This window comes from Pristis pectinata, chromosome 2, assembly GCF_009764475.1.
Source record: "Pristis pectinata isolate sPriPec2 chromosome 2, sPriPec2.1.pri, whole genome shotgun sequence".
Classification (NCBI taxonomy): Eukaryota; Metazoa; Chordata; class Chondrichthyes; order Rhinopristiformes; family Pristidae; genus Pristis; species Pristis pectinata.
The window spans coordinates 142571180-142693075 of NC_067406.1; the positions used below are offsets into that span (position 1 = coordinate 142571180).

Here is a 121896-nt window from a genome sequence, read left to right on the forward strand (position 1 = left end):
GTATCCTGACTGGGTGCATCATGGTCTGGTGCGGCAATTCAAAAGCGCAGGGATGTAAGAAGCTGCAGAGAGTAGTGGACTCAGCCCAATACATTGCGGGCACATCCCTCCCACCATCAGGAGTATCTACAGGAGGTGCTGCCCGAAGAAGGCAAAATCCATCATCAAAGATCCCCACCATCCGGGCCATGCCATCTTCTCGCAGCTACCATCAGGCAGGAGGTACAGAAGCTTGAAGTTCCACACCACCAGGTTCAGGAACAACTACTTATCTTCAACCATTCAGTTCTTGAAGCAACTGGCAAAACCCTAATCACTACCTCAGTATAGCCACACTATGACCACTTTGCACTTCAATAGATTTTGGGTTTTTTTGTTCTAATTGTGTTCTTTCTTGTAAAAATTGTGTACAATTTATTGTTTTTTTGTGAATGTTGTCCCTCTAATGCTGGGATTGTGCCAGTGATGCTGCTGCAAGTAAGTTTTTCATTGCGCCTGTGCATACATGGACTTGTGCAGATGACAATAAATTCGACTTTGACAGGTGAAATGGCTTCCCCTTGCCTTGAATTCAAAGACAGTTTTGCTGGGCCCCAGTTCTGTCTGCTCAGTACCCCAAGTTACCCACTGTAAACCACGTCAAACCCCCAAACCATTCTCAGCCCGACACCCTAGATAGACCAGTCAGTCATGACCCAGCGCTGAGCACACTCTGAGTCAGAGCATCCCACTCCAGGATGCCAACACAGAACTCTAACCTCTGGTTCTGGAGCCTTACTGAGGCAGTGCCACACTGCTGGAGGAACTGTTTCCCGGATGAGCGACTAAAGCGAGATCCTCACTGCCCTCTCACAAAGATGTTAAAAAAGAGCACACACACGTGGCAGGTTGTCAACACAGGCTGATTACAGAGAGTTCAGAGGGGAAGTAAGAAAGGAAGTGGGAGAGCATGAGACGGGAAGGAAATATAAAAGGACATTATCTGGCCTGTGACCAGGGAAAAGAGGAGAAGTGGTGCAGATCAGGGACGGAAAAGGAAATCTAGTGGAGGCAGAGAGCACGGTGAGGTCTGGCTGAGCACTCTACACCCGTCTTCTCCACAGACAAAGATGTTTCTGGGGTCTCAGCATCAAATTGGTAAATTGGTTTATTATTGTCACATAGAACAGCAACATACAGGACAGGCCTTCAGCCCACGATGTTGTACCAAACTAATTAAACCAATGACATAAGTTAAGATATTTATTTATTAGTCACATGTACATAGAAACACACAGTGAAATGTGTCTTTTTGCATAATTAATCTAATCCCTCTCCTCCGCACATTAGCCATATCCCTCCTTCCTCTACATATTCATGTTCCTATCTAAAAGCCTCTTAAACACTCCTACACCGACCTCCTCCACCCCCACCCCTGGCAGCACATTCCAGGCACCCACAACTCTCTGTGTAAAAAACATCCCTCACACCTCCTTTGTACTTCTCCCCCCCCATCACCTTAAATACATGCCCTCTGGTATTAGACATTTCAGTCCTGGGAGAAAGATATTGGCCGTCTATTCTATCTATGCCTCGCATAATTTTATAAACTTCTATCAAATCTTCTCTCAACCTCCACCACTACAGAAAACAGCCCCAGCTTGTCCAACCTCTCCTCATTGGACATGTCCTCCAAAACAGGCAACATCCTGGTAAACCTCCTCTGCACTCTCTCCAAAGCCTCCACATCTTTCCTATAATGAGGCGACCAGAATTGAACACAATACTTTAAATGTACCAGGGTACAGTGAAAAGCTTTGTTTTGCATGCCACCCGTATAGATCATGTCATCACATCAGTATATTGAGGTAGTACAAGGGAAAACAATAACAGAATGCAGAATAAAGTGTTACAGTTACAGAGAAAGTGCAGTGCAGGCAGACAATAAGGTGCAAAACAAGATGGACTCTTGACCTCACAATGTACCTAATCATGGCCTTGAACCTTTTTATCTGCCTGCACTGCACTTTCTCTGTAACACCAGAAGGTGTTGGTGGCAATCTGGGTGGGCTAAAGATGGATAGACTGCCTGTACAAAGTGGATGAATCACCAGGGCCAAGGGGATTCTGAGCGATGGGAGCTGGTAAATCACAGAGACCCTGCCCAAACATCTACAGATCCAGGCGAGGTGTAGGACAATGGGAGGATTGCAAATGTTGTACATTCTTTCAAAAAAGGGTTCAGGGATGAACCCAGTAACCTCAGATCTGGGGACAGTTCTAGAGACTGTAACCAGGGGCAGAAATAGCAGTCACTTGATGCATTAGAGCATTATGAAAGACAACTTGTGTCTAACTAACTTCACAGAGTCTTTAGTGAAGTAACAGAGAGAGTAAATGATGGAAATGCAATTGATGCACAGGAAACAATAGCAGTGAAAGACTGTTTTCAGATAAAAAGGAAGTGCACACTGCAAACTCCCTGTTAGTACAGGATCTATTGCATTTCTTAATAGAGTCATAGAGTCATACAGCACGGAAACAGGCCCTTTTCAGCCCAACTCGTCCATGCCGACTGTTGCCCAGTGAGCTTGTCCCATCTGCCTGTGTTTGGCCCACAGCCCTCTAAACCCCTCTTATCCATGTACTTATCTAGATGGCTTTTAAACATTGCTAATGTGCCCGCCTCAACCAGTATTTCTGGCAGCTCGTTCCAAATACGAATCACCCTTTGTGTAAAGAAGCTGCCCTTTTAAATCTCTCGCTTCTGATCTTAAACCTACGCCCTCTTATTTTTAGCACCCCCTCCCTCAGAAAAAGCTTTCACCCTGTCTATGCCCCTCATGATCTTATATATCTCTTATCAGGTCACCCCTCAATCTCCTATGTTCCAGGGAATAAAGTCCTAGTCTACACAACCTCTCCTTGTAACTCAGGCCCCCAAATCCAGGCAACATCCTGGTAAATCTCTTCTGCGCTCTTTCTAGTTTAATAACATCTTTCCTGTAACAGGGTGTCCAAAACTCTACTCAATACTCCAAGTGTGGCTTCACCAACATCTTATATAATTAAGTCTTATATACATCTTGTATAATTAACATTAAGTATTAATTGCTTAGACCAGTGTATAAGGCACAATTTCCAAATCTGCAGATGTCACAAAACTTGACATCCATTACTATCCTCCTGGCAGTTCAATACGGCCCCGGTGAGACAGAGACAGGCTGGTTGAGAGGGCTGAGAGGCGGCAGGTAAAAGTTAATGTTGAGCAATGTGAAGTGTAACACTTTGGTAAGAAGAATGCAAGGAGGCAATACAGACTAGAGGGCACAGTTCGAACAATACACAGAGAGGGAGGCTGTGTTTCAGTGTTGATGAGGGTAATTCTGGATCCTATAATGGTCTCCTTATTTAAGGATATTAGGGCATGGGAAGCAGTTGGGACATATACTAAGCTGGTGCCTCAAACAGGCAGGTAGTCCTGTAAGGAAAGGTTGGACAGGTTGGGCTTGTATACACAGGAGTGGGAGGGGATGAGGAAACATAAAAGATCCAGAAGGATATTTACAGGGGGGATATGGAGAGGGCATGGAATGCGATTGGGTGGATTGCTCTTACACAGAGCCTGTGTGGACTTGAAGAGCCAAATGGCCATCCTCAGTGCTGTAGTCATTCAGTGGTCCTGTATATAGAGTAAATGGCAGGGACCTCAGGAGTGTTGAGGTACAGAGAGACCTTGGGGTGCAAGAAGTGAAGGTCCTTAACAGTGGCAACACAGGTGGATAGGGTAGTGAAGAAGGCAATAGTCTGAAGCACTGAGGACAAGAGTTGAGGCATCATATTGCAGCTGTACAAAGCACTGGTTAGACTGCACTTGGAGTATTGTGGTCACCACACTACAGGAAGGATGTGGTAGCAATAGAGAGAGGGCAGAAGAGATTCACCCGGATGTGGACGGAGGCTGTGGTTAGAAGGGGAGATTGGACAGGCTGGGTTTGTTCTCACTGGAACAGAGGAGGCTAAGGGGTGACAGACAGAGGTTTATAAAATGATGAGGGGCATAGGTAGGATAGATAGTCTTTGTCCTGGGGCAGGGGAGTCTAGAACTAGAGGCACGGGTTTGAGGTGAGAGGAGAGAGATTCAAAGGAGACCTGAGGGGTACGTTTTCCACACAGAGGGTGGTGGGTGTATGGAACAAGCTGCCAGAGGAGGTGAGGGAGGCAGATACAATTACAACATTTAAGAGGCATTTGGACAGGTACTTGGATAGGAAAGGTGCAGAGGGATATGGGACCAGTGCAGATGGGTATCATGGTCAGCATGGATGAGATGGGCTGAAGGGCCCATTCTGTGCTGTACGTTTCTATGACTCTATGAACATCCCAGCGCGAGTTAGTCTCCCAGCCAATATTTATCTTTAAATCAACATCATTAAAAATTAGATGATCTGCTCTTTGTCACCTTTGCTGTTTGTGGGAGCTTGCTGTGCATTTCCTGTTTTACTACAGGCTCCAAGACTGAATGGTTGAACTCCTGTCCTCCTAGGAAAACTGCAGAGGTTTGAAAAAATTACTATGCACACATTTATTACTTGCAACAATATATTTGAGATAAGGAATCAGGACAGGGGTTGTGGGTGAGGAGGCAGTTTGACTATATCACATTTCTTGAGGCAATGGGTCATTACAAAGCCTCCAGAGAGTACTCCCACTAAGCAAGCAGTCCCATTCAATGCTGAGTTTGTCACAGGGACACTGGCCCCAATTTTCGGGAATCCTCCCTTCCCTTCGCTCTCCCAGTGTCCGCACAAGAAACCGTTTGTGAGTCTGGCCTCCTTTGTTCCCAATCACAGTCACCACATTAAAAACCTTCATCTAGTCACAGCCTTGCCCTTCCCTCCACCACTCCCACTGACTTCTGGGGTTAACTGATGCAAACAAGGACACACATGTCACTACCCGGATACATCACGGCTTGGTATGGCAACTGCTCTGCCCGGAACTGCAAGAAACTGCAGAGAGTTGTGGACACAGCCCAGCACATCACAGAAACCAGCCTCCCCTCCATGGACTCTGTCTACACTTCCCCGCTGCCTTGCCAATGCAGCCAACTTAATCAAAGACCCCACCCCCCGGACATTCTCTCTTCTCCCCCTTCCCATCGGGCAAAAGATACAAAAACCTGAAAGCACGTACCACCAGGCTCAAGGACAGCTTCTATCCCACTGTTATAAGACTACTAAATGGTCCCCTTGTACGATAAAATGGACTCTTGACCTCACAATCTATCTCGTTATGCCCTTGCATCTTATTGTCTACCTGCACTGCACTTTCTCTATAACTGTAACACTTTATTCTGCATTCTGTTATTGTTTTCCCTTGTACTACCTCAATGTACTGTTGTGGTGAAATGATCTGTATGGATGGCATGCAAAACAAAGCTTTTCACTGTACCTCGGTACATGTGACAATAAAAAAACAATTTGCCAATTTAAATTTAATTGCTATGCACAGACAATGTTTCGGGTTGAGATCCTTCATCTAGACTGAGTCCAGAGTCCAGACAAAGGGCCTCGATACAAAACGTCGACTGCCCATTTCCCTCCACAGATGACAGGTGTTACAATATGATGAATGGCCACACCCTGATCTCCCCTGCATCTGTACCCTCCCATGAGATCATGGGAGCTTGCTGCGCTGAAATTGACTGCCACATTCAGGAAAATTGTGAGTGAGCCCCTCTGTCGGGAACCTGCGGGGACCACAGACATACAGCAGAAGGACTGTGCAATAATCCAGTCAACCCACCCACCCACCTCATCAAACTCCACCCCACCTTTCCAAAGGCTTTTGTCCCTGTGCAACCACAGAACCTGCAGCAGAAGTGAGTTATCCCTGCCCCAAGGGACTGCCTCTGAAGGTTACAACAGTGTAGGAGACACTTCAAGTGTGTCCATTGGCTGCAGAATGTTTTGGCAAGTCCCAAACTTGTGAAAGGCCTTGCAGAAATGTAAATCAGTCTTTCGTTAAATAACACAGCAATAGAATTGAAAAGCAAAGGTGACAAATTGGTGAGAACCTTTGTTATATTAGACCTGGAGCTCAATGACCATGTTACAAAAAGAATACAAAAGAAGTACACAAAAAAATCAACAAAAACTGATGGTGAACTGGAGGCAACAACCTCCAGGAGAGGCAGAACGTGCTGGAGCAGTTTCCTCGAGAAAAGGGAAGGTAGCCTGAGAGAGAACGCTAACCCTACGGAGGGGTCTGATTGGGTGGATGCAGAGAAGTTGTTGCCACTTTTGAGAAACAGTCGGAACTAGCAGTCATGAATAGAAGATGATGTCGGGAATTAGGAGAAACTGGATTAGTCTGAGAGAGGTGGGAATGTGCGAAGGGGGTGCTTGGGTGAACAGCAGTTTCAGAAGGTAGGTGATCACACATGGGAGGGAGGAATGGAAAGATGTGGGGGCGGAGGTTGGGGGTGTTGGGAGAGAGATGCAGAGGGGTAAGGTGTGGGAGCTGGGTGGAACTGTAATTAACAATAAGTACTACCTAGGACACTTCAGAATCAGATTTATTATCACTGACTTAAATGATGTGAAATGTGCTGCTTTGTGGCAGCAGTACACTTTGACTGAGTCCCACTGCTCACCACAGACAGGTGCCCAGGACATGTACAATTACCTTACCGACACTAGTGCTTACACAGTGACGCACAGGGGTTAACGCATTGACCACAATCCCAGAACTTTGAAAACACTTTTCCAAAGGCCAAGCAGATAGTAATTCCCCAAGGAAAGGGAAGCCAGGGACAGATAATGTCAGAGCTGGGAAGTGAGTGGGGGCTTCAATTAGTTAATGAAAACACAGAAAACTGCTCATCACCCAGAGCTCATGACTCATCAGCTCGCAGGCTCACAACATCTCACACTCAAATTCTCATCTTGTTCTGAAAATCCTCATGGAACTCGTGGTCCCTATCTCTATGACAACCTCCGGCCCCAACATCCCTCCCTATAAATGTCACCCTCCACCCCTCCCTGCCTCTGTAAACCCCTCCAGCACCTACACCCCTCCCTATCTCTGTAACCCGCTCCAGCCCCTACACCCCTCCCTATCTCCGTAACCCCCTCCAACCCCTACACCCCTCCCTATCTCCGTAACCCCCTCCAGCCCCTACACCCCTCCCTATCTCCATAACCCCCTCCAGCCCCTACACCCCTCCCTATCTCCGTAACCCCCTCCAGCCCCTACACCCCTCCCTATCTCCGTAACCCCCTCCAGCACCTACACCCCTCCCTATCTCCGTAACCCCCTCCAGCCCCTACACCCCTCCCTATCTCCGTAACCCCCTCCAGCCCCTACACCCCTCCCTATCTCCGTAACCCCCTCCAGCCCCTACACCCCTCCCTATCTCCGTAACCCCCTCCAGCCCCTACACCCCTCCCTATCTCCGTAACCCCCTCCAGCCCCTACACCCCTCCCTATCTCCGTAACCCCCTCCAGCCCCTACACCCCTCCCTATCTCCGTAACCCCCTCCAGCCCCTACACCCCTCCCTATCTCTGTAATCCCCTCCAGTGGCTACACTCTTCCCCTTCCAGCCCCAGTATCCGAGTTCCTCCAGCTGCAACTTTTTCACATCTCCCACATATCACAACCGCTCCAGCTCTGGCAACCGTTCCTGCCACTGTCACGACCCCAGCTTCTGGAATTCCCACTCATCGCTCTCCTCCTTCAAGACACACCTTAAAGTCTGCTTCTGGCTAAGCCTCTGACACCTGTCCCCAGTACCTGTGTAGCTCAACATGAAAGCTGCACCGATATTGGAACAGATGTCAAAAGCTTAGCCGTGTGTGATTATCAGCCCTGTGAAGCACCCTCAGACAAGCTGTGTTGTGTTTCCAGTGGTTGCTCTTCAACGGGAGACGTGGACAACTTGTTCATTGCCTGAAAACAAGAGCCAACTGCTTTCTCAGCCCTCCCATCAGTGAAACCCTGTACCTCAGCACAGAGAAAGTAATTGATGTTTCTCTAGCAACCTTCACCTCCTTCAAACCTTCCAAAACTTTACACGGCCAATTAAGTGTCTTTGAAGTGTTGTAATCTGGCCAATTACAGTGCAATAATATCCCAAAATCAGCGGTGGGAACAAAGAGCAGATCATTTCTATGTGGTGGCAGTGTTCAGGTATCAGGGCTTTGAAGAAGGCTCCTCTCCCTTGCTTCACAACCATGCCCTGGGATCTCTTCCATCCCCCCGAGACAGCAGACGGAGCCTTGGCTTAACAAGTCCCCCACAATGGTGACGCACCCACACAGGAAGCCAACCTTCTGAACCTAGCTCCCAGAACCCAAAACCTTCAATATCAAAGGCACACCACTGCCCACCCCTCCGAGACACAGCCAATACCAGAAAGGAAATTTGCTTCACATACCCTCTACTTCCTCTGCATCACAGACGTGTTTGATGAAGGAAGCTCCTCTATCCAACACTGCCTCATCTTCCATCCTGTAGTAATAGAAGAGAAAGAAGGATTGGTCGCATTTTTCCTGAGGCGAGCTGTTTGCACTAACACTAGCTTTAGGAGCAGGCAGCATGAGAACCCTCGTTCATTATTCCCCGTCAACTGTAATTCACAACATCGAAGATCCTGCCCTTCAAAGGACCGCTGCCTTGCAAGGTATAAGCAAGTTAATCCCAGCCAGACTGGCCCACTTAAGGCAGATTGAGTTTGACGTACTGTGATGTGACGGGGTTGGGCAGCCAACACAGCTGTAGTTCAGGGAGGGACCCAATAGGCTGGGAGAGACCAGAAAGGGGCCTCATGTGGGAATTAGTGACCAGAGAACAAGGCCACTCCCTCTCCTGAAGCAACCTTTAGCCGTGCCTTCGGATACAAAGTACATCAACTCAACATTATCTGTGACAATTTCTGCAGTACAAAGGCCGTTTGGAAGGGGTCGGCCCAAGCAAGTAATGAAACCCTCCCAGGTAAAGTTTGGAGGACAGAACTAGAATGAAATGTTCGGACTCCCCTGTTCTTGAATCGCAGGGAGACACACATCATCGTAGGAGGGGGTGAAATGACACGTGAGGCGTGACAGAGAACCAGACCAAGCTATGGGTGTGAAGAATGAAGATTTGTAGGTGGGGATGGAGACGTGATTGTACTGAGAGTTTGATCAGATCAAACTGTTCCATAGTTACTGTTGCATCATCCTTACACACAAGTCTTTGGTTCAATGCCCAATGAAAGCCATCTCCTGCACACCACATGGACATCCTGAGCTTGCCAGGTACTTCCAGGGGGTGGAAGTTCTGGATCTCACAAGCAATTGGTTTATCATTATCACAAGTACCGAGATACAGTGAAAACATTTGTTTTCGTTTGGGTGTATAGAACATTGAACAGTACAGCACAATACAGGCCCTTCGGCCCACAATGTTGTGCCAACCTTGCCTAAGACTATCTAACCCCTTCCTCCCACATATCCCCCTATTTTAAATTCCTCCATATGCTTATCTAGCAATATCTTGAATTTGACCAATGTACCTGCCTCCACCACCACCCCAGGCAGCGCATTCCACGCCCCAACCACTCTCTGGGCAAAAAATCTTCCTCTGATATCTCCCTTGAACTTCCCACCCATTACTTTAAAGCCATGCCTTCTTGTATTGAGCATCGGTGCCCTGGGAAAGAGGCGCTGGCTGTCCACTCTATCTATTCCTCTTAATATTTTGTACACCTCTATCATGTCTCTTCTCATCCTCCTTCTCTCCAAAGAGTAAAGCCCTAGCTCCCTTAGTCTCTCCTCATAATGCATACTCTCTAAACCAGGCAGCATCCTGGTAAATCTCCTCTGCACCCTTTCCAACGTTTCCACATCCTTCCTATAATGAGGCGACCAGTACTCTGTGGTCTAACCAGAGTTTTATAGAGCTGCATCATTACCTTGCAGCTCTTAAACTTGATCCCTCAACTTATGAAAAGTAACACCCAACAAGCTTTCTTAACTACCCTATCCACCTGTGAGGCAACTTTCAGGGATCTGTGGATATGGACCCCAGATCCCTCTGCTCCTCTACACTGCCCAGCATCCTGCCATTAACTTTGTATTCTGTCCTTCCAAAATGTACCCCCTCACACTTCTCTGGATTGAACTCCATCTGCCACTTCTCAGCCCAGCTCTGCATCCTATCAATGTCCCTCTGCAATCTTCGACCATCCTCTACACTATCCACAACACCACCAACCTTTGTTTCGTCTGCAAACTTGCCAACCCACCCTTCTACCCCCTCATCCACTTTGCATGCCACCCAGACATATCATTCCATGCATAAGTACATCTAGGTAGTACAAAAGGAAGGCAATAACAGAATGCAGAATATAACATCACAGTTACAGAGAAAGTGCAGTGCAGGCAGACAATAAGGTGCAAGGGCCATGACGAGGTAAACTGGAGGATCAAAAGTTCATCTTTATCGTATAAGAGGTCTGATAACAGTGGGATAGAAGCTGTCCTTGAGCCTGACGGTATGTGCTTTCAGGCTTTTGTATCTTCTGCCCGATGGGAGAAGACAGAACATCCGGGGTGGGTGGGGTCCTTGATTATGTGGGCTGCTTTACCGAGGCAGCGAGAAGAGTAGACAGAGGCAGCTAGAAGTGTAGATAGAGGCAGCGGGAAGAGTAGACATCCTGCCTGAGGGGATGTTGGAGGCAGAAATCCTTGCCACATTTAAACACCAGCTGAATGAGTACCTGAAGGGTTGTGACCTGTGGGATCACGGAACAGGAGCTGTGTAGTCCATTCCTGGCTGGCACAGGCAGGATGTGAATGGCCTTGTCCTGTCCCGTAAATGTCTGACTTGCCTTCACTGGCAGTGGAGCGCCATTTAACATCGGAAACAAGATAATCAGAGCTAATGTTCCAGGTCAGTGGTGTTTCATTAACAAAGAAATGCAGATGAAAGGTCATCAGCTGAAAACATTAACTCCGGTTCTCTCTCCACAGATGCCGCCCAACCCACTGAGTATTTCCAGCACTCTCCGTCCTTCAAATCTTTTGTATCTCACTTTTCTATAACACTTTAATCCAAACCAGTCAGCTCAGCTGCATCTACTGAAGAAGTGACAGGTTGTGGCATTCTGATTTCGGATTTATCAGCCAATCAGGCAGAAAGAACCTTTTCCAAGCAACACACAAAACGCTGGAGGAACTCAGCGGGTCAGGCAGCATCTGGGGGGGAGAAAGGGACAGTCGATGTTTCGAGTTGATACCCTTCATATGGCCCAGATGAAGGATCTCAACCTGAAACGTCGACTGCCCACAGATGCTACCTGACCCGCTGAGTTCCTCCAGCGTTTTGTGTGTTGCTCCAGATTCCAGAACCTGCAGTCTCTCGTGTCGACCTTCTCCAAACCTGCATGCCCCCGAGATGTAAATCATGCAGACAAAACCGGCAGGGAATGTACATTCACATCAACCTGTTCAGCCCTGGGTCTGAAAGTAAAGACCTTGCACCCAACAGAAGCTTTGTAATGAGGTGCAGTTCCCATCAAACCATGAGGGAACACAAAAGCCAAAACATGTACAGGAAGAGCCCACAATGAGCAATCAGATTACACTGTAAATAATATTACTTAACATTGATGTGCTAAGTGGGGCTGGGTGGTGGGAAGGGACGGGAGTGGGACCGTGGTGATCTTCAGACTCCTAGAGATTAACTCTTAATCTCTCAATCTACCTCGTCGTGGCCCTTGCACCTTATTGTCTGCCTGCACTGCACTTTCTCTACAACTATAACACTTTATTCTGCAGTCTGTTATTGTTTTACCCTGTACTACCCTGGTGTAATGTTTGGAATTATCTTCTGGATGGCATGCAAAACAAAGTTTTTCACTGTATCTCAGTACATGTGACAATAATAAACCAATTTACCAATTTCTTTGAGTTAGAGGGTGGTAAATCTCCAGAACTCGATATCCCAGAGGGTTGTAGATATGGGGGTATTTAAAGAGGAGGTGGAGAAATTTTTTAAAGAGCTACAGGGAACTGGCACGGAAGTGGAGATGAGGCCTGGGGCAGCACAGTCAAGATCATACTGAATGATATGGCAGGCTATCATTAATATCAGACTATCATAAGTAGTGTCTACAGGATGCGCGGCCTCAAGAAGGAAACAACCATCATCGAAGATCCCCACCATCCGGGCCATGCAATCTTCTCACAGCTGCCATCGGCCAGGAGGTACAGAAGCCTGAAGTCCCACACCACCAGGTTCAGGAACAGCTACTTCCCTTCAACCATTTGGTTCTTGAACCAACTAGCACAACCCTAATCACTGCCTCAGTACAGCAACACTATGACCACTTCGATCATTTTGCACTAAAATGGACTTTTTTTTGTTCTAGTTGTGTTCTTCCTTGTAAAAATTGTGTATAGTTTACGTTTAATTTATATTTTCTTGTGAATGCTGCTTATCTGATGCTCTGTGCCCGTGATGCTGCTGCAAGTAAGTTTTGCATTGCACCTGTGCACACATGGACGTGCATGTGACAATAAACTCGACTTTGGCTTGAGGGAATGAATGCTTTACTCTTGCTCCTACTGTCTTGTGTTGTCCAAAGTGGGCAGAGCAAGGCAAGGTTAGCACAGCACATCCGCATCAACTTACATATAAAATCACATGGCACAAATGAGACCATTCAGCCCATCGCACCTGCGCTGGTGCTTTGAATGAACTCTCCAGCTAGTCCCATCCCCTTGCTCTTTCCCCATGCCACTCTGTGTGGTCTTAAGCAAACTCTTTATCAAATGCTAACTGATCCAAAGATTAAAATAAAGTATGAATCAATCACATAGTAAATCCACAGCCCTTCCAGATGTTTAAATATAAAACAATAGGAGCTCAAGGTGAGAACCCAAATGTACAAACGATTGGACACCAGCCTCCCCTCCTTTACCTCTCGTTGTCTTGGCAAAGTAGCCAGCATAATCAAAGACCCCACCCACCTGGGACATTCTCTCTTCTCTCTCCTTCCATCGGGTGGAAGATACAGGAGCCTGAGGGCACGTACCACCAGGCTTAAGGACATCTTCTACCCCACTGTGATAAGACTATTGAACGGTTCCCTTATACAATGAGATGGACTCTGACCTCACGATCTACCTTGTTGTGACCTTGCACCTTATTGCACTGCACTTTCTCTGCAGCTGTGACACTTTACTCTGTACTGTTATTGTTTTTACCTGTACTACATCAATGCACTCTGTACGAACTCAATGTAACTGCACTGTGTAATGAATTGACCTGTACGATCGGTTTGCAAGACAAGTTTTTCACTGGACCTCGGTACAAATGACAATAATAAACCAACACCAATCTTAAGGACAACCTCCAACAATTTAAAGCTCAGATCATGCACATACCTCATAATCCCTCCGGACTCTCTCCATCCCATTTTGGTTGTTCATGGTAACACCATGATGTTTGGGCTCCCATTTATCACACTTATTTTTTTTATAAACCTAATAGACTCTGTAGACCTGCTGAGTTCCTCCAGCAGGTTATTTGTTGCTCCAGCTTCCAGCATCTGCAGTCCCTCGTGTCTCCAGACTCTGTAGACTGATCTCTAAAGAGACAAATTTGCTACAAGTTCTGCTGTAACATCTACCCTTCTCAAGATTAACACCAATGGTTACTTGCAGTTTCTGGAGAGTTATGAGGCATGTTGTATTGAGAGCTGCAATCAGCACAGGAACCCAAAAAACAGCAGATTTCCTGTGCCGAGGTTTGCTAGTTCTGGTTGTTCATAGTCTTGTAATGTTTGGCACACAGCGTTGCATATGATGCAGTGATGATAATAGAAACTTGGCTATAAAAGTGGCACGACAGGGCATTAAGTACTCCTGGATGCAAAGTGCTCAGGAAGAAGAGGAAAGGGAATAAAGGAGGAGCAGGAGGTAGTGTTGACTGGAGAGAATATTACGGTGCTGGGGAGAGGATGGCACAGAGAGGCCAAAAGACTGAATCTGATTGGTTAGACCTAAGGAATAGTGGAGAGAACATTACACTGCTGGGTGTTTTCTACAGCTCATAGAGTGAGAGAGAGAGTTAGGACAAAATATGCAGAGGTATTACAGAGATGTGCAAAAATCTATCGGGCAGTTATAAAGGAGGATGGAATTCAGGGCAGGGCGGGTGAAGAGTTTCAAAGTTGTGTCCGGGATAATTTCCAAGAGCAGTATGCTTCCGGTATGAGGAGGGAGGCATTGCTGGACCTGGTTCTGGGGAATGAAGAGGATCGTGTGCATCAAGTTCCGGTAGGGGAGCCTTTGGGTAATAGTGATCATAACATTGTAAGACCCAGGTTGGCAATAGAAAAGGAGAAGGAGCAATCTAAAATAAAAATAATTCATTGGAGGATGGACGATTTCAATGGAATGAAAGTGGATCTGGCCCAGTTAAATTGGAAACAAAAGTTGACAGACAAATCTGCAGCAGAACACTGGGCTGTCTTAGGGAAATTAGTGGTTCAAGTACAGTTGAGGCGCAGTCCCATGAGGGGAAAACAGATACAGAGGAAGAAAAGGTTGTGTGAGACAAGTGTGAGACAAGAATACCAGCAAGAACCAGACTTAAAGAATCAGAGGGAAATTAAAAGTAAAACCAGGGAGGCCAAGAGAGGGTATCAGAAAAGATTAAATAAATGGAAACCCATAAGTGTTCTATGGGCATATAAATAGTGTTGGGGTAGTACATGGTGAAGTGGGACCTATTAAGGATTAAACTGGGAACTTGCCTGTGGATGCTGAGAGCAGTGTTGAGGTACTGATTATTTGCACCTGTTTTCAGCAGGGAAGAGGGTGCGTCCAAACTACTGGTGATATCACAGATGGAGACTCTTCTCATTACTACCATCGGGGAGGAGGTACAGGAGCCTGAAGACCCGCACTCAATGATTCAGGAACAGCTTCTTCCCCTCCACCATCAGATTTCTGAACGGTCCATGAACCCATGAACACTACCTCGTTATTCCTTCTTTTTTGCACTATTTATTTATTTTGTAATTTATAGTAACTTCATGTCTTTGCATTGTACTGCTGCCGCAAAACAACACATTTCACATCATACAAGTCAGTGATAATAAATCTGATTCTGATACAGACAGAAGTCAGGTTACCTAAGGTTGTAGAATTCAGTGTTGAACCCAGAAGGCTGCAATGTGCCCAGACAGAAGGTGAGGTGCTGTTCCTCAAGCCTGCGTGAGGCCTCATTGTAACAGTGCAGGAGGCCATGGACCGATAGGTCAGAGAGAGAGTGGTATGGATAATTGAAGTGGCAGGCAGTGGGAAGTGGACTGAACGTAGCTATTCTACAAAGCGATCACCCAGTCTGCGTTTGGTTTCTCCAGTGTAGAGGAGACCACAGTGTGATCACTGAATGCAGAACACTAGATTGGAAGAAGGGCAAGTAAATCACTGCTGATTGGGTACAGATACAGGTGTGGCCCGACCTGCTAAGCATTTCTGGCATTTTCTATTTATTTTTGTGTTTATCCGATTTTGATGAGATGCTGGATAAAATCGATGAGAGTAATGCAATCGATGTGGTTTACTTGGATTCTGACAGGGAGCCACGTGACAGGGTTATCAGCAAAGTTGAAGCACGTGGCAGAAACAGGGCGGTAGGTGGAGGCAGGTTCCATTGTGGGAATTAGAGGCCCATCTCAGAGAAGGGCCTGGCTAGGGTAGGACTAGTGGAGAGCTGGTGTGTACCCTGAGGGCATGGGTACAGAGTTAATGAAGGAGAGAGGGTTGATGTCAATGGTTGTGTTTCAGACTGGAGGAAGGTGAATAGTGTGATCTGTGTTGGGCCCACTGCTTGTATTGATCAATGTGAACAACCTAGGCTTGGAGATGATGTCCAAATGCCCAAGTGACTTGCTGTCATGACAACAATCTTTCCCTCAATGTCAGCAAAACAAAAGAGCTGGTCATTGACTTCAGGAAGGGGGGCAGTGCACATGCACCTGTCTACATCAATGATGCTGAGGTCAAGAGGGTTGAGAGCTTCAAGTTCCTAGGAGTGAACATCACCAACAGCCTGTCCTGGTCAAATCATGTAAGTGCCACGGCCAAGACAGCTCACCAGCACCTCTGCTTCTTCAGGGTAAAGAAACTTGGCATGACCCCTTTGACCCTCACAAATTTTTATCAACGTACCACAGAAAGCATCCTATCTGGATGCATCACGGCTTGGGATGGTAACTGCTCTGCCCGGGACCACAAGAAACTGCAGAGAGTTGTGGACACAGCCCAGCACATCACGGACACCAGCCTCCCCTCCATGGACTCTTGTCTATACTTCTCACTACGTCGGTAAAGCAGCCAGCATAATCAAAGACCCCACCCACCCCGGATATTCTCTCTTCTCCCATCGGGTAGAAGATACAAAAGCCTGAAAGCACATACCACCAGGCTCAAGAACAGCTTCTATCCCGCTGTTATAAGACTATTCCCTGGTACGATAAGAATGACTCTTGACCTCACAATCTACCTCGTCATGACCTTGCACCTTATTGTCTGCCTGCACTGCACTTTCTCTGTAGCTGTAACACTTTATTCTGCATTCTGTTATTGTTTTACCTTGTACTACCTCAATGCACCGTTGTAATGAATTGATCTGTATGAACGGTATGCAAGACAAAGTTCTTCACTGTACCTCGGTACGTGTGACAATAATAAACCAGTTTACCAAAATGTCTAAATTTGCCAATGGAATAAAACTTTACAGTGCTGTGAACTGCAAAGAAGATAGTGCTAAACTGCAGGAGGATACAAACAGGCTGATGGAGTGGGCAGACTGTGGAAAAACATCAGGTAACGGATTCCGGTCGGAAGAACAAGGAGAGGCAAAATGCAATAACGAAGAGCATAAATAATCTGGATGAGTATGTTGATGGGTGGGTTGGTAAGTTTGCAGACGATACCAAGAATGGCGGAGCTGTGAACAGTGTAGAAGACTGGCGATGGATACAGCTTGATGTGGGCAGAGAAATGGCAGATGGAGTTTAACCCGGATAAATGTGAGGTGTTGCACCTTGGTGGGACTAATGTCAAGATGCAGTACACTCTTAAGGGCAAGACCCTTAACAGTGTTGAAGAGCAGAGAGACCTTGGGGTGCAAGTCCATGACTCATTGAAAGTGGCTACACAGGTAGACAGGGTGGTTAAGAAGGCTGATGGAATGTTTGCTTTCATTAATCAGGGTACTGAGTACAGGAGTCAAGAAGTTATGATGCATCTCTATAGAACTCTGGCTAGGCTGCATTTATAGAGTATTCTGTGCATTTCTGGTCACCTCACTATTGGAAGGATGTCAGGGCTTTAGAGAGGGTGCAGAGGAGGTTTACTAGGATGCTGCCTGGATTAGAGGGCATGTGCTATCAGGAGAGGCTGGACAAACTTGGGCTCTTTTCTCTGGAGCGGGGGAGGCTGAGGGGTGATCTGTTGGAGGTGTATAAAATTATGAGGGGCATAGATAGGGTGGACAAGCAATATCTTTTTCCCATTATTGAGCGATCCAATACCAGAGGGCATCCATTTAAGGTGAGATGGGATAGTTTCAGAACAGACGTGAGGGGTACTGAGAGAGTGGTGGATGTCTGGAATGCATTGCCTGATAGGGTGGTGGAGGCAAATTCATTGGGGGCTTTTAAGAGGGGCTTGGATGGGCACATGAATGAGAGGAAAATAGAGGGACATGGGCATTCTGTAGGTCGGAGGGATTAGCTATGTCGGCACAACATTGTGGGCCGAAGGGTCTGTTCTGGTTGTAATATAGTGTGGGAAATGGGATGCAGGGGAAAAGGGCGAATGGGGTGCACGGATCATTGAAAGTGGCAGGGCAGGAGGAAAAAGCAGTTAAAAGGAATACACACACTTCTGGGCTTTATCAACAGAGGCAAAGAGAATAAAAGCAGATAATGTCAGGCTAGACTTTCACAAAGTACTGCTCCTTCCTCACCTGGAGTACTGTTCAGTTCTGGTCGCCTTGTTATGGGAAGGAAGATGTTAGAGAGGGTCCAGAAAAGGTTTATGAGAACGGTTCCTGAAATGAGGGACTGCAGTTCCAGGGATAGATTAGAGAGGCTGGGACTGCTTATTGTGGAGAAGGTTGAGGACGATTTGATGCATTAAATGGGTGGTGGATGGTGGGAGCCCTGTTCCCGTTGGTGGAGGGGCTGGGAACTGGAGCAACAAACTGCTGGAGGAACTCAGCGGGTCAGGCGGCATCTGTGGAGGCAGAGGGACGGTCAATGTTTCGGGTCGAGAGCCTGCATCAGGACTGAGAGTGTAGAGGGGAGATGGCCGGTATAAAGAGGTGAGAGGGAGGGGTGAGGCAGGGGCTGGAAGGTGAGAGGTGAAAGCAGGTGAGGGGGAGTTGATGAGCAGGGAGCCAGGTGTGGGAGGGGGGAGGGTGTAGTTGGAGGAGAGCGGCTGGCAGGTGAAAGGTAGAGACAGATAAATAGAGAGAGTAAAAAGGGGGCAGATGGGGAAAAAGAAAAAGGAGTCAAGGACTGGAGATCACAGGTTTAAGATAAAGAGGAAGAGAATTAATAGTTCCATCATGGGCACAACCCTCCCCACCATCAAGGGCATCTTCAAGAGGCGGTGCCTCAAGAAGGCGGCATCCATCATTAAGGACCCTCACCATCCGGGACACACCGTCTTCTCATTCAGGAACCTGAAGACCTACACTGAATGTTTCAGGAACAGCTTCTTCCCCTCCGCCATCAGACTTCTGAACAGTCCATGAACCCAGCCTTCTTATTCCTTTTTTGCAGTATTTATTTATTTTTGTAATTTATAGTAATTTTATGTCTTTGCACTGTACTGCTGCCACAAAACAACACATTTCACGTCATCTGTCAGTGATAATAAACCTGATTTTGATTCTGACATTAGGAGTAAAATTTTTCCGCAGAGTGTGGTCGGAATCTGGAAAGCACTGCCTGCAGATGTGGTGGAAATTCCATCGTGGTCTTCAAGAGGGAATTAGATCAATATATAGGAAGGAAAACTTTGCAATGCCTCAGAGGAGGGCCAGGGTAAGGTGGAACTAGCAGACAGATGGTGTGTTGTAACCTTTCAGTGATACCCAATTTGGAACTCTTCCTCCCTTTCGCATCTCGGGCCACCTGATACACAGTACCCAGGATCCACTGCAGCTAAAACCTCCCGTTGGATTATTTTCAGCCTATCAAAGAGCCATTTTTCCATTGGCAATATGTCCCTGGCCAATAAGGTGTCCCAAGACATTGAAGGGAAACACTTTGAAGGGAATAACTAAAAAAAGACTATCATAAATCAAAGGTTGCTTTGTTTTAAATAAACTATAAACATCCAATGTTTATCTTCATACATCCTTTAAAACAACACACACAACTTGATTATTAGTTTCAAAATATTCTTTCATGAGTGGATGCTAACTCTGAAAATAGATCTCTGTTGTAAACTCTGGACAGGACAACAACCCACGCTATAAAATCTCGGAGACAGATCTTTGACCTCACACATTAACTTTATTTCTCCAACTACAGATACTGCCCGAACTGCTACCTCTAGCGTTTATTGATAAAGTAATGGTGTTGTAGTCGCATCAAATGCCAAAGATCACAGAACAAAATGCGATAGTTTATGCCACTTCTCTTGAACGAAAGTTGAAAAGGGGAAAGTACAAACCCCTTCGTACAGAGAAAGTCATTTTAGTGAAAAATTTTCATAAAATGATCATATGATTTTAAATCTCTCTTATTCTTCAATATTAACACATCACAAAAGACGAAAAAAGGTTATGGGGCTCATTGTCCCACAAGTTGTAAACTCTACTACCAATTTCTAATGCTTTTGTAGTCCTTGCACTTTTATGTCGGTTTTGTATTAATTGGTTTCCCAAACTGCTGCATCAGGCCATCGGCACAACTATGTGCAAATCATGATCACCACGCAGTATAAACTATAAACAGGTAATCAGTTACTAAAGTGCTAATAATGGCAAAATGGAAACAGAAAGGACCTGAATGTACACGGGGCAAAAAGAGGTCATGAGATGGATATGGCAGGCAAGGTTAAGGAAAATCCCAGGAGAGTTTACAGGTATATTAAAGAGTAAAAGTGTGGTTTGGGAGAGAATAGGTCCCCTTAAATATCAGCATGACAGTCTATGTGTGGAGATGGGTGAGATTTTTAATGAATATTTCTCATCAGTTTTTACTGTGAAGAAGATTGTGGAAGCTAAGGAATTGAGGCAAATAAGTGGTGATGTTTTGGACCATATATGAACAATCACAGAGGAGGTATTGGCAGCCTTAAAGCACATTGAGCTGGATAAATTCTCAGGGCCTGACCAAGTATATCTTTGGATCTTGTGCGGAGCTAGGGAAGAAACTGCGGAGGTCCTTGTAGAGATATTTGCATCATCTTTAACCACGGGTGAAGTTCCAGAAGACTGGAGGGTGGCTAATGTTGTACCATTATTTAAGAAGAGCAGCAAAGACAAGCCCAGGAACCACAGGCTGGTGAGCCTGACATCAGTGGTGAGTAAGTTACTGGAGGGGATTCTAGGAGACAGGTTCTATCAGCATTTGGATGGACAGGGACTGATTAGGACAGTCAGCAGGGCTTTGTGTGTAGGAAATTTTGTGAAGTCAAATCAGGGTAGGACTTTCACAGTGGATGGTAGGGCCCTGAGGAATGTTGTAGAACAGAGGGACCTAGAAGTACAAAGACATGGTTTCCTGAAAGCAGCATCACAGGTGGTGAAGGAGGCTGTTGACACGCTGGCCTTCATCAGTCAGGGCATTGAGTACAGGAGTTGTGAAGTTATATTGCAGTTGTACAAGACATTGGTGAGACCGCACTAGGAGTATTGTGTACAGTTTTGGTCACCCTGTTAAAGGAAAGACGTCATTAAGTTGGAAAGAGTACGAAGAAGATTTACAAGAATGTTGCCAGGACTCGAGGGCCTGAGATAAAGGGAGAGGTTGGGCAGGCTGGGGCTTTATTCATTGGAGCGTAGGAGACTGAGGGATGACCTTACAGAAGTGTATAAAATTAAGAAAGGCATAGATAGGGTGAATGCACATGGTCTTTTTCCCAAGGAAAGGGAATCAAAAACTACATGGCATAGGTTTCAGGTGAGAGAGGAAAGATTTAAAAGGGGCCTGAGGAGCAACTTCTTCACGCAGAGGGTGGTGAGTATATGAAACGAGCTGCCAGAGGAAGTGGGTGAGGCAGGTACAATAACAACATTGAAAAGACATTTGGATAAGTACATGGATAGGAGGGGTTTAGAGAGATATGGGCCAAATGCAGGCAGATGGCACCATGGTCAGCATGGACGAGTTGGGCCGAAGGGCCTGTTTCCATGCTGTATCAATCTATGACTCTGGTAACCCCAAGGTTGTTGTTTCAGCTGCACCTGGAGGTTAACCTACTGAGGGTGGTGAGCGATGCCTTGTCACTCCCAGGTAACTGTGGGAGGTGGAAGACCATTGACCGTGATCAATGTTCGGGTGTTCGCAGGTCATTCTGTTGGCAGATATGGAATAATGACAAATGACACTCCCAGCTGGGCATCATTGTTAGATCAACAACAAAGCTATTAATAGTTATGCTAGTTACGTGAGCTTAGATTGTGTTATTGTCTCAGATGTTGCTGGCCTGAAGGCAAGAGAGAACTTCGCCCAGCATGTGGGAGGTGCACCTGGGGGTCAATCCCATCCTCACACACCTGGTCCCAGTGAGAGCTGGCGTGTTTAGCCCCGGCAAACACCAGCCCCTCCCCCTTACCACCAGCACCCTGTGGTCACACATTCCTGGGGCCTGGCAGAGGAGGCCATTTGGCCCACTCTGCCAGCGCTGGATCTGAACAAGCCCTTGGATCAGTCCCACTCCATGCACATCTCTCCTGCTCCGATTGAACCCACTCCCAGCGCCCCTCCTGGGTTACAGACGCTCGCTGGGGGCAGATTACCCCCCCTCCTCCTGCAGCTCCCCTCCGTCCCTCCTCTTCCCTCTCTCCCTCTCCTCCTCTCCCCCTCCCTCACCCCCTCCTCCTCTCCCCCTCCCTCCCTCACCCCCCTCCTCCTCACTCCTTGTCCTGCAGCCTCTCCTAATTCACTCTGTCAGGACCTTTCAGCAAGGATGGGACAATGTGCCAGCACTTTAATTGCCCTGAATGTGAAACATTTTGACATCCCCCCCCCGCTCACCTAGCGGTCAGTGAGCTGCCCGAGGTCACACAGTGAGGTCAGTGCCCAGTGTAACGCCCTCCCCGGTGCACAGCACCTGACTTTCCAAAGCCGAGTAGTAGGTGGGTTCCATCCACCGGGGCTCCCGGGCAGCACAGGTGAGGCTGGAGAACACCTGGTCAACACCTGGAGAATACCTGGTGAACACCTGGGGACGGTTTGTCCATAGACGAGCCAAGACCCAGCCTGCCCTCCCCTCTATCACACTTCCCCCCCTCAATGTCCCCACCTCCTCATTACCCTCTCCCTCCCTGTTCTGTTCTCTCACTGGCCACAGGCCATTCGGCCCATCTGACCTATGCTGATGGGTCCACACAAACCCACCTCGCCTCGAGCCACTCCATTAGCAGAACTATGTCTCTCTTCCCCATTTCTTCCTTTCCCCATCTCACACTCTACCTTTCCCACATCCTGATACTGTTGTCGTCCGTCTGTCTCAGTGTGTCCCTCACACTTTTACTTTTGCTGTATCTCTCCGTACCTCTGCCTGCCTCAGTCTCTCTCCCTCCCTCTGAATCTCCCCCTCTCCCTGTCCTCCTGTTTCTCTCTCTGTCTCCCCCTCCTTCTCTCTCTCTCTCTCTCTCTCTCTCTCTCTCTCTCTCTCTCTCTCGTGCCTCCAGCATTCCCCCTCTCCCTGACTGTTGAATGGAGGGCTCAGTCTTCTTACGTAAGACATTTACATAAAGCACATTCATGAAGCCCAGTTCAACTGCTCACACCAAACGCCCTCTCCTGATGTGGCCTCTCTCAGTAATCAGTGGTTGACTCTCCATTCACAAACCAAGGTGCCCTGCATCCTCAGCCTGGGTGTGAAAGTAACTAACCAGTGTGCAAACTAACCCCAGGTTCCACACAACAGTAAACAAATCTGTATTCTGTCACTGGCCACTCACTCTTCAGCTCAATCCAAGTTACTCCAAACACCCATTACAAACAAGTTTAAAGAAATCATAAATCACAAATGACATTATTGCTAAACCAAAGGATATCCCAAGAAATTGTCAGTCATAACTGGTGCAGTGAATGATTGACTATGGGGAAGAGAGGGAGGGTGAAGGAGAGGGGGTGGAGGGAAGGGAAGGAGCCGGGGGGAAGACAGGGAGTGGGAGAGGGGGTGCATGGAGAAGGCCTCAGAGTTGGCTGTTGTCTCTCCTGTGCAACCATCCTGCCTGAGCCACGTTGCTATAGCACCCGTCGGAAGCTCGGAACAGCCCGATGTCGAAAAACAGAGTGGCTAGTTCATGCACAGCAAGATCCCACACCAGCAGCGTGACAATGTCCTGATGCTCTGCTTCACATGTCCATTGAGGGATACATATCAGCAACTCTTAGAGGACTGCAGGGGATCCCACCTTAGAGTCCAGGCCCAATATTATCCCTTGATTAATCGTTAAAATTAATGGGTCATTCCAACCTTGTGTTACAGCAGTGACCCCGTAACTGAAGCTGTGACTCAGAGGGTAGGGAGAGTGGGAGGAGGCAGTCGATGGGGTTTTTATAGTTACAGAGGCAGGCATTAGCTGCAGTAGGTGGGACCAGCGTGTTGACTGTATGAGGGGGAGTTATTGTAACAAGTGCGCAGAGCAGGGAGAGGGAGCACACAGGGTATCGGTACTCTGTAAACGGTGCTCTGCATTTCAGTAGCAGCTTTCACACCATAGGATGTCCCAACGCACTCCACAGCCAATGAAGTACTTTCCAAAGAGTGGTCGCTACGGAAATGCAGGGAACCTCACAGATGATTTTTGGACAACAAACTCCCACAAGCAGCAAAGGACCGACTTTCCAGGAATGTTGATGAGGGACGGATTTCAGCCAGGACTCCGGGGGAAACTTCCCTGCTCTTCTTATCGTCATGACCGTGGGACCTGTTGCAGTCAGCGGAGAGCCCAGGCAGAGCTTTGCTTCAACCATTGCATCCCTTTAATTAAGAAGATTCCAAGCTACTTCCCTGTGGATCCTGATTAAGATTCACTCCGTGTTCCCCAATATCCCCAGCGGATGACAGGACAGCTTTTGGTAATTTCCACAGGACAAAGCCAGCTTGCCCTTGGCAATGAGAACAAGACAATAACCTGCTGTTAATGACTTTGGCCAGGGGATAAACACTGGTGAACTGCTTTCGCGACAGTCCACCAGGTCACCAACAGCAGGCCATTCCCAGACCCCAGGCACAATTGAGGTGAGGCAGCAGCACAGAGGGAAGGAGTTACTGGGGCTTCCTCACACAGATCTGGGCAACCTGAGGGCTACACGTCACGATCCAAGCCAATCTCCCAGCGTAGGACTGAGGGAGTGCTGCAGTGTCGGAGCATCAGGCTTTACAGTGATACAATCATGAGGGGCATAGGTAAGGTGAACTAGTCTTTTTCCCAGGGTTGAGGACTCCAAAAGTAGAGGCATAGGTTTAAAGTGAGAGGGAGAAATCTAAAAGGGACTTGGGGCAATTTTTTCACGCAGAGGGTGGTGGGTATATGGAACGAGCTGCCAGAGGAAGTGGTAGAGGCAGGTACAATTACAACATTTGAAAGACATTTGGGCAGGTACGTGGATGGGAAAGGTTTAGAGGGATATGCGCAGGCACGGTAGTATAGCGGTTAGCGTAACGTTATTACAGCGCCAGCAACCTGGGTTCATATCCGGCCGCTATCTGTAAGGAGTTTGTACATTCTCTCCGTGTCTGTGTAGGTTTCCTCCAGGTGCTCCGGTTTCCTCCCACATTCCAAAGACGTATGGGTTAGGAAGTTGTGGGCATGCTATGCTGACGCCGGAAGCGTGGAGACACTTGCGGGCTGCCCCCCAGAACACTCTACTCAAAAGGACACATTTCACTGTGTGCTTCGATATACATGTGACTAATAAAGAAATCTCAATCTCAAACGCAGGCAAGTGGGACTAGCTCAGTTCGGCAACTTGGTCAGCATGGATGAATTCGGCCAAAGAGCCTGTTTCTGTGCTGTGGAGCTCTGTGACTCTATGATTCAATGGGCATTGAACAGAGGTTGTCTGCTCCTTGGAGTAGGGCAGCTCTCCCCAGTTCTGGGACCAGTACACCGGCAATGCTGAAAACCAGGCTGTAGTCACATTGCTGTTTGTGGAGGAAGCCATGCACTACAGGGCTGAATTACTTCAGCAAGGATACCATGGAAAGACACCTCCTGACTGGTGCAGGGTCCACAGATGCTGACCGACCTGCTGGCTGTTTCCTGTTTTTATTTCAGGTTTCCTGCATCTGCGGTTTGGTGACCTTCATCTCCTGACTGCCCCGGGTTAGGTAAGGGGGAAATCAGCCGCTGTCTCTGGTGAATCTCTCACCCTGTCAGGACAGAGGAGAGTGCTGGGCTGGGCTGGGCTCTGGCGAAGGGAGGGGTGTCCCAGACCGAGAGGTTACGGCTGATATACCCCCAGAAGAGGTGGGTGCGGCAGAGCTGGGAAACACAGAACACGGAACACGGAACATGGAACTATATAGGTTCTGACATGCATATAGGACCCTGACATGCAGCTATATAGGTCCCTGGTCAGACTCCACTTGGAGTATTGTGCTCAGTTCTGGTCACCTCACTACAGGAAAGATGTGGAAGCCATAGAAAAGATGCAGAGGAGATTTACAAGGATGCTGCCTGGAATGCGGAGCATGCCTTATGAAAGCAGGTTGAGGGAACTCGGCCTTTTCTCCTTGGAGAGATGGAGGATGAGGGGGGGACCTGATAGAGGTGTATAAGATGACGCGAGGCATTGATCGGGTAGATAGTCAGAGGCTTTTCCCCAGGGCTGAATTGGTGGCCACAAGAGGACATAGGTTTAAGGTGCTGGGGAGTAGATATAGAGATGTCAGGGGTAAGTTTTTTACTCAGAGAGTGGTGAGTGTGTGGAATGGGCTGCCGGAAACAGTGGTGGAGGCGGATACGATAGGTTCTTTCAAGAGACTGTTAGATAGGTACATGGAGCTGAGTGAAATAGAGGGCTATGGGTAAGCCTAGTAATTTCTAGGGTAGGGACACGTTCAGCACAGCTTTGTGGGCCGAAGGGCCTGAATTGTGCTGTAATTGTTCTATGCTCTATGGAACATAGAACAGTACAGCGTAGGGACAGGCCCTTCGGCCCACCATGTCTGTGCCCAACACGATGCCCTATTAAACTATCTCTTCCACCTGTCCATGACCCACATAGAGTCACAGAGTCATACAGCATGGAAACAGGCCCTTCGGCCCAACTCATCCGTACTGACTGTGTTGCCCAGCGAGCTAGTCCCACCTGCCCACGTTTGGGCCAGAGCCCTCTAAACCTCTCCTCTCCATGGATTTCGGTTCCTCTTATACATCCCTCCATTCCCTGCACATCCATCTAAGAGCCTTTTAAACACCCCTATGGTATCTGCCCCCACCCCCACCCCATCCCCCCGGCAGGCACCCACAGCTCTCTGTGTTAAAAAACCTGCCCCGCACATCTCCTCCGAGCTTACCCCCTCTCACCTTAAACGCATGCCCTCTGGAATTAGACATTTCGACCCTGGGAACAAGACTCTGTGGCTCTCACGTAGTTTTATAAACTTCAATCAGGTCCCTTCAGCCTCCACCGCCCCGGAGGAAACTTCTGTTCCCGGCCACACGCCAGCGCCGGCTCCTGACTCCGGCGACCGGACCCACCGGCCCAGGGAGGGGAAGGGGAACCAGGGTATTGTCCCAGTCAGGGGGCCCACGTCGGGGCGGGCAGTACCCCCGTTGCCCATCCCCTACCGGCCAGCCGAGAGGGCAGGTGATGCACGGTGCAATCCCACCTGGACAGGGCGGTGTGGCGCTCCCGCAGCCCTGCACTGTCAGCCCAGGGGATGGGCAGTGGGCAGTGGTCCGGCCCCCACCCACCCACTGACCCGGGTTAGTCCAGGGCCACAGTACACCCCGACCCACGGTACACCCGGACCCACAACACGTGGCGCCTCCGCCACTGCTTCCCCGCCGCACACACGGAGCCGGCTCCGTCCCACGTCCGAACGGGACCCATTGCCGGGCCGCGGCGGCTCCGATCCCCACACCGCGTGTGGCTGCCTCCCGGCCGGGGCCGCTCCGGAGGATCCTTTGTCCCGGCGGCAGCGGCCGCCACCGCGCCGTCTGGGTGAAACGTGTCTCAGCCCCAGACAACAGTACACCCGGACCCACAGTACCCCCCGACCCACGGTACACCCCGACCCACGGTACACCCGGACCCACGGTACCCCCCGACCCACGGTACACCCCGACCCACGGTACACCCGGACCCACGGTACACCCCGACCCACGGTACACCCGGACCCACGGTACCCCCCGACCCACGGTACACCCCGACCCACGGTACACCCGGACCCACAGTACCCCCCGACCCACGGTACACCCGGACCCACGGTACCCCCCGACCCACGGTACACCCCGACCCAGACAGCAGTGCTCACTACACCCGGCACACTGTGCCCGGCACTCGCCGTGGCACAGCGGGCACACATACTCACACACACTCACCTACAAATACCCATACACACGCACTCACACACACACACACTCTCTCAAACACAATTGCACGCACACGCACCACTCTCACACAAACGCATGCTCTCACACACACTCAGTTCGCACACTGCCTGGTTTAATTCCCCAACACAAAGGCACCAACGTTAGCCCGAGATCTCCCTACCTCGGAGCGGACTTGGCTATAGTAACCTGAGCCTCCTGGCTGTGCCTGCCTCAGAACATCAGCACCGAGCCCACGACCCGGGGATTTCCTTTCTCTCTCTCTCTCTCTCTCGCCGGGGTTCCTGACCACGCCGGAGTAAGGCAGCTCAACCTGTGAGTCAGAGACAGGCTGTGTGTACAGGAGCCTCTCTCTCTCCGAGATACTCGCCGGCCAATTTTATTTCCATATTTAAAGCGCTAACACGTCACTCAGCAAAGTAGGAGGCAAGATCTCAAAAGGGTCAAAGTGCCCACCTCCTTCCGAGGAACCTTCGCGTTGGGCGTTCCACTGTTTTGAAATCGGATCCTTGCGAACTAACTTCCCATCCCCAGCACTTGCCCTGTGCTACCGCTTTGTGTGGTGAAACCCTCACAGCAACGATCGCGACCCACCTGCTGAAGCGGCCGGACTGTGAAAACATAGGAAATCACAACTGGTAAAAGTAATGAAATACAGATCGTCAACCGCAACGTATTAAGGAGGCCAAAAAAAAGCTCTGGTTTCCAGTTCGGATATTTATTTTCCTGCCCCGAGAGTTTCTCTTCCTTTAATGTAATTTCCTTCTACGTTTCGGCTGTTTTGTTTTAATAAAAGTATTTTTAGCTAATAAACTTCACAAGTTTAAATGCAAGTACTCAATCTGACTTTTCCCAAAGTTCAAATAAATAAACTTGTTTATTGTTACTTAGTCCAGATCCAGGATTTGCTTTTGCTGTTTCTTGCGGCTGAATTGCAGTTTTTAGGGATCCGCGTATTTCATCCGGAGATGGGGAGCTCTGCAGACCGGGGAGAAGGCGCTCCCTTGTGGTTTCCAACACAAGCGCGCACACACACAGACGCACACACACGGACACACACACACACGGACACACACACACATAGCCACACATGCACACACACACATGCTCTCACACACACATAGACACACATGCACACACACACACATGCACACAGACACACACATGCACGTGTACTTAGGCAAACACACAGAGACACACTTTCACACAAAAATATGAATACACACACAGACATGCACACACACACAGACTTACAGTCATGTGCATATACATGCACACACACACAGAAATGCACATACAAACACTCACACACATGCAAACTTACTCAGACAAACACCCACACAGACACACTTTCACAGGCAAAAATATGGATACACACACAAACACATGCACAGTCACACATGCATAGTCACGCACAAGTTTCTTCCCACATCCCAAAGATATGCTGGTTGTAGGTCAATTGACAGCTATTATTGCCCCTAGTGTGTAAGTGAGGGGTAGAATCTGGGGGCGGCTGATGAGAATGTGGGGAGAATCAAAGGGGATCAGTGTAAGTGTGTTGTTGATGTCTATGTCAGTGGGTTGAAGGGCCTGTTTCCGTGCTGTATCTCTCAATGACTCCATGTGTCTGAGGCCATTGGGCCACTTTTTTAAAGCAAGTAGTTGCTGTTTTTGGGTGGGACGATTGTTTTGGAAATACAAGAGAGTAATGCTGGAAATTCTCATCAGGTCGGGCAGCAGCTGCGGGGAGAGTTAATGTTTCAGGTCAGTAATGTGGCCAGGTGCAAGTCTTAATAAATACTTGAGCGGGAACAGAAAGCCAAACAGAAATCAAAGAAAGGAGGTGAATGAAGTAAAGGAGACCATCAGAAATCCAGGTGGAGAGAGGTGTAGTTTTCTTAAAGTGAGCTTTTCTGGAAGAGAATTGACAGGGAATTCATCAGCAATTGAGATGCAAAACACCAGTTATCAAAATAATGTTGGAATACTCGTCAGGCCGGGCAGTATCTGTGGAGAAGGAAGCAAAGTTAACATTTTAGCTGCATGACCTTTGATCAGAGACACAAGAGAGGTGACAGATGCTGGAAATCTGGAGCAACACACAAAGTGCTGGGGGAACTCAGCGGGTCAGGCAGCGTCTACGGAGGGAGATGGACAGTTGACGTTTCAGGTCGAGACCCTTCATCAGGACTGGAAAGAAAGAGGGGAGACACCTGCTATAAAAAGGTGGGGGGAAGGGGTGGAGGAAGTAGGTGGATCCGGGTGGGGGGGGTTGATGGGCGGGTGAGGGAGGGGGGAGAGTGGGAGTGATGTGAGAAGCTGGGAGATGATGGGTGGAAGTCACGAAGGGCTGAAGAAGATGGAATCTGATAGGAGAGGACAGTGGACCATGGAGTAAAGGGAAGGAGATGGGGAACCAGAGGGTGAGGGTGAGGGGGGAGAGAGGGTGTTGGGGCTGGTGGGATAAGGGGAGAAAGAAAGAAGGACAGAGGGGAGTGGTTACCTTTGATCAGAATTGTATTGGACCTCTGGCCCCGAGCTTCCATTCACAATGCTCCCAGGGCAACATTCACATGTTAATCCAGTGAAGCCCAGAGCAAAGAACTCATTAACCTGCATCCTTCACCAACTACCCAGACATTTCACCCATCGGCTCCCCCTCCCCCTCCCCCATCTTGTCCTGGGGATCCAACTGCCATACGCCTCTCCCCTAACGGTTCCCATTCTCACCTTCCTTACTGGGAGCCCTCTGTGTTCCTGCTTCTCTCCCTCCAGCAGCCGTCTCCACCTTCACCCTCCCCTCCCCCCCCCCCCTTCCGGCTCCATCTTCCTTCTTTTTTTGTCTGCCTCCTGCCCACTTGTCTTCCGAGTGGTGGATGCAGGTACAATAACAACTTTTTAAAAGACAGATGGACAGGTAACAGAGACACAAGAGATTCTGCAGATGTTGGAATCTGCACACAGAGTGCTGGAGGAACTCAGCAGGTCGGGCAGCGTCCGTGGAGGGAAATAAACAGTCGACGTTTCGAGCCGAGACCCTTCATGAGGACTGGAGAGGGAGAAGCCAGAATAGGAAGGTGGGTGGGGGGAGGAGCACACGCAGGCAGGGGACAGGTGAGTCCAGGTGATGGGGGGAAGGTAGGTGGGCAGGGGAGGGGGAGAAGATGTGAGAAGCTGAGAGGTAACGGGTGGAAGAGGCAAATGGCTGAAGAAGAAGGAATCCGGTAGGAGAGGGCAGTGGACCATGGAATAAAGGATGGGGGAGGGGAGGAGAGGAGATGGGCAGGTCATCAAGGCAGGGGAAGGGAGCCGCAGGAATAAGGGAAGACAAAGGAGTTGGGGGGGGGGGGGGGAAGAAGATGGAGTGGTTACCGGAAGTTAGAGAAATCGATGTTGAGGCCGTCAGGTTGGAGACGCCCAAGGCAGAATATGAGGTGTTGCTCCTCCAACCTGTATCTGGCCTCAACGTGGCAGTAGAGGAGGCCGTGGACAGACACGTCAGTATGGGAGTGGGATGTGGAATTGAAGTGGGTGGCCACCAGGAGGTCCTGGCTGTTGCGACGGACGGAGCGAAGGTGCTCGACGAAGTGGTCACCCAATGGACAGGTACATGGATAGGAAAGCTTTAGAGGGATATGGGCCAAACACAGGCAAATGGGACTAGCTTAGATGGGCATCTTGGTCTGCAGGAACCAGTTGGGCCGAAGGGCCTGTTTCCATGCCGTGTGACTCTATGACTCTCACTCCACCCATCCTCAAATGCCTCAATCTGCCCGACATCCTTCCACACCCCCTCACCCCTTCGTCCACCAATCACCTCAGGCTCCTGTCTCACCTCTCCCCCTCTCCTCTGTATACTGGCCATCTCCCCTCTCCACTCTCAGCCCTGATGCAGGGTTTTCACCCGAAACATCGACAATTCCTCCCCCCCCCCAACAGATGCTGCTCAACCCGCTGAGTTCCTCCAGCAGATTGTGTGCTGCTCCAGATTCCAGCATCCGCAGTCTCTTGTGCCTTCACTAACAAGGAGATACAACCAATCAGAAACAGGAGTTGGGTGAATTGACCTCAGGAGAGCATTAAACAGAAGACAGATATCCAAGTTCAGGGTTCTGCACTGTGATTTTCAAGATCGCTGCAAAGGGTTCTGAAGGCAACATGAGAAATCTGCCTGCCTGGGAAATTAAATTATTGATTGTCCTGGCCTCCTTTGAGAAAGGACTGAAGGCAGACAAAGGGTCTCTGGTAAATCACTCCTGGACGTGACTCACGCTTTCAACTCTCCATGGTTTCCATTCACAATGTTTTATTTCCCAGCCAGTTAATTAACAATGTAATTGTGACAATTCATCAGCAGTCTACATTTGGACATTTTATCTACCATGTTCCCTGTGCCCTAAAATGACTATTTATTCATTCCTTAATTAATTCTGCATGAAACAAATGTTCCAGATTGTGACCATTTCACTCTTTCTTTGTAACACCAACATGTCATCCTACAGAATAAATCATTTTCTTTTCTCACTGTTTCCCAGCAGCCTTCCCCCTTGGTTTGTGCATTGGGTGTATTAAAGGCAGAGATTGATTTGTTCTTGATTGGTAAGGGAGTTTAGGGTTGCGGGGAGAAGGTGGGAAAATGGGGTTGAGAGAAAATCAGCCATGATTGAATGGCAGGGCAGACTCGATGGGCCGAATGGCCTAATTCTGCTCCTATAAATGATGGTCTTATGGTGCCATCCTTGCACCTGGTTTGTGTCTGACCATTGGTAGCATCATGGTGAAAGAGCAGACAGAGAGGGAACAATAGAGTTAGCACAGATTCGATGGGCCGAGTCACCCGTTCTGCAATAATAACAACAGTGACACCACTGTTGTTGGCAGAATCTCAGATGGAGGTGAGGAGGCCCAACAGGAGTGAGATAGATCGGCTGGTTGAGTGGTGTCGCAACAACAACCTCACACTCAACGTCAGCAAGACCAAGGAATTGATTGTGGTCTTCAGGAAGGGGAAGTCAGGAGAACACACACCAGTCCTCATTGAGGGGTCAGCAGTAGAAAGGGTGAGCAGCTTCATGTGGGCGTCAACATCTCAGAGGATCTATCCTGGGCCCAGCACATTGATGCATTCACCACACATGCCAGCAGCTCCACTTTGTTAAGAGTTTGAGGAGTCACCAAAGACTTCTGCAAATTTACGTAGATGTACGGTGGAGAGCATTCTGACTGGTTGCATCACCGCCTGGTACGGAGGCTGCAATGCACAGGATCGCAAGAGGCTGCAGAGGGTTGTCGACTCAGTCAGCTCCATCACCCTCCCTGCCATCGAGGACATCTTCAAAAGGTGGTGCCTCAAGAAGGCAGCATCCATCACTAAGGACCTTCACCACGCCGGGACATGCCCCCGTCTCGTCACTACCATCGGGGAGGAGGTACAGGAGCCTGAAGACCCACACTCAACGATTCAGGAACAGCTTCTTCCCCTCCGCCCTCAGATTTCTGAACAGTCTGTGACCCATGAACACTACCTCATTATTCCTTTTTCTGCACTATTTACTTATTTTTGTAATTTATAGTAATTTTATGCCTTTGCACTGTACTGCTGCTGCAAAACAACACATTTCATGTCAATCAGTGATAATAATTCTGATTCTGAATATTGCCTTTAGCCTTGTAAAAACTCCCCCAAGGTGCTTCTAAGCAACATCATCAAACAAATTTGGCACCGAGCCACAGAAGGAGACACAAGATATTCTAAGGAGCACTTACCAGGAGAGAGGTAGTGAGGTACAGCAGTTTAGGAAGTGACTTCTGGTGCCTAGGGTCTGGCTGCTGAAGGAGGAGACATTTAGAATCAGGGCACGGTGCATGAATGTAATGGCGCAACTAAGGACGGACAGCAAAATTGTGAATGACCTGACTTAAAATCAGGTCCATGCTGGCTTCTCAGGACAGCAATGCTGTTTGTCCCACTCACCTTTCCTTTTTGCCTATATCCCTACGACTTATTTTCTCTCACATGCCCATCAACTCTCCCTTGATTCTCTTTCCAATTGCCCATGCTAGGGGTAATTTACAGCGGCCAGTTAACCTCCAAGCATCCCTTTGGCACGTGGAAAGAAATTGGAGCTCCCAAGGTCAGGGGAAAATGTGCAAACTCCACGCAGGCAGCAGTGGTCAGGATTGAACCTGGGTCACTGGAGATGAGAGGCAGCTGTGTCACCCACAGACTACAATGGGTAGAATGGGCTGAGCCTCAGAGGGCAGTGGACTTAAGTCTAGAATCAATAGAAGATTTTTAGAGTCCAATATTACAAAGCCTGTAGGAGTTGTGCAGGGGCAATGGAGATGTAACAGAGCTGATGTACAGTCAGTACCACGTCCGGTCAAACGTGACACCAAGGTTGCTAACAGCTGGGTTTAGCTAGTGGAAAGGGTGGACTAAGTGTTGGTGAACATTGTTTGTGGTGGGGAGCAGATACAATGGGCTGGGTCTCCAACATGGCTTTGGCGGAAATTTGTGACCTTTCAGTGTTGGACGCTGGAGAATTGGTGTGATAACATCAAGATGTTGGTGGAGGAGAAAGGTGTGACAGAGTGAAATTCTGTCAGCAGTGAACACGTGAAGTCACCAGGGCAGCTTCTGGTGCGGAAGGGATTGATCCCGGAGGACACCATGGGTATCTGTGACCCAATGAAGGGCAGCCACGGCTGGTGACCCCCTGCCTATGACTGGATGGTGGGCACAGAAGGCAAAATACTGCAGATGTAGGAAATCTGAAACAATGACAGAAAACGATGGAAGTGCTCAGCAGGACAGGCAGCATCTGGAGAAAGAGAAAATTGAAGCTAACATAGAACACGGAACTGTACAGCACAGGAACAGGCCCTTCGGCCCACCATGTCTGTGCCGTCCACGATGTCAAATTAAACTAATCTCATCTGCCTGAACATGACCCATACCCCTCCATTCCCTGCCTGTTCATGTGTCTGACTAAATGCCTCTTAAATGTTGTTATTGTATCTGCATCACAACCTCTGGCAGCCTGTTCCAGGTACCTGCCACTCTCTGTGTAAAAAACTTGCCTCATAAATCTCATTTAAACTTCTCCCTCCTCCTCACCGTAAACCTATCCCCTCTAGTATTTGACATTTCTACCCTGGGAAAAATATTCTGACCATCTACCCTACCTCTGCCTCTATCAGGTCTCCCCTCAGCCTCCAATGCTCGAAAGAAATCAACCCAAGTTTGTCCAACCTCCCCTTTGGTTTATAATCTTATATTGAAAGGGAAGGCTGGTTATCTCAAAGTGTTGAATTCATTATTGAACCCCAAGGGCTGCAATGCACCCAGTCAGAGATGAGGCGCTGTTCCTCGAGATTTCACTGGAACGCAGAGAGCTCGGAGTGGGAGAGGGCTGGAAAACTAAGGTTGAAAGGAGACGAGAAACTCAGTAAATGAAAATATTTTTTAAAATGCAGATGCTGGAAATCTGAACCAGAAACAGAAAATGATGGAAATGCTCAGCAGGTCAGGCAGCATCTGTGGGAATAGAAATAAAGGTAATATTTCAGGTCAGAGACCCTTGTCAGAACTGGAAGCTCAGGGTCACCCTTATGGACAATGAAAGTATTCTGCAGTCACATGATCTACATTTGTTTTCTCAAAGTATGCAACCAGACAGGTGTAATCCCACCAGCAGAGGATGTTGGAGGGGACGTGGGGGAGGAGGGTGTGCTCAGCCCTGTCAGAGTGCGGGGGGCTGAAGACAGATAATCGTGGTAACAGTGGATGCCATTGTGAAGGATTGTGCAATAGAGTGACAGGGGCAGAGACATGATTTCAGGGATTTAAGCTCGGAATTCTGAGAAAGTTGAGGATGGATTTGGGAAATTTGGGAGAACATGTGGAACACACTTGAAGGTAAACCAGGGAATCTCAGTGGGTGAACATTTTGGTGATAGTGATCATAATTCTATCTCCTTTACATTAGCACTGGAGAGGGATAGGAGCAGACAGGCTAGAAAGGCGTTTACTTGGAGTAAAGGGAATTATGAGGCTCTTGGGCAGGAAATTGGAAGATTAACTTGGGAACAGATGTTCTCTGGGAAAAGTACGGAAGAAATGTGGCAAATATTCAGGGGGTATTTGTGTGGAGTTCTGCATAAACATGTTCCGATGAGACAGGGGAGTCACGAGAGGATACAGGAACCGTGGTGTATGAAGGCTATAATAAATCTAGTCAAAAGGAAAAGAAAAGCATACAAAAGGTACAGAGAGCTCGGTAATGTTAGAGATCTGGAGGAGTACAAGGCTAAAAGGAAGGAATTTAAGAAAGAGATTAGGAGAGCCAGAAGGGGACATGAGAAGGCCTTGGCGGGCAGGATTAAGGAAAACCCCAAGGCGTTCTACAAGTATGTGAAGAGTGAGGATGAGATGCGAAAGGATAGGGCCTATCAAGTGCAGCAGTGGGAAAGTGTGTATGGATCCGGAAGAAGTAGAGGAGGTACTTAATGAATATTTTACATCAGTATTCACTACAGAAAAAGATCTGGGGGATTGTAGTGAGGACTTGCAGTAGGCTGAAAAACTTAAGCATGTAGATATTAGGAAAGAGGAGGTGCTGAAACTTTTGGAAAGCATCAAGTTGGATAAGTCGCCAGGACCAGATGAGATGTACCCCAGGCTGCTGTGGGAGGTGAGGGAAGAGATTGCGGAGCCTCTGACGATGATCTTTACATCATTGATGGAGACGGGAGAGGTTCCAGAATATTGGAGGGTTGCGGATGTTGTTCCCTTATTTAAGGAAGGGAGTAGAGATGGCCCAAGATATTATAGACCAGTGAGTCTTACCTCAGTGGTTGGTAAGCTGATGGAGAAGTTCCTGAGAAGCAGGATTTATGAACATTTGGAGAAGCATAATCTGATTAGGAATAGTCAGCATGGCTTTGTCAAGGGCAGGTCCTGCCTTACGAGCCTGATTGAATTTTTTGAGGATGTGACTAAACACATCGATGAAGGGAGAGCAGTAGATGTATTGTATATGGATTTCAGCAAGGCACTTGATAAGGTACCCCATGCAAGTCTTATTGAGAAAGTAAGGAGGCATGGGATCCAAGGGGACATTGCGATGTGGATCCAGAACTTGCTGGCCCACAGAAGGCAAAGAGTGATTGTTGAAGGGTCGTGTTCTGAGTGGAGGTCGGTGACCAGTGATGTACCTCAGGGATCTGTACTGGGACCCTTACTCTTTGTGATTTTTATGAACGACCTGGATGAGGAAGTGAAGGGATGGGTTAGTAAGTTTGCGGATGACACAAAGGTTGGGGGTGTTGTGGATAGTTTGGAGGGCTGTCAGAGGTTACGGAGGGACATAGATAGGATGCAAAGTTGGGCTGAGAAGTGGCAGATGCAGTTCAACCCAGATAAATGTGAAGTGGTTCATTTTGGTAGGTCAAATATGATGGCAGAATATAGTATTAATGGTAGGACTCTTGGCAGTGTGGAGGATCAGAGGGATCTTGGGGTCCGAGTCCATAGGACGCTCAAAGCGTCTACACAGGTTGAGTCTGTGGTTAAGAAGGCATATGGTGTATTGTCCTTCATCAGTTGGGGAATTGAATTTAGGAGCCGAGAGGTATTGCTGCAGCTATATAGGTCCCTGGTCAGACCCCACTTGGAGTATTGTGCTCAGTTCTGGTCACCTCACTACAGGAAAGATGTGGAAGCCATAGAGAGGAAACAGAGGAGATTTACAAGGATGCTGCCTGGAATGCGGAGCATGCCTTATGAAAGCAGGCTGAGGGAACTCGGCCATTTCTCCTTGGAGAGCCGGAGGATGAGGGGGGACCTGATAGAGGTGTATAAGATGATGAGAGGTATTGATAGGGTAGATAGTCAGAGGCTTTTCCCCAGGGCTGAAATGGTGGCCACAAGAGGACATAGGTTTGTGCTGGGAAGTAGATATAGTCAGGGATAAGTTTTTTACTCAGAGAGTGGTGAGTGCATGGAATGGGCTGCCAGAAACGGTGGTGGAGGCGGATACGATAGGGTCTTTCAAGAGACTGTTAGATAGGTACATGGAGCTGAGTAAAATAGAGGGCTATGGGTAAACCTAGTAATTTCTAGGGTAGGGACATGTTCGGCACAGCTTTGTGGGCCGAAGGGCCTGAATTGTGCTGTAGTTTTTCTATGTTTCTATGTTTCTATGAAATGGAATGTTAGTTCAATAAAATTATTTGCCTCAGCCCCTCCTGCAACATCACCATATCATCTGATTCCCTTAATATTCAAAATCTATTAAACTCTGTCTTAAGTATACTCAATAATAGTGACTGAGCCTCCACAGCCCTGCTTGGCAGTGTATTCCAAAGATTCACCACTCTCCATGCAGAGCAGGTTTTCTTATCTCAGTCCTGGACACCTGACCCTTATTTTGAGACTGTGACCCCTGGTTCTGGAGGGGAAATGTCAACTCTGCATCTACCCCCTCTCCAATCCCAAAAGAGCTTTGCACATTTCCATGAGACCACTGCTTATTCTTCTGGACTCAAGAGCGGACAGACCCAGCCAGCTTAATCCCTCCCCATACGACAAATACCCCATCCCAGGGATCAAGCTGGTGAACAGGGACTGGAAGCAAGGACGGCACAGTGGTAGAGCTGCTACCTCACAGCTCCAGGGACATGGGATGAACACTGATCTCTGATACTGTCTTGTGTGGAATTTTAACACTCTCCCTGTGACCATGTGGGTTTGCCTCGGGTGCTCCGGTTTGCTCCCACATCCCAAAGACATACAGGTTGGTGGGTTAATTGGCCACTGTAAATTGCCTCTGGTGCGTAGGTGAGGGGTAGAATTGGGGGGAGGTGATGAGAATGTGGGGGAATAAAATGGGACTGGTGTAGGATGGGTGAAGGAGTGGTGTTGGATTAGTGTGAATGGATGGTTGATGGTCCGTGTAGACCAATCAGCTGAAGGACCACTTTCCATGCTGAACCTATAAGTCTCGGTCTACACTGCTCGATCTACCATACCTGCCCTTCCTCAGATAGAGAGTCCAGGCTCACACACAGTATTCCAGCTGTGGTCTCACCAGAGCCCTGTATAATTGGAGTGAAGTGTCTCTATTTATGTACACAAGCCCTCTTGCAATAAAGGCCAATTATTGTTTACCATCTTAATTACTTGCTGTTCCTACTTGTGATTTGAATGATTCATGTACTAGGACACCTGGGATCCTCCGAACACCAACAGCTTTCAACCCCTCTCCATTTAAAAAATCCTCCCTTTTCCACCAAGTAAATTATCTCGCATTTTTCCACATTTTATTCTATCTGCCATGTCCTTGCCCATCCACCATGCCCGTCTGTAGAGGGTGAATAAGAAAAGGGAACAGTTGTTTGCCAATTGAGCCTACTCTACCATTCCATATTATCCTGACTGGTTGCATCACCGCCTGGTATGGAGGCTCCAATGCACAGGATCGCAAGAGGGTGCAGAGGGTTGTAGACTCAGCCAGCTCCATCACGGGCACAATCCTCCCCACCATCGAGGATACCTTCAAGAGGCGGTGCCTCAAGAACGTGGCATCCATCACTAAGGACCCTCACCACCCGGGAACATGCCCTCTTCTCGTATTGGTATTGGTTTATTGTTGTCACTTGTACCGAGGTACAGTGAAAAACTTGTCTTGCATACCGATTATACAGATCAATTCATTACACCGTGCAGTTACATTGGGTTAGTACAGAATGCATTGAGGTAGAAAAGAATGTTATTGGTAATAGTTAGTGTCATAAAGTTTAAATTTAAAAGTGTAGAATGGTTATAGTAAGGGTAATGAGTAGATCTGTAGAGAGCAGCTTGCAACGAGTCGCCACGCTCCAGACAGGAGCCTGAAGACCCACACTCAATGATTCAGGAACAGCTTCTTCCCCTCCACCATCAGATTTCTGAACGGTCCACGAACCCATGAACACTACCTCGTTATTCCTTTTTTTTGCACTATTTATTTATTTTTGTAATTTATAGATTTTATGTCTGCACTGTACTGCAGCCGCAAAACAGCAAATTTCACGTCATATAAGTCAGTGATAATAAACCTGATTCTGATTCTGATCCAGTCTTGACTTCAATCCCACATTCCTGCACCGACCTCCTACTGACCCCCTTTAATCCCTCTGTAGTCTCTCTGCACTCTCTTTATAACCCACACTGCCACCGAGCTTAGTATCATCAATGGACTGGAATTGTGCAGACAGTTCTGTCTTCACATTTAAGGATGTTGTCCTTTCACTGGAGGCCGTGTGGAGAAGGCTCGCCAGGTGGGTGCTGGGATTGAGAAGTCGATGTATGAAGAAAGGTTGAGCAGGTTGGGCTCGTACCGCTCCCTGTATCACCACCTCCCTGTATCACCACCTTCCTCCCCCACCCAGCTCCACCCGCCCATCATCCCTCACCCATCCTTGGGTCACCAATCACCTCCTGACCCCTGCCTCACCCCTCCCCCTCACCTTTATTCTGGCTCTCTCCATCTCCACTCTCAGTCCTGATGCAGGTTTTCAACCCGAAACGTCAGCAGTTCCTTCCCCCCAACAAGATGCTGCTCAACCTGCTGAGTTCCTCCAGCAGACTTGTGTGTTGCTCCAGATTCCAGCACCTGCCGTTTCCTGTGCCTCCATACTCACTGAAGTTTGGAAGAATGAGAGGATATTGAAAGATGCCAGATTCTGAGGGGTGTTGACAGGGAAGATGCTGAGAGGATGTTTCCTTCAGTGGCAGTATCCAGGAGACACAATAAGGGGGGGTCACCCATATAAGGTGGCGATGAGGAGGAATCTGTCCTCTCAGAGTTCTGAATCTTTGGAAGTCTCTCTCCCAGAAAGTGTGGAGTGAAGTCACTGAATGTATTCATGGCTGAAAGAGACAGATTTTTGATCTGTTGGGGAGTCAAGTGGTATAGGGAACAGGCAGGAGAGTGGATCTGAGACCAAACTCGGATCAGCTATGATCTTATTGAATGGCAGAGCAAGCTCGAGGGGAGGAGCACATGACCACTCCGGCATCGACTAATTCTGCTCCATACCCATAACCGTGTCAATCAAATGGAAGCAGAGCTGCAATACAAAGCTACTTGGAGTATTGCGTGCAGTTCTGGTCGCCCCATCACAGGAAGGATGTGGAGGCTTTAGAGAGGGTGCAGAAGAAGTTCACCAGGATGCTGCCTGGATTAGAGGGCATGAGCTATAAGGGGAGGTTGGACAAACTTGGGTTGTTTTCTCTGGATCGTCCGAGGCTGAGGGGAGAGCTGGTAGAAGTTTATAAAATGGTGAGAGGCATAGATAGGGTAAATTGTCAGTGTTTTTCCCAGGGTGAAATGCCAAATACTAGAGGGCATAGACTTAAGGAGACACAGAGGAAGTTTAAAAGCAATTTATGAGGCAAGTTTTTTTACACAGAGAGTGGTGGATGCCTGGAACGGGCTGTCAGATACGATAGTGGCATTTAAGAGGCTGTTAGACAGACACATGAATGTGCAGGGAGTGGAGGGATGTGGGTCATGTGCAGGCAGAAAGGATTTAGTTTAATTCAGCATCGTGTTCAGCACAGACATGGTGGGCCGTAGGGCCTGTTCCTGTGCTGTACTGTTCTGTGATCTATGTTCCAGACTGGTCTCTGCATTCAGAAACCTTTAATGATGCAATAATGAATTTCAAATGGAAAAATATTGAAGATTTTTAAAGGGAAGATGGGTAAAAATGCTCACATAATTAAAAATATTATCCTAACCACAACTAACGAGTCAATAAGTTACTTCCCCTTTACCATCCTGCCCTACAATCCTCTTCGGAAGCAGAGACCCTGTTACTGATGATCCTGGTGCAGAGTCCAAGAGTGGATCCACAGGGAAGTACCAGGGTATCTCAGCACGTTCCGACTCTAGTACCAGACTCTGTGTAGTGTCCAGCAGCAGGAACTGGGCACTGATCCTCCCTCAATAAATCTAGAACTTCCCACAACTCACCAGATCACACCAGCATTTCACTTTGGGACTTCCAGCAAAATCCAGGCCAGTTATCAGGGAGTACAACATCCTAGAACACTGTGGCAACACGGTGGCGCAGTGAGGAGAGCTGGTTCAATCCTGGGTTCAATCCTGACCTCGGGCACTGTCTGTGTGGAGTTTGCACCTTCTCCCTATGACTGCGTGGGATTCCCCCTGATGCTCCGGTCTCCTCCCACATTGGTCAGTTAGCTAATTGGCCCCCGTAAACTACCCCAGGTGTGTGGGTGTGGGGTAGATTCTGGGGGGTAGTAGGCGGGAATGTGGTGAGAATAAAATGGGTCAGGACTGAATTGATCTAAAGGTGGTCAGCACGGGCTTGATGGGCAGAAGAGCCTGTTTGCATGCCCTTTCACTCAATAAAATTCAGTCGTTACTTTGTGTGACAGTGCTTGTGACTTTGACCACATGAGAACTGTTACTCAATCAAGAGTTAGTGCAAACATACCCCACTACTCTGTGCTAGAACACACTTCCGCCATTTTGCTGAACCATGTTTAACAACAGATTTGTGAGTGTGATTACAGCATTGTAACTCACTGAGGATCGTAAACCACAGAGTGACAATGACATTGTGGTCTTTGCAGCTCGACAGAAGATAAACAGCTGCGAACATACCTCTGTGTCGATTCAGGTCCAATAATAATTGGTTATGCTGAATCCATAGATCTCTGGTTCTGGCCGGCTAGAACATGAGATCTAATTCTGGGCCTTGCCGCCAGAAAGGGCGTCTAACTCTTGTGGAGGATAGGGAGGAGATTGGCTGCATGGATCTGAGGAGGGACTGGAGAAACTGGCGTTGTTCTCCTGAGGTTGGATGGAGGTGTTTAAAATGATGAATTTTACTGAAATGAGCAGCAAATATTTCTGGTGGCAGGAGGGTGAGTGACCAGAGGGATGTGCAGTGAAGGGACCAGCAGGGAGGGGAAGGGAAGAGAGTCATAGTGTCAGAAACAGGCCTTTTGGCCCGTCATGTTAATACTGACCATCAAGAATCCAACTATACTAAACTTGGTAAAGTGCCTTTGGTACATTCTAAAAGAGATGTGAATGAAAACACAGATCTTTTTTATTCCTGTTCTGCGTACACAGTTCAAGTATGCTCATTAAGTATAGCTATACGTACACAGTCTCTGTACATGCATGGTTGGAAGGGGTTTTATGGCAGATTTGCCAAGAATTCTTAAGGGGAGGTTAAGTAAAGTTGGGGAAAGGTGAGGTCGGCTGTCCTTGGGATTAGCTCACTCCCTCTATCCAGCAGCCAGTCACAATGCCCCTATCTGTCCATCTGTGGTGGGATGTCAAATCAGGAACAGGCAGATTGGCGAGAGTGGCTCCGCTGCACTGTACAATGTTGGGTTAAAGTCTTGCATTGCTTTCTTGATGGAGGTGGTAACATGTTGTAATCTGCTGTTCTCAGCAGTTTCCACTTCCTCTACTGCAAAGTGTGGCAGGAAGGGGTTGCAGCTGTGGTGCTGTACCCGGGGTTGCCGTTAGAGAGGAGAGTGGTACCCGCAGGTTCTGAGCCGCCCAGTGGATGGTGTGCGGAGGGAAGGGGTGGGGTATTGCTAACAGGCCCCACCCCTGGCCCCGAGCCCCATGTACCGGCAGTAGGCAGTAGGAAGATAAAATGGAGAAGATAATTGGTAACTGGTTGATAATTGTCACATGTACTGAGATACATGTTTGCATATCATCCAGACAGATCATTCCATACAGAAGTACACTGAGATAGCACAAAAGTGAACAGAAAACAGAACGGAGAATATAGCGTTACATTTACAGAGAAATAAAGACAAATAAAGTGCAAGGACCATGATGAGGTAGAACGGGAGATCAAGAGTTCATCTTTAGCGTGTAAGAGGTCAGTTCAAGAGTCGAAGTCAAAGTCGAGTTTATTGTCATCTGCACAAGTCCATGTGTGCACAGGTGCAATGAAAAACTTACTTGCAGCAGCATCACAGGCACAGAGCATCAGATAAGCAGCATTCACAAGAAAACCACAAATTAAACATACATTAAACAGTTTTTACAAGAACGAACACAATTAGAACAAAAAAAAACAATCTGCTGGAGGAACTCAGCGGGTTGAGTGCCATCTGTGGGAGGAAAGGAATTGTTGATCTTTCAGGTCGAAACCCTGCATCAGGATTGTGTCCTGATGCAAGGTTTCAACTGAAACATCAACAATTCCTTTCCTCCCACAGATGCCACTCAACTCGCTGAGTTCCACCAGCAGATCGTATGTTGCTCCAGATTCCGGCACCTGCAGTCTCTGGTGTCTCCAAAAAAAATGGTCCATTTCAGTGCAAAGTGATCAATGTGATCCCAGTGTTGCTGTACTGAGGCAGTGATTAGGGTTGTGCCGGTTGGTTCAAGGACCGAATGGTTGAAGGGAAGTAGCTGTTCCTGAACTTGGTGTGGGACTTCAGGCTTCTGTACCTCCTGCCCAATGGGAGCTGCGAGAAGATGGGATGACCTGGGTGATGGAGGTCATTGATGATGGATGTGGTCTTCTTGAAGCAGCGCCTCCTGAGTCTGATAACAACGGGATAGAAGCTGCTCTTGGAGTCTGATGGTATGCATTTTTAAGTTTTTGTATCCAGTTTTGTATCTGGATCCAGGTCTAGAGCAGGGGCTTCACAGTTAAGAGTTTAAGAGCCGCGAGGTAATGATGCAGCTCCACAAAACTCTGGTTACACCACACTTGGAGCACTGTGTCCAGTTCTGGTCACCTCATTATAGGAAGGATGTGGAGGCGTTGGAAAGGGTGCAGAGGAGATTTACCAGGATGCTGCCTGGTTTAGAGAGTATGCATTATGAGGAGAGACTAAGGGAGCTGGGGCTTTACTCTTTGGAGAGAAGGAGGATGAGGGGAGACATGATAGAGGTGCACAAAATATTAAGAGGAATAGATAGAGTGGACAGCCAGCGCCTCTTTCCCAGGGCACCAATGCTCAATACAAGAGGGCATGGCTTTAAAGTAATGGGTGGGAAGTTCAAGGGAGATATCAGAGGAAGGTTTTTTGCCCAGAGAGTGGTTGGGGCATGGAATGCACTGCCTGGGGCGGTGGTGGAGGCAGGTACATTGGTCAAATTCAAGAGACTGCTAGATAAGCATATGGAGGAATTTAAAATAGGGGGATATGTGGGAGGAAGGGGTTAGATAGTCTTAGGCAAGGTTTAAAGGTCGGCACAACGTTGTGGGCCAAAGGGTCTGTATTGTGCTGTACTGTTCTATGTTCTATGTTAAACCCACCGTCCCAGAATCTCTGGCTGTGCTTTGGGGGATGGCAGTGTGTGGTGATGTAAAATAAAAAGTAATCTCTCAATGTGGTTTATGACACAACTGAGTTTTAGGAATTGACTTGGCCGGTTGAACAATTGCCTCTTGTTACAGGGCCGTGTTGGGACAAGACACACTGGGGAAGGATAGGCAGCCCCTTCGTGTTCGATGGACCCACCTGCACCTCTGACACTGCTCAGGACTCACCCTTAGCAATGTCTTCCTCAAACACAGAAAACACAGCCACACTAAACAGGGTTCTCCCGCTCAGGACATTACACAGCATCCTGATCACATTGCAAAGCCTGTTCTCTGCAGTGGGTTACAGAGATAGGGAGGGTTGCAGGGGATGGAGAGTGTTACAGAGGGAAGGTTGTAGGGGCTGGAGGAGGCTACAGAGACAGGGAAGGGTGAAGGGGCTGGAGGGGGTTACAGGGACAGGAAGGGGTGTGGGGGCCGGAGGGATTTACAGAGAGGGGGAGGGACGTAGGGGCCGGAGGGGTTACAGGGATAGGGAGGGGTGTTGGGACCGAAGGAGTTACAGAGACAGGGAGGGGTGTAGGGGCTGGAGGGGGTTACAGGGACAGGGAGGGGAGTGGGGGCTGGAGGGGTTACAGAGATAGGGAGGGGTGTAAGGGCCAGATTGGATGAGGGAGGAGAAATCTCTTATCGGGTTTTGCACAAACCAGGGTTGCACCCTGGAATTGAGAAGCCAAACCCTAACCCTGGATGTTTTTGGATTTTACATGGCTCAATCCATTCCCACGGCTGGGTTGTCTGGGATTGGGTCATGCACATTCCGAAGTGAAGCCAGAAGACTCCCACACACAGAGGTTGGGAGAAGGTGGGAGCCATCTTCACACCAGCAATCAATGCCAGTGACTTGCTAGTTCCAGATCTGGGCCTGAGTGTTCTTTGACAGCCCATGGTATTGAAGGCCGTGTGGGCAAGGTACCACTGTGGATCTGTGACCCCACTGAATGCCAGCACAGGTTGAGAGGCTGAATGGCCTCTCCCTTGGGTTTTCGTGTGTCTTGCTGTTAAGATGGGTTCTGAGAGAGATGGAGGAAGGAGTGTTAGTTTTCTGCTGGCGAGCGCAGCACCAACAGATGGAAGACCTCACAATGAAACCAGAAGATGTCATTGACTGTAAATGTGCAGTTTCACAAGAATTCCTTTCACAACTTGGGAATACAGATCCATCATTTCTTCCAAGTGTCTTCATGGGTAGATAGGGTTGTAAAGAGAGCTTTTGGCACTGTGGCCTTCATAAATCAGGATATTGAGTACAGGAGTTGGGATATTATGTTGAAGTTGTACAAGACGTTGGTGAGGCCAAATTTAGAGTATTGTGTGCAGTTCTGGTCACCTACCTACAGGAAGGATGTCAATAAGCTTGAAAGAGTGCAGAGAAAATTTACACAGATGTTGCTGGGACTTGAGGACATAAGTTATAGGGGAAGGTTGAATGGGTTAGGACTTTATTCCCCAGAACGCAAGAGAATGAGGGGAGATCTTATAGAGGTATACAAAATGATGAAGGGTATAGATAGGTGAATGCATGCAGGCTTTTTCCCCTTAGGTTGGGTGAGACTAGAATTAGAGGGCATAGGTTTAGGATGAAAGGTGAAATATTTAAGGAGAACCTGAGGGGAAACTTCTTCACTCAGAGGGTGGTGCGAGTGTGGAACAGGTTCAATTGTAACATTTAAGAGAGGTTTGGATAGGTACATGGATGGGAGGGGTTTGGAGGGATATGGTCCGGGTGCAGGTGGATGGGACTGGGCAGAAGATCAGGTGGCATGGATTAAATGGGCCGAAGGGCCTGTCTCTGTGCTGTAGTGCTCTATGACTCTTTGAGCAGGCACAGTGGTGTAGCGGTTAGCGTAACGCTATTACAGCGCCAGCGACCCGGGTTCAATTCTGGCCACTGTCTGTAAGGAGTTTGTACGTTCTCCCCGTGACTGGGTGGGTTTCCTCCGGGTGCTCCGATTTCCTCCCACATTCCAAAGACGTACGGGTTAGGAAGTTGTGGGCATGCTATGTTGGCGCCGGAAGTGTGGTGACACTTGCGGGCTGCCCCCAGAACACTTTACGCAAAAGACGCATTTCGCTGTGTGTTCCAATGTACGTGTGACTAATAAAGATATCTTATCTTATCTTGTCTTAGCTTCTTCCGAAGATTACTGCAGAAGACCACCTACCTCCCCAACTGAATCCAGGCTGGACTCCCCCTTAGTACCAACTCACCACTTTCAAACCCCTTGGACCACCCTCTGAGAAAATATCTACCATGAAATCTCTAGTTGTCATCCCCACTCAGTGGAGGGACCTTCAGACCCTCGCTGCCCTCAGTGGGAGGAGGCCCTGAGGTAACCCTGAATGGCCAGTCTCCAAGCCTCAGCCTCTGCCCCTCTTGTCCTTGAATTCCCTCCTCCCACCAGAAGAGACCCAGTCTTTCACCTTGATCCATCAACCCAGTAACCTCCAATCCCCGAGGGGGTCCAACACAGGCCGTTCCTGTCTTTCTGAACCAATTTGTCTTGGAAATGGAGGGTGCTGAGGCCAAGGATCAGTCACAATCTGATTGAGTGGGGCTGGGGGACGTTCTGGGACCCTCTCCAGCACCCTGACCCTATCTTTATGTTCTCATACTTAGATCCTTTTTGCTCTGGTATCATCCTCCCCAGGGCATCACAACGTATTTCACAACCGCAGTCCATCTGATATGTTGGCCAGATGAAGGGAAGCAATAAATAGCAACATACAAGATGCAGGAGGAACTCAGCGGGTCAGGTAGCAGCTGTGGAGGGAACTGAACAGTCGACGTTTCGGGTTGAGACCCTTCCTCTGGACTGAAGCAATGAATAGGTTGTCTCTGTGCTCAGGTACGCCACCACCTTCACTCATCCTGGGGGTGCCCCCCCCCCCTCGCTGTACCAGGAGAAAGGGCCAGAGGGGAGATGGGGTTCTTTCCCCTGCTGTGATCTGGGACGTGCTGCCTGATAGTGCAGTGAAGCTGCTTCAATTGGAGCCTTCCACAGGGAATCGGAGAAAAAGAGGGAAATGTGCAGGACTGTAGGTTGGTGGGGAGCAGGGGAGTGGGCTTGGCTGGAGAGCTTGATCACAGAGCCAGCACTGGCCACGGTATAAGTCTCTGCACCGGAGATTGTGCTGGATTGGGAGAATAAGCAGGGGAGGCAGGAGATAACTGGGGTGGGATGTGTGGAAATGGCCATGACTCTGCAATGGCTAACAGGAGACCAGAAGGCTGGAGGTGATGAGCAGTTAGTGTGTGCTTGAATCTGAAGCAGCAGCAGAGTACAAGACCCTTGCCATTGGAACAATGTAGGGGAGGGAACTGTCTGGAGCTGTGGGAACTGTACAGCCACTGGCGAATCCCACCCGGAGCACTGGTTACATCTGGGCTCCATGCTTAAGGAAGGGAATTCTCCCATTGGAAGCAGTGCAGAGAAGGTTCACAGGGTCAATTCCTGGATGAAGGAGCAGATGTATGAAGAGGGGTTGAGATGTTGGGCCTGTACTCACTGGGGTTCAGAAGAATGAGAGGGGACCTCACTGAAGCCTGATTCTGAGGGGGATGGACAGGGTGGATGCAGGGAGAGTGATTCCTCTAGTGGGGCAACCTAGAAGTACGGGCAGAGTTTCAGAATAAGGGCTCACTGTTTAAGACGGGGATGAGAAAGAATTTCTCTCAGAGGATGGAATTCCTTGCAGTGGAGACGGAGTCACTGGATACATTCAAGGGAGAGATGCATTTCCAGGCACCAAGAGAAACAGAGGGAACAGGGTTTGGGTGGGAAATGTTGAGGATCAGTCCTGGTGTCAATGGGGCTACAAGGTGATTACAGCTCGGCATTCAACACCTTCATCCCCTCAGTACTAATCAACGAGCTTCAAAACCTGGGCCTCTGTACGTCCCTCTGCAACTGGATCCTTGACTTCCTCATCAGGAGACCACGGTCAGTGCGGATCTGTAACAACATCTTCTCCTCGCTGACAATCAACACAAGCACATCTCAAGGATGTGTGCTTAGCCAACTGCTCTACTCTCTCTACATTCATGACTGTGTGGCTAAGCACAGCTCAATGCCATCTATAAATTTGGCGATGACAGCACTGTTGTTGGTAGAATTTCAGACGGCAGCGAGGATGGGTACAGGGGTGAGATAGATCAGCTGGTTGAGTGGTGTTGCAACAACCTCGCACTCAATGTCAGCAAGATCAAGGAACTGACTGTGGATTTCAGGAAGGGGAAGTCAGCAGAACACACCCCAGTCCTCACTGAGGGGTCAGCGGTGGAAAAGGTGAGCAGCTTCAAGTTCCTGGGCATCAACATCACAGAGGATCTATCCTGGGCCCAACACATTGATGCAATCACGAAGAAGGCATGCCAGCGGCTCTACTTCGTTAGGAGTTTGAGGAGATTTGGTATGTCACCAAAGGCTCTTGCAAATTTCTACAGATGTACAGTGGAGAGCATTCTGACTGGTTGCATCACCGCCTGGTACGGAGGCTCCAATACACAGGATCACAAGAGGCTGCAGAGGGTTGTAGACTCAGCCAGATCCATCACGGGCACAATCCTCCCCACCATTGAGGACGTCTTCAAGAGGCGGTGCCTCAAGAAGGCGGCATCCATCACTGAGGACCCTCACCACCCAGGACATGCCCTCTTCTCATTACTACCATTGGGGAGGAGGTACAGGAGCCTGAAGACCCACACTCAACGATTCAGGAACAGCTTCTTCCCCTCCGCCATCAGATTTCTGAACGGTCCATGAACCCGTGAACACTACCTCGTTATTCCTCTTTTGTTGCACTATTATTTATTTTTGTAACTTATAGATTTTATGTCCTGCACTGTACTGCTGCCGCAAAACATCAAATTTCACGTTATATGTTAGTGATAATAAACCTGATTCTGATTCTGAAGATGTGTGGGCTGAATGGCCTTGTCCTGAACCTAGCTCTGCCTTCTTACCTACAGTACCAGCTGAGGATTCTGGCTGCGGTGGAGCCACCTGTCTCTTCAGGAGTTGTTTTCACGATTTCACAAGCACCCGTGAAGATAAAGTTGAAATCCAGATCTTCCAGTCAATGGGAAGGGGGCATCCTCAATCCAAACACTGGGACTGTGGTGCCCTCTGCTGGTACGGATGTTGTTCACCTCTCGGAGGGAGGAGGGAGACTGATGTATTCAGGGAATTAATTCACTTGCTTTGCATTTTAACAATGACTCGTTAATCACATTTATTGGAAAATAAAAAGATAAACTTTCACTACTGAGTTGTTTATAAAACTCTCACTGGGCTGCAACTGGAGTATTGCATCCAATTCTGGTCACCCCCATTACGGGAAGGATGTGGAGGCTTTGGAGAGGGTGCAGAAGAGGTTCACCAGGACACTGACTGGATTAGAGGGTATGAGCTATAAGGAGAGGTTGGACACACTTGGACTGTTCTCTCTGGAGCGGCAGAGGCTGAGGGGAGACCTGATAGAAGTTTATAAAGTTATGAGACCAGAGTCAAAATGTCTAATACTAGAGGGCATGCATTTAAGGTGAGAGGGGGTAAGTTCAAAAGAGATGTGCAGGTCAAATTTTTTACACAGACAGTGGTGGGTGCCTGGAATGTGCTGCCGGGGGAGGGGGTGGAGGCAGGTACAACAGACGGGTTTAAGAGGCTCTTAGGTAGGCACATGGATGTGCAGAGAATGTGCCAGGAAGGAGGAATCAGTGTAATTAGGCACCATTAGCTGAATTAGTTCCGACATTGTGGGCCAGACTATCTGTTCTTGTGCTTACCTGCTCTATGATCGATATTCTATATTCTATGTTCTATGTCAAAAAGGGTTGGGGTGGCTCGGTGGTGCAGTGGTAGTGCTGCTTCCTCACAGCTTCAGCAACCCCAGCTCAGTCCTGACCTCCGGCGCTGTCAGTGGGGAGTTTGCACCTTCTCCCTGTGACCGTGTGGTTTCCCCCAAGGGGTCCGATTTCCCCCCACATCCCAGAGACGTGCAGGTTGCTGGGTTACTGGGCTGCTGTGAATTACCCCTGGGAGAGGTAAATGGTAAAAGAACCAAGAGGGAGTTAATGGGCATGAATAAGTTGCTGGGAAGTCAGGGGAAGGGAAATGGGACTCGTGGGATATCTCTGTCAGGAGCTGGCATTTACCTGATGGGCTGAATGGCCCTCTCGTCTGTATGCAATTAAACCGCGCAACTCAATTTTATCCAAAGCATAGCTGCAGGTTTGCGGTGATATATTTGTTGATATTCTTAACCCCTTCTCCCTTAAACTGGTGACCAGCTGATCCTTGGAAAATCCTCGGAAGATATAAGCTGATCCAGCGAGCTCCCTGCACTAACTCAAGAGTGAAACATCACCAGGATTGCCCTTCCCCATTTCCTCTTCATGGTCCCAGAATCTCCCAGGAGAGGTCAGTACCTGTAAACAGCCAGAGTCAATTACTGGATTAAATGGTCCAACAAAATTTCCTCTCCAAACTCCTTTAAGAAACAAGGTCCTGTCAATGGGCTAACACAGACCCAGACTCTCTCCAAGGATCTCTGTCCGAATCAGGATCCAGTCCAGTTCCAGTTACACTAGCTGGCAACACATTCCAGAGATTCCCAACTCTCCAGGGAGAGGAGATGGATGAAATCTTGGCTGCACACTCTCTCCAAGCTCTTGAACACATAATCCCAGCCAGTACAGCATTGCTGGTCCACAGTAGGGGATATTAAGCCAGCATAACACACAATCCATCAGCAACCCTCCGATGGATTCCGAGCCGTGTATTCCTGGATCCCTGCTCCAACTGTCAGGTGCTACATAAAAGGACTTAGAGCCACAATTTGTTACTGAACAACTTCCATTTACATGATTGACAATCAAAGAAACGGCAGATGCTGGAAATCTGAAATAAACACAGATCATGTTGGAAACACTCAGCAGGTCAGGCAGCATCTGTGGAGAGAGAAACAGGTAATGATTCCAGTCTGGGGCCCTTCAGAACAGACCTGAAATGTTAACTGTTTCTCTCTCCACATTCTGGGGAGGTGATGGTGCAGTGGGATTATCACTGGATCTAATAATCTAGACACCCGGGACAAAGTCCTGGGGACCTGGGTTCGGATCCCTCCAGAAGATGATAAATTTGAATTTGAGTTCTGGAATTAAAAAGTGGGAGCTGGAAAATGGGACTAGCTTGGACAGGCATCTTGGTCAGCATGGACCAGTTGGGCAGAAGGGCCTGTTTCCGTGCTGTATGACTCTGTGACCAAGTCCAGGGCCATAGTCAATTGGTGCACTCCCTGTAGGGATGGAAATCTGCCGTCCTTCTCTGGTTTGGCTGACACATGTCTTCACTCTGCCCTCTGAAATGCACTGGCGACATTCAGTCGTAACAAAACCAGACAGATCACTCTGACTTGAACGAGGCAGAGCAAAAACTGGCCTGGCGAGCCCATAAACTAAATATATTGCCATCACCGTCACTGGGCCTGCATTCTGGAACTCCCTCCCGAACAGTATGCCCACACCTCAAGGACTCCAGAACTCCCTCCTGAACAGTACGCCCTCACCTCAAGGACTCCAGCCGTTCAAGAAGGCAGCTCACTATCACCCTCACAAGGGCAACCAGGGGTGGGCAATGAAATGCCGGCTCAGTCTGCCAAGCCCACACCCCTAAAATGAATAAGAAAACAGATGCTGCCTGACCTGCTGAATGTTTCTGGCACTTTCTGTTTTTATTCCATTTATCTGTGTGGTGCACATAAGGTAGCAGCTTCTTGAAGCAAGTCTTGCACACTTTGACCCACATGTTAGGGCTGGCGCCTGAAAACTCAGTGTCACAAACCAGCAACAAAAGAAACACACTGAGCATGATTTAGTGTTAAAAACTATTTTATTAATCACTACTTATGATAATACGTAAAATAAAAGTAAAAATGTTAGTATGTTAGAATTCAAGAATGTTAAACCTCGAACGTTAACCCCAAAACTAAACTCTTCGTGTGTGTGTGTGACAAAGTCCAAAACTCCCAGTTCCTGAATGGTTCTTAAAGTTCAGTTCCGCAAGCCATAAGGTGAAACATGAGCAAGGGCTTCTTCAACAACCACCGTTGTCTGAAGATAAGACGTAGACGTAGAGAAACATAGGGAGAGTAAATACGAAATCCAAATGTTCCACGATGGAACCCAAACGACACTTCAGTGTTTACTCGGTAGTGACTTCCTCACCCCGAAAAGCATCCGAATCGTGGTCGTCCACACACAAGTACCTGTTTCCTTCTACAGGTCAGCAACAAAGTGAACTCCACCGGATTACTTCCAACTTCCATACATGGATTTCAGTGGCAAACACAGCTATTGTTTCTCATCCATCGATAGAGAAAACAAGCAGGCTGGTGTCTCTCTCCCTTCTCTCTCTCTCTCCTTCTTCTTCTGACTTCTTCAACAACGTCATTACGTCCTTTATCTTCTATTGACGTAAGCACGCCCCACACACACATACACACACACTCTCTATCTTAAAGGGACTTTCACTGAGTCCGTAACATCAGTCCCTGAGGTGGATTTTAACATAGAAACATGGAAAGTAAGAGCAGGAGAAGGCCATTCGGTCCTTCAAACCTTTCCACCTTTCAATATGATCAGGGCTGGGTTAGTGCCCACTTCCAGCCTTCCAGCCTTCTCCACATATCCCTCGACCTCTCTGTCCCTAAGAACAATAGCCAACTCCTTCAACATCTCCAGTGATTTGACTTCATCTTAGAGTAGAGGTGGAGGGTCAGAGAGGGTTAGGGAAGGAATTCTGGAAAGCTGGAGAGCAGTGGTGAAGAGATGAGAAGAGGAATTCTCAAGAGGTCAGATCAGGGGGAGTGCAGGGGTGGATTTTCGGAGATTCAGAGGTGGTGGTGGAGTGGATGGGGGAAGGAGGGCTGCTGATTCAGGAGCTGGGTGAAGAAGATTCTGGAGGTGATTGGCCGCACCAGGCCAGATGCCTGAGAAATCAGATTTTTGATAGTTTTTTTTAACAATAAGAGAAAACCATGGAAATACTCAGCAGATCAGGCGGCATCTGTGGAGAATTACAAAGAACTGCCAAGGCTGGAAAATCATAGCGATAAGGAAAGGTTTGAAATGTCAGAAGTTGTTTTTCCTTTAAGGGATCTCCCAAGCTATGGACCCAGTGCAGAAAAATGGGATTAAGTTGGAAAATTCTCTTTTAACTTGCCCAAGCCTGTTGGAGTGGATGGCCTTCTTCTGTCTGTATGGTCTATGATTCTAAAATTAACATTTTAACATAGAACATAGAACAGTACAGCACAGCACAGGCCCTTTGTATTGGTATTGGTATTGGTTTATTATTGTCACTTGTACCGAGGTACAGTGAAAAACTTGTCTTACAAACCGATGGCACAGGTCAATTCATTACACAGTGCAGTTACATTGATGTTGTGCCGACCTATATAAACCTTATCTCCATTCAATCTATTCCCCTCTCTATTTCACCTCCCATAACCCTCCATTTTACTTTCATCCATGTGCATATCTAATGGTCTCTTAAATGACCCTGTCATATCGGCCCCTACCACCACCCCCAGCAGTGTGTGCCAGGCACCCACCACTCTCTGTCTTAGAGAGCTGGGACATTACTTCTCGGCTCTTGAGCTCTATCCCCCAGCTAATGAAGGCCAGCACACCATATGCCTTCTTAACTGCCCTATCAACTTATGCAAGAACTTTGAGGCATCTATGTACTTAGACCCCAAGGTCTCCCTGTTCCTCCACACTGCTAAGAATCCTGCCAGTAACCTTGTGCTCCGCCTTCAAGTTCGTTCTTCCAAAGTGTATCACTTCACACTTCTCCATCTGCCACTCCTCCACCCAGCTCTGCATCCTGTCTAAATCCCATTGCAACCTACGACAACAGAACAGATCCCCGCGGAACACCACTAGTCACCGACTTCCAGGTCAAATGCTCCCCTTCTACAACCACCCTCTGCCTTCTGTGGGCAAGCCAATTACGAATCCACACAGCCAATTTTCCATGGATCCTATACCTCGTGACTTTCTGAATGAGCCTCCCGTGGGGAACCTTGTCAGACGCCTTGCTGAAATCCATATACACCACATCCGCCGCACCACCTTCATCAGTTTGTCTTGTCACTTCCTCAAAAAACTCTGTTAGGCTCATGAGTCACAACCTGCCCTTCACAAAGCCATGCTGACCATTCCTAATAAGATGATGCTTCTCCAAATGCTCATAAATCTTGTCCCTAAGGATCCTCTCCAATAGTTTGCCCACCACTGACATAAGACTCACTGGTCAATAATTCCCAGGATTATCCCTTTTACCTTTCTTGAACAATGGCAGGACTCTTAACAGTGTGGAGGAACAGAGGGATTTGGGGTCCAAATCCATAGATCCCTCAAGGTTGCCATGCAGGTCGATAGGGTTGTTAAGAACGTGTATGGTATGTTAGCCTTCATTACTTGGGGGATTGAGTTCAAGAGCTGCGAGGTAATGTTGCAGCTCAAAAGAACTCTGGTTAGACCACACTTTGAGTATTGTGTTCAGTTCTGGTCATCTCATTATAGGAAGGATGTGGAAGTTTTAGGGAGGGTGTAGAGGAGATTTACCGGGATGCTGCCTGGATTGGAGAGCATGTTTTATGAAGATAGGTTGAGCAAGCTAGGGCTTTTCTCTTTGGAGTGAAGGAGAATGAGAGGTGACTTAATAGAGGTGTACAAGATGATAACAGGCATAGATCAAGTGGACAGTCAGAGACATTTTCCCAGGGCAAAAATGGCTAACTCGAGGGCGTATAATTTTAAGGTGATTGGAGGAAGGTATGGGGGGATATCAGAGGTAAGTTTTTTACACAGAGAGTGGTGGGTGTGTGGAACACACTGCCAGCAGAGGTTGTGGGGGCAGATACATTAGGGACATTTAAGAGACTCTTAGACAGACACATGAATGATAGAGAAATGGGGGGCTATGTGGGAGGGAAGGGTTAGATAGATCTCAGAGCAGGATAAAATGTCAGCACAACATTGTGGGCTGAAGGGCTTGTACTGTGCTGTAATGTTCTATGTTCTAATGAAACAATGTTTACCATCCTCCAATCCTTTGGTACCAGTCCTGTGGCCAGGGAGGACTCCAAGATCATCGTTAACACTCCAGCCATCTCCTCCCTCACTTCCCATAGTAACCTGGGGTATATCCTGTCCAACCCCGGGCAACTGATCTATCCTAAAGCTTTTTAGTAGCTCCAACGCTGCTTCTTTCTTAACCTCAACATGCTCCAACATTTGCCTGTTCTATGCTAACCTCACAGTCGTCGAAGTCCCTCTCACTGGTGAACACTGAAGCAAAATATTAATTTAGGACCTCCCCTCCCTCCTCCACCTCCAGACACATTTTAGGTTGATCACTATTCATCAGAAAAGTTTTAATATGTGGAGACACCAGAGACGGCAGACGCTCGAATCCACAGCAACAAACAATCTGCTGGAGGAAGTCAGCGGGTCGAGCAGCATCTGTGGGGTGAGAATTTTGACAATTCCTTTCACCCTACAGATGCTACTCGCTTGTTGGGCTCCTTCAGCAGTTTATCTGTTGCTTCACTTCTAATATATTCCTTCAACCAAAATGAGATCCCAAAGGTGCCTCCGAAACAGTCTTCATTTAACATTCATAAGATGAACTTTTTCAGTGTTGACTTTGTTCAGAGAGGCAGGGGGTAACTCAGCACTTTGAGCTTCTGTCAGGGTCCCTTCAGTCACCCCCACTACCCCGCCCTCTCTTCACAACCCTGTCAATTCTCCCCTGCAACTCCTTCTCCAACTCCCTCCTCAACGTTCCCGTTGAACCGACTCCCGCTGCCCTTTCAGACAGCACGTCCCAGATCAAAGCCACTCGCTGCAGGACAACATTCTCCTCCTCTCTCCTCCATTCCCTCTGCCGGTCCCCCTCACTCCTGGTCCTTGGGCCCCTCTCCCACCTCCTGATTTACTCCATTGAAATGATGAGTTTGCAACCTTTCATTAATTCCCTTAACTTTTCCTGTTGTGAGGAGCAGGCCTTCAGCCCTTCCATCCCTTACAGACCCTCCACCCCTCCACCCCTCCATCCCCTCCATCCCCTCCAGATCTGTAGGGCTCCTCTGCACCTTCTCCATGAGCCGGGATTCCGTTACACAGTGTGGGGCCCAGAATTGGATGCCCATATTGGGACCAGGAGTTTATAAAGTCTTAGCATAATGTGGCATCATAGATACATTACAGCACAAAGCAGGCTATTTGGCACATCGAGTTCATGCAAGCTCTCTCCAGACCTATCTATTTAGCCCCATCCAGGCCCCCACTCCCCATCCTTGCAAGTTTCTTTCCCTCAAGTTCTGATCTAATTTCCTTCCGACCATTGATCAGTTTACACCTCCCGCACAGGCAATGGGTTCCCAGTAAGGAGCTACCAAAAAACATTCTTCCTAACACCACCCCTTCCCCTCTATCTTCTGCCGAGAATCTTGAACCTGGGTATCCAACACCTTGGCCCATCATAGGTAATGGAATTGGCTTATTATTGTCACGTGCAAAGGGATATAGAGAAAAGCTTTTGTCTGCGTGCCATCCAGACAGATCATACCGTACATACGTACATTGAGGGAGGAAAAAGCAGTAACAGAATGCAGAATAAAGTGTTACAGTTACAGAGAAAGTGCAGTGCAGGCAGACAATAAGGTGCAAGGGCCACGATGATGTAAATTGGGGGATCAGGATTTCATCTTTATTGTACAAGAGTTCAAGAGACTTATAACAGCGGGATAGAAGCTGTCCTTGAGCCTGGTGGTACGTGCTTTCAGGCTTTTGTATCTTCTGCCTGATGGGAGGGGGGAAAAGAGAGGATGTCCGGTGTGGGTGGGGTCTTTGATTATGTTGGCTGCTTTCCCGAGGCAGCGGGAAGTGTAGACAGAGTCCATGGAGGGGAGGCTGGTTTCCATGACGTGCCGGGTTGCGTTCACAACTCTGCAGTTTCTTGCGGTCCCGGGCAGAGCAGTTGCCGTACCAAGCCGTGATACATCCAGATAGGATGCTTTCTATGGTGCATCTGTAAAAACTGGTGAGCAGCCAATGGGAAGAATTTCTCCGTGTTTACCTTACCTAAACCAGTCAAAATATCGTCCACCTCTCCCCCAAACCTCCTTTGCTCTGGGAGAACAAGCCCAACTTCTCCATCCCAACCTTGGAACCAAAGCTTCCCACCCCTGGGTCCATTCCAGCCGCTCACCCCTGCACCCTCTGCCGAACGTCCACATCCTTCGCAGCCTCCTCCTTGTTCTCACTCAGCCTCCAGTCACAACTCTCAGGACCTTCGGTGCCTTTATTTAGATAAAACAGCTTTATCAAGTTGTTCTCCCACTTTCAAGGATTAATGAATGTGAAATAGCTTTAATTTGTTATTATCATAACACATTACAGGAAGGTTGTGATAATGCGGGGGAGATATGCAAGGATGTTGCCAGATCTGAAGAATTCTAATTCTGAGGAGAGGTTAGATAAACTGGGTTGTTTGCTTAGGAGGTGTATAAAGTCATGAGGCCTTGGACAGAGTGGAATGGGAGGAGCCATTTCATGTTTGATCTCTCCGAGAGGACAATGGCCACGGTCCAGGTTCCAAGCCATGCTTGAGGAGAGACACCTCGCCTTCTAACAGCTGATGGACTGAAGGAGCAGTCCTCCCTGACCCCTCAGCCCACCTTTGTTCCACCACATGCCTCACTGCTGCCTTCTCCCACCCCACGCCAACATCCCCTCGCCATTTAATCACTCCTGCCCCCACCCCATCTCAAATCCCTCCTCGCTTCCCTCCTTCTTTGCACCTTAGAACTTCAGATGAAATGCTGACTGTTTCTCCCTCCACAGATGCTGCCTGACCTGCTGAGTGTTTCCAGCATTTTCTGTTTAATTCCAGATTTCCACCACTTTGCTTTTGAAGGTTTGGTATTATTGGTATTGGTTTATTATTGTCATGAACCGAGATACAGTGCATTTGTGTGCCATCCAGACAGACCATGCCATATATAAGTACTTCGAGGTAATAAAGATGAAAACAGAATGCAGAATGTGGTGTTACAGTTAGTGAGAAAGTGCAATACAGGCAGACAATAAAGTGCAAGGGCAACGAAGAGGTAGATTGGAAGATCAAGAGTTCATCTTCCAGCATATGAGAGATCCATTCAAGAGTCTTATAACAGTGGGATAGAAGCTGTCCTTGAGCCTGGTGGTACCTGTTCTCAGGCTCCGGACGGGAGAGGGGAGAAGAGAGAATGTCCGGGGTGGAAGGGATCCTTGGTTACATTGGCTGCTTTGGAACAAATCATGGGGAGTTGGGAAGAAGTTCTTCAACTCGGGCGGAGAGGTCTGGAACTGACTGCCTGACAGAGGCCCCCCACTCTATTTCAAAAGAACTTGGAAACCACTTGATATGCTGTAATGTAAACTCCGAGTAGGGAATGGAATTAAGCTGAGGGGTTCTTTTTTGAGTGATATGATCTGCTCTGTAAACCTCTTTGCTGGCACGGTAGCATAGTGGTTAGCGTAACACTATTACAGCACCAGCAACGTGGGTTCAGTTTTGGTCTCTGTCTGTAAGGATTTTGTACGCTTTCCCCTGTGTGCGTTTTCTCCGGGTGCTCCAGTTTCCTCCCACATTCCAAACGGGTTAGGGCTCCAAATGGGCATACAATGCTGGAAGCGTGGCGGCACTTGTGGGCTGCCCCCAGAACACTCTACGCAAAAGATGCATTTCACTGTGTGTTTTGATGTACATGTGACTAATAAAGATATCTTATCTTATCTTATGATTCTACCTTTGCCTCTCCATATCAGAGCTCTGGAACATTTCCCAGATATATCACACCATAAGTTGAGACCAAGTTCAACAAGCTCAGCTCAAAGTTTTGTGGAGTTTCAAAGTACTCTGCGATCTTTGAGGGATAGGACTAATTGGCAACCACATAAATTCACAGTCTCAATCAGCAGATGGAAACTAATGGGTTGAGTTCGGGTTGTCTCTGGAGAAAGACCGGACTCGAGTCCAGAAAGTTCATTCCAGTCTTCCCAGAACTATTGCTAATTGCAGTGGTAACTAGGTTAATAATCCAAGACAAGAAATAGTGGCTTCAGCTGAGGAACATTGAACAGCACTTATTGATACCACAGGAGAATAGGTTAAGAACTTTGACCTCAAGGCAGGAAGAAAATTAAAATGTTTGTAATCTCAAACAGATGAGTCAGAGAAGGTCAAGGGGAGATTTAATCGAGCTGTTCAGAATTAGGAAGGATTAGGGTACTGTGCCGAGCGAGAAGCTGTTTCCAGGGGCAGGAGGGTGGGTGATCAGAGAGTGGAGGGGGCAGCAAAGGACCACAAGGGAGGGGAATGTTTTCCTTTGAAGCAGCGGCCTGTTGTGATTTGGGATGTGCTGCCTGGAAGGGCGGCAGGAACAGCTTCAACGTTTTTATAAAGCAAAGGTTTGCACAGCTGGGGAAGAGGAGTGGGGAAGAGAGGATAATTCGAGACCTCTATCTCCAAGCTTGCTCGGGTATGAAGCGTAGACCTGTGTGCTGTATCACCTTGTCTATTTGTCTGAAGTTATTCATACCTCAAATACATTCACTGACACGAAAATAAACCCTATCCCTGGGTTCCTCTCATAGCAATGAATCAAATCAGTTTTTGCAGCTGATTAACATTCATTGTCGACTGGCCATTAGTCAAAACGTTAATTAACTGGTCTTAATTGGTCATGGTGGGCCGAAGGGCCTGATTTGTGCTGTATGGTTCTATGGTTCGTATCTTGAGCCTGATCAATGTGCAGAAATTTAGCCACATGGATACTGAGGGACAGGGGCAGGTCAGGCATCAAAACAGGAAATGCTGGAAAAACTCAGCAGGTCGGGCAGCGTCTGTGGAGAGAGAAATAGAATAGATGGTTTGGGTTGAACTCCCTTCATTAGGACTGGGGAAGAGAGAAAACAAATTAGTTTTAAGTTACAGAGAGGGTGGGGAGGGATGGATATGACAAAGGGGAGATCTGTGTGCAAAGGAGAGAGTCAGTGTGTGAGGGAGAGAGAGAGTGTGTGACAGAGAGAGAGAGTCAATGTGAGGGAGAGAGTGTGGCGGAGAGAGAGAGTCAGTATGTGAGAGGGAGAGTGTGACAGAGAGAGTGTGACAGAGAGTGTGTGTGACAGAGAGAGAGAGTCAGTGTGAGGGAGAGAGTGTGGCGGAGAGAGAGAGTCAGTATGTGAGAGGGAGAGTGTGACAGAGAGAGTGTGACAGAGAGTGTGTGTGACAGAGAGAGAGAGTCAGTGTGAGGGAGAGAGTGTGGCGGAGAGAGAGAGTCAGTATGTGAGAGGGAGAGTGTGACAGAGAGAGTGTGACAGAGAGTGTGTGTGACAGAGAGAGAGAGTCAGTGTGAGGGAGAGAGTGTGGTGGAGAGAGAGAGTCAGTATGTGAGAGGGAGAGTGTGACAGAGAGAGTGTGACAGAGAGTGTGTGTGACAGAGAGAGAGAGTCAGTGTGAGGGAGAGAGTGTGGCGGAGAGAGAGAGTCAGTATGTGAGAGGGAGAGTGTGACAGAGAGAGTGTGACAGAGAGTGTGTGTGACAGAGAGAGAGAGTCAGTGTGAGGGAGAGAGTGTGGCGGAGAGAGAGAGTCAGTATGTGAGAGGGAGAGTGTGACAGAGAGAGTGTGACAGAGAGTGTGTGTGACAGAGAGAGAGAGTCAGTGTAAGGGAGAGAGTGTGGCGGAGAGAGAGAGTCAGTATGTGAGAGGGAGAGTGTGACAGAGAGAGTGTGACAGAGAGTGTGTGTGACAGAGAGAGAGAGTCAATGTGAGGGAGAGAGTGTGGCGGAGAGAGAGAGTCAGTATGTGAGAGGGAGAGTGTGACAGAGAGAGTGTGACAGAGAGTGTGTGTGACAGAGAGAGAGAGTCAGTGTGTGATGGAGAGTGAGAGAGTGTATGACAGAGAGAGTCAGTCAGTGTGGGACAGATCAAAAGGGAGAGAGACAGGGAGTCGGTGTATGGAGAGAGTGCTGGTGTGTGGGAGGGGTAGAGTCAGGGTGTGAAGTGGGGAGTGCTGAAGACCAGAGCCCAGACACTTCCAGTAGAGGACAAATGTTCCTGAATCTGCAATTTGCCAAAATTTGTGATTTTACATAGTCCTTTAGTTGTAAATCATGCAAAGAATCACTTCCTCAATCCACAGTGAGACCAGACTTTGATACAAGACAATATTTATTCTTTTTTTGTTTCTCATTAAAATACTTAACAAAAAGAATTGTTATTTTACAATATCTAGATGTAGTTCAGTTGTTAACTGAAGCTTGCACGATAACAGACAGACACACGGGAATCAGAAGGACAAAATGTCAGCAGCTCCACCTCTTCCCTCTCGTTTAACTGTTGATTCCCAGTTCCTTGCTCCAGGGGATTCCGCTCCTTACAACAAGTGTAGAAAGTCCTTGATCTGAAGAAGAGAAACAGTGAAATTTTTAATGCTTACACCCAGAGGGTCGGAGAGTGATTGCGCATGGTGTTTCATTGGATCAGGTTTGCACTACTTGAAGAAATGAATTATTCCCACAAACTCCTGGGAGTTTCTGACCCACAACCACTCTGAAATAAGAATAGAAAATGCTGGAAACACTCAGCAGGTCAGGCAGCATCGGTGGAGAGAGAAGCGGGGTTAATGCTTCACCTTTTTCCCTTGGGCAGAGTGCTACGTTTAGGGAGGGTAGGTGACAGTTAACATGGGCGGTGGGAACATTGACACAGTTGGTTCGGCAGTAAGGAATGAATGGATCCAGAGGGGGTAAGAGGTTAGAGGCAGGGTGCAGCTGTTTGGGAACTCTGAAGACAGGAGGAAGGGTCTACACTCTGGGCTGATCATTCCCGGCCAAAGAAATGAGCACAGAGCTGAAGGTGGAAGACAAAACCCTCAACATTATGGAGACACGAGAGACTGCGGACGCTGGAATCTGGAGTAACACACGATCTGCTGGAGGAACTCAGCGGGTCAGGCAGCATCTGTGGAGGGGAATGGACAGTCGATGTTTCGGGCCAGGACCTGAGGGGAGATAGCCGGTATAAAGTGAGGGGCGGAGGTGGAGCAAGAGCTGGCGGGTGATGGGTGGATCCAGGTGAGGGAGGTGATGGGTGGATCCAGGTGAGGGGGGTGATGGGTGGATCCAGGTGAGGGAGGTGATGGGTGGATCCAGGTGAGGGAGGTGATGGGTGGATCCAGGTGAGGGGGGTGATGGGCAAATGAGGGAGGGGGGAAGAGCAGGAATGATGTCGGAATCTGGGAGGTGAGAGGTGGAAGTGACAAAGGGCGAAAGATGATGGAATCTGACATCATTCCCACTCTCCCCCCTCCCTCACCTCCCTATCACCCCCCCTCACCTGCATCCACCTGTCACCTGACAGCTCTTGCTCCACCCCTTCCCCCCACGCTTAATACCGGCTCTCTCCCCTCTTTCTTTCAGTCCCGATGAAGGATCGAGACCCGAAACGTCAACTGTCCATTTCCCTCTGTGGACGCTGCCCGACCCGCTGAGTTCCTCCAGCATTTTGTGCCTAGCTCAACATTATGTCACTGAATTCACTGAGATGGGGACAAGGGCAAGGGCTTCTGTTGAAAAGGACAGGTATTTGGGGATGCAGAGTATTTTGAAATAGAATTAGTTTAAGAGCTCTGTCCCTTAACTAACATGACTGAGGTGGATTGTCCGTGGGGTATATACTTTGGTGCAGCTGTAGAGGGAGCTGGTGAGACCACACTGGGAGAACTTTATACACTTTAAGGAAGATCAAAGAACTGCGGATGCTGGAAATCTGAAATAAGAAGTCAGAACTGATGAAGGGTCCTCAATCTGAAACATTAACCGTCTCTCTCTCCACAGACGCAGCCTGACCTGCTGAGTGTTCCCAGCATTTCCTGTTTTTATTTCAGCTTAGGGATGGATGTGCCTGCAGTAGAGGCTGTGTTCATTGGGTTGATTCCTGGGATGCAGAACGTAAAGTTTGAAAGTTGCCTGTACTCAACGCAATATGGAAGAATTTTAGATGACCTTATTAAAATGTACAAGAATCTGAGGGGGATTGAGAGGGTGGGTGCTGAGAGGATGTTCCTCTAGTGTGGGTAGCCGGTACTGGAGGGTATACCTTCAGAATAAGGGGCCGCCCTATTAAGATAGAGGTGAGGACCATAACTGTGGATTTCTCTGATCCAGAGAGCTGTGGTGTCTGAGTCATTGAATACCTTAAGATGGAGAATGGCATTTGAACTTGGAAAGAGTCTGAGGTATGGGGAGAGAGGGGAGAGTGGTGTTGCGGCCAATATTGGATCAGACTAGCACAGTGAAACAGGCTTGAGGGCCAAATGGTCTACTCCTACTTTTATCTTACGTTCTCTTTCTCCCTGTTGTTTGTGGGAGCTTGCTGTGCACAGATTGGCTACCACACTCCCTCTATCATATATACCACAGCTGTGGTATATGGCTGGAATGTCTGAAAGGTGCTATCAAAATGCACGTTCATTCTTTCGTGTAAACAAGAACAGAGAGAGTGCTTCACTCTGCAAAGCCATGGCCAAACTCTCACTTCTACCTCAATTCCGTCAATGATATTGCACAAAACTTACAAAACCTTTTATTTATAACAGGTTAGCTACATTAGTGAATTTTACGTTTATCAATATTCCTGTACCTTCTCAATCATCTTTTGACAGATGGCTTCATTCTGCTTGAAATCCTCATTGGCATCCAACGTCAAAACCGGAATTTCATTCAGATAATCAAAATGCAAGCTGTAATTAGAACAACCCATTAAACCAAAAGTCAAACAAACCAATAGTGTCCCTTCCTAAGTAGCTAATATCATTAAAGAAATTTACATCCGATAGGACTTTCACAAATCAGACACTTACGTGAAAGATTGCCAGCACTGACATTGAGTAAAGGCATTGTGTGGACTTACAGGTCGTCCCCATGTTCCAGCAGAGTTCTGTTCCTGTGAACTCTTTGTAACCCAGGCAGTTCATAGAACATAGAACATTACAGCACAGTACAGGCCCTTCAGCCCACAATGTTGTGCTGACATTTTATCCTGCTCTGAGATCTATATAACCTTTCCCTCCCAAATGTTAACCCTTCCTTCATATTTTTCTATCATTCATGTGTCTACCTAAGAGTCTCTTAAATGTCCCTAATGTATCTGCCCCCACAACCTCTGCCGGCAGTGCGTTCCACGCACCCACCACTCTCTGTGTAAAAAACTTACCCCTGACATCCCCCTTATACCTTCCTCCAATCACCTTAAGATTATGCCCCCTCGTGTTAGCCATTGTCGGCCTGGGAAAAAGTCACAAGTCAGAAATGCGGTCGCAGACCAAGTTCCTGCACGTAGATACCTGCAGCCCTGCAACAGCTGGCGAATCCATCCTGCCGGCCTCCCGAACGCTCGCTCAGGTGTACAGGTTGTACCTAAGTTGGGTGTTTGTAAGTTGGGGAGGACCTGCAGTGAGTACTTTCTAATTTAATCGGAAATTGCTGAGTAAAGCCTTCTGCTCCAGTCTCATACCTCTGTCCTAATTGATTCAATCCTCTCCCCAGTTTTGTGTGGGAGCAGGAGGAGGCCATTCAGCCCTTTTGTGCTTATTCTGACATTCAACTGGATCTTGGCTGCTCTGTAGCTTAATTCAGAATAATTGGTTCCCACTGTTTAAAGAGGAAACATGAGTGGTGTTGGCACGTGGTAAGAGAATGTGTTGAATTGATGCTACAATGAATGCAGAGAAAGACATGCCCCAGTTGGCTCCATTACACTTAATATCCTTCCTTAAAGCAAAATAATCAGCACAGTTTTGACATTTTAATTCTCTCCCTCTCCCTGCAGCAAGTAGTTTGGAAGGTAACCGGCACATTGTTCTTTATTGTAAGGGGGATGGGGTTTAGAAATAGGGAAGTTTTGTTACAATTGCGCTGGGTACAGGTGAGGCCACACCAGCATAGTTTTGGTCCCCATCTTTAAGAAAGGATACACCAGCACTGGAGACAGTCCTGTTGCGATTCATCAGGCTAATGTCTGGGCTGTCCAATCAGAACATGAATCTGTATTCCATGGAGATTAGAATGAGGGATGAGCTAGATGAAACACATTAGATTTTCAGGGAGCAAGACAGGGTAGATGTCGAGATGTTTCCACCAGTGGGAGAGTCTCAAATGAGGGGACACAGTTATAAGGTGAGGGGCCAGTCACTGAAAACTGAGGCATGTAGGAACTTCTCATGGAGGGTGGTTAATCTCTGCTTCTCTGCTCCAGAGGGTTATGGAGGCTGGATCAGCTGGGGTGCTTAAAGAGGAGGTAGGTACATTTTGAACGGTCAAAGGTCTTGGGGAACTGGCACAGAAGAGGAGTTGAATAAGCCACGATCATATTGAATGGTGGGCCAGGTTTGAGGGGCCGAGTGGCTGACTCTGCTCTCCTTTTCCTGTGTCCCCCCGGCCCCAGCAGGCTCTTGGTGGAGAGAGTTCCAGATTCCCACTGACCTTTGTATGGGAACAAGCTTCCTGATCTAACTCCGGAATGGCTGGCCCTGGCTTTGTGGTTCTGCCGTTCGGGACTACCGGCACCGGAGGAAATGGTTTCTCTCCCTCCAGCCTATAAAATCACCTAAAGGGCCTCCATCAGATCACCTCTTAATCCCTACTCAAGGAAACACAAGCCCATTCTGTGCTGCCTTCCCCTTTGTTCCAGCCTTTAACCCCAGTACCATTCTGGATAATCTCTGCAGCTCCCTCTTCAAGTCCAATCTATCCTTTGAGAGCTCTGATGACCAGGGCGGGATTTTGTGCCACACAGGTGATTATCCCTAAAATTCCTTTCCACCACCCTTCAAGTGTAGGAATTAATGACTGATGACTGTCTCTGAGGCCCGTGTTGTTGCTCAGCTGGTTAACGTGGGAAGGAACGATGGTTGAACCCGTTTCATTGACCTCCTTGAATTGGACAGTGCAAGATGGGAGCCATTGGGCCCATGAAGTCAAAGCAGCTCCTTCAAGGAGCTGACGAGTTGGCTCTCCCTCCTTCTCCCGATGTCCCTACATTCCCCCTCTTTCCCTGTTGAGTACTCATCCAATTCCCATTGCCAGGAAGCATTGAACCTGTATCTGCTTCATGCTCCCTAAAGATCTAAAATGCTTCAACTGGGTCATCCCTCATTCAACGAAACCCCATAGAATGCAGCTTCAATGTCTGTAGCTGGCGATGATTGGACAGCCCAGGCATTGACCTGGTGAATCTCATTCAGACTGTCTCCAGTGCTGGTATATCTGTTCTTAAACAAGGGGACCAAAACCATGCCGGTGTGGCCTCACCTGTACCCCGTGCATTTGTAACAATTTCCTCCTTCCTTGGGCTGTTGCAAAATATCCTCCGGCAAGATTCCCTCTACCCTGGGACAAGACCTATCCCTCAACTAACCTGGGCAAAACAGATTGCTGGTGGTGGGAGTCTGCAGGGCTCAGAATGGACGTTCTGCTTTCCACATGCCAACTCTTCAAAGGTGCTTCACTGCCTTGATTAGACACAATTCCAGCTGAGGCCCTTCTTCCCCTACCTGTGTCCTGGACCAACATTTATCCCTGTCCCTGAGTTCTGGGACAATACTTATCCCTCTTGCTCTTTCTGGGGCCCCTGTATCTTTGACTAGTATTTATTCAACTGATTGCAATACAGTTAGTGTGTGTTACTTCATTTAATGACAGATTCTTGCTCCATGAGGTTCAAATAGACCAAAATGTTGTGAATTTTAAAAGTATTTCCACAAGCGACGTCTTTCAACAGTTGAAGCCATTGTGCAAACAGGCTGGCTATTTGAACGACACAGAAGCAAACAGGTAAAGGTAAACTGACAAAACACGGGTTCGGCCTCATTCGATTGAGTTCAGTTCTGAGCTCCATGCTTTCATACAGAAATCAAATGCCCTGCAGACTGATTTACTGGGATGAGATATCAGACCCTGCAGAGAGACTGTAGAAGGTACGCCTGTCAAACCAGGGGAGGTTAGGGCGAGACTTTGCAGTGGGGTTCAGACTTAGAAAGGACGTCAATCACAGACGACCCCTCTCATCCCTCCCACGATCTATTTGTCCCACTGCCGTCTGACAAGCGGTACCAGAGCATCCGGGCCAGAACTACTAGACTGTACAACAGTTTCTTCACCCAGGCTGTCAGGCTCCTGAATACCCTGGGGGCAGTCTCAGACAAATGCCGCGTCAAAAGTCCTGCTTTGCACAACGGCGTATCAGAACTTTGGCCGCTGCTGAACATGTTATACACTTAGTGCAATACACTGAGTTCTGCATTTTCTTTGTCCAGTTTGGTTTTGCACTAACCCTGCACTAATTTTGTATCCTGTATATACCATTCTTTGCACTATTTGTGTTTGCACAATTTTTCGGTTTGTGTTTATTGTCTGTTCTTTGTTCTATGTATGTCCTCTGTTGTGTGAGTCTGGGGGAAATGACATTTCATTCCTCCATATGCTTTACAGCATATGGGTGAATCACAATAAAGGATAACTTGAACTTGAACTATTAATGGGGGCACTTTCTAGTGCTAAGTTGGTCAGGAGGCAATATGCAACCAATGTGAGGTCACTGACAAAATCATGAAACAAAATTCCAATGCAGTGAGTTATTAGGGTGTGCCTGAAAATATGGTGAAGCCAGATTTAACAGGAACTTTCAACAGGGGAAATAATTAGAGAAACTACTTGCCGGCCTGTGGGGAAGGGATGGAGAGTCTATGGGGAGTGGGGCTGATTGGAAAGCTCATTTAGAGATCTAGCCTAGGCACAATGGGCTGGATGGCCTCCTGTTCTGCATCATTCTGTGGTTCTGTGGTTGCAGCTAGAAAACTTAGAAGCCTTTGAACTGCAGTGAATCAAATTATTGAGTGTGGCAGAACAATCAATAATAATTTTGAAATCTTCACTCGGAACCAAAGACGCTGATAGATGACACAACACCATCAGTATCCCTAATGGTTGATTTATGGTGAAAAGTAACATTAGTTGTGTTTAAGGAAAACATCAGCAATTCTCAGGCAACGCAGAATACTTCACTACCTGCATTTCTTACAGATAGAAACGACTTCCCTCCACAGAGAGGTGAAACCATCATGCAGACAGGGAGCACCATTCAGTGGTGTAGCAGAAGAACGAGAAACAGAAGAGGTGCGAGATCGGGTTCCATAAACCACAGCGGAAGGGAAGCCACGGTCCCCAAAAAAGGAGGGCATTTCAACCCTGGAGGATTCAGGGTTTCGACCTGAAACGTCGACAGTTTCTTTCCTCCCACAGATTCTGCTCAATCCACTGAGTTCCTCCAGTACGTTATTTATTGCTCTAGGGATCACTGTACCCTTGGAGCAACTTCCCACCAGTTCCCCGAGGTGAATGTAAAGATCCCACCCCACTGTCTCATGGAAGAGCAAGGGAGTTCCCCAAGGGTCCTACCCAATGTTTAAAGCCCAACTAATATCATTAACACTCATTATCTGGTCATTTTTATATTTCAGTCCAAGAGCTTGCTGCATGTAAGTTGGGACAGAGCTCCGGCAATATGTCAGTACAAATCCTTCGATGTGTGAGGGGAATCTTGGACTGTCCCAATTGATGGCCCTGAAATGCAGTAGACTACAGCTCACTCTGAATGTGGACAATAATAACCTGCACTCAAATAGCAAAAAAAAAACTGCAGGTGCTGGAAAACTGAGATAAAAATCGAATGCTGGAAACACTCAGCAGGTCAGGCAGTGTCTGTGAAGACGAGAGCTAACGTTTCAGGTCAATGACATTTCATCAGAATAATAACTTGTATTTACTTAACACCTTTAAGTAAGGAACATATCCCAAGGAACTTTGTGAGATTGTTAAGAGTCATAGAGCAACACAGCACGGATACAGGCCCTTCAGCCCAACCAGTCCATGCCGACCACAGTGCCCATCCAGCTAGTCCCAATTTCCTGTGTTCGGCCCACATCCCTCCAAGCCCCGCCCCTCCATGTACCTATCCAAGTGCTTCTTAAATGATTCTATTGTACCTGCCTCACCCACTTCCTCTGGCAGCTCGTTCCCTACACTCACCACCCTCTGTGTGGAAACATTGCCCCTCAGGTCCCTTTTAAATCTTTCCCCTCTCACCCTAAACCTATGCCCCCTAGTTTGGGACTCCCCTACCCTGGGGGAAAGACTGTTACCGTCCACCTTATCTATGCCTCTCATAATTTAAAACACTCCTATAAGGTCACCCCCTCATTCTCCTACGTTCCAAGGAATAAAAACCCAGCCTGGCCAATCTCTCCCTATAACTCAGGCCCTCGAGTCCTGGCAACATCCTCATAAATCTTCTCTGTGCTCTTTCCAGCTTAACTACATCTTTCCTCTAACAGGGTGACCAAAACTGTGCACAGTGCTCCAAGTGCAGCCTCAACAATGACTTATACAACTGCAGCATCATGTCCCAACTCCCATACTCAGTGCCCTGACTGATGAAGGCCAGCGTGCTGAACGCCTTCTTCACCACCCTGTCTGTGACACCACTTTCAATGAACTATGCACTTGCACTCCTAGGTCAAACACAAGTGAAGCCTTACAACAAAGAGATGGTATCAGGGAGAAAGAGAGGCAGAGAGTTTGAGGGAGGAAACACAGAGTTTAGGATCAAGGCAGCTGGAGTCACAGCACAGATGTGAAGCAGATACATTTGGAAATGGTCGAGAGGCCAGAACAGGATGCGCGCAGAGAGGTCGGAGGGTTGTGAGGCTGAAAGATGTCACAGAGCAGGCGACACCATGGCAGGATCCGAAAACAAAAGACGAGAACGACAAAATCCAGAGGAGAGACTTGGACTCAGCCCGAATTGTGATGTTACACCTGACCACTCCGTGCCTGAATCACAGTAACACACTGCAGCCTGTTCCTCAAAGGTCTGTTGACCAGTACTGAATCCTGTTGGGATGCAGAATGTGTGGATTGGAGTTTAAAAAAGGTTAATTACACTAACAATAAACAAAGACTTGCATTTACATAGTGCCTTTTACAACCTCAGGGCATCAGGAAATATTACAGTAAATGATAGAGCAAGGAAAACAATCTGCTGGAGGAACTCAGGGGGTCAGGCAGCATCTGTGGAGGCAGGGAGGTGGTTAACCTTCTGTGCTGAGACCCTGCAGCAGTGATGATGTCCCTTGGAATCTGCCAGGTGTATTGGCCAATTTTCACCCCTAACCCAGAACAGGTTACCTGGTTCATCACTTGTTTGCTTGTTAGCTTTTAGAGTCATAGAGTCATACAGCACGGACACAGGCCCTTTGGCCCAACTGGTCCATGCTGACCAAGGTGCCCCATCCAAGCTAGTCCCATTTGCCAGCGTTTGGCCCATAACCTTTCGATCCATGTACCGGTCCAAATGTCTTCTAAAAGTTGTTATTGTACCTGCCTCACCCACTGGCAGCCCGTTCCACATTTTGCTGGGTACATTGACTGAACTTCAACGTTATCCATTGTGACAAAATGTTTTGGGTTGCTCTGATGATCAGCTAAGATGCTACGTCAATGCACACCCTTCACCCATAAAGATGGAGAGGGCTCCTGCACTTCTCCTTCACCACTGAGCTGTGCAGGAGGGCAGGCGATAAGAGGGCTGGCTTTGGGGGGCAATGGAAAAAAGACCAGGGGGAGCAAGAGCAGAATCTGACTTTTTGAGCGAAGCTGCAGTAGGGACGTGAGGTGGAAGGAGGTTCAACGGCAACTTCCACATTGGAGTTGGACAAAAATTGCAGAGGAAAGAATTGGGATAAGGCAGGGGAGCTGGGGCTGATTGGACTGTCTGGCCTCCCTGTCCATCAGTTGCAGCCCACCCACCTCACTCCCCAGCCAGGCAGGGTAGGTTGAGTTCACGTCATTTGCACCAACTCTATGTTCCCACGTTCTCATCAACTCTCTCCACAAATTCAGGTACTGGGAGTAAGATCTCATGTGTACTCACTGCATCGTCCGGTGCTGCAGCCAGTCCTCATGCTTGGTGTGAAGCTTCTCCAGATACTCCATGGGAATTGTCTGCTCCTCCTGCCGTCCCCTCACATTGAGCCTCTTCATGCAGACCTGGGTAGGGAGAGAGGCAGTATCCTCACTTACAGAGGCCCACCCAGCTAATGGTTTTCATCCCAAACTCTGTTCCCAGGCTCCCTGTGTTTGTAAAGGAGCAGACTGCCCAATGCTTCCCCAACTCACGTTACACTCAGTGCCCTCAGCACACTGCTACACCAGCCAGCTCAGCAGCAGTCCCTCTCTGACTCAGTACTGATGGTCAAGCATCACTTCCAACACGTTGCTGAGGCCGCATTTGGAATATTGTGTTCAGTTTTGGTCACCCTGTTATAGGAAAGATGCCATTAAGCTGGGAAGAGCACAGAGGAGATTTACGAGGATGTTGCCGGGACTCGAGGGACTGAGTAATGGAGGGAGGTTTAGCAGCTTGGCACTGTTTTCATTGGAGCGTAGGAGAATGAGGGGTGATCCTATAGAGGTGTATAAAATATGAGGGGCACAGACAGGGTGAATGCACACAGTTTTTTCCCAGAGTTGAGGAATCAAGAACTAGAGGGCATGGATTTAAGGTGAGAGGGGGAAGATTTAATAAGAACCTGAGGCACAACTTTTTCACCCGGGGATGATCAGTACGTGGAACGAGCTGCCAGAGGAAGTGGTTGAAACAGGTACAATGACAACATTTAAAAGATACTTGGACAGGTACATGGACAGGAAAGGTTTCGAGGGATATGGGCCAAACGTGGGCAAATGGGACTGGCTTGGATGGGCATCTTGGTCAGCATGGACCAGTTGGGCCGAAGGGCCTGTTTCCCTGTGGTATGACTCCATGACTGACTCTACAACCACCAAACCTGTACGTACCGAAGGAGTGCTATACTGTCAACAGCAATGCTTTTGTTAAAATTCATTTTCAGAATCTGGGTGCTGCCGGCGAGACCAGAATTTGTCATCTATCTCATTGACCTCGAGAAGGTGGTGGTGAGCCACTTTCTTGAATTGCTACAGTCCCTCTGGTGACGGTGCTCCCACAGTGCTGTTGGGGAGGGAGTTCCCACATTTAGACCCAGTGACAATATATTGCCAAACAACCTGGAGGGGAACCTGCACGTGGTGGTGTTCCCCTGCATCTGTTGCCCTTCTTTGTACTGGAGCTTGTGTGTTTCGCAAGGTGCTGCTGGAGTGTCCTGGGTGAGTAAATGTGTTTTGTAGACAGTGCACACTGCAGCCCCTGTGTACCGGTGGTGGAGGGAGGGAGGTGGTGTGTGGGGGTGGTGGATGGGGAGCTGATCGAGCAGCTGCTTTGTCCTGGATAGCTGAGCTTTTCAGGGTCGTTGGGGCTGCCCCCAGCCCGGCCAGTGGAGAGCGCTCTACCACACTCCTGACATGTGCCTCGTCGATGGTGGAAAGGCCTTGGGGTGTCGGGAGGTGAGTCACTCACCACAGGGTTAATGTCCAGCTCCAGTTGAGTTTCTGGTCAGTGGTGACCCTCCAGGATGCAGATGGAGGGGACTCAGCGGTGCTAGTGGTATTGTGTGTCTGGGTAAGCAATTTTTGTTGGAGATGGTCATTGCCTGCCACTGTTGGAAGCACAGGAACAGGCCCTTCAGCCAATCGAGCTCACACTGGGCACCAACCTCCCATTTATACTAATCCTATGTTCCCACACTCTCATCAACTCCCCCAGATTCTACCCCTCAACCACACACTGGGGGCAATTTACAGCAGCCACCGACCCACACGTTGTTGGGATGTGGGAGGAAACCGGAGCACCCAGGGGAAGCCAATGCAATCACAGGGAGAACGTGCAAACTCCACGCAGACAGCACCAGAAGTCAGGGTTGAATCAGGTAACTGGAGCTGTGAGGCTGAAGCTCTACCCTCTGGGCACAAATGTTACGTCACTTATCAGCCCGTGGATCTGTCTTTTCATTAAGACCCCAGTCCAGGTCCTTGTGTTGTGCCTCTCCCAGGAGGTGACGCTGCCGGAGGTGACATGGTGCATTTTCACATCTGAACCTACTTTGTGATTGGATGGTGGTCATGTGATATACATCCACTGTCATGGATGTGAATAGCCAGACCAGTCTTTCCCAGGAACTGGAAGATTCCACACAGTTCGAGAGCTTTCAGCCTTTGTAAATAAACCAGCACTCCTTTGATAAGATGCAGGCACGGTAGTGTAGCGGTTAGCATAGCGCTATTACAGCACCAGCGACCCGGGTTCAATTCCGGCTGCTCTTTGTTTGTACGTTCTCCCTGTGTCTGCGTGGGTTTCCTCTGGGTGCTCCGGTTTCCTCCCACATTGCAAAGACGTACGGGTTAGGAAGTTGTGGGCATGCTATGCTGGCACCAGAAGCGTGGCGACACTTGCGGGCTGCCCCCAGAACACTTTACGCAAAAGATGCATTTCACTGTGTGTTTCGATGTACATGTGACTAATAAAGAAATCTTATATATTAATCGCTGAGTCCTGATGCACATGTTAAGACACTACAGGATCATCCAACCATGACACTCCAGGGTCTGGGGGTTGGTTTGTGACAGGTGTGATAAGCCAGCTGTCTGTCAGTCCAGTAAAACTCCGATAATCTGCAGTCTGATGGTGGGAAATCTGATGGTTCATTATCTGGCTCACCGGGTGATGTTGGCCGTGGTCTCTTCCTCACCTACTGGGGCCTGTGTAACGTCTAAGAATAAAGTGTGGTGGGGTACAAGTAGAAATGACATCCAATAGTCCAGAAAATCTGCCTGCCTGACACCAGGAAAGTCTCCAGTGTACCGGAGTATTGGAGTTTTACTGCACCGAGAATCCTAACCAAGTGTGATCCCAGCCGGAGTCGGCAGGATTTCCTTCTCCTGAGGGGCGTCAGTGAACCATCTGAGGTTCGATTCAGCTGATGGTTTAGCTGATGGCTTATCTGTAGAAGGACCATGAAGGAGCAGACAACAGACTCACCTCTGGCGTCGCTCGAAGGTAGATGATGCCATCGAGTTTGATCCGGTTTCCAGACCGGTTGTGTATCCAGCCGTGCCAGTCCTGGTAAATGATCCACTCCGTCTCGTTGATGCAGTGGGATTCATACAGGTTAGTTGCAAAGACGTACCTGCCGTAAAAAAAGTAGTTACATGGGAGTTCAGCAGATCTTCAGGGAACGGTGACTCGAAGTCGCACCTCTTGTGTGAGAGAAGTCCATCTCACCGATCAGCTTCCAGGGGAGAGTTAGCTGAAGGCTCAGGAACTATATTACTAAGCAGTGGTTGAATAGCAAAAAACTGCAGATGCTGGAAATCTGAAGTAAAAACAGAAAATGCAAGAAACACTCAGCAGGTCAGGCAGCATCTGTGGAGAGAGGTCAATCACCCCCTATCAGGGCAGGTAAAAGTCAGAACTGAAGTAAGTGGAAGAGAAAAGGGAGGGGTAGAAATGACATTGACAGTGTGACCCTCCCTCAGTACTGCCCCTCCCACAGTGTGACCCTCCCTCAGTACTGCCTCTCCCACAGTGTGACCCTCCCTCAGTACTGCCCCTCCCACAGTGTGACCCTCCCTCAGTACTGCCTCTCCCACAGTGTGACCCTCCCTCAGTACTGCCCCTCCCACAGTGTGACCCTCCCTCAGTACTGCCTCTCCTACAGTGTGACCCTCCCTCAGTACTGCCTCTCCCACAGTGTGACCCTCCCTCAGTACTGCCCCTCCCACAGTATGACCCTCCCTCAGTACCTCCCATCCCACAATGTGACACTCCCTCAGTACTGCCCCTCCCACAGTGTGACCCTCCCTCAGTACTGCCCCTCCCACAGTGTGACCCTCCCTCAGTACTGCCTCTGCCACAGTGTGACCCTCCCTCAGTACTGCCCCTCCCACAGTGTGACCCTCCCTCAGTACTGCCTCTGCCACAGTGTGACCCTCCCTCAGTACTGCCCCTCCCACAGTGTGAACTTCAAAGTTCTGACTGACAGGTGAGGTACTGAGCACTGATCCACTTTGCATTAACTTCCCCAGTCTGGGGTTACAGGTGAATCCCAACAGTGTCTGCAGGCCACGTGGACAGTACCTGTCACTGTAGAGAGATCGCTCGAAGAACTGAACGGGGTGAGCCGAGTCCTGCAGCTTGTCACTGACACACCTGAGCTGGGAGCGGGCCCTGCTCAGGCAGGCATAGTTCTGGAAGGTGTAGGACCAGCGTTCTGGCTTGTCGTACATCATCTGCAGGAGGTTGCCTCCGCTCTTCTGAGACGTTGTCAGCTCCTTCAACACACCGAGGACAGTTTGAGTAAACAGCAGCAAAAAGCAAAAGATATCAAAAACTTTGTCAAGTCGAGTTTATTGTCACAGGCACAAGTACCCTGAGGTACAGGTACATTGACAAACTTGCTTGCAGCAGCATCACGGGCACGTAGGTACAGACAACATTCTTCAAAGCAGTCGAGCTCCAGAATCAGTCAGGCACCTCCTCAATCTCCACACGGGGGTGGGTGGGTGGAGGTGACTCGATCAAGAGATGGGATCCTAGGGTAACATATTCTGCCCCTCTCCGAGATGTAATGGGGACATCATGCGACAGTCCTGACCAATGTTTAACCAACATCACAACATAGACGGGATGTGCCTACACCACGCCCCCCCCCCCCCAGCCCCCTTTCACCCATCTCCGTCCCCCTCCTGGTTCCATCCACCCACTTCACACACAGGTTCCCCCCCACCCCATCCCAATCTGGTTCCATCTGCCATGCTCCCCTCCCCTGACGGATCCCACTCTCACCTCCTTTACTCACCTCTGTGTTCCTGCTTCTCTCCCTCCAGCGGCCGTCTCCAACCTTCACCCTCCCCTGCCCCACCCTGCTCTATCTGTTCTTTTTCACTTTTCTCTCTCTCTCTGTCTGTCTCCATCTATCACCACCTGCCGTTGGCTCCCAACTCCACCCCTGCTCCCCTCCCCTTTATAGCACACCCTGCCCGTCACCGTACACCTCTGGAGACACAGGAGACTGCAGACATTGGAATCTGGAGCAACAAACCATCTGCTGGAGGAACTCAGCGGATCAGGCAGCATCTGTGGGGGGGGGAAGGAACTGTCGATGTTTCGGGTCAGAGCCATCTCACACCCTTCTTCAGTCCACCAGTCGCCTCAGACTCCTTTCTCACCACCCCGGTTCTCCTCTCTATACGGGCCACCTCGCCTCTCCACTCAGTCCTGATGCAGGGCTCCGATCTGAAATGTCGACAATTCCTTTCCTCCCACAGATGCTGCTCGACCCGCTGAGTTCCTCCAGCAGATGGTTTGTTGTTCTCAACATAGATAATCTTCTCGTTGTCCACTCCTGACTGCGGGAGCTCATTCTGTAAGAGTTTTTCCATTGCCTTTCCAACAGTGCACAGTGACTGCACTTGGCAATGTAATTCATTCTCAGTAAAATGTCCAATGGTTGTGAAAGGCACTATATAAATGTAGATTCCTTTGTTCCTTCCCTAGTACGGAACGATACCAACAGAAGGAGATAGAGCTCAACTGCATCAGCTCAAATCCACAACTTTTACTGCCAGCATAAAACAAACCGCTGGAGGAACTCAGCAGGTCAGGCAGCATCTGTGGAAGGAAATGGACAGTCGACGTTTCGGCTCGACTGACCTGCTGCATTTCTCCTGCATTTTATTTTTAACTCCAGATTCCAGCACCTGCAGTCTCTTGTGCCTCCACCTCTACCGGCAGAAAGGACAGGGGTAGCAGTTACAGGGGACACCAGCTCATCCATCCTGGCTTCAAAATGCATCACCATTCCTTCGAATTACTGGGTCTAAGTTCTGGAACTTCACCAGAAGGACTACAAGAAGGCAGCTCACCATAGGAAATTAGGGATTGGCAATAAATGCTGGTCTTGCCAACGAGCGCCAGGTCCCAAGGAATTTTGCAAGCTTCTGGGAATATTTGACAACAAATGCAGTAAACAGCAGGCTGCACCTGGACTCACCCATCCCCTGCCTGCGTGTGGTCCTCCCCCTCCCATGACCTTCTTATTCCGGCTTCTGCCCTCTTCCTTTCCGGTCCTGATGAAGGGTCTCGACCCGAGACGTCGACTGTTCATTTCCCTCCATAGATGCTGCCTGACCTGCTGAGTTCCTCCAGCACTTTGTGTGTGTTACCTCAGGCTGCATTCTCTTCTGCTTTGAATCACTTTACATTTCAGAGGGCGACATCTTCCGTTCAATACCCTCCCTTTTCTCTTTCCCTTTCACTTCCCATTTCCCCTTCCCGGGAGTTCCCTTTCCTACTGAAAACCCTCCAGCCCAGTAACGGCTGAGTTGGATCAAAGGTCGGCCGTCACACCTTTAAGGCCCTGCCCTCTGTTCTGGACACCTCCACCAGATGGAGTCATTTTGCATCTTGAGCCCATCAAATGCTTCAAGTATCTTGCAGAGTTTGATTGGACCAGCCCCTTCACCACCCCTGCTGCAAAGAATGCTCCAGCGAGGGGGCTATCAACCTCTCCTTATAACTTCAACCCCACCCCCAGCTGGCGGATCCATCAGCCCCTAGCTGACCAAAGCAGTCGGAGAAAATCTCGTGTAACACATTGGTGGAGGGTTGGAGGGAGATGAAAGTTTTTCCTCAGAGTCACAGATTCATAGAGTCATACAGCACGGAAACAGGCCCTTCTGCCCAACCGGTCCTTGCCCACCAAGACGCCAATCTAAACTAGTCCCAGTTGCCTGCGTTTGGCCCATATCCCTCTAAACCACATACCTGTCCAAGTGCCTTTTCAAAGTTGTTCATTTACCTGCCTCAACCACTTCCTCTGGCAGCTTATTCCATATACAGACCACCCTCTGAGTGAAGACATTGTCCCTCAGGTTCCTGTTAAATCTCTCCCCTCACCTTAAACCTGCACCCTCTAGTTCTTGATTCCCCAACCCTGGGAAACAGACTGTGCGCATTCACCCTGTCTATGCCCCTCATGATTTTATACACCTCTATAAGATCACCCCTCAGTCTCCAACACTCCAATGAATAAAAGTCCTAGCCTGAAATGAATGAGGCTGTGGGTCTGGAACTCTCCACCTGAGAAGGTGAGAGATGCAGAAACCTCGGCCACATTTAAACAGTATCTGGATGTGTACTTGAAGATCAGTGACCTGCAGGGCTCCAGACCCAGTCTGGGAAGGCAGGGTTAGGCTGGGCAACAGAATGGCTCCCTTCTGCGTCACAAATCAAGAGAAGGCCATTCAGCTCCTCAAGCCTGTCATCTTGGCCAGTCTATCTCAGCTCCACTTCCCCCACACAATTCTCAGATTGTCCCACCCACTGCACCCAGGAATCTAACAATTTCAGGCTTGAAAATACCCAACAAGTGAATTCCTGTCTCAAGGACGAGCCCTTCCAAAGAAGCGCTACCCCCACCGCTGAAGAAACCTCTCCGCGTCTCTGCTCAAGTTGACCAACGTCAATAGAAGAGGCAATTGTGAAGTCTATGATACCTCGGATTCCTCTTTGTCAGTTTGTGCAACGCTGCACCAACGAGCGATGGGCTCGAGCACCACATCCCAGTCCTGGCTCACTTCTCCCAGTATCTGAACCAACGTTGATTTTCCAGCAGCTGTAACATCAGAATCAGAAGCAGGTTTATTACCACTGACAGAGGATGTGAAGTGTGTTGTTTTGCAGCAGCAGTACGGTGCAAGACATAAAATGACTACAAACTACAGAAATAAGTAAATAGAACAAAAGAGGAATAATGAGGTAGTGTTCATGCGTTCATGGACCATTCAGGAATCTGATGGCGGAGGGGAAGAAGCTGTTCCTGAATCATTGAGTGTGGGTCTTCAGGCTCCTGTATCACCTTTGATGTAACAATTCTTCAACTAAACAAGCAGTTCCGAGGTAAATGTAACTGAATGATGGGAAAGGTTCGAGGGGCAGAATGGATGAGACCTGTTCTCTTGGAAGGGAGAACACATGCAGACATTGGGGGGTGGGATCATTTGGATCGCTCTTCCAAAGCACCAGTAAGGGCATGATGGGTTGAATGGCCTCTTTCTAGAGGGAGGATTATAGAGAAGTACAGTGGGCTCTTCGGCCCATTGAATCCGTGCCGACCATCGAGCACCCATTTACGCCAATCCTACCCTAACCCATTTTATTCTCCCCACACTCCCATAATCTCCCCCCAGATTCTACCCCTCACCTACACACTAGAGGCAATTTACAGCAGCCAATTAACCCACCGACTTGCACGTCTTTGGGATGTGGGAGGAGACCAGAGCACCCGGGAGAAACCCACACGGTCACAGGGAGAATGTGCAAACTCCACACAGACAGCACCTGAGGTCAGGATTGAACCCGGGTCTCTGGCACAGTGAGGCAGTGGCTCTACTGTGCCAGAGAGTTTAATATTTTAGAAATGACACTTATTTTAGAAATGACAAGGCACAGGAACCTCCCAGAGCCAAAAAAAAGGGCCAAGCAATATTCTATTTAATAATGGACAATGAACCAGATGTGGTTCACAACCTGACGGTGCGTGAGCATTTATGCAATTGCTGTTGTGGGTGAAATGAAGATCTACAGTGTGATCAAGAGAGAGGAAGATAAACCATCTCTCAGATTCTAGCTTTGGATTAGACTGATGTCCACGGTCCGAGATGGAGACCGGGAGCTGAGCAGTCTGTCCACGAGTGAAATGGCAGCAGGTCACTGGTGCTCCGGTAAGAATGTTATACTCAGTGACTGAACACCCAGTGCCCACTGAGGAAGGACACCCTTAGATTTCATGTCCCTCACTGTAAAGTAATTTCTTCCTGCCACAGTGCTAATGGCCACCTCCATATCCTGTGATTGTGGTCCCTGATGCTAGATTCTCCAGTCAATGGGGGACAGCCTCCTGGGATTTATCCCGTCAATCTCCCCCTGAATCCTGGATGTCTCAGTAGGATCACCTCCCCTTCTTCTACAGCCTGACTCAGTCTCTGCTGGTTACAGGGCTGGTAAAATCCCAGGTGCACTGACTCCAGGACCGGTGTCCATCCACCCTTGGGTACGTGGATGTAAGCACCAAGGTCTCCCCAAAGCCTTGATCTTTGCTCGGTCCCTGGAATCCAGGGCAAGGTTTTTGCAGGTTCCATGTTGAGGATGTTCAAAGCCAGTTCAACAGAAGTTTGGACACTGGCGGAATCAGAGGATTCAGTTGGGAAAGTGAAGGCAGAGGGCGAGCCACAGTCTTGGTGAAGGAGGTAGCAGGTGAGGGGCAGAGTGGTCTCCAAAGAAGGGACAAGAACATGAAGGGAACTGAGGATTGGGCTGGGGTCAAAATGAAGGTGTTGCTGAACCGGGATTGGTGTAGAGCAACAATCCCAGAGTCCATGGGTGAAGGTCAATGAGCCCAGGGGTCAAGGGTGAAGGTCAACAAACCCAGGGACCATTGGTGGGCAAAGCGCCTGGGGTCAAGGATGAAGGTCAATGAGCCCACAGGTCAAGGGTGAAAGTCAATTACACAGGGGTCAAGGATGAAAGTCAATTACACAGGGGTCAGAGGTGAAGGGGTCTCTGCAGTGCAAGTCATGTAGAGCTCTTGGAAGGCTGCAGGGATAGGAAGGATCATTCTCCCACCCCGTGGGGAAGGCCAGGAGGTGGGGAGGGCTCCATGGGATAAGTAAAACCTAAAGCTCTTCCTGAGACATAAAAACTGGGAATGAAAGTCAAAATACTGCAGATGTTGATAATCTGAAATAAAAACAGGAAATGTTGGACAGACTCACAATGTCAGGCTACATCTGTGGAGAGAGAAACTTGGTTGAGGACCCTTTGACTTTTGACCTTTGACTGCTCTGAAACTTGGTTGCAGAACAGAGAAAGTGAGAAATTAGTTTAAGTTGCAGAGAGGATGCAGGAGGGAGGGACAGGACAAAGGGAATGTCTCCAACGGGGTAAGAACAGATTTGCCTAGATGGTTCCAATGTTTACAGCACAGCCTGGTTAGTAGGTCAACAAGGGCATTCAGAACGAGTGAGAGAGAGAGAGAGAGAGAGAGTGGGAGAGAGAGAGAGAGACAGGGATAGAGACAGAGAGAAAGGGAGAGAGCAAGAGGCAGAAAGAGAGAGAGGGGGTAGAGACAGACAGAGATACTGCGAGAGACATGGAGAGAGAGAGAGAGAGAGGGAGGGAGTGAGAGAACACAGACAAGAGGATGTTAAAGCTGTGAAATGCAGGGCAGAGCTAGTGCCAAAATCTGAAACCAGAAGGTTCTGGGAATGCCCAACAGATCAGGCAATGTCTGTGGAGACAAGAAACCTGAGGTAATCAATGACCTACAGCAGAACTGGCCACTTCTGACATTGTTGAAGTTGATATTGAGTCCAGAAGGCTGCGTTGTGTCTGGGTGATGAGGTGCTGGTCTCCAAACCTACATTGGGCCTTGTTGGGACAGTGCAGGAGTCCACACACAGGGAGATCAGAGCAGGGATGGGATGGACGATTAAAGTGACAGGCAACTGGTTCACGGTTGGCCCTGGGGACAGAACATCGGTGCTCCATAAAGCAGTCACCCAACCTGTGTTTGGTTTCTCCAGCGTGGAGGAGACCACATTTGGGGCACAGAATGCAGTAGGCGAGATTGGAAGAAGTGGGAGTGGGATTGCCTCACCTGGAAGGGCTGTTTGGGTCCCTGGATGGAGGCAAGGGAAGGGGTGAAAGGACAGGTGCAAAAACAAGCTGCTGGAGGAACTCAGCGAGTCGGGCAGCATCTGTGGAGGCAGAGGGATGGCCGATGTTTTGGGTTGGGGGTAGGGAAGGACAGGCATTGCATCTCCTGCAGTTGCAGAGAAAGTCCTGCGAGAAGGGGAGTGGTTGGTGGCAGATTAGTTTATTATTGTCACTTGTACCGAGGTACAGTGAAAATTTTGTCTTGCATACCGATCGTACTGATCAGTTCATTACACAGTGTGTTGAGGTAGTACAGGGTAAAACAATAACAGAATGCAGAGTAAAGTGTCACAGCTACAGAGGCAGTGCAGGCAGACAATAAGATCATAATGAGGTAGATTGTGAGGTCAGGAGTCCATCTTATCATACTAAGGGACCGTTCAATAGTCTTATAACAGCGGGATAGAAGCCGTCCTTGAGCCTGGTGGTATGTGCTTTCAGGCTTTTGTATCTTCTGCCCGATGGGAGGGGGTAGAAGAGACAATGCCCAGGGTGGGTGGGGTCTTTGATTATGCTGGCTACTTTACCGAGGCAATGGGAAGTGTAGACCATGGAGGGGAGGCTAGTTTCCGTGATGTGCTGAGCTGTGTCCACAACTCTCTGCAGTTTCTTGTGGTCCTGAGCAGAGCAATTACAGGCAGTCACAAAGGGAAAGGTTCTTTCAGGATATTGAAAGGGTAGGGGAGGGGAGGAGAGGATGTGCCTGGTGATGAAATCTTGCTGAAAGATGTGGAAATAGCAACGGATAATCCAATAAATGTGATACCTGGTGGGTCCGAGTGTGAGGACCTGGGGACCCAGGTCCTTGCTCTGGCTGGGAGGAGAAGGGGTAGGAACGGAGGTGTGGGGAATCGATGGGAAGTGGTTCAGGGCTCTATGGTAGAGGGGAAGCCACGGATCAGGAAGGAAGAAGTTATCTCTGAGGCCTGTGTGGGAAGTCTCATTGTTGGAGCAAATATACAGGAGCCAGAGGAACTGGGGGAATGGACAGGAGTTAGGGTGGGAGGAGATAGCTGTGGCAGTCTGTGGGCTTGTCATGGATATTAGTCACAAAGGCAACCACTGAGACGGAGATGGAGAGATCCAGAAAGGGAAGGGAAGGGGTCAGAGATGGACCATGTGGTGACCGTAGGGAAGAAATTGGCAGCCAAAGCAAGGAAATGTTCAAGTTCTGCATGAGTGCAGGAAGCAGCACTATTGCTGTTTCAATGTACTGGAACAAGAGCGGAAGGAGTGGTCCTGAGTAACTGAAACAACCGTCCATATATCCTACAAAATGACAGGCACAACTTGGGCCCATACCAGTTCCCATGGCTACACGCTTGACCTGGAGAAAGTGAGTTGGAGAAGTTATTCAACGTGAGGATAAGTTCAGCAAGGTGAACGAGAGAGTTGGTGGACAGGAACTGGTTGGAAGAAGCAGAGGGCCCTCAGACCCTCCTGGTGAGGGAGGGAGGTGACAAAGGATTGTAAAGTTGAAATGGTTGGGACCAGGAAACTGGAAATGGTCAAAGTGACAGAGGGCATCAGAAGGGCCACAGATATTAGTGGAAGAGGGAGTGGACCAGGACAAAGGGTGGAATCAAGGCTGTAAGAGATGTTTGGTGGGACAAGAGGAGGTGTGTGAGGAAAGATCAGGCTGCAGAGTGCTGAGAGGCTCTCCCTCTGCTCCAAGACACCCGTGCACTCTGCACTGTCAGGAGATTCACAGCTGCTCCATCACTCACCTATATTCCCCTCGACAGAGACCCTCCTGAGGACGTTGTTGTGGGAGTCTTCCCGGCTCCGTTTGCTAGGAGGCAGTGCCATGATGTGGAGTGTGGCGGGGGTTAGTGGTAGACTCTCGGCCCTGCTCCCTGTCTGGGAAAGTGAAGCACTGACAGCAAGCACTTTCTCTCTCTCTCTCTCTCATTCATACTGCGCGCTTCAATATTTGTCATGTGAGCAAATCGTTTCAATAGCTTTGCAAACCATACCTCTAATGTCCTGATCTGAAGTTAGGTCACAGATGTTCTACACCACTCATTTCTAGAAACTGCAGCAAACCACACTGACAGCTGGCCCGGTTCTCCTGGGAGAGATGTAATGGAGGCATACAGAGCTGTGGTGGCTCTGAGGGAGGTAGGAGTGTTGTGGGTTAGCACAGAGATATGGTAAGTGACAAACAAACAGTCTGTATGCACACTGCCTGATAGATAAACTCAGTGAGCTGCAGACACTGGTCACTGGTGTTTTTAATGTAGCCTGCGTCTTGCATTAAATAACACAGAGCAGTGCAGTGCAACAGGTTTTCAAGCTGGTTCGTGAACTCCCAGGCCGCCTGCCATTGGAGTCATAGAGTGGTACAGCATAGAAGCAGGCCCTTCGGCCCATCATGTCCAGGCCAACCATCATACCTATCGATGGTAATTCCAATTGCCCGCCATTTTGGTGTCATCGCAGATTTACTATCCACGCCATCTACATTCTCATCCAAATCATTAATATATCTGTCAAACAACAGAGGACCCAGCACCGATCCCTGCGGCACACCACTGGTCACAGTCGTCTGATTGGAAAAAGAACCCTCCACTACCACCCCGTGCCTCCTACCACCAAGCCAAGTTTGGATCCAATTGGCCAGCTCACCCTGGATCCCGTGTGATCTCACCTTCCAGACCGGCTGACCATGTGGGACTTGGTCAAAGCCTTTCTGAAGTCCATGTAGACGATGTCTACCGCCCTGCCTTCGTCAGTCGCCTTGGTCACCTCTTCAAAAAACCCATCCGTGGGAGGGGTGAAACAAGGCTGAAGAAAATGGTATGAACATTGAGTTTTCCAGTTTCAGGTGATCCACACTCCCGGTGCTCTCTTCCCGCACACACTCACCTGTCCATCTGGTTTTCCGTTGTTCGTCCGCCCCCCTCCCCACCACCTGGCTCCATCTGCCCATCGTCCCCTCCCCGTATAATTCCACCTGTCACTCACCAGCCTCTCTCCCTTCGTGCTGCGATACACTGACAATCTTTCCCCTTCTCTCTCCGTCCTGATGCAGGGTCTTGACCTGAAACATTTTGCCTCCACAGATGCTGCTTGACCGGCGAGGTTCTTCCAGCGTTGTGTTCTAGATCACAGCATCTGCAGTCTCCCTTGTCCAGCAGTGAAGAGTTAACTGCATTCCTACAGGACTGGAATCAGCTTTCCTGATCTCAGGGACTGGATCAGTTTTAACCGCTACTTAATCTTCAATTCCAAGTTTGTTCTGGTTGCCCCATTACAGGAAGGACGTGGAGGCTTTGGAGAGGGTGCAGAAGAGGTTCACCAGGATGCTGCCTGGATTAGAGGGCATGAGCTATAAGGAGAGGTTGGACAAACTTGGGTTGTTTTCTCTGGAGTGTCAGAGGCTGAGGGGAGACCTGATGGAAGTTTATAAGATTACGAGAGGCATAGATAAGGTAGAGAGTCAGAATCTTTTTCCCAGCGAAGAAATACCAAGTACTAGAGGACATGGATTTAAAGTGAGAGGGGGAAAGTTTAAAGCAGATGTGCAGGGCAGTTTTTTACACAGAGAGTGGTGGGTGCCTGGAACAGGCTGCCAGGGGTGGTGGTGGAGGCAGATGCCATAGTGGCATCTCAGAGGCTGTTAGACAGACACATGAATATGTAGGGAGTGGAGCGATATGGACCATGTGCAGGCAGAAGGGAATGAGTTTAATTTGGCATGGTGTTTGGCACAGACCTCATGGGCAAAGGGCCTGTACCTGTGCTATGTTCTATGTTCTCAGTTATTTAATGTTTAAAATTCCCAGTTGATGTCGCGAGATTTGGACTTGGGTTACTCGTGCACCATCCCTGACAATGCGTTCTGAGCTAACACGGACCTGGGACAGTGCCAGTTCCCATCTGTTGTCCCAGGTGAGGTGTTAACGTCTCCCTCTGCCATTCCTGGGTAAGTGAGAATGAACTTGGCAGAACATCTCACTGCACCTGTGACTTGGCCAATGTTCTTCCTTAACACCACAGCAACATTAATTCACGGTTCACCCGCTGGGCAGGATCTTGATGTGTGAACCACCTGCCATATTGGATGATAAAATACTTGGGAAGTATGCAGGTCTTACAGAGGTGCAGTGGAACTTTCTAAAATTTAAATTTTTTAATTTTATTTACAGCGTGGTAACAGGCCCTCCTGGCCCAACGAGTCCGCGCCGCCCATTTTAATCCCAAATTAACCTACCCGTACGTCTTTGCAATGTGGGAGGAAACCGGAGCGCCCGGAGGAAACCCACGCAAAAGATCCTGAGACATCTTTCACTGAGAATCGAATAAGTACAACACTGGAATAATTATCCTGGTTAAATCTGAGAGTATTTATCTGTAAACTTGAACTCATTGAAACCCTATTGCCCCACATGTGTCAGGGAGAGCATCCTAACACACTGAGCTCACTGCCTTCACATCCACTGATACCTCCATTCACAACCTTGCTTTGTAACGTCTCCACTGCCTCGCCCATCCCTCTGTAACCTCCTCCAGCCCAAAGAACCCACCAAGTTCTCTAGACTCTGCTAGATTTCATTACTCCATTGCGGACAACCATGCCTCCAGCTAACAACCCCCCTCATCTCGAGAATTCTCTCCTTCAGCCTCTGTCTTCCCCTTTAAGGATCTCCTTTAAACCTACCTCTTTGACGTTTAGTTATCTGTTCTAATCTCTTTGCTTTGCTAAGAAACTGTCTTTACTAAGGACCTTGTGAAGCAGTTTGATCTTGTGTTAAATAAATGGAAGCAGTTCCTGCAGAGGCATGCATTCACATACAATGTGGAGAGATTCAGCAGTGAACAAAAATCTAAAGGCACAGTAGATTCATTTTGTTTCATTAATAAACAGAATCACAACATTGATTTTGTAGCCTCAAACCCATTGACTGACAACAAGCTCACACCTTATTGAACCATGGAAAGCAGCTCTGGAAAAGCGCAGCTACGTAGAAAGATATTTACAATTTGTGGAGTTCCTCACAGCAACATTCCAAACCTTTCTTACTTTTTGACCAGGAAGAAATGATTTTCCGAAGGTTATCTCTAGCGTAGGTAGATTTTACGTCAGGTTAATTGGCTGCTGTAAATACCCCTTAGTGTAGTTAATAAGAAGCAAAAAGGAGAGTTAATGGGCATGTATGAGAAAGAACAGGTTGCAAGGGTACAGGACAGAAGGAGAGGGGGAATGTGAGTGATAGGACAACTCTCCTGGGAGTTAGCACTGACCTGATGGGCTGAATGGCTTCTTTCTGTGTTATTGTTAGATTTTCAAATTTTCTCTTGTCAAACTCCTTCCCAGATCATTTCCAGAGTAGGAGGCAAAAGCTGTGGATGAGATTAGCTCAGACAGTAGAGTCAATTCTCCGCCCAAAGGTGCAGGGTGTCCAGGAACCACTCTGCTTGGAAGGTCTGCCTGCAATTTGTTACGTTAAGTAGTCAAGTGCAGATTCATGGACTCTGTCTACACTTCTCACTGTCACGTAAAGCAGCCAACATAATCAAAGACCCCACCCACGCTGGACATTCTCTCTTCTCCCCTCTCCCATCGGGCAGAAGATACAAAAGCCTGAAAGTACGTACCACCGGGCTCAAGGACAGCTTCTATCCCACTGTTATGAGACTATTGAACAATCCCCTAGTACAATAAGATGGACTCTTGACCTCACAATCTACCTTATTGTCTGCCTGCACTGCACAACAAAAGAGCTGGTCATTGACACCAGGAAAGGGGGCGGTGTACATGCACCTGTCTACATCAATGGTGCTGAGGTCGAGAGGGTTGAAAGCTTCAAGTTCCTAGGATGTGAGCATCACCAATAGCCTGTCCTGGTCCAACCACGTAGATGTCACAGCCAAGAAGGCTCACCAGCGCCTCTACTTCCTCAGGAGGCTAAAGAAATTTGGCCATGTCCCCTTTGACACTCACCAACTTTTATCGATGCACCATAGAAAGCATCCTATCTGGATGCATCATGGCTTGGTACGGCAACTGCTCTTCCCAGGACCACAAGAAACTGCAGAGAGTTGTGGACACAGCCCAGCACATCACAGAAACCAGCATCCCCTCCATGGACTCTGTCTATACTTCTCGTTGCCTTGGTGAAGCAGCCAGCATAATCAAAGACCCCACCCACCTGGGTCATTCTCTCTTCTCCCTTCTCGCATCAGGCGGAAGATATAGGAGCTTGAGGGCATGTACCACCAGGCTCAAGGACAGCTTCTATCCCACAGTGGTAAGACTATTGAACGGTTCCCTTATACGATGAGATGGACTCTTGACCTCATGATCTACCTTGTTTGACTTTGCACCTTATTGTCTACCTGCACTGCCCTTCCCTGTAGCTGTGTCACTCTGTTATTGTTTTACCCTGTACTACCTCAATGCACTGTTGTAATGAAATGATCTGTATGAACGGTATACAAGACAAGTTTTTCACTGTACCTCGGTACAAGTGACAATAATAAAGCAGTTTATCAATTTTTACAAATTTACTAGTTTTATCGATGTGATGGCCACAGGCATGCCATTATCGGCACGGACATGTAACACAGTCCGTGACCCTTCAAATTCCTGGTGTGTACCCTGCTGCCGAAGCAAGTTCTGCATCCTGCTTGCCATGTGACAGAGAGAACGGCAGCTGGTGAAGTCAGCGAACGTCACACATTAGCATCACAAGCTCAGCTGAGAAGCAAGAAACTGAAGATGCTGTAAATAAGTTTTAATAAAACTGAGAGCTAGAAAGTAAAAGCACGATGCACAGCTGGCCTTTAAACATTTAATGGGAATTAGCACCACACAAACAAGCCCATTGAGCGTTTCTGCCCCCCAGGAGCCTCACCCAGCCCTCCTTCTCCCCTGACCTCCTCTTCTCTCCCTTGTGACTCAATCCAGCTGCCCCGAGACCAATCTCACACACCCACCTCAGTCACTGCTGCTGGCAGCGAGCTCCACACTCCCCGCGGATAAAGAGGTTATTTCTGAACTCCATGACTGATGTAATAGTGACTATTTTATATTAATAATCTCTGATTTTAGTCATAGCCATAGAATCTTACAGCAGGGAAACAGGCCCTTCAGCCCACTGAATCTGTTCTGACCATCAAGCACCCATTTACACCAATCCTACCCTAACCCATTTCACTCACCCCACATTCCCAACAACTCCCCCAGATTCTGTCCCTCACCCACACATTGTGAGACAATCTACAGCGGCCAATTAACCCACCGACCCGCACCGACTCTGGGATATGGGAGGAAACCGGAGCACCCGGGGGAAGCTCACACGGTCACAGGGAGAGCGTGCAAACTCCACACAGACAGCACCGGAGATTGGGATCGAACCCGGGTCTCTGGAGCTGTGAGGTAGTGGCTCCACCTGCTGTGTCATGTGCTGCCCAGCATGGATTCTCCCCAGGGGAAGCATCTGCCCCACATCATACTTCATAATTTCTCAACCCTGGAGGGTCACCTCTCAGCACGCTGGCCGTGCAGCCTTTCCCTCTCACTTGTGATGCAGGCTGGCCATTGAATCCAACAACAAGTTTTAATTTTTATATCCCACAAGATTTGACAGACAAAGCGCAGATGGAAATAAAAACTGATGACAGTATTAATCCTGCAGAATCAGATTTATTATCACTGACTTAGATGATGTGAAATGTTGTTTTGCAGCAGCAGTACAGTGCAAAAACTTAAAATCACTATAAATTACAAAAATAAATAGTGCAAAAGAAGAAGAAGGCATGCCAGCGGCTCTACTTCGTTAGGAGTTTGAGGAGATTTGGTATGTCACCAAAGACAAATTTCTACGGATGTACGGTGGAGAGCATCTGACTGGTTGCATCACCGCCTGGTGTAGAGGCTCCAATGTGCAGGATCGAAAGAGGCTGCAGAGGGTTGTAGACACTTCTTTTTTTTTGCACTATTTATTTATTTTATAATTTATAGATTTTTATGTCTTGCACTGTACTGCTGCTGCAAAACAAAAAAACTTTACACCATATAAGTCAGTGATAATAAACCTGATTCTGATTCTGAAAAAAAAAGGATTAACGAGGTGGTGTTTATGGGTTCGTGGACCGTTCAGAAACCTGATGGTGGAGGGGAAGAAGCTGTTCCTGAATTGTTGAGTGTGGGTCTTCAGGCTCCTGTACCTCCTCCCTGATGGTAGTAACGAGAAGAGGGCGTGCCCCAGATGGTGAGGGTCCTTAGTGATGGATGCCGCCTTCTTGAGGCACCGCCTCTTGAAGATGTCCTCGATGGTGGGGAGGGTGGTGCCCATGATGGAGCTGGCTGAGTCTACAACCCTCTGCAGAATCCACAACCTAATTTGTATATTCCCAGGCAAAAGGAGTGCAAATTTCCAGTTTGTGGGCCAGTTGAAAATCCTTGGCCCTGAGGAAGGGGCATCAAGCTGAAACACAGACGCTTTCCAGCACTTTTTGTTTAACTTCACATTTCCAACATCTGCAGTGTTTCTAGCTTTTGACAATTCTTTTCATCTTCAAACTTAACATGACAATTGCATCATCTTTCTGTATAAAATAACATTCATTTAAAATTCAGAAAATCAATTCAGTAAAAAAAATCCCAGATATAATCCTTATGGTAGCTGATGAGTGTGCCAGAAATGTTTTAAAATGAAACTCATTGGAGGCATTTAAACCAAATTTTATTTTTGTTCATCTATTTTTTCCTGTTTTGTTGGAACTGAAAAGCTATGACAGAAGTCTGTGGGCTTCTAACCGATTGTTCATTTAACCATCTAACACTGCAAGTTTCTCTTAAAATAAACCTTCTTGCAACTGTCTTGCAGATAGGAACTTCACTGAGCAATCAATGTTGACCACATCAAATTAAAAGCCTTACAGCAGCAAACTTGATTTATTCGCCCTAGTGGAACTTACTTTGAGGTTAAACATCGACATTTTAGTTGGGTGTGCTAACTGTTAATTGTGGGGAAATCGAAGCTGATTAATTAAACATGTAAAGCTTAACAAATGATGCCCCAACATCCAAAATCTAGTCTGACTCTGCAGTGCTGAAGGAATAACAAACAATCTGCTGGAGGAACTCGGCTGGTCGAGCAGCATCTGTGGGGGGAAGAATTGTCGATGTTTCGAGTCAAAATCCTGCATCAGGACTGAGAGTGGAGACGGGAGACAGCTGGTATACAGAGGAGAGGAGGAGCGGCGAGAAAGGAGTCCGAGGTGGTTGGTGGACTGAGGAGGGGTGTGAGATGACAGGCAGGCGGTACCAGGTAGGGGAGGTGAGAGACTGTCACAGGTGAATGATGGATGGAGGCAGACAGAGGGAGAGAGAGAGAGGAAAAAGTCAAAAGTCAAAAGGGAGTGCTGCATTGTCAAAGAGGCACTTTTGTTTGGGTCAGACATTAAACTGAGGCCTCATTAGCCCTCTCAGGTATGTTAAACAACAGACAAATGCCCTCCAGTATCTTGGGGCCAGTGTATCCCACAACCAACATCACTAACAGCAGGTCATTTGGTTGCTTATCACATGACTATTTGTGGGATCTTGCTGTGTGTTAGTAGGCAGCTGTGTTTCATGCATTACCACATTTCTGTAGGCATATCATTGGCTGTAAAGTGCTTTTGGCAGATCTGAGATGGTGAATAGAACATAGAACAGTCCAGCACAGGAACAGGCCCTTCGGCCCACATTGTTGTGCTGAACTAGTTATTAAATGCCTAACCAAACTAATCCCTTCTGCCTACCCCATGTCCATACCCCTTCATCCTCTGCACATTCTGTGCCTATCTAAGAGCCTCTTACACTTTCCTATCGTATCTGCCTCCACCCCCACCACGGCAATGAATTCCAGGCACCCACCACTCTATGTGTGAAAAAAAATCTTGCCCTGCACATCTCCTTTGAACTTACCCCCTCTCACCTTAAATGCATGCTCTCTAGAATTAGACTTTTCGACCTGGGAAAAAGATATCAGCTGTCTACCCTATCTCTGCCTGTCATAATTTTATAAACTTCCATCAGGTCTCCCCTCAGCCTCTGACACTCCAGAGAAAATAGTCTGTCCAACCTCTCCTTTTAGCTCATGCCCTCTAATCCTGATAAACCTCTTCTGCACCCTCTCCAAAGCCTCCGCACCCATCCTGTAATAGGGTGACCAGGACTGAATACGATACTCAAGATGTATCGTAACCAGAGTTTTATAAAGCTGCAAAAATGAAAATTTTCTTTTCTGAAGTTAGTGCATATGCTCAGGGGTGACTTGTCAGCTACATAGTCATTTAGCAGATATAGGGAGGGCCACACATTTTGGTTTATCATTATTTATTTCTGGGCTGTGGGCATCACAGAGAAGGCCAGCATTTACTGCCCATCACCAGTTGCCCCTGAGAAGGTGAGGGTGAACTGCCTTCTTGAACTGCTACAGTCCTTCTGGTGAAAGTGCTCCCACTCTGCTGCTGGGGAGGGAGTTCCAGGATTTGGACACTGTGACAAGGAAGGGCCGGTGAGATATTTCCAAGACAGGATGGTGGGTGACTTGAAGGGGAACCTGCGGGTAGTGGTATCCCCTGCACCTGCTGCTCTCCCTGTCCTGGGTGAGAGAAGTCACTCACGGGTTTGGGAGGTTCTATCAGAGTAGCCTGTGTGAATTACATTTTGTAGATGTAGTGTTTCATCACTGTGCTGATGTGCCTTGTACAAATCCCAGCCTCTGACCTGCTCCTGTAACCTTGGGATTTACGACGATGCTGCCAGGACTCGAGGGCCTGAGTTATAGGGAGAGGTTAGGCAGGCTGGGACTTTATTCCTTGGACTGTATGTGACCTTATAGAGGTGTATAAAATCATGGGATGCATAGATCGGGTGAATGCACACAGTCTTTTTTCCCAAGGTTGGGGAATCAAAACCTAGAGGTTTAAGGTGAGAGGGGAAAGATTTCAAAGGGACCTGAGAGGCAACTTCTTCACGCAGAGGGTGGTGGGTGTGTGGAACGAGCTGCCAGAGGAAGTGGGTGAGGCAGGTACATTAACAACATTTAAAGGACATTGAGATAAGTACATGGATAGGAAAGGTTTAGAGGGATATGGGTCAAATGCAGGCAAATGGGACTAACTTAGGTGGGCACTTTGGTCGGCATGGACGAGTTGGGCCGAAGGGCCTGTTTCTGTGACATTATTTATGTGATGGGTGTAGTTAAGTATCTAGTGGGGAGCTCAGTGATGGTAATGCCATTGAACATCAAGCCTAGGCATTGGATTCTCTGTCAAGAGACGGACATTGCCTGACACCTGTATGGTGTGAATATTTGTGGAGGCTGAACTACTGCTTGTGCCCGAGTTACACAACAGTTCAGATACAAGAATTAACTCCTTTACAAACCTCAGAAAGCCTTGCTTACACTGAGACCATAACATATAGGAGCAGAATTAGGCCATTCAGCTCATCAAGCCTGCTCCACCATTCAATCATGGCTGATTTTCTCTCAAAAAAAATTTTTTTTCTCAACCCCATTCTCCTGCCTTCTCCCCTTACCAATCAAGAATCTACCAATCTCTGCCTTAAATACACCCATGTCTCAGTATTGGGTGTCAGAAAAGGTTTCCCTGAAGAAAATCTTGTAAAGCAAAATACTGGGAGGGAAAATAATGAGAGGGGTAAATTTGGCATTGATTTGTCCTCAGCTGCTGTGGCTGGGGTGAAAATTCAACACCCAGGTCTCATATCACCTCATCATGGGCTCATCCCTCCCTCAAGAAGGCCACATTCATCACTAAAGATCTTCACCATCCCGGCCATGCCATCTTCTCACAGCTACCATCGGGCAGGAGGTACAGAAGCCTGAAGTCCCACACCACCAGGTTCAGGAACAGCTACTTCCCTTCAACCATTCGGTTCTTGAACCAACCGGCACAACCCTAATCACTAGTTTAGCAACACTTTGGCCACCTTGCACTGAAATGGACTTTTTTTTCTCTGTGTTTTCTTGAAAAATTTGTGTATAATTTATGTTTATTTTTCTTGAGAATGCTGCTTATCTGATACTATGTGCCTGTGATGCTGCTGCAGGTAAGTTTTATCATTGCACCTGTACACACATGTACATATAACAATAAATGTGACCTTGAGTATGGGACCTGGTGGTAAGAAGAAGATTGTGTGGTCTGAGGAAGTGTGTTAAGATATCGGGGTCATGTTCTGAATAACCAGCAAAGAAAGGAGGCATCAACCAGGGAACCAGGAAAAGAGCAGTGCTGAGGGTGTTCATTGTGTATCCTGTACTGCACACTTCATGGGCCAATAACCAGGATCATCAACTAGACAGCAACAGCATTTTCCAGAGATTTGTCCTTGAACAGAGGACATCCCCAGGCGCGTCACCACAGTGTTCCCAGACACAATCCGACATTAGGATGAGAGGAAGGTTTTAAGGGATGTCTGAGAGAAAAGGGTGGACAATCTAGGGAGGGAGCTCCACAGCTCAGGGCCCCAGGAGCTGAAGGCACAGCTGCAAATAGCAGAGCCATGAACATCTGGGGAGTGGAGCACTGTCGGAGGGCTGAGATCTCCGAGTTGGCATGGCAGCAGGAGGTGACAGTGCATTATAAATTTACATCCAGACATGGAAAGTGAAGAGGAACGTACGGAGGGGTTAGAAATAATCCTCTGTCCATGTGACCTCCCCCCAGAACCAAGGTCGGGGGGAGTTTTCAGGGTGTGTTGCCCCCAGTGACCCTCAGGGACGAGATGACCATGGCACAGGTGGGAATAGGTGAGGAGAGGGATGACTCACACGGTTCTCCGCAGTGTGGGATTTGTCCTATGGAGCACCTGGTGTTGTACTGAAGGCAGCACCAGGACGTACAGTAAGTGGTTGGGTGTTGGGTACAGAAAGCTGGGAGTGCATTACCACTGATCCCTGAAGGTAACAGGACAGGTAAATAATCACTTCAATGGTGTGCGTTCCCTTGTTGGCTGGGGAGTCACCTGTTAGAGAGGGAGAACACGCTGGAACTGTAGAAAACCCTGGTCAGACCCCAGCTGGGGTACTGGCAGTCGGGTCTCCACACTGTGGGACAGGTGTGAGACGTGGCACAGACAGGGTGCAAAGGGCATTCAGGACCTTGTGGGGCTGGAGAGTGTTACCACGAGGGACAGTTCAGTTGGAGGCTGGCTTCTGGGACTGAGGGGAGACCTCACCGAGGTGACTGAAACTGTTGAGAGGCCCAGACAGGCTCAAACTTCCCTGGGGAGTGGACACGTAGCTTCGGTTTACAGCAGGATTACAGAGCTGAGATTGCCTACGTCTGAAGTGTAGGAGGCTGGGAGAGAGAGGTGGGTGCCTGGGTCAGACAGGTGCGAGTGCCTGGGACAGACATGGGATGACTGGGTCAGAGAGGGTAGAGTGTGTGGGTCAGACAGGGGTGGGGTGTGGGAGATCTAGAGGGGTATGAGGTGTGGGTCAAAGAGGGGTGGGAGTCTAGGAGAGGGAAATGGGAGCCAGGGTCAGAGAGGTGGGTGTGTAGTTCAGACAAAGATGGGGGTTTGGGACAGAGATGGGTGGGGGTCTGGGTCAGAGTGGGGTGAGGGTCTGGGTCAGATGGGTGGGGGTCTGGGTCAGATAGGAGTGAGGTTTGGGACAGAGATGGGTGGGGGTCTGGGTCAGATAGGAGTGAGGTTTGGGACAGAAATGGGTGCGGCTTCTGAGTCAGAGTGGGGTGGGGGTCTAGAAGAGGGAGATGGGGTCTAAGTCTCACTGCCTGATTGAGAGGTGAGGCAGGAACCCTCCCCGCCCTGAGGAAGCCCTTGGGTCAGCACGACATGCTGTAACACACGGGGCAGGGGCTTGGGGACGGGCACGATGATGGAATGGCTGATTCTTCCCTTCCCCATCTCGTCCATTGTTGGTGGGGCTCTCATTCCCAAGACTTCCCTGGTGGTTTCCATTGTCTGTACCGTGTCCAGAACCAGAAGGCAAAGGAGGCAATTCGGCCCATCATGCCTGTGCCAGCTCTCTGGGTGCTCTCCAACTCATCCCACTCCCATTGTCCTTTCCCACAGCCCTTGCAAAACTTCCCACCTCAGGTACTGACCCAACTCCCTGAGGAAAGATCCCGTTGAAACCGCTACCACTGCCCTTTCAGGCAGTCCTTCATACAGCAGCTCACTGTATAGAAACATTCAGAGACACCAACAGAAAGGAGACAGAGAGCTTAGTGACATGGTGTCATGACAACAACCTTTCCCTCAATGTCAGCAAAACAAAAGAGCTGGTCATTGGCTTCAGGAAAGGGGGCGGTGCACATGCACCTGTCTACATCAATGGTGCTGAGGTCGAGAGGGTTGACGGCTTCAAGTTCAGAGGAATGAACATCAGCAATAGCCTGTCCTGGTCCAACCACGTAGACGCCTTGGCCAAGAAAGCTCACCAGCGCCTCTACTTCCTCAGGAGACTAAAGAAGTTTTGCATGTCCCCTTTGACCCTCACCAACTTTTATCGATGCACCATAGAAAGCATCCTATCCGGATGCATCACGGCTTGGTATGGTAACTGCTCTGCCCGGGACTGCAAGAAACTGCAGAGAGTTGTGGACACAGCCCAGCACATTACGGGAACCAGCCTCCCCTCCATGGACTCGGTCTATACCTCTCGCTGCCTTGGTGAAGCAGCCAGCATGATCAAAGACCCCACCCACCCAGGTCATTCTCTCTTCTCCCCCCTCCCATCGGGCAGAAGATACAAAAGCCTGAAAGCACGGACCACCAGGCTCAAGGACAGCTTCTATCTCATTGTTATAAGACTATTGAACGGTCCCCTAGTACAATAAGATGGACTCTTGACCTCACAATCTACCTCGTTACAGCCTTGCACTTTATTGTCTGCCTGCACTGCACTTTCTCTGTAACACTAACACTTTATTCTGCATTCTGTTATTGTTTTCCCTTGTGCTACCTCAATGTACTGTTGTAATGAAATGATCTGTATGGGTGGCATGCAAAACAAAGTTATCACTGTACCGCGGTACATGTGACAATAATGAACCAATTTACCAATTTCTCCTCTTCCCTCTGGGTCTCTTGCTTTCCCCCTCCACATGGTGACCTCCACTCCCACCGGACACAGGCTCTCCTAACTTACTCTATGAAACACTTCTTAAATCACAGCCCATTTACCCAATCTCCCCTTAACCTCCTCTGGTCAGGGAACACCCACCCTGGCTTCCCCGATCTCTCCGCAAAGCTGAAGTCTCTCACACTGATATATCTCCCCCACACTTCCTCCAGGGGCTGGGCTCTGTGTTAAAGTGTGGGCTCAGAGATGGACCTAGTGCTCCAGCTGAGGTCTAACCTACAAAGGTCTTTGAAACGACTTCCTTGCTTTATGGGTGATGCATCTATTTACAAAGTTGGAGGCAGGCTGCCCTCTTATCCTTCACGGGGATGTGTGGTGGGCAGGAGCAGTGCTCATCACTGATGAGTGGCAGTGACATTGAAGTGGTACTGTTGGAACCTGCCTATTAGTAATGCACAAAGCACAAACCATCTTCATCACCACAGGGCTAATCTGTGCAACTGCTTGCTGTGGGAAACTTTCAGTGACAGCTTGCTTTCAAACGTTGCATGAGCCAGTCAACGGTTTCCTTCCCCAGCTTGACTCCGGCCCAGGGTACAGGAGCAAGTTAAACATTCAGATCAGTAACCGATGCAGAACATGGGTAAAGCAATACACCTTCCAACAGATCCAGTGGATTACATCGCAGAAAGTAATGAGGGAAGTGCCCTGCGTTAGGTGACATCACAGCGCGATAAACTTGCTTAAATCAAATCTGGCGACATGTATAAATGTCCTGTCTCTGCCAATGCCTGTCCAGGGTGCACTCTGGAAACCCCCGACCAGCAGTGTGCCAGGTGCCGCCGACAGAGAGAGGCAGAGGGTCCTCGTCCGCCAGGCTTCTATCCATCCTTGGTGGTTAGTTTCTCGATCAGTTCCTGCAGCGGGGCCAGCTCCCGTCGATCGATGAGATTAAACTCCTGCCGGGGGGGGAGAGATGCTGGTTTATTGATCTGTCGGAGACAGTCAGGGTGGACTATGAGAGGGGTTGTGTGGTGTGGGATGTGCCAACACTTGGTGTGTCTGGAGTATGTACAAACTGGCCACTTGGCCCATCTGCTGTGATTTGGTGTTTCTCCCCCCCTGTCTCCTCCCACCATCTCCAGCGTCACACCACCTCCCCCCCACCATTCCCAGTCCTCTCTCCCTTGTGTTTCTCACATAGCCCTTGATGCCTCTCTGCTGTTCCCACTACCGGTGGTGCAGAGCTCCACTTCCTCTCCACTCTCTGATTAACAAGGTTTCTCCTGAGCTCACTGCTGGACATCGCTGATCTCTATTTATCAGGCACAGTTCTGGTTTTTCTCATGTCGAAACATCTCTACTTCCTCAGAGGGTTGAGGAAATTCAGCATGTGCCCAATGACTCTCACCAACTTTTATTGATGCATCACGGCTTGGTACGGCAACTGCTCTGCCCGAGACCACAAGAAACTGCAGAGAGTTGTGGACACAGCTCAGCACATCACGGACACCAGCCTCCCCTCCATGGGCTCTGTCTACACTTCTCGCTGCCTCAGCAAAGCAGCCAACATTATCAAGAACTTCTCCTATCATGGTCATTCTCTCTTCTCCCCCCCTCCCATTGGGCAGAGGATACAAAAGCTTGAGAGCACGTACCACCAGGCTCAAGGACAGCTTCTGTCCCGCTGTTTTAAGACTCTTGAATGGACTTTGCATACACTAAAGATAAGTTTTTGATCTCTCAATCTACTTTGTCGTGGCCCTTGCACTTTATTTGTCTACCTGCACTTTCTCTGTAACTGCAAAACGATATTCTGCACTGTTTTCTTTTTACCACCTCGATGTACTTTTCTATGGAATCATCTGTCCGGATGGCAGGCAAAACAAATGGTTTGCGGTGTATCTCGCTATTATGTGCCAAGGATAACCCAATACCAATTCTGCCTTCCCGTTTAATGCCCACGGGTTCACTCCCCGGGAGACTGATCTTACGTCTGCAACGGTGACTGTGGGTTCAGGTGCGCTGGAGGCTGTCGGGGTGGGTGATGACATCCCCTTCTGTTCAAAATGTGCACAGAATGCATTAAAAGCTCATCGGGACACGTTGCTGTCGGCTGTTATAAGTACCACCAGGCTCAAGGACAGCTTCTATCCCGCTGTTATAAGACTATTGAACGGTCCCCAGTAAGATAAAACGGACTCTTGACCTCACAATCTACCTCGTTATGGCCCTGCACCTTACTGTCTGCCTGCACTGCGCTTTCTCTGTAACTGTAACACTTTATTCTGCATTCTGTTACTGCTTTACCTTGTACTACCTCAAGGCACTGTTGTGATGATCTGTCTGGATGGCATGCAAAACAAAGTTTTTCACTGTACCTCGGTACACATGGCCACCTCACTGCCCCTTCGCTCACCATGGTCAGAGTGGCTGCTCTCTACCGACTGCAGCCAGTCAATAATATAATTGGCTCACTGAACTTCCTGCTTCAGGGGTTTATGTAGTGTATAACTGAATCGAAGTGCTGATCTCTTTTCCAATGTTGCAGTCCAATCAGATGGGATGAAGGAATGCCTTTCTGCTTTCCCTACTCACCCAGACCTGGATCACCCATCTCCCTCACCACGATCACACTTTGTCTCACACACACGAAGGAATACAGGCGTGTCGGGCAAGTCAAACCAACGGCACATGGCTTCAGATGCAGGAGGGTTTACAGAAAGAGAGGAGATCTCAGACAAGGGGTTTGAAGGGGACCGTTCCTGCTGGCTGGAGAGCAGGGAACCAGAGATCACCGGCTCGGGATGAGGGGTTAGTGAGGGGAGGAGAAATCTCCTCAGATCCCAGAGCGAATTCTCCTCCCAGAGGGCTGCCGTTGCTCAATCCTTGATTATATTCCAATGCTCTTGAGAAAGAATAATTAGCAGGGCTGATGGGAAAGAGCAGGGGAGTTGTGTTAGGAGCCGGCACAGACACAACGGGAATACTGGTCCCCCTCCGTGGCCCAGAAATTCCAGAAATGTTTGGGAATAAAGAAAATTGAGGGTTTTGGGGATCAGTCAGGAACGTGGATGGTCACAGGTTGGCTGTGACTGTGACGGCAGGCTGGGTGAGAGAACCCATCTCTTTCTCCTATGATCCTAAATCCTAACCCACATCAAACCTTGTCCCCTGACCCTGAGGAGTTCAGGAGGCTGTGAGGGGTGAGGAATGTAGGGTGGGGGAGGCGTGGGGGGAGGGGTGGGTTGGGGGAGGTATGGTGTAGGGTGGGGCAGGGGAGGTGTGGGGTAGGGGTGGGGGTGGTGTGGGGTATGGGTGGAGGGTGGGGTGTAGGTGAGGGATGTGGGGGTGTGGGGGAGGGGTGCGGGGTGTGGGGGTGGGTATGTGGTGTGGGAGAGAGGTGTAAGTGAGGGGTGTTTGGTGTGGGGGTGGGATGGAGGTGAGGGGTGTGGGGGAGGGATGGAGGTGAGGGGTGTGGGGGAGGGATGGAGGTGAGGGGTGAGGGGTGTGGGGTGTGGGGTGTGGGGGAGGGGTGGAGGTGAGGGGTGTGGGGGAGGGATGGAGGTGAGGGGTGAGGGGTGTGGGTGTGGGGTGTGGGGGAGGGTGGAGGTGAGGGGTGTGGGGGAGGGATGGAGGTGAGGGGTGAGGGGTGTGGGTGTGGGGGAGGGGTGGAGGTGAGGGGTGTGGGGGTGGGATGGAGGTGAGGGGTGAGGGGTGTGGGGTGTGGGGGAGGGGTGGAGGCGACGGGTGTGGGTATGGGGTGTGGGGGCGTGGCGTGGTGCGGGGGTCCTGATTCCGAATCCTCAGCTGAGTCAGAGCGGACGCCGCGGTGAGGGGACTCAGTAACCACGGGGGAGCGACCGGTGTGGTGAACACCAGGACCGGGACGACCTACCTGAACAAAGAAGATGAAGTGTTTGAAGGAAGTGTTCAGGTGCGCTTCCTCCTGCAGCTGGATGACGGAATCAAAGTGCTGATGGTAAATGTGCGCGTAGACTCTGAACAGGCGTTTCAGGATGGCCTTTGCCACCGACATGAAATTCCTGGGAAAAGGAACACCTGGAGAGAGAGAGGGAGAGAGTCAGGGAGGGAGAGAGAATTAAGGAATGGTGACAGAGAGAGAGAGTGAGTCAGAGAGATAGTGAGAGGTATAATGAAAGGGAGAGAGAGAGAGAAAGAGAGATCACAAGATCACAAGACAAGGGAGCAGAAGTAGGCCATTTGGCCCATTGAGTCTGCTCCAAGGAAAAGGGAAAAAAGAGAGAGAGGGGGGGAGGGAGAGAGTGGGGGAGAGAGAGAGGGGGGGGAGAGAGAGACAGGGGCAGAGAGAGAGAGGTGGAGAGGGGGGGGAGAGAGAGGGGGGGAGAGAGAGGGGAGAGAGAGAGGGGAGAGAGAGACAGGGGAGAGAGAGAGAGGAGGAGAGGAGGGGAGAGAGGGGGGGAGAGAGAGGGGGAGAGAGAGTGGGGGGAGAGAGGGAAGAGAGTGGGGGAGAGAGAGAGGGAGAGAGAGGGGGGAGAGAGAGAGAGTGGGGGGAGAGAGAGAGGGGAAGAGAGAGTGGCGGGAGAGAGGGAGGGGCAGAGAGTGGGGGGAGAGAGAGAGGGGGGAGAGAGAGGGAGAGAGGGGGGGAGAGAGAGAGGGAGAGAGAGGGGGGACAGGGGGGAGGGGGAGAAGGGGGAGAGAGGGTGGGGAGAGAGGGTGGGGAGAGCGGGGGAGAGAGGGGGGAGAGAGAGAGGGGGGTGGGGGAGGGAGAGAGAGGGGGGAGAGAGAGGGGGAGAGAGGGGGGGGGGGGAGAGAGGGGAGGGGGGGGGAGAGAGAGGAGAGAGAGAGAGAGGAGAGAGAGAAGGGAGAGAGAGAGGGACTCTCTCACTTCAACTGCAAGATCATGCTCTGACGGTTCTCCTTTTTATTGAAGTGTTACCTTGAGATCATTCACAGCCAGAAGGTGCCTCAGTTTAGCTCTCTCAGCAGGAGCACAGCTCTCCCTCAGATGTTATGCTCAGGTCTCCAGAGTGGGGTTCAAAGCCGCAACCTTCTGTCTGAAGGCCAGATGACCCATGCTGAGCAAGCACTGACCAGCAGGGAACAGCATAACCCCCTGGTACACCAAGGAACCCCATTCATTCCTCAATCATCATCCTGGGAACTTCATCTACGCCCCAAAACACCCTCCAGCCATCTTTGGAAGGGGGAGGGAGAAGACAATAGATGACAAAGATTGGCAAGCTCCTTTGAGAGAGACAGCATGAGGGCAATGGCCTGAACGATCTCTCCTGCTGCTAGACTCTGATCACCAGCACCAAGGAGAGGCTGATTGCTGCTTCACCTCACCACCCTTGCAGGATCGTTTAGGTCTCTGGAGATGTCTGCTGGACACATTCTCTGAGAGAGAAACAGAACTGTGCACTTCAAAGGAATTGGTCGAATATGGATGAAGAGGGATATCCCCAATGCAAGCTGCTGAAGGCAGGAGAAGAGAACCAGGCATCCCCGCAGTTGGCAAGTGTCAGGTTCCCAAATCTTCAATAATTCCATCTATGAGATGAACATTTATGTCTGCAAACGTTTTTTGCAATGTTATCATTGTGGAATTTTGGATCCCTGGAAGACTGGATCCCTGAAATGCAGTGTCCCTGGAATATCAGATTCCTAGATTCTTGGAACAAAATTCTTGGAACACTGATCTCTGGATTCCTGAAACACTGGATTCATGAATCCCCAGAACACTGGATTCTTGAATTCTTGGAACACTGGATCCCTGAATCACTGGATCCCTGGAACACCAGTTTCCTGGGATGGGAGGCTGGCCTATGAAGTGAAATTGAGTGTAATTGGCCTGTGCTCTTTGGAGGTTAGGAGAGGTGATGTCACTGAGGGTTCTGTGAGGAGTTTCTTTTTGAAGAGAATACAAATCCTTTGAATTCCCTCACCCAGGGTGCTGTAGTCACTCAGGCACTGAATACATCCAAGAAAGAGGTTCATGGATTATTGGAAAAGCTCACCTTGCTAATTAGGTTTCCAGACTAGAAATCCAGAGGCTCGGACTAACAATCCAGAGACCCGAGTTCAAATGTGGTTTAAACTCAGTTAGTAATCTGGGATTTGCATTAAAACAGACATCCACATAAACTACAGGATGAGCATAAAACCCATCCGGTCCACGGATGTTCTCCAGCAGAGGAAATCTGCTGGCCTTGCCCAATCTGGCCTGTATGTGACTCCAGACCCAAACCATGTCATTGACTCTTAAACACCCTCTGAAATGGCCCAACAAACCACTCAGTCCAAGGGATGTGCAAGAAATGCCAGCCTTGCCTCTGACATCCCGATCTCAGGAAAACAAGCAATCAGAATCATGGGCAAGGAAGGTGGGCGAGGCACACGGTCAGCTGGGATGCTACTAACAGGGTCACTTAGAGGGCCAGAGTGGCTCACTGGCTCTTATATCATTACTAAAATAAACTGGCCAGCACAAGAATAAAATCAACACCAAACATCATTTGACCTTTCAACATGAATCTGGTAAAATTCACCACCACATTTTAATTTTATCCCCATTGAAGTCTTGAAAAAAAATTACAGAGGTGGATAAAATCATGAGGGGCGCAGATAGGGTAAATGCACACAGTCTTTTACCCAGGGAACGGGAATTACAGAGGGCACAGGTTTAAGGTGAGAGGGGAAAGATTTAAAAGGGTCCTGAGGGGCAAGATTTTCACACAGAGGGTGGTGCATGTATGGTACAAACTTTCAGAGGAAGTGGTTAAAGTGGGTAAAATAACATTTAAAAGGCACTTGGACAGGTTCATGGATAGGAAAGGTTTAGAGGGATATGGGCCAAACACATCCAAATGGGACTAGCTTAGATGAGCATCTTGGTCAGCATGGACTGGTTGGGCTGAAGGGCCTGTTTCCTAAGACTCTATTTCATCGTACCAATGTTTTTCTGGTCAAACATTTACCTATTTTGGACGGGAAGAGCGTCTCATCATCCAGTTGTTCTTGAACCCAGGTCATCAGGTAGTCAATGTACTTCGGTGCTGAACATTTAATCGGCTTCTTAACGTTGGTCCCGTCAGCCCAGTGGTACTCATATCTGTAGGTTGGCCAGGGTAGACAGGAAGAACTACAATTACAAAAGGAATGGAAAGCACAGCAAGAGTCCATTTCAAGTTTAAGCCCCACTTGGGCCTTTGTCAATTAGCGTAACTCTGTGTGTTCACCCAACTTCTCCTTCATCCTTGCTGTTGACCTTGTTTACTCGGTGAGGGAGAGGATTCCACTCCCCCTGCGGTCTGGAGAAAGAAGTTTCTTCTCGATTCCTTTTTGGGTCTAACATGAATGGTCCCCAGGGTCTTATCTCACCTGCAAGTAGGAACATCTCTGCATTGGGCTGTCCGAACTTTCCACATGGTTAAAGCCCCCAACAGGTCTCCCTCAGCCTTCTTACTTCCAGAGGAATGAAGCCAATCTGGTCGACATGTCCTGAGGGTTGAACATTGTCTGGTGTTGCCCCCATGGAGAGTGTTGTGGGATAGTACAGGTCAGCTTTCTATACAGCAAAATGTGATCGCCAAATGAAAATGGCAGGAACACAGCAATAGATGACACCAAGATCGGCGGAGTTGTTGACAGTGTGGAGGGCAGTTCTTAGGCCACAGGGTGCTATCGATTTGTTGGAGAAATGGGCTGAGAAGTGGCAGATGGAGTTTAATCCAGATAGATGAGGTGATGCATTTTGGAAGTAGTAATGAGGCTGGGACATACACCTTGAATGGTGGGGTCTTGGGGAGTATTGAGGAACAGATGGACCTTGGCGTACAAGTCCAAAGATCCTTGAGGGTGGCAGCACAGGTAGATAATGTGGTTAAGAAGGCATATGGGATCCTGGCCTTCACTAGTCAGGGCATTGAATACAAGAGCAGGGAGATTATGCTTCAACTTTGTAAAGCACTGGTCAGCCCTCAGCTGGAGCACTGTGTGCAGTTCTGGTCATCGCACTATGGGGAGGATGTGATCGTGCTGGAGAGGATGCAGAGGGGATTGCTGCCTGGGACGGAGTGTTTAGTTATGAGGAGAGACTGGAGAGGCTGGGTCTGTTCTCCCTGGAGTGGAGGGGGTTAAAGAGGGGCATGATTGAGGTACATAAAATTATGAGGGGTGTAAGATAGGGTTGACTGCAGGAAACAAGTCCGAGGTCGATAAACCTAGAGGACAGAGATTTAAGGTAAAGTGATAAGAGATTTAGAGGGGAGCTTCTTCATCCAGAGAGCGGTGAGTACCTAGAACGCACTGCCTGAGAGAGTGGTGGAGGCAGAGTCACCGACAGTGTCTAAGAAGTCTCCAGACAAGCACTTAAATCCCCCAGGTACAGGTGGCAACGTGCTGGGAGATGGGATCCCACTGGTCCATGTGGATGTGTTGGGCCAAATGACCTGTTTCCCTGCTGTGTAACTCTGGGATGTTGAAGTGAAGCCATATCCGAGAGTGAAGGGCAGGTTTCTCTCCAGATTATTGTGTTCAAGTGCCAAGAGTGGGGTTTGTTTCTCAACCTTCAGAGCTGGAGAACATTACCAACTGAACCACAGACAAAAACAAGCAATAACATCCCCTGCTCACCTCAATGGCCAAATGCACATCAATATCAGAAGAGATGTATTCCCGTACAAACAGGTCATATTAGTAAAATATCTACGTTCCAGATGGATAAGTACCTAAGTGCACCCTCAGGAGGACAGCCAATTACTTTGTTTCTCATGCAATTATTGATCAGCTGCAGGTCTGTACAACATCAGGAGTGCCTACAAAAATAAACCACCGCAGATGCTGGAGATCTGAAATACAAACAGCAAATGTTGGACACACTCGGCAGGTCAGGCAGTATCTGTGGAGAGAGAAACCAGGTAATGATTCCGGTCCGGGGGTCTCCAGAACAGCCCTGAAATGTTAACTGTTTCCCTCGCCACGTTGTGTGGAGGTGATGGCGCAGTGGGATTATCACTGGATTAAATAGATTAGTCCTGGGGAGCTAGGTTTCAAATCCCACCACGGCAGATGGTGATAAATCTGAATTCAAGTTCTGGAATTAAAAAGTGGGAGCTGGAAAATGGGACTAGCTTGGACAGGCGTCTTGGTCGGCATGGACCAGTTGGGCCAAAGGGCCTATTCTGTGTTGGACGATTCTATGACTCTAAGCCTAGGGCCATAGTCGATGGTTGTTCACCAATGCCCTGTAGGGTGGAAATCTGCCATCCTTCCCTACACATCTTCAAACCCACGGCAAACCCACTGCCATGGCAATGCTCAGTTGTAATAAACTGCTTGAAAGCCACAAAGAAACAAAACCGGAGATAGATCTCTCATAGAGAGGAACAAAGGAAACGCTTCAGGGTGATGACTTTTCATTAGGTGAATAAAGATTGACCTGAAACGTTAACTCTGGTTCTCTCTCCACAGATGCTGCCTGACCTGCTGAGTGTTTCTGGCATTTTCTGGTTTTATTTCTGGAGCTCTTTGAGAGCTGATCCAATGGGTGTGGACCCTCATGGGTCACTAACCCACTTTGTTTTGGGGCACCTCTTCACCTGCTAACACCCTTGACTGGATTTCCCAGTGGTGCTGCTACTTGGCGGTGAACCACATTCTGGTCTTTATCTCTTCAGCTAAACTACAAGAACAACGGGATTGAGAACCATCGCCAGATTATTGTGCTCAAGTGTCTGGAGTGGGTTTTCACCTTCAACCTTCAGATCTGAGAACATTAACAACTGACCACAGCCGAAAGCCACACAAAAATATCCCCTTGCTCACATCAAGAACAGTGGAGTGATGCAGCTGGTAGAGCCACTGCCTCACAGCTCCAGAGACCTGGGTTCAATCCTGACCTCCAGTGTTGTCTGTGTGGAGTTTGCATGTTCTCCCCCTGTAACTGTGTGGGTTTCCCCTGGGTGCTCCGGTCTCCTCCCACATCCCAAGGACGTGCAGATTGGTAGGTTAATTGGCTGCTGTAAGTTGCTCCTGGTGTGTAGGTGAGGGGTAGAATCTGGGGGGGCAGATGACGGGAAGAATAACATTGGATTAGTGTAGGATTAGTGTCAATGGATGCTCAACGGTCAGCATGGATTCGATGGGCTGAAGGGCCTTTTTCTGTGCTACAGGACTCTGTGCCTGAACGGAGGAATGATCAGAGCTAAAATACAGGGTTAAAATTTAATTAATAAGTTGTTTGCACTCACTGGTACATCAACAAGGTTGCAACCTCAGTACACAAACCAAAGCAATGGTCAACTGCAGTCCTCACTCTGATAAAAAGTTCGAGATCGACCACATTCCTGATCCCTGTCCACCTTGCAACCAAGGTATCTGTAAAAACTCTTCTGTTGCTCAAGTCCAATATGAAATAGATAAAAGGGTATGAAACAGATTCCAAATGGCTACTCCTCCCAGCTCTGCATGCCAGTTCTGTTATTTGGAGGATGAATGTACAAAGTTTGCAGCTGTATAAAACTTCGGTTAAGTCACATCTGGAGTATTGTGTGCATTACAGGAAGGATGTGGAGGCCTTGGAGAGGCTGCAGAGGAGGTTCACCAGGATGTTGCCTGGATTAGAGAGTACTTGCTATAAGGAGAGCCTGGACAACCTTGGGTTGTTTTCTCTGGAGTGTCAGAGGCTGAGGGGAGACCTGATAGAGGTTTATAAAATTATGAGAGGCATAGATAGGGTAGATGTTCTTTTTCCTAGGGTGAAAATATCAAATACTAGAGGGCATAGGTTTACGCTGAGAGGAGGAAAGTTTAAAGGGAATGTTCAGGACAAGTTTTTTTTTAACACAGAGAGTGGTGGGTGCCTGGAATAGGCTGTCAGGGGAGGTGGTGGAGGCAGATATGATAGTGGTGTTTAAGAGGCATTTAGACAGGCACATGACCAGGGAGGGATGTGGACCTCGTGCAGCCAGATGTGCGGTTTAAATTGGCATCATTGTCGGCACAGACATCGTGGGCTGAAGGGCCTGTTACTGTGCTGTACTGTTCTGCGGTCTATGAATATTCCAACTATCCACCAGCAGTATTCGCAAGACCTCTGATCCGTCACATCACCAGTAAATGTGGCACAAACTGCCGCATGTGGTGGCTTTGCCGTGTGTGATGTTGCAGTGAGTGTGTCTGCTGCCCACAGCTGTAGGTGCTGAGGTCGAGGATTCATCCACTCGAGGAGGACTTGGAAGTCTGTGGCAGGGTTGGGGGTTGGGTAGGGGAGACGAATTGCAGAGCGCCTTCAAAGAGCCAGTACAGGGGTGATGAGCTGAATGGCCTCTCTGTGCTCTATCATTCTAGGAATGTGAAACATGATGTAGAGGGTCCTGCCTGTGGATAATGAGGCTCCCAGGCAGTGCTACAAGGAAGATCAGGAGTCCCGACCCAACAGTTCTCCCTCAACAGGCCTCAGGAAACACCTACCCCGGTCCGTCCCATTCTCTTTGGATGTTCCTGGCTCAAACATCCGAACTGGGAAAGGTAAACAAAAAAAATAGACTTGCATTTCTATAGCACCTTTCACATCCACAGCAGTGTTTTACAGCCAGCAGAGTACTGTTGATGTGTGGCCACTGTTGCATTGATGGCAAACGTAACAGCTTGTGCACTGCACAGCAAGATCCCACGGGCAGTAACAGAGTAGACTGAGGTATCTGTTTCCTGAGAGACACAGGAGACTGCACATGGAAGTTATGTGCAGAGAGGTCAGTATATGGAACAAGCTGTCAGAGGAAGTGGGTGAGGCAGGCACATTAACAACACTTAAAAGGCACTTGGACAGGTCCATGGATAGGAAATGTTCAGAGGGAAATGGGCCAAACACGGGCAAATGGGACTAGCTTCGATGGGCATCTTGGTTGGCATGGACCAGTTGGGCCAAAGGGCCTGTTTCCGTGCTGTTTGACTCTGTGACTCTAACTGCAGAGGCTGGGATCTGGAGCAAGAGTCAAACTGCTGGAGGAACTCAGCAGGTCAGGCAGCGTCTGTGGAGGGTGAGGGATAGTGGACGTTTCAGGTCGAGTCCCTGTATCAGGACTGCTGTTTCCGGCGAGGAACAGACCCTGGCCGCAAATCCTTCCGTCTGCACAAGACCACAACATCGGGTCACTGGAGGGCGAGGTGGACCTTAGGACCCAGCACTGAGCTGGCCGCAAGCTCCCTTGGTCATGACGATTGAGACAGATAATTCTGGCCCAAAGTGACAGAATGAAGCTCAGCTCCTCGCCCCACCTTCCGTGAATCGGGGTACAGTTCGGTGAAGCAACAAACTACCTGCTGGAGGAACAGCCACTTCAATTCCACATCCCACTCCCACACTGACATGTCTGTCCACGGCCTCCTCTACTGCCACGTTGAGGCCAGACCCAGGTTGGAGGAGCAACACCTCACATTCCGCCTTGGGAGTCTCCAACCCGACAGCCTCAGCTTCCATTTCTCTAACGTCCGGCAACCCCTCCCCTCTGTTTCTCCCCCCCTTCCCCCTCCCTTTGTTCTCTCATCCCCCGCAGCCCCTTCTCTATCCGCTCCCCGACTGGCCCACCTCCTTCTCTTTACTCCATGGTCTACTGTCCTCTCCTATCGGATTCCATCTTTAACTCTTCCACATATCGCAGCTTTATCACATTATTCCCACTTCCCCCCCCCCCCATCCATCTACCTTCCCCCCCACCCTCACCTGGACTCACCTGTCACCTGCCAGCCTGTGCTCCTCCCCCTCACCCCTCACCCCACCCTTTTATTCCTGCCTCTCCCCTCTTCCTTTCCGGTCCTGATGAAGGGTCTCGGCCCGAAACCTCGACTGTCCATCTCCCTCCGTAGATGCTGCCTGACCCGCCGAGTTCCCCCAGCGTTTTGTGTGTGTTGCTGGAGGAACCCATTGTGTCAAGGGCAGAGGAACTATCGAGGTTTCAGGTCGGAACCCCGTCTCAGGACTGCGGACAGCCCTCGACACTTGAAGGTTTGGCTTTGCACAGAATGTGCGTGCATTTCCTGGGCTCTGACAGCACAGTCGCATGGAGAGGCCACCGAGACCCGGGACCCTGTGGTCGGATGAGGTCCATGCACTGGGGGAGTTGACAGTAACCTTGGACCCCCTCAGGACACTCGTGCTCTGGGTGCTCCCCGCCAACGGTCTGCACAGATGTGCTGACAGCTGCCTGCAGTCAGCTGAGAGACAGAATATACACTTCTGCTTTTCTAACACGAAAACAGAAATTACAGGAAACACTCAGCAGGTCAGGCGGTGTCTGCAGGAAGAGAAACAGAGGCAACGGTTCAGGTTGGAGACCCTTGAAGGGTCTCGACCCGAAACGTTGACTGCCCGTTTCCCTCCACAGATGCTGCCTGACCTGCTGAGTTCCTCCAGCACTTTGTGTGTTGCTCCAGATTTCAGCATCTGCCGTCTCTGGTGTCTTGATGGAGACGGAGACAGAAGGAGCTCATTGAGCTGCAGGGAGGGTGTGGGGTGTCCCTGGTGTGGTAAAACTGGGGTGGATCAGCTGTCAACAAGGCTTTTCTCTTTGGAGAGGAGGAGGATGAGAGGTGACTTGATAGAGGTGTACAAGATGATAAGAGGCATAGATCGAGTGGACAGTCAGAGACTTTTTCCCAGGGTGACAATGGCTAACACAGGGGGACATAATTTTAAGGTGATTGGAGGAAGGTATAAGGGGGATGTCAGGGGTAAGTTTTTTACACAGAGAGTGGTGGGTGCATGGAACGCACTGCCGGCAGAGGTTGTGGGGGCAGATACATTAGGGACAATTAAGAGACTTAGACAGACACATGGATGATAGAAAAATAGGGGGCTATGTGGGAGGGAAGGGTTAGATAGATCTTAGAGCAGGATAAAACGTCGGCACAACATTGTGGGCTGAAGGGCCTGTACTGTGCTGTAGTGTTCTATGTTCTATGTACAGTCACTCTCCCCGACCCCCATTGGCCCACACACCCCCTCATCTCCCCGTCCACAGTCCCTGTGCTCTGACTCACTACAGAGGCTCCCTGTACATCTCATTGCTGGTTGCTTGGTGTGTTGTGAGATCATTTTTCAACCAATTAAATCTGCGTGCAGTTCAGGAGCCCTCAGATCATCCAGGCAAATGAAACCTTTTATCCAACAGCCGGGCGGTGTTGTGTCAGGAGGTCAGTGCCACAGTCTGTGCTGGAGGAGCTGAGGTTTCCCTCTCAGCAGATTGTCTTCATTGCACGTGGTAGGGAACTGGGTCGAGTTTGGGCTTTCACATCCCAAAGTCTGTTGAGTCATTTGGAGAAGCTGACGGACAATCTCACAGAGTCAGCAGCAGAGGTTGGTCAGGGGTCAGTGTGTCCGGATCCCATGTCAGAGACAGAGATCCAGACCGATGGTACGTGGAGGAGGGGGTGTTATACAGTCAGAGGAGGGGTGTTGTCCAGTCAGAGGAGGGGGTGTCGATTTGTCAGAGGAGGGGTGCTGTGCTGACATTTTATCCTGCTCTAAGATCTATCTAACCCTTCCCTCCCACATGGCCTCCCATTTCTCTATCATTCATGTGTCTAAGAGTCTCTTAAATGTCCCTCATGTATCTGCCCCCACAACCTCTGCCGGCAGTGCATTCCAAGCACCCACCACTCTCTGTGTAAAAAATGTACCCCTGACATCCCCCTTATACCTTCCTCCAATCACCTTAAAATTATGCCCCCTCGTGTTAGCCATTGTCACCCTGGGAAAAAGTCCACTCGATCTGTGCCTCTTATCATCTTGTACACCTCTATCAAGTCTCCTCTCATCCTCCTTCTCTCCAAAGAGAAAAGCCCGAGCTCACTCAACCTATCCTCATAAGACATACTCTCCAATCCAGGCAACATCGTGGTAAATCTCCTCTGCACCCTTTCTAAAGCTTCCACATCCTTCCTATAATGAGGCGACCAGAACTGAACACAATACTCCAAGTGTGGTCTGACCAGAGTTCCATAGAGCTGCAACATCACCTCATGGCTCTTGAACTCAATACCCCGACTAATGAAGGCCAACACTCCATACGCCTTCTTAACAACCCTGTAGGAGTGGAGGGATAGGCCAGGGATTTGAGGAGGGGGAGGGAGGCGGTCGCGGGGTGGGTTTAGAGAGTCCAGGAGATCAGAGAGAAGGGATGGTGTCACAGCAGGATCGCGCCCCAGTTTTTGGTGGGGTCGCTGGGGTATGGTCAGGGTGGGGAGGAGGGGTGAGGAGTGATCGACATCAGTCTGTCCCTAGCCAGGCAATGGGGAAAGGGGTGAAACCTCAGCCAATGAAAGCTGATGCACAGCTGGGGGAAGGTGAAGAGTCAGTGGCTGGTGACTTCACCACCATCCGGCTCAGCTACCACAACACTCAAGAAGAATTGTTCTTTTCTCCCCCCACTATTTATTTATTTTTGTAATTTATAGTAATTTCATGTCTTTGCACCGTACTGCTGCCGCAAAACTACACATTTCACGGCATCTGAGTCAGTTGTACCACCAGGCTCAAGGACAGTGACAAAGACAGTGGTCTACCCTCTCTATCATTTAGCGCAAACAGTAAGAACCCAGAGAGAGGAAGGCTAGTCATCTGCAACAACCCAGAGGTCCTGCCGATGTCTCTAGACTACTGAACAGTTCCCTTATACGATGAGATGGACTCTGACCTCACGATCTACCTTGTTGTGACCTCGCACCTTATTGCACTGCACTTTCTCTGTAGCTGTGACACTTTACTCTGCACTGTTACTGTTTTTACCTGTACTACATCAATGCACTCTGTACTAATTCAATGTAACTGCACTGTGTAATGAATTGACCTGTATGATCGGTATGCAAGACATGTTTTTCACTGTACCTCGGTACAAGTGACAATAATAAACCAATACCAGTGATGATAACCCTGAATCTGATTCTGGACTCTCGCTCTACTCTCTACAACACGGTTCATTCAAAGCCCCCTGCCTCTGCCCACACACACACACACACGCTACCACCCAACCCCCCAGAGCTCAGTGACCACAAGCCCGCTCTACTGCTCACCTCACCACTCCCACCTCTCCAATGACGGGCAAATGACATACCTGCTCACGCTTTCCCAGCCAGAGACCCACGTTGTCCGATCACTGAATATTGGCCCCCAATTGTCCACTGCCCTTCTGGAAGTCGAGGTGAGAGAGTCATGTCTGCAATGTCCCATTCTCCGTTCTCCCCCCTCCCATCGGGCAGAAGGTACAAAAGCCTGAAAGCACATACCACCAGGCCATAGGACAGCTTCTATTCTACTGTTATAAGAATATTGAATGGACCTTTCATACATTAAAGGTGAACTCTTGACCTCACAATCTACCTTGTTGTGACCTTGCACCTTATTGCCTGCCGGCACTACACTTTCTCTGTAACTGCAACACTTTATTCTGCACTCTGTTATTGTTTTCCCTTGTACTACCTCGATGATCTGTCTGGATGGCATGCAAAACTAAGTTTTCACTGTACCTTGATACACGTGACAATAGTGAACCAATTCCAATTCCTTTCCCTCAAAACAAAGCAAGTTTGGCCAAACTTCTGAAACTAAAGTTATCACAGCACACAAGAGTCAGTAATGTCTAAACCCCACCCAGGCTCCAGTGATGAATTATCTGCTGGTTAATTAAACGTCAGAAGTAGTGATGGGTTGGAAGAGTACACGGTTACAGTATTGGAGCTTTGAACTGGTAACGTACTTGGGACCAGCCGACATAACAGGGCAGCTCTCCTCGACGCAGAAGTCTGTTATTGTCCCGTACAGCATGTTGATCTGATTGAAGAAATCCACAGCTGGGTTTTCATTGGTTGGATAAAGCACAAAGATTACCTGTTAGTAACCGTCAGTAGAACGGGCTTCCACATGCTGTAAACAGGTTCTGATGAAGGGACTTTGACCTGAGACATTACGTCTGCTTCTTTCTCCACGGATGCTGCCTTACTTCCTCAATATTCAATAATCGAAGCCAAATTGCAGAGTGGAGACCACTCAGCCCTTGCACCTGTGCTAGCTCTCCAACTAGTCCCACTCCCCTGTCCCCTGCCCAGAATCCTGTAAATGAGCCTTCACCAAGTGTTTATCCAGTTTCCCGTCTGAAAGATATCGTGTAATCTGCTTTGGCCGCCATGGGTGAGTTCTCACTGAAAACTCTGTCCTTGCCCCTTTACCAAGCTCTTGTTGTCCATGGATGCCCTGGCCAACATCTTTCCCTCAAGCAAGACCATCAAGAGACAGCAATCAACTGGCCACTTTTCTGATCACTACTTTTGGGATCTTGCTGTGTCCCAGTTGGTGACTGAGTTTGCCCGCGTTTCAGAAGGAATTTGTTGGGTGGGAGGGACCTTCGGAAGACACTGAGGCAGAGCAGAAATGTTAAAGGTCATTTTTAAAAGCTTGCAAGGCGAGGAAGGGAACGGTGCCCACGGTGCCAGCTTCTGAACGTGGATGGGAGGAAGGTGGGAAGGGAAGGAGGAGGAGAAGAGAAGGAGAGAGAGGTGGGGTTCAATTTCTGCAGCAGCTTTCATGACCTGAGGGTGTCCTTCAGTGCTTCCACCCAATGTGTAGACTCAATTGCAACGTAGGAATTGCAGCCACCAATCTGCACACAGCAAGGTAATCCTGATTGTTCTTCTCGAGCTGTCGTTTGAGAGATAATTATTCCACAGGACACTGTGCAGAAGCCACACTGAGCTGAGCCCCGAACGCAGCACCCATCCCCTTCTCCCTCCCATCTCCTGCTGGACCCGAGGGTGCACCCACCCAAGTTGCCGTGGGATCTTACACTAGCCTGCTGCGGCCTCCAGCACTGCACCCATTGCCAGCCAGAGGACTCTTCCCCTTCCCACCCACCCCTGCCCGCTGCCACCCTTCACTGAGCCTGGGTGTGGGGGGGGGGGTGTCACTCACTGTTGACAGCGACCCATTCATTCAGATCTTCGCCGTCCGGTAACATAACTGCCAGGCGCAGGTTGCCACTGCCGAGCGTGGCTTCAGCATGTTTCAGTAACTTATACTGGTGAGACCCTTCTGGAATGTTCTTCTTTGGTTTGAACGTTCTGGATGAACGGTTTCCGCTGAAAAACAAGAATCACAGACACTGAAGTCAACTGACAGCCTAAATCTCATGGCCTTTCTATCTCTGGAGCCTTTTGCAGAGCCTCCAATCCCCAGTCTAATGGTCCCACCACTGGGGACCAGGGGCATTAGCGAGGGAGCATCGTTGTTCAAAGCAAAGCATTCAGGGTGAAAGTAACACCAATTTCTCACAGCACAGTTGCAGCCCTAACGTTGCTGATCTAAGTCATTCGCACTGATTGTTCCAGCCACCTGCTCACCGTACAGCCCAGAACACCTCCATCCCCAGAACCGCTCCAGCCCTGACAGGGTGTGGATCTCTGCATCTAGAGATAAAGAGGCAGAGGAGGAAGTGCCAAAATATGTCCACCAACACAAAATCCAGCCTCCCCTCTGTCTATGTTTCCCGCTGCCCTGGGAAAGCAGCCAACATCCGTCCAGATGAAGGATCTCGGCCCGAAACGTTGACTGTCCATTTCCCTCCACAGACGCTGCCCGACCCACTCGGTTCCTCCAGCACTTTGTGTGTTGCTCCACACTCCAGCATCTGCAGTCTCGTGCTTTTCTTTCTCATCATCATCAAAGACCCCACCCACCCGGACATTCTCTCTTCTCCCCCCTTCCATCGGGCAGAAGATACAAAAGCCTGAAAGGACGTACCACCAGCCTCAAGGACAGCTTCTATCCCGCTGTTATAAGACTATTGAACAGTCCCCACTACGATAAGATGAACTCCTGACCTCACAATCTACCTCGTTATGGCCTTGCACCTTATTGTCTGCCTGCACTGCACTTTCTCTGTAACTGTAACACTTTATTCTGCATTCTGTTATTGTTTTCCCTTGTGCTACCTCAATGCACTGTTGTAATGAAATGATCTGTATGGATGGCATGCAAAACAAAGTTTTTCACTGTACCTCAGTATGTGTGACAATAATAAAACAACCTACCAAATCTGAGGACTTCTACCAGAGGAAATTCAGAGCAGGTTGTGCTCCACACCCAGAAAGGCAAGGACTGAGGCTTGACCCAGCAGATCCTTTGGGGTTTGATCGTTGAGACCCAGAGATATGTCCACATGGCAGGTACATGTCCACCTACAGTCACCCATGAATCAAGTCAGAACTTGAGGTTCAAACTCTTTCCCTGGACACTGCAGGAATATTTTTAGCAACAGAGATTGAGGGATTAATACAGGTGACCTCGTGTTCTTGGAAAGTGGTCTGTTTTGTGACTTTTTTGTAACATTAAGCTGTGCATTTTGTGCATGTGTCAGAAGTCAAAGTCAGGTTTATTGTCGTCTGCACAAGTCCATGTGTGCACAGGTGCAATGAAAAACTTACTTGCAGCAGCATCACAGGCACAGAGCATCAGATAAGCAGCATTCACAGGAAAAACAGAAACATAATTTTTACAAGATAAAACACAATTAGAACAACAAAAAAGTCCATTTTAGTCAAGAAATGTGAATTGGAAAAAATAAATTTTGTGTCAATATCTTTACTTTTTTCCACACAAATTCCATGAGAGTGAATCTTATTCCATAGCTTTTTCCCAGGGTGGAATAGGGGGCTTAGCTTCAAGGTGAGAGGGGGAAAGTTTAAAGGAGATTTATGGGACAAATGATTTTTTACACAGCAAGCGGTGGGTGCCTGGGACGGGCTGCCAGGGGAGGGGGTGGAAGCAGGTACAACAGCAATGTTTAAGAGGCTGTTAGACAGACACATGAACAGGCAGGGAATGAAATCATTGTTTCCAGTCTCTTGCTGAACAGAGAGATTTCAACCTTCTCTTTCCACTGATGCTACCTAACCTGCTGAGTGTTTCCAGAATTTTCAGTTTGTATTTCCTACTGTAGAAGCTGGGAATTGTAAACCAGGGAATACAGCCCTCTCCCACAACCAGATGTGCCCAGAGAGTTGTACAGGCATTCTCATGCTATGAACCTCACACTGCACCTCGCTGACAGAAACAGAGTAAGACTTGAATGTTCTTTATTTATTTGTTTTCGTGAACCAGGGGATCAGTGAGGAGGTCAGCATTTGTTGTCCAGCCCCCAGTGTCCCACAAGAAGGTGGTGAGCTGTCTACAACCGGTTGACTCGTTTGCCCATGTCAGAGGGTATTTATGAGCCACCCCCATGGGGTGAGTCTGGTCTCGAACACAGACCAGATTCCCTCTCCTGAAGGGCATCAGTGAACTAGGTGGGTCTCTCAGACCATCCTGAGTTCCGTGGTCCACATGACTACATCTCGTCATTTCCCCACATTCCAGGTATTGCCTGCATTTGAAATCCACAGCACATTCCAACATCAGACATAACGTGAACATTACGATGAGGACTGTTTTGAAATAGAATCCATCTGCTACATCTGTGACTGTATCAAAAGATGTCAGATAATGCCACACATTCCAAGCCGACACACTGCAATCCAATCTAATCCAACCCATTCCAAACCCACTCCGATCGGACAAACTTCATCCTGACACATTCCAATCCAATTCATTCCAATAGGATACATTCCAATCGATCAGATACATTTAAATCCAATGCATTCCAATAGGATACAGTTTAATCTGACACATTCCATACTGAGATTTTCCAATCCAATTGGATACATTCTGATCAATCAGATACATTCAATTCTGATACATTGTAATCCCACGTATCCCAATCTGACACATCTCAGTCCGACCGGACACATGTTCAGTGGATACATTCCGGCCCGAAACACTGAGAACTGATACACTGCAATGTGCAGTATTTCAATCTGACGCTTTTGGACACCGACTCATTCCAGACTTGGTACATTTCCAACTTGATGCATCAAAATCTGACACATTCCCTTGGGACACATCCCGGTCGGAAGCATTCCAACCTGCCAATCTCACTCAGATAGATCCCAGCCTTTCCCCGGGACACACGCCAATGCCTCTCAGCTCGGTGCATCGCATTGGAACCCGGCGCCTGTGGATGCGGTGGATGTGCGCGGACAGAGAGAGAAGTTCCTGCACTTACAATAGAAAGCTCATGGCCCCTGTGCGGACTCGCTGGCAGCCGGCGGTAACGGGTGGGATGCGGCCCGGAGCTGGACACCGAGGCTGTGGCGGTCGCTCGTCCTGTAGCAGCCCCGCTCCGCTGCTGCCGCCCGACCTTCCACTCACCTCCTCGGCCCCAGTCAGATGACTTGCTTCCCCGGTGGAAGCCCAGCCCCAGCCCTGCCACATGTGGGTGACGGCGTGCAGCACGGCCGGATGAACCTTCCCACAACCGCCTGAAGCCCCAGCAATCTGCCAGCGGCCGCGCCTTCTGCAGTGCTCCGCCACCGCTTGGGCAGATGTTGACCGGCCTTTTGCAAATTGCAGCGTGCATTTTGAGGTTTTTTGTTCTCTTGTTGCGTTTAATGAAACCAAACAACCTTTAATTCAACATCAGAGATTGCATTTCTAAAGTGATGCACTGGGTTAACGGCTTTGTAAATGCAAAACAGAAACTGCTGGAGCAAGTCAGCGGGCCAGGCAGCATCTGTGGAGGGAGACGGGCAGTCGACATCGGGATCACCTTGAGATGGCTCCAGATCCCAGCATCTGCAGTCGCTTTGTGTTAAAACTTTTAATTCTCGACGTCTTGCCCATTTGCTTCACAGATAAAAGAGTTTGCATTTACAAATGGAGACACGGGAGATTGCGGGACGCTGGCATCCGCGCTCGTTGCTGGAGGAACTCAGCAAGTCGAGACCCTGCACAAAACCAGCTGGACTGTCCATTCCCCACCCAACCCCGACCCCCACCCACGGTTCCTCCAGCAGTTTGTTTCTGTTTTGCATTTGCAAAGCCGTTAACCCAGTGCATTACTTTAGATGCAAAATGTTTCACCGCCGGCTACAGATGTTGGGAGAGGGGGCGCTTGGTCAACTAGCTGTGGTTTGAACAGCAGCTCATGGTCTTTAGGCTGCACCCAGGGAGGCAGAATTCCAGCACTGGTGGCAGCGGAGCCTGAGGGCTCGCCGGCGCCCTCCGACTCAGGAGCGGCTGCAAACGCTGCGCTGTGCATTGAGCTGCCTCCCAGGTTTGTTGCTGGAAGCCTGGAGTCTGCGGAATCCGCAGGAGGACGTGAACACTGGAACGCGGCTGTCAGTCCGCCGTCCCTCCACCTCCCCCCCTGCAGGCGGCGCTGCCCGTGGAGGTCCGCCCACCCTCCACCTCCCCCGCTGCAGGCGGCGCTGTGCGCGGAGGTCCGCCCTCCCTCCACCTCCCCCCCTGCAGGCGGCGCTGTGCGCGGAGGTCCGCCCACCCTCCACCTCCCCTCCTGCAGGCGGCGCTGTGCTCGGAGGTCCGCCGTCCCTCCACCTCCCCCCCCTGCAGGCGGCGCTGTGCGCGGAGGTCCGCCGTCCCTCCACCTCCCCCCCTGCAGGCGGCGCTGTGCGCGGAGGGCCGCCCTCCCTCCACCTCCCCCCCTGCAGGCGGCGCTGCCCGTGGAGGTCCGCCGTCCCTCCACCTCCCCCCCTGCAGGCGGCGCTGTGCGCGGAGGGCCGCCCACCCTCCACCTCCCCCGGCTGCAGGCGGCGCTGTGCGCGGAGGTCCGCCGTCCCTCCACCCCCCCCCCTGCAGGCGGCGCTGTGCGCGGAGGGCCGCCCACCCTCCACCTCCCCCGGCTGCAGGCGGCGCTGTGCTCGGAGGTCCGCCCTCCCTCCACCTCCCCCCCTGCAGGCGGCGCTGTGCGTGGAGGTCCGCCCTCCCTCCACCTCCCCCCCTGCAGGCGGCGCTGTGCGCGGAGGTCCGCCCACCCTCCACCTCCCCTCCTGCAGGCGGCGCTGTGCGCGGAGGTCCGCCGTCCCTCCACCTCCCCCCCTGCAGGCGGCGCTGTGCGCGGAGGTCCGCCGTCCCTCCACCTCCCCCCCTGCAGGCGGCGCTGTGCGCGGAGGGCCGCCCACCCTCCACCTCCCCCACTGCAGGCGGCGCTGTGCGCGGAGGTCCGCCCTCCCTCCACCTCCCCTCCTGCAGGCGGCGCTGTGCTCGGAGGTCCGCCCACCCTCCACCTCCCCCCCTGCAGGCGGCGCAGTGCGCGGAGGTCCGCCGTCCCTCCACCTCCCCCCCTGCAGGCGGCGCTGTGCGCGGAGGTCCGCCGTCCCTCCACCTCCCCCCCTGCAGGCGGCGCTGTGCGCGGAGGTCCGTATCGCGGTACATGTAACAATAATACAGGAAGGGTCCGGTTGGAAAGCGGGCGGTATCTGGGGTGCGGGGCAAGGTGACAGCCGACTTGCAGATACTGTTGGTCGGTCAGTGATGAATTTGCAGTGATGTGGTTATTGGCCACTGGGATTTGATGAGATGATAAAACTCCTTCCAGTGTTTGAAAGACGCTGGATGCCTTTATAGGTAGAGATGCTCTCTCCTTTTCTTCAACCCGGGCTTCACGGAGTGATGTCTGAAACTGGCCGCCCTCTTTTGCCTGTGCTGAGGCCTCGGTTTCTGTGAACTTCCCAGTCCCGTGTTGCAGCCAATAAACATCTTTGCCCAGGTGTCCATGCGACCTACCTCCAGGGGTATCAGTTCAAGCTCGCCGGTGCTAGTCCAGCTGCTCTTTAAAGGTGGCAGGTTGAGTTGAGAAACTGGTCAAAAAAAGTACATAGGTTTC

General features: G+C 49.1%; 3 protein-coding genes across 3 annotated transcripts in view; all 3 read right to left on the bottom strand.

The window, feature by feature from the left end:
• LOC127584373 (electrogenic sodium bicarbonate cotransporter 1-like) overlaps positions 1-28193 on the bottom strand; it is a 182221-nt gene extending 154028 nt beyond the window's left edge. Inside the window, exons 1-2 of the mRNA XM_052041132.1 lie at positions 27973-28193; positions 8422-8495 (exon numbers count right to left, since the gene is read on the bottom strand). Coding sequence (XP_051897092.1) covers positions 8422-8494 — 73 coding nt within the window. The 5' untranslated portion in view covers position 8495; positions 27973-28193. The remainder of the gene's footprint in view (positions 1-8421; positions 8496-27972) is intronic.
• Positions 28194-62691: 34498 nt separating this feature from the next.
• Positions 62692-84872, bottom strand: LOC127584374 (deoxycytidine kinase-like). The gene is made up of 7 exons (XM_052041146.1): positions 84791-84872; positions 79844-79962; positions 76425-76618; positions 75327-75474; positions 72306-72421; positions 64959-65058; positions 62692-62718 (listed from the first exon to the last, which is right to left on the bottom strand). Exons 1-7 carry the CDS (start codon positions 84870-84872, stop codon positions 62692-62694), a joined length of 786 nt encoding a protein of 261 aa, XP_051897106.1.
• A 6899-nt stretch (positions 84873-91771) lies between these two features.
• mob1ba (MOB kinase activator 1Ba) lies at positions 91772-119462 on the bottom strand. The gene is made up of 6 exons (XM_052045928.1): positions 119278-119462; positions 116091-116257; positions 114883-114976; positions 105106-105239; positions 102042-102205; positions 91772-99102 (listed from the first exon to the last, which is right to left on the bottom strand). The coding sequence occupies exons 1-6, from the start codon at positions 119289-119291 to the stop codon at positions 99025-99027; spliced, it is 651 nt and encodes a 216-aa protein (XP_051901888.1). The 5' UTR covers positions 119292-119462; the 3' UTR covers positions 91772-99024.
• Positions 119463-121896: the final 2434 nt, after the last annotated feature.

What these genes read in the sequence shown, in the direction of transcription:
- LOC127584374 (XM_052041146.1), bottom strand. Translation starts at nt 84,872, where the DNA reads ATGGCACTGCCTCCTAGCAAACGGAGCCGGGAAGACTCCCACAACAAC. An exon ending in CTGCAGCACCGGACGATGCA is followed by an intron (nt 65,059 to 72,305) that starts GTGAGTACACAT and finishes TTCTAATTACAG; the next exon opens with CTTGCATTTTGATTATCTGA. An exon ending in GTCAAAAGATGATTGAGAAG is followed by an intron (nt 62,719 to 64,958) that starts GTACAGGAATAT and finishes TCTCTTCTTCAG; the next exon opens with ATCAAGGACTTTCTACACTT.
- mob1ba (XM_052045928.1), bottom strand. An exon ending in TGAATGGGTCGCTGTCAACA is followed by an intron (nt 114,977 to 116,090) that starts GTGAGTGACACC and finishes ATGAAAACCCAG; the next exon opens with CTGTGGATTTCTTCAATCAG. An exon ending in GTTATGTCGGCTGGTCCCAA is followed by an intron (nt 105,240 to 114,882) that starts GTACGTTACCAG and finishes GCCAACCTACAG; the next exon opens with ATATGAGTACCACTGGGCTG.